Source organism: Setaria viridis, chromosome 6 (assembly GCF_005286985.2).
Source record: "Setaria viridis chromosome 6, Setaria_viridis_v4.0, whole genome shotgun sequence".
Lineage (NCBI taxonomy): Eukaryota > Viridiplantae > Streptophyta > Magnoliopsida > Poales > Poaceae > Setaria > Setaria viridis.
Genome location: NC_048268.2, coordinates 27,963,577 through 28,106,251, shown reverse-complemented (window position 1 = coordinate 28,106,251; position 142,675 = coordinate 27,963,577). Strand labels below are relative to the sequence as shown.

General features: G+C 44.1%; 10 protein-coding genes, 1 non-coding gene and 1 pseudogene across 15 annotated transcripts; 6 read left to right on the top strand and 6 right to left on the bottom strand.

Annotated features, from left to right (window-relative positions):
• Positions 1-689: 689 nt before the first annotated feature.
• LOC117859581 (putative 1-phosphatidylinositol-3-phosphate 5-kinase FAB1C) lies at positions 690-7,935 on the top strand. The gene is made up of 11 exons (XM_034742715.2): positions 690-1,440; positions 1,819-2,565; positions 2,658-2,811; positions 2,891-3,226; positions 3,420-4,217; positions 4,315-4,646; positions 4,728-4,854; positions 4,959-5,117; positions 5,207-6,676; positions 6,771-7,028; positions 7,394-7,935. The coding sequence occupies exons 1-11, from the start codon at positions 1,178-1,180 to the stop codon at positions 7,646-7,648; spliced, it is 4,899 nt and encodes a 1,632-aa protein (XP_034598606.1). The 5' UTR covers positions 690-1,177; the 3' UTR covers positions 7,649-7,935.
• A 9,335-nt stretch (positions 7,936-17,270) lies between these two features.
• Positions 17,271-18,727, top strand: LOC117862067 (HMG-Y-related protein A). The gene is made up of 2 exons (XM_034745581.2): positions 17,271-17,533; positions 17,800-18,727. The coding sequence occupies exons 1-2, from the start codon at positions 17,483-17,485 to the stop codon at positions 18,337-18,339; spliced, it is 591 nt and encodes a 196-aa protein (XP_034601472.1). The 5' UTR covers positions 17,271-17,482; the 3' UTR covers positions 18,340-18,727.
• Positions 18,728-28,040: 9,313 nt separating this feature from the next.
• Positions 28,041-31,910, bottom strand: LOC117860165 (protein FAR1-RELATED SEQUENCE 6-like; annotated as a pseudogene).
• Positions 31,911-47,099: 15,189 nt separating this feature from the next.
• Positions 47,100-50,619, top strand: LOC117861546 (protein TIFY 6a). Its single transcript, XM_034745115.2, has 7 exons — positions 47,100-47,418; positions 47,766-47,959; positions 48,080-48,369; positions 48,462-48,546; positions 48,634-48,994; positions 49,891-49,948; positions 50,094-50,619. Exons 1-7 carry the CDS (start codon positions 47,337-47,339, stop codon positions 50,296-50,298), a joined length of 1,275 nt encoding a protein of 424 aa, XP_034601006.1. The 5' UTR covers positions 47,100-47,336; the 3' UTR covers positions 50,299-50,619.
• A 24,018-nt stretch (positions 50,620-74,637) lies between these two features.
• LOC117860150 (uncharacterized) lies at positions 74,638-76,427 on the bottom strand. Its single transcript, XM_034743391.2, has 3 exons — positions 76,165-76,427; positions 75,896-76,025; positions 74,638-75,747 (listed from the first exon to the last, which is right to left on the bottom strand). Exons 1-3 carry the CDS (start codon positions 76,295-76,297, stop codon positions 75,096-75,098), a joined length of 915 nt encoding a protein of 304 aa, XP_034599282.1. The 5' UTR covers positions 76,298-76,427; the 3' UTR covers positions 74,638-75,095.
• A 2,850-nt stretch (positions 76,428-79,277) lies between these two features.
• LOC117862146 (F-box protein SKIP28) lies at positions 79,278-93,116 on the bottom strand. The gene is made up of 3 exons (XM_034745663.2): positions 92,715-93,116; positions 80,415-80,722; positions 79,278-79,972 (listed from the first exon to the last, which is right to left on the bottom strand). The coding sequence occupies exons 1-3, from the start codon at positions 93,087-93,089 to the stop codon at positions 79,681-79,683; spliced, it is 975 nt and encodes a 324-aa protein (XP_034601554.1). The 5' UTR covers positions 93,090-93,116; the 3' UTR covers positions 79,278-79,680.
• Positions 81,298-82,428, top strand: LOC140223084 (uncharacterized). The gene has a single exon (XM_072294515.1). The coding sequence runs from the start codon at positions 81,298-81,300 to the stop codon at positions 82,426-82,428; it is 1,131 nt and encodes a 376-aa protein (XP_072150616.1).
• A 6,185-nt stretch (positions 93,117-99,301) lies between the features above and the next one.
• Positions 99,302-105,804, top strand: LOC117862147 (THO complex subunit 4D). The gene is made up of 7 exons (XM_034745664.2): positions 99,302-99,544; positions 100,500-100,711; positions 101,461-101,595; positions 101,695-101,763; positions 103,968-104,158; positions 104,644-104,691; positions 105,305-105,804. Exons 2-7 carry the CDS (start codon positions 100,556-100,558, stop codon positions 105,525-105,527), a joined length of 822 nt encoding a protein of 273 aa, XP_034601555.1. The 5' UTR covers positions 99,302-99,544; positions 100,500-100,555; the 3' UTR covers positions 105,528-105,804.
• A 256-nt stretch (positions 105,805-106,060) lies between these two features.
• Positions 106,061-107,407, bottom strand: LOC117862149 (uncharacterized). The gene has a single exon (XM_034745671.2). The coding sequence runs from the start codon at positions 106,687-106,689 to the stop codon at positions 106,372-106,374; it is 318 nt and encodes a 105-aa protein (XP_034601562.1). The 5' UTR covers positions 106,690-107,407; the 3' UTR covers positions 106,061-106,371.
• Positions 107,408-119,647: 12,240 nt separating this feature from the next.
• Positions 119,648-131,835, bottom strand: LOC117862148 (probable glutathione S-transferase BZ2). 5 transcript variants are annotated; one of them, XM_034745669.2, is made up of 10 exons: positions 131,579-131,824; positions 131,382-131,479; positions 131,197-131,260; positions 121,764-121,858; positions 121,511-121,558; positions 121,389-121,435; positions 120,842-120,908; positions 120,716-120,759; positions 120,195-120,252; positions 119,648-119,922 (listed from the first exon to the last, which is right to left on the bottom strand). In XM_034745669.2, exons 4-10 carry the CDS (start codon positions 121,839-121,841, stop codon positions 119,872-119,874), a joined length of 393 nt encoding a protein of 130 aa, XP_034601560.1. In that variant the 5' UTR covers positions 121,842-121,858; positions 131,197-131,260; positions 131,382-131,479; positions 131,579-131,824; the 3' UTR covers positions 119,648-119,871. The 5 variants fall into 5 exon arrangements, with proteins under 5 accessions (XP_034601560.1, XP_034601561.2, XP_072150783.1 ...); XM_072294682.1 differs by lacking the exons at positions 119,648-119,922; positions 120,195-120,252 and adding exons at positions 120,282-120,520; positions 126,308-126,488 and having other exon boundaries at positions 131,579-131,829; XM_072294681.1 differs by lacking the exons at positions 119,648-119,922; positions 120,195-120,252 and adding an exon at positions 120,292-120,520 and having other exon boundaries at positions 131,579-131,827.
• LOC117861876 (probable glutathione S-transferase BZ2) lies at positions 126,913-127,338 on the bottom strand. The gene has a single exon (XM_034745400.2). The coding sequence runs from the start codon at positions 127,336-127,338 to the stop codon at positions 126,913-126,915; it is 426 nt and encodes a 141-aa protein (XP_034601291.2).
• A 3,683-nt stretch (positions 131,836-135,518) lies between the features above and the next one.
• Positions 135,519-136,608, top strand: LOC117861875 (uncharacterized). The gene is made up of 2 exons (XR_011898583.1): positions 135,519-135,873; positions 135,937-136,608. It is a non-coding gene; the product is annotated as an uncharacterized protein (transcript).
• The last annotated feature ends 6,067 nt before the right edge of the window (positions 136,609-142,675 follow it).

Here is a 142,675-nt window from a genome sequence, read left to right as displayed (position 1 = left end):
ATCCAATTTGATTTACTGATCTTTTATGGTAGCAATAGATTTGCTGGAGACCATTTACTTAGAGTTTCCCTCCATCTATTTTTATAAGGCATAGTGTGACTTGGCATGATCTTCCAAACAACACTTTGACCATTTATTTATCTTATATTACATTACTTATGATTATAAAATTATAATCATGGTACAATATATTTGATTACGAATCCAACCATGTAAAGTTTATATTATAAAAATAAAAAACTAATAGTCAAATTATTGGTCAAAATTGCAAAGTTTGGATCTTGATATGCGGGTGCGTCTTATACATAAAAAGGGAGGGAGTAATTGTATAAATATGGTACTACCTATTTTTGACAAAAAAACAATTGCTAAAAAGAATGAGATTAGAATAATCATATTATATACAGTATCCCATAACTTGATTGCCAATTCTGATTTATTGCATATCTGCAAACATTATAACCCATCAATTACCTACCAACAAGAATCCCTAGCCATTAGCACTACTCACCTCGTATAAAAGTAAAATACTACGGCCCCGTATCCATACGGCCATACGGGTATTGCTACGCGTACGCGCCAATTTAATTCTGCCACTCCCACCATTCCATTCCCCATTCGCCCCTTTGTTTTTGTCCGAAAGATACTGCTCCTCCATCACCAGCATCCCGCATTCTCCCGGCAATTAAAAACCCCGCCCCACCGCCCTTCTTCCTCCTCCTCCAAATCCGCCCGCCATTGCTTTCGCAGACGCCCCACGTCCCGTCCCGTCCCTCGCTGCTCGCCGGCGCCTCCGCTCCCACTCCCAGCCACCTTTTGCTCCGCCGGCCATGCTCTCCGGCTCGGCCGTGGCCACCGGAACCGCCTTGAGCCGACGTGTAGTGTAGCGCAGCGCGCACGGCGACGGACCGCCGGCGGGGACCCGCCGACCTATGCCCCCCGACGAGTCCGGCATTGGCTGACCCCCAAATGCCTCCTGCAGCTTGCTAGCCGCAGCCTGTACATACACACACGCATACGGACACACGCGCCGCGGCCGGAGGTTGAAGCCGCGCTTCCCCGCCGCCGTCGCGTCGCCGGAGAGGAGTTTTAGCCTCAAAGGCGTTGTTTTTCTTATCATTTTTGTAGCTTTTTCTTTCGTGATTTTCGGAGCGTCTTCTCGCGGCGTGCCGGCGGGATGGGAGTCGTGGACTTCTCGGTGCTGGGCGCGCTGCAGAAGGTCAGATCCTTCGTCGCCGGCCCCACGCCGGCGGAAGCCGCCGCCGCCGCCGCCGCCGCCGCCGACGGTCGCCCACCACACGCGACGCCGGGGTCGCGCAGCGGGGGGCCGTCTCCCGCGGACTCGCCGCCGCCCGCTGCGGTGAGATCCGGGGGCCGGCGCGCCATCGCCCTGCGCCGACAGATCTCCTCGCCGCAGCTGCTCCGCTGCCGCGCTGTCAGGTACTGTGTGCTACGCCTCCGTTTCCGTCGCCTTGGAAAAGCTGTACAGTACTTGCGTTTCAAGTTTTCATTTTGACTTGCTATGGAGGAAAAGGGAAAGGTGTTCTTTTTTTTTTCCAACCGGAAGGGAAAGGGGGAGATTAAGATTGCGTGGTGCTACCTGCTACGATTTGATTATCGAGTTACCTGAAAGTCTTTACCTTTTTTATTTGGGGTAAAACTTGGTCTTGAAGAAGACAGAATGAAATCTTGTGATTGGTATTTAAGTGGTGGTGGGATCAAGTATTTGTCACGGAAGTTTTGGCTTTTCATCCTGTTATTTTACAATTAGTCAACTATTCGGCTGAATTTCTGCTGAATTGGTTTTCGTGGATGCAGGCAAGGAGATGACGAGGACGACTATGAGCCCGGGGTTCAGTTTTTCACCACTGGGAATGACTTCTTACATGACTTTTCAGATACAGACTCTGTTAGTGTTAGTACCCCTAACGGGATCAACCAGTCCCTTACCCCAAGCCCCTTGGAGAGCCCGACTTGGATGGTGAAACAGAACGACAGCCCGCCAAGATCCAGGAAGAATGGCCGTTTCAGCCCAGATTCTCCTGGATATGGTACCAAGGCGAGTTTAGGATCTGATGGTCCTCTGGGACAGATGAATGATAGTGTCACTGACAGCGGTGGAGAAGGAAGCAAAACTCAGAATCCTGTCGATTTTGGTGCCAATATTTGGTGCCCACCACCACCAGAAGATGAGGGTGATGACATCGAATCAAGTTTATTTGGATTCGATGAGGAGGATGTTGCGGACTCAAGCGCGCTTCTTGTTCCTGGTAGCTTTAGTGCTAACAAAATAGCTGGTGTTGACGAGGTCACAAACATTGCTCAGAAAGAGGGTCTGAAGATTGCTGTGCTCGGTCATTTCCGAGCTCTTGTGGCTCAGTTACTGAAGGCAGAAGGCATCGATCCTGGAAATGATGATGGGTCCAAAAATTGGCTTGATATTGTCTCATCCTTAACTTGGCAAGCAGCAAGCTATGTGAGGCCAGATACCAAGAAAGGAGGCAGCATGGATCCTACTGATTATGTGAAGGTCAAATGTATAGCATCAGGGGATCCAATCGATAGGTGTGTTTTTATCAGTAGTTTTTTAGTTGACTATAATTTGCATGCTTATCATCACGATCATGTGGAACTGACGAGTTATTTCTTTTGTGCAGTAATTTTGTTAAAGGGGTTGTTTGCTCTAAGAATGTAAAACACAAACGCATGGTCTCTGAGCATAGAAATGCAAAATTACTCATTTTAGGGGGCGCACTTGAGTACCACAGGGTTCCTAATAAACTGGCATCTATTAACAGAATACTTGAACAGGTCTATGTCTCGTCATACTTTTGCTGCACATTTTGTTTGTTATGTTTCTGTCTTTACTGAAGAATTGCCCTTAATGCAGGAGAAGGAGCACATGAAAATGGTTGTTGGAAAGATCGCGTCCCGGCGACCTAATGTGGTGCTAGTTGAGAAAAGCGTCTCATCTTCTGCTCAGGAGCTCTTTCCAAAAGATATTTCGCTAGTTCTGAATGTTAAGAGGCCTCTTTTGGACAGGATATCAAGATGCACAGGGGCACAAATTGCCTCATCAGTTGACAGTATTTCTTCAGCAAGGCTAGGTCATTGTGAATTGTTCAAGGTGCAAAAGGTTATAGAATTCTCATCAGGTAAACAGACAAATAGGTTAAGCAAGACACTGATGTTCTTTGAAGGCTGCCCTTGGCGTTTGGGTTGCACGGTAATGATCCTTTTGCTTTTCCACGATCACCTGATTGGATGCACAGCTCATGTCATCAGCTAATACTAAATACTTCTTGTGACATATGTTAGGAAGATTACTAGCTGAACGGATGTATACAGTTGATATTCAATTTCTAGTTCTACTTTTGTAGCTAACACCATTGTTTATATCTTTGCGTCAATTCATGTAGGTTCTGCTGAGAGGGTCATGTCGGGAGGAACTAAAGAAGATTAAGCGTGCTGTACAACTTGCAGTCTTTGCTGCTTATCACCTTTCTCTTGAAACATCATTCTTTGCTGATGAAGGTGCAACACTTCCTAAATTTCCATCGAGACCTGTGGTAGTTGAGCCGGATATGAGAAACTCTACGGACAACAATTCTGCTGCAACGGCCACTGTTGGAATTCCTCATGGACGTAAACCAGAACAGGATAAACTCTCACAGGCTACTATGGTCAACATGATGTTTGAAAATATCTCTGTATCACCTAGTTCATTACCTTCACATGAGGAAGCACATGGGTTTGTGGGTGACTCTGAGCATACAGAAACTGAATATTCTGTTGATCATCTGAACTCTTGTGAACCTTGTCTATCCCGTGCAAATGATTCATGCAATGGGCATGAAACATCTCTATGTTCATTGGATCATGATTTGAGGATGCAACCTCAATATTTGCATAACTCTGCAAAGCTTATAGCTAAAGTTCACCATGATGAGCTTCCAGCAAGGAAGTATCAACAAGTGGATCATTGGAATAGCAAACTGTGTGATGAATATCACTCAGCAGACCAGCATGATCTGAAAGAATTTTCTGGTGAATACTTTCCTGGTACTGACAATCATCAGAGCATCTTAGTTTCTCTGTCAAGTACTTGTATCCCAAAAGGCTTGGTATGTGAGCGTTCCCAGCTTTTCCGCATCAAGTTTTATGGTAGTTTTGATAAGCCACTTGGGAGATATCTTCGGGAAGACTTATTTGATCAGGTGCATCCCATTTTCATCTTGAGTATGTACAGTCATGTTGGACGTTCTCATAATAGTTCTCTAAACCTAATGGTTTGTACTTTTTCATGATCACCAGGCATATCGTTGCCAGGCATGCAAAGAGCCATCGGAATCACATATCAGGTGCTATACTCACCAGCATGGTAGCTTAACAATCAGTGTTAGTAGGCTTCGATCTCGAAAGTTGCCTGGTGAACGTGATGGAAGGATATGGATGTGGCACAGGTGCCTCAAGTGCGAACCTAAGGATGGTGTGCCACCTGCCACACGAAGGATAATCATGTCAGATGCTGCCTGGGGTCTGTCGTTTGGGAAATTCCTGGAGCTAAGTTTCTCGAACCATGCTACTGCTAACCGAGTTGCAAGCTGTGGGCATTCACTCCAGAGGGACTGCCTTCGTTTCTATGGGTATGTGTCTGCTATAATCTTTGCAAACTCACATTGTTCAGTGCACCAATGAGACTTCAACATTTCATCTTAAAATTTCAGGTATGGAAACATGGTGGCATTCTTCAGATATTCTCCTGTTGACATTCTTTCAGTTAATCTTCCCCCATCAGTACTGGATTTCAATTGTCACAGTCCACAGGAGTGGCTGAAAAGGGTGGCAATTGAGGTGTGGTATTTTATCAAATTTATGGAAACTATGTTCATCCTATGCATCCTACACTCTGGTTTTAGCGTGAAGAACTCTAATGTACTCATGTTTTTTTTCTATAGATATTTGGCAAAATGGAATCCTTGCATGTGGAGGTATCTGAATTTCTTCACCGTACTGAAAAGAATATTGAAACTGAGGATGAACCGGTGAAGGAAGGTGTTCAAAGGCAGATTATTGAGATGAAGGATTTTCTTAAAATGGAAAGAAATGAATATGAGGTGACACAATCAGACTTTCCTGCTGTATTCTTGACTTTTATCAAGAGTTACAATGATTTTATGTTAATTTATTGTCCCTTTTCTTGCAGATTTTGCTTTTACCAGTCATAAGGGAGAGCAGTCACCCCATGCAGACATCAATTGATATTCTGGAGCTCAACCGCTTGAGGCGTGGTCTTCTTCTTGATGCCTACATTTGGGATCGGAGGCTGTGTCATTTAGACTCACTTCTTAAAACACACGGTCATGTTTCAAAGACCAGTTCTGATAATCTTGATATTCTCCTATACACCAGACTGAAAGAATGGAAAGCCAATTTTCTTCGTGGGGATATTGAGATTGGAAAATCTTTAGGAAGTCCAAGAAAATCATTGCTATCCAGAGAGGTCCACTTGAATGATAATGAATGCAGTGTTGCTGATACAAATTTGCAGACTTGTTTGGTGGGTCATCCTGTGGATGGTGCAGAGGATCTTGACAAAGTTTACAGCAAATTCAATGGACGAGAAAAAAGGTCTGTTACTGAACCTACTAATGGTATGGAACCTGTTGAGAGGTTACCCTCACTTGCATCCATGTTTTCTGATAATATTGACTTGGCATGGACTGGATCTAGTGATTTACAGTATGATCTTCCACAAGCTTTCACCAAAATTGATGAAAATGGATCCTTTAATTTGGACAGTCCAAACTACAAGAATGTAGTAACCCCTGTTAGAATTCACTCGTTTAGTTCTACTCTGGGTTTGCGCCAGAGAGAACGAACTGGATTAGCTCCAACTTCTTTGCATCTATCGTCATTCAAATCTGCTGAGTTCTTCGGAGATATGACAAGCATCCTGAAAGACCCAATGCCAAATATGCGAAGGGCCTGTTCTCAAAGGTCTCCTGGGGTCATAGAGAAATTAAATGTTGTTCTTGCTCGTACACCCACATATATCTCATCCGCTTCAAATATAATCGATGATGGGGCACGGCTGCTGTTACCCCAGATTGGATATGAAGACAATGTTGTTATTGCAGTATATGATGATGAGCCCACCAGTATTGTATCATATGCCATGACATCAGAAGAGTATGTACGACAAGTCACACGCAGACTGAATTCCAATTTGAGTTTTTCTCATCTGCAAAGCACTACTGAGTTCAGCAGCCATGGACTTGAGGGGTTCTCACCCTCACAAGAAGACCATTTGGATTCTAAGGGAACTCATTTTAAGTTTTCCTTTGATGATGAATCTCCGATTTCTCCAGATAAAACAAAGTTTTCTGTGGTTTGCTATTTTGAAAGGCATTTTGCTGCGCTCAGAAAGAAATGTTGTCCTAAGGATACTGATTACATACGTTCTCTAAGTCGCTGCAAGAGATGGAATGCACAAGGTGGAAAAAGCAATGTTTACTTTGCAAAGACGATGGATGAGAGGTTCATAATCAAACAAGTTACCAGGACAGAGCTAGAGTCTTTTGTAGAATTCGCTCCTCAGTACTTCAAGTATTTGATGGAATCCTTGACTTCTGGTAGCCCAACTTGCCTGGCCAAAATAGTCGGGTTATATCAGGTTTGTTTATATTCACTCTTTGCATCGTTTTATCCAACTGTAAAATGTAAAACATCACCCTGAATTCTATTTTGCCCCTTTTGCTTGAGTTCAGGTTAGTGTTAAGAGCTTGAAAGCTGGGAAAGAAGTAAAGATGGATCTTATGGTGATGGAGAATATTTTCTTCGAAAGGAAGATATCTAGGGTGTATGACTTAAAGGGTTCATTACGCTCACGCTATACATCCGGGGACAGCAAAGTCCTTTTGGATTCAAACCTCATAGAGGCATTGCATACTAAGCCTATATTTTTGGGGAGCAAGGCAAAGCGAAGATTGGAAAGAGCTGTCTGGAATGATACTTCATTTCTTGCGGTATGTGGTTATATATTATTTTGTGCCTACTGTTTAACCAATGCATTTGTATATTTAATTAAAAATTCCATGTTACCACGCTAGCATCAACTATACTCTGCCGCAATTTACTCTGTCTTAAATGATTGTTTTGGGACATTGCTGAAGAAACACTCTTTTTTTCTATGTTGATGCTATTTATGATATGGGTGCCCTGTTTTTAGTTTGGGCGTCATGGTGTAATACACTAGTACCACTACCGTCATGAGATAGGTTGCCTGACTTTTATCTTAGTTCACCTGGAGTGTTGTATTAAGTCACCTCGTTCCTTGCCTCCATTTGTACCTATTTCTGATGGTTGTAATTTGTTTTACTTTGCTTTACAGCTGGCGGATGTCATGGATTACTCGCTTCTTGTTGGGATTGATGAGGAAAAGAAAGAGCTCGTCATTGGCATCATCGACTACTTGCGCCAATACACCTGGGACAAACAGCTGGAGACATGGGTGAAGGCCTCAGGCATTCTTGGTGGCCCCAAGAACGAATCCCCTACCGTCATATCTCCAATGCAGTACAAGAAGAGATTCAGGAAAGCCATGTCCAAGTACTTCCTGACCGTCCCCGACCAGTGGTCCTCTTGACAACTAACATAACGATTGTTCGCCGAAATAACCAGACCATCAGAATCATCATCGCCCCCTTAGTACATGTCCAAAATTCTTTCTGTGCCTAGTGTGAGAGGGTTAGTCAAATTCAATTTGTACCCAGCACCATCTGTAGACATAGATGTTGGACCATCCTCCCCCTGGATACCAAGCATTGTCACTGCAGTGTCCAGCACCAGACAGAGGCTTGGTCCTTGTACATTACATCTGACATAGTTGAAAAAAAAGGTAAATTCGTCGACGAAATGCTGAAAATTCTTTGACGCCACGGTGTGTATGGTGACTGCTGCTACCTTCCTGGAGAACAATAACTCTTTCAAAGCTGTCGCTTGCAACTTAGACATCAGAGTGAATTGGCTTTGAAAAGGAGGGGAAGGACTCGATAGAACTTCCCATAAAAGGACGTCAGGCCACGGTATCAACAGCCCGGCATGATGCCGCGTCACTGAAAGCTACTTGCTGGTGTTTGGAGAGTGGTGACCGGCAGAGTTTTATGCGATGCAACCACATTCTTCTCCGTATCACTTTCATTGGGAGTAGGTGCAGCTATCACCTCCCCCGGGAGTCAAGAGGAAATTCATTCGATCAGGAACGAGTGCCTGACTGCTTGAGATCACCCTCAAGACGAAAGTTTTTTCAATAATCTATACCACTGAAGAAGATCTGGTGGTTTCCTAGGTATCAAACCACGAAACAGAGAATTGATCTCGCTTGACTGAAACGAAAGAACTTGCTTGGATCCTGCTTCTGAAACAAGCTCAAGTCTTCTATAAAAACAGACATGCAGTGCCCATATTTCTTCCTGTTGTGGTATTTTAGGGAGATCCTATGCGTTTGCTTTCTGATCTGACGGTTCTTGCTTTGTTAAAAAAAAAGTTAAATGGTTGCACAGAGGAATAAGAGATCTTCTTAAATTAAACAATATAAATTGTGATTCCCGTTTCTGGCATTGTAGCAGTGCCACAGTGAGCCATGCACAAAAACAATCCCCAGGGCTCAAGGGAGGAGCAAAGATGAATAGAATGACACTCCCAAATGGTTAGTTACAATGTTAGATCTCACAATTACATTTCTTCACGCAGCAACTGAGAGATCATTATGCATGGGATCCATCGGAGAGTCTCTCCAGCGGAGGAAGTAGTAGGTACAGCAGCACCCACACGATCTAACCCTGCCCAAATATTTGCACTTTTTAAATACTCCTTAGTTTTCAGTAGTGATTTCATGGCATATATTGTATATTTTTTGACCTATATATACTGCTATTTCTAAGCATAGGATTCCCAACACTATGATTGATGCCATCATCATCCAAAGTAGGATCAGAAAAAGAAATAGAATTCAAGTGTAGAGGCACAAGTGTGAGGTCACGCGTGCATGGGCGAAGGAGGGGGTTGGTGCTATCTGCAAGCTCGATCCAAGCGTGGTCAGCCGACCACGCCTGCGTTAGGAGCTCAGCAAACTGCACCCACAAGTCTAACCTAACCGAACGGAGACCTAAGCTACTCCAACAGGGAGCCATCTACTTCCCTTCGAAAGGTGTCGGTTCACAGGCCCTACAAAAATGCCCCACCCTTTCCTTCCTGCTGGATCCGGCATCCTTGCTTTGTACGTTACAGTGTTGTTGTAGCAGCCTTGACGTCTTCAGGTACAATATCTGAATAGCTTCTTCAGAGCATCGATTCATCAGGCTTGTAAATAAAATGCATGTGAAGATTCTTGTGTGTATGACTGATGATTACCTCCTGTTTTTGTGTTTCATATTTGCAGGTATCATGCGTATATGCCTCTTGCTGTTTGGGTTTTGGTAGAACTTGAGCTGCATCCTTGGGTGATGTGTGTGCTCCGTGCCGGGCTCCTTGTCAGGTAAACAGTCCTTCGTGTTTCGGCCTCGAATTCGTTGTCTGTTCGACCTCGCATCGGACTTGATCCCACGGTAAATTTTTGAGCTTCGGCGAAGGAGCTGAGGTCGGATAGGCAGCGAACTTGAGCGCCACAACAAAGGACTGTCTATTTGACAAGGCTAGGTATGGAACAAACATGCATCATATATCACTACAACCCTTCCATTTTTTCGACAAAGGATCGTCGTTACATCGAGTTGATACTTGATACAAAGTCCTTTTACCATCGTCTCATCGATTTGCAATTATTGTAATTCACATGACTTGAAATCATGTAAACTTCATGGGTTTTTACACGTAGCATGATGGCAATGCCATTTACGCTTTGGACACTCCTAGTACCTCAGAGATAGCTAGGCTCATCACTTGCAGCTCCAAAGTGGCATTGCAAGCAGTTTTATGTTAGTGTATATTAGTGATTATCATAAATTATTTATTTCAAATCATCTGCGATTAGAGACTATTGGTCTTTTCAGCTAATAAATTGTAAGAACAGGTAGAGAAACAATAATAGACTTTGTTCATGATTTTTCCTTTTGATTGACTGCGCAGCTCTCTTTTCATATACTCAGTTAATTAGCCGAAAAACTCTGTGAAAACTTGACTATATGTGTCACCAAGGCCAGAACTATTTCTATTTTATCTAAAAGGAAACTCCTAATTATCATAGACCAAGCCAGTGCAACCATCCATAGCAATTTTACTTTTCTCAAGGAACTGTAGTCCTACTCTAGCAGTCTAGCATAAGGGCACGGGTGTTGGTTAGGTACTTAAGGTGAGAAGGAATACATAAACAAATCGTCTTATTCTACGATATCGTCATGTATCTGACTAGTATTTTATTCTCTGTAGGGATTACAATATTGTCAACTATTTGTTCAAACTAAGCATATTTATGTATAGTTTCCCCATGATGCATGTAGAAGATGGCCTTTTATATGCAGGGCATCCTATAATAATCTGATATTGTGATATAATTAACATATATTACTTTGTAATTCTTAACCACTAACGGGGTGTTTGGTTCCACCTTGCTAAACTTTAGTTGCTAAAGTTTAGCAATTAGCTGCTAAACTGCCAAACATCCTTGCTAAAACTTGCTAAAGTTGAGTTGCTAAAGTTTAGCACTTTAGCAAGTTTTTTGTTGCTAAAACTTGCTAAAAGGTGGGCTGGACAACCTATACCCCTCATTTATTGCTGGTCTCCTCCCTCCTGCGCACCTTTAATAAGGGTAGATAGGTCTTTTTACAGCTCATTAAATGCCTTTTAGCAAGAGTATCCAAACAGCTTTTGCTAAAGTTTAGCAACTAAAGTTTAGCAATTTTTAGCAACTAAAGTTTAGCAAGAGGAACTAAACAGGCCCTAAATTTTTTATAAAACATTTCCACATATTATCATCAATACACTAGATGATGCCTAAGAGGATGGTGGCCACTCCCCTCACCCCCTATCCTATATGGCAACAAAACTAAGAGCATATTTGGTTTCAGAAGCAATCTTGCCTTACCTCACTTGCCTGAACCGGTGCCGGTGAGCCAAATTTACTCGTCCGGAGAAGCAAGCAAAATCCTTGCTAGTGCAAGCCCCAAGGAAGACTTGCTGACCATCCAAACATTTGCTGCTCTCCAATTTCTAGCTGAGTAAGGCTACACGGTGCATGGCAAAACTTCCAAATGGACCCTAATTAACCTCTATCTTTGTTTCATGCTTCACTATACTCAAGGCTTCTCTTAAAGTTGAACACTTTTCCGTTGAGTAAGTAGCAAGATCTTGATAGTAATTATTATTCACGCGTCAAAAGAAGTCCATCAAGCTTGTAATTAAGTTCAACACTTTTTTGTCAAGCAAATGGCGTGAGCATAATAGTAGTGGCATGTTGAAAGAAACTTGACAGGCTTGTAGGTAAGATGTGATCCAAGTTGTTTGTGCAATTGTGCTTATAGTAACAACTAACTAAAACACTAGTAACTATTATAAATTATTCATTAAATAGTTTAGAATATGAACACTACACATTGAAATCATCCATGGAGTAGTTCTCTTTTAAAACTACACTATACCTACACCAATGATATAAGAACTTATCTTCTCTATAGCTCATGAGCAAATAACTTGGCATTTTAAATACAAAATGTAACATATATAAAAATCTTACAAACTCACGTCATAATTTTGCATATAATTTTATAAAATTCTTAATAGTTTTTCCTTCCTTTTCATTTTCCAATGTTTAATAGTTGAAATTGAAGTGCCTTTTCCCCTCCCCCCGTGTGATGCGGTGGATGCTTTGAGGCAACTCTGCGTCTGGTGCTTAACAGAGCGGGAAAATGAAACAAAAAGTGTGATCATTCATCCCATCTTTTATTACAACATGATCTAATTTTCGTTTAGGTTACCATTCCCTCGACCAAACACTGCCTAAACAAGAGTAGTATGGCACAGTTCATTCGGTCAAAGCATACAACTTTATTCAACAAAATCGCAGAGCATTCTAGGGCCGCTGGGCCTGAAAATGGACGCAGACCCAGCCCAATTCTCCAGAACACGCCACTACACGCCGGCCCAAATAGTATAATTTTCATAAATCATTCTACCAAATTTTCTCCCTGTTGTTGTTGTTGCCGGGGAAAGTACGAAACCACAGATTTCAAACGACGCCTCATCAAGTCGTCATCATCATCCGTAGCAGAACGATCGTGGAAATTACTGTGTCTTCCCATTTGGAGCTGACGCAAATCCTCCCGAGCACAGTACAATTGAATGCCGCCCGGTGACTGCACGGTGGGGCCGCGGTGGAGCGTGGGGCAGACCAGCTGACCGAAAGCAAGTGGTAGAGTAGTGTAGGGGCCCGGTCCGGTCACCGAGGCGGGAGGAGAGAGAGACGAGGGAGAGCTTTAACTCCCGTGCCCGAAAGGACCTCGTAAAAGCAGGCTTCCCGGGGCTCGTCGCCGGCCAACACCTGGCGCGGGCCCGGCCGCCCCCGCCCCCGACATGCCGGGTCAGCGCCGCCCGGGCCCCGTCAGTCAGCGAGGACACGCGTCACCTCGCAGGTTGCTCTACCGCTTGCGGCCGTCCGAACTCCGGAGCCAGCATGCTGCATGCCGCCGGCCTGCAGCACCCCGTTTCCTCGGAGGCGGTTCCCATCGCGTACACGGCGTGTGCACCCCGGCAGGGGGTTCCGGCGACTGACAGGTGGGGCCCGGAGGAGGCCTGCGCGTCCTCCGACGGTTGGAGCTGAGTGGATGGAGCCGGTCGGTGGTCGGAGGATAGGGGGAACAGGTGGCGTTTGGCGGAAGCAAATGCGGCCACCGGAGTAGGCCTGCCATGGAACTCAACGGCACTGGAACAAACAAGCCAGTTTTGTTTTTTTTTTCCCCTCTCTGCTTCCCTCTTCGAGCACAGCTCAGCAAAGCCCACTCTCTGCATTTCAAATTTCGATGCCGAGGCTGGGGCTGTACTCGATGGCGCCGGCGCAATGACGATTCTACCCTCACGTCCTCGCATCAGATCGTCGTCGCCTTCAGATCATCGATCTCTGTTGCTTCGCTTCGCTAAGTTTTTATACGGTTCATGTAAAGCGCAACGAGTTTAACAGGGAAACAGAGTGATATTTCTACGTGTGAAACAACCGCATCATCTATGTTGCGTTTTTCAGGTATAATCTAAAGTCGCAACAAAGAAAAATCAACATGATTGTTGAGTCCAGGATAAGATATTAGTTAGGTTTTTATTATCGTGTCCGTGGTCCGTCATTATAGCTTCAGTTCGTGGTTAGGCGGTTAGGCCCCTACCAAGATATTTGTTGTTTCTACATTGTAATTTAAATTTTTCTATAGTATATTTCAAGTGGTTTATATGAGTTCTTTTAGTCTATTACAGAACTTCTTCGTGAAGTCTTAGGTTCTAAGCTAGATATAAACTATGTTCACTGACTTTGAGATATTGATTATATTTGTCATTAATTTAATAAAAAATTAATAGGTGGCTCCATGGTTCATTGTTTTTTTACCACAATGCCCATAATTTGTTAGCATAGAACTGATGATTGTTTCTCGGTGTAAAAAGGATTAACATAATATTGGTGTCAAAGCATCTAAAAAGAAGGCATGCACACAATACCATGAACTAGAACCTTAGTGGTGTACTTTCAGATAACATAATAATTACCTTCCAAGGTTAGTGAACACTCTAATTTTATGTCAAATAATACCATCTTTAGCACATTGATAGAGCACAAATTGATGAAAATTTTCTGACAGTATTTATTTGACTAAAATTGAAAGCTTTAGCCACTTGGCAATCCAAATTACAAACTGCCACCACCAATTTCAAAATCCAGAAGCCCTAAAAGGCTAAATCGGAGGGAGGTCATCTTGGCAATTTTTGTCCCAGCCTAAAGCCAGCGCAGGCATTGACAAAGCTAAAGAAAAACTGAAGTGGGGCTGCAAGGTGCAGGTAGGCAAGCACTTCTCCCTTGCTACATCATTGATCCACTTGATTGGCATCTGAACATCATCTGATCCTCTAGTTGGAGAGATCCTCACCGTCTATCAACATTGGTTATTAGGCCATCTACAAAATTATTTGTTGTTTCTACCATTGTGACATAAGTTGGTTCATAGTATATTTTGAACAGTCGACATGAGATGTTTTAGTTTGTGTTTTCTATGAAACTTCTACACAACATCTTGGATTCTGAGCTGGGTATGAAGTGTGTTCATTGTCTTTGAGATATTTATTATATTTTGTCATTAGTTTAAATGAAACCTTAATGAGTTTCTCCATGGATGATTGATTTTTTAATGAGTTCATTTTCCACCACTAATAAAAAGAGATTATCTTGCTCTTAAATTTCTATAATATGTCAAAAATACCACCATTAGCATATTGACGGAGCACAAAATTAACAAAATTTTTCTAACAATGTAATATCTATTTGGTTGAAATGCCTTTCCCACTTGACAACCCAAATTCCAAATCACCACAATCAACTTAAATAAATCATAAAAGGCTAAAAAGGAGGGAGGTCATCTCAGTAATTTCCATCGTAGCCTAAGCCTAGTGTAGGTGCAGAAAAAACCAAACAAAAACTAAAGTGGGATGTGAATGCAAGCATTCATGCACTCCAACCTCACTACATCACCAATCCACTTGCTCGCCCTCCTGACACCATCCAATCTTGCTAGTAGGAGAGATCCTGATTGTCTATCCACATTGGTTAGGCCACCTACCAAGGTATTTGTAATTTCTACCATTATAACTCAAATTGGTCTGCAGTATATTTTGAACAGTTGGTATGAGTTGTTTTAGTTTCCTACAAAACTTCTTAATTATGTCTTTGATCCTGAGCTGGATATGAACTATGTCCATTGTATTTGATATATTTGGTTTAAACGAAATCATAATGGGTGGCTCCATGGCTGATGGTTTTGGTTTTTTCTTTGAACGGATCTTTTCCACCACTAACAAAAAAGATATTATCTTTTACTCCACCCTTGAATTTGTATAACTTTTTACGGGTACATTTGTTGATGATTGTTTCTCAATGTAAAAAATACCAACAAATTAAGAATGTAAAAAACCCTACAAATAAGGCATGCAACATAATACCATAAACCAGAAATGTAGTGCCACATTTTCTAAAGAATATAATAATTACCTTCCAAAGCTATTGAACACTGTTATGTTATGCTAAAATAAACTATCTTTAGCATACAAATTTGAAAAAAAACAGTATCTATTCGGTTGGAATCAGGATTCTTTCCCACTTGACCGTACAAAATCCAAACCGCCACCACCAACTTAAAAATAAACCAGAAGCCCCCAAAAAGCTAAATTGGAGGAAGGTCATCTCGGTAATTTCATCCTAGCCTAAAGGTAGCGCGGGTGTAGAGAAAATTAAACAAAAATTGAAGTGGGGTTGTGGATGTAGGTTGGGAGGTGCTCCGCCCCTCGCTCCACCTATTAAGGTATTTGTCGTTACCATTGTAACTTAAATTGGCCTATAGCATATTTTGAACGGTCAACATGAGTTGTTTTAGTTTGTTACAAAACTTCTTCATGATTGTTTGGTTTTTGAGCTGGATATGAACTATGTTCACTATATTTGCTATATTTATATATTATTATTTCATCATTGGTTTAAATAAAACCTTAATGGGTGGCTCCATTGCTCATGATTTTCTCTCTATGTTTTTTGAATGGACCCTTTTTCCACCGCTATCAGAAGGAGATTTGAAAATTGTTTGTCAGCACAAAAAAAGATCAACAAATTAAGAGTGTAAAAAAAACCTATAAAGAATACATGCAACACAATATCATAAGCCAAAAACGTATTGCCACACATTACAAAGATTATAATAATTACATTCGAAAGCTAATGAACACCCTTATTTTACCAAAAACAATACCATCTTTAGCACACTAATAGAGCACAAATGGTTAAAAAATTCTTAGCAACATTTATTCGTCCAAAACCAAAAGCCTTCCCCACTTGATGTTCCAAGAAGTTCTGAATTCCAAAACCACCGCCACCAAATTAAAAAAATAGAAATCCAAAAAAAACTAGAGGAAGGTCATCTTGATCATTTCCATTCCTCCCTCGCTATACCAGAAACCCCAAAAATCCAAACCCCAAAAGGCTAAACTAGAGGGAGGTCATATAGGTAACTTACGTCCGAGCCTAAATCCAGTATAGACGCATGAAAAACTAAACAAAAATGAAGTTGGGATGCAAGTGCAGGCAGGAGGCACTTCTCCCTCGCTACCTCACCTGTCCACTTGCTCGCCCTCCCAGCGTCATTCGATCCCACCATTCGGAGAGATCCTAACTGTCTATCCACACATTGGTTAGGCCACCTACCATGGTATTTGTCGTTTCTACCACCGCAAGTCTACAATTTAAATTGGATTGTAGTAAATTTGAACGGTCATCATGAGCTTTTTTTAGTTTGTTACGGAACTTCCTGGCTGGATATGAGTTGTGGTCATTGTCTTTAAGATATTTATTATATTTCATCACTGGTTTAAATTCAACCTTAATGGTGGCTATATGGTTGATGGTTTTTTTAAGTGGATTTGTTTTTCACCACTAATAAAAAGAGATTATATTTACTCTGCCCTTGAATTTCTATAATTTATCAGAGTATATTTGCGATGGTTATTTCTCACCGTAAAAATGCCAACAAAACAAGACTGTCTAAAACCCGTAACGGAGACATGCAATACAACACCATAAATCGAAAACTAGTGCCGGACTTTCTGAAGAATATAATAATTACTTTCCAAAGCTATTGAACACTCTTATTTTACAGCAAAATAATATCATTTTTAGCACATTGGTGGAGAAAAACCGGCTAAAATTTTCTACCGATGTCTATTCGGCTGAACTGAAAGGCTTTCCCACGTGACAATCCAAACTCCAAACCGCCGCCACCAACTTCAAAAAACCAGAAACCCAAACCAGAGGGAGGTCATGTCTGTCATTTCCTCCCCAGCCTAAAGCCAGCGCAGGCCCGGACAAAAGCAAACAAAAACTAAAGCGGGAACGGCAAGCGCAGGCGCAGGCGCCCCCCCTCCCCGCCACGTCACCGATCCGCGTGCCCCCTCTACCAGCGCCGCCCGATCCCGGCAGCCTGAATGATCCTGGCCGTCCACCCGCCCCGCGTCCCCATCTGATCCCGTCGCTCACTCCCCCCACACACACTCGCAGACACAACCGAAAAACCAAGGGGAAAAAATAGTAAAGAAACGGAGGCGCGGCTCCCCTCCCTCCTCCTCCCCGTTTCTTATCTATCCTGATCCAAATCCGCCTCGCTTCTTTTATATCCTCCTCCGAGGAAAATAATTCCATTCCCCACCACCGCATCGCGTCCTGCTCGCCTCCGTCGCCGTCGTCGCCGTCGCCATGGCCACCGAGGAAGCCGCCAAGCCGTCCCCGCTCCCGCCCTACCCAGAGGTAACGACCACCCCCTGCCCGTCGCCGTCCGGTTCTTGCGCTGCTTTCGTTTTATTTCCGTTTCTTTTTTGGGCTGTTGTTTGTGGCGAGGATTTGTTGCTTGCAACTGGATTCGTGATGCTGGTGCGCTTGATGCATGTTTCTTGGGGTTTTTTGCCGGAAAGAATCGTGTCTTTGTGGACCAAAAAGATTTTGTTGTTGAGAAATGGAATGGAGTGAGATTTCCGTGAGCTGACGGACGGTGTGGCGTGCTTGTTGCTGTGCAGATGATCCTGGCGGCGATCGAGGGGCTGGGCGACAAGAACGGGTCGAACAAGTCGGCCATCTCCAGGTACATCGAGGGCAAGTACGGCGAGCTCCCGCCCGCGCACGCGTCGCTGCTGACGGCGCACCTGGCGCGCATGAAGGAGTCCGGCGAGCTCATCTTCCTCAAGAACAACTACTTCCGCGCCGATGCCCCCGACGCGCCGCCGAAGCGGGGCCGCGGGCGCCCGCCCAAGGTGCGGGACCCCAACGCGCCGCCGCCGCCGCCCAAGGCACCGTCCACCGGCTCGCCGCGGCCCCGCGGGCGCCCGCCCAAGCCCAAAGACCCGCTCGACGCTGCCGTCGCGCAGGCCACCGCGGGGATGCCCAAGGCCCGCGGCCGCCCGCCCAAGAAGGCCAAGATCGATGCCACTGCCGCCGCCGCGCCCTCCCCCGCCGCCGCCGCGCCAGCCGGCGGCGACGGCTCCACCCCCGTCAAGCGCGGCCGCGGCAGGCCCCCCAAGGTACGCCCCGCCGTGCCCAGCGAGACGGCCGCGGCCTAGTCGTCGTCGTGAGAGAGGTTATTAGGGCGTAGCGATCCGTCCTCCGCGCGTCACCTGCTGCTGCTTCGCCGTGTTGGTTAATCTTAGGGTTCGGTTCCTTGCTTGGTCTAATTGTTCGTCGTGGCTTAATTAATTAATGGAGTAATTAGGGGAGGGATTTGATGTGCCGTGGTTTCTTTCGCTGTTCAGTTCGTGCTGCTGGTGTGTTGTAAGCTAGTAAGCTCTAAAGCTAGGGATCTGCTTCTGCTGAGACTGAGAGTGCTGTTCTGGTCGATTAATCAGGCTGCTAATGTGGATGTGTACAATTTAATTAATTAGCGGATGATGGTGATGTTAATGATGTTGATTTAAGGCAGGGTTCTTCCAAGTGCCCCCTAGTTTGACTCTACCTGCATCTCTGATCGCTTTGGTGATGACGACGTCTGTTTCTTGCTGCTATTAAGCGTGTTCGCGTGCTAATCACTGTCACTAAACTGCTAGCTGAGCTGCTGGGGTGTTGGTTTGACTAGTAGTGGTTGTTGTACTAGCACCAGACCTTATCCTCCTCGCACTCTCTCACACTCCGGGCGAGCAGGCAGCTGGGTGAATTTGCTTTGGTTTGTCGCGACGCTGGGCGGTCAGTGGCCGCGTGCGGTGTACTTGCAGGCCGCTTTTGTGCAGGAGCCCCCCGCTTTTGCTCGCGTCCGCTGCCGATCTGCATTCATGTGTGTGAGGTACCGTGCTTGCTGCCTGTGCGCTCCTCTGGGCTGAGGTGGTGATGAGGTGTCCAGTTCAGTGCAGTGTTGCTCAGGCGCAGGGCGTCAGTGTTCAAGTGGGTGAGTGTTGATCGACCTTGCTGGTTGGAAATGATGGCGTTGCTTGTGCTGGATCGGGGCAGCAACGGTTGTTGCAATGCTTTGGCAGGGTAGTTTTGGGTCTGCCTTGTTTGATCCTAGAGGAACGTGAGTTCTTAAGGCTGAGGAACACAAGTTTAGACCTTGTGCTACAATCCTATCAAATCGTGGAGGCAACTACAGATTGTCTCACTGCTACTCTTTGGATGAAATTCGTTGCACCATGCGTCGGGAGTAACTTTTTAGTTCCAAAGAGGCCTTCTAAGCGTGCCTTTGCCGGATACAATTCAAGTAATGGCGACATGTCTGCGACGGGTAGAAGTTTAGAACAGTTCCGGGCTTCTGTAGTGGGTGGCTTAGCTTGTAAACTTCTGTTACAAACAGTGGCAGTTCAACTCTGGCTCGGGGAACGCTGTGCTAGCGATGATTGGTCATGTCATGTGTTGATCCACTGCTCTCTTTTAAGAGTAGCTCCAAACTGGGCAGCATGGTCGCCTGTTGAGCCGAGCAAAAGCGAGAAAGGCTCAGACGCAACACGGCGTGTTTAGCCTAGACAATGCAGTAGGTGGAGTGAGGGCTAAGGATTGCCCGAAATGGCGTAACAATAGTGCAGGGGACGGCACGTTGGCATTGACGCGTCGTGTTAAGAGTAGTAGTACTGAGAACTATGTAAGGATGAAACTCCTCTCATATGATGAAATTTCTCCTATTAATTACCTTGTCAAATCAGCAAAATTTCTGATGTGGCACTGAGTTTAATGCTACGAAACATCCTCTCATATGATGAAATTTCTCCTATTAATTACCTTGTCAAATCAGCAAAATTTCTGATGTGGCACTGAGTTTAATGCTACGAAACTTTCTATGAAGGGGTGTTTGGATACGAGGTGTTAAACTTTAACAGTGTCACATCGGATGTTTGGATGCTAATTAGGAGAACTAAACATGAGCAAAACTAATTGCAGAACCCTGTGCTAATTCGCGAGACGAATCTATTAAGCCTAATTAATCCATCATTAGCAATTGGTTACTGTAGCACCACATTGTCAAATCATGGACTAATTAGGCTTAATAGATTCGTCTCGTGAATTACACTCCATCTGTGCAATTAGTTTTGTAATTAGCCTATGTTTAATACTCCTAATTAGCATCCAAATATCAATTATCCTATGTTTAATACTCCTAATTAGCATCCAAATATCTGATGTGACAGGTGTTAAACTTTAACACATGGTTGCCAAACAGGCCCGAAACTGCAATGAACTGCAACGAGACTGGCCAACTGCAATGTCTAAGCATCGTCGGCTTTGCCGCGGCACATCAGCGCATGTGGTTGCTCATGAGCCCCACGTTCCGGTGCAGTTTACTAAAGGGCAAGCGACGCCTTTCCAGCCTGGGGCAGAGCTGTACTACTCGATCTTGAGTATAGTAGTAAAATATCGGCACGGGTTAGCTGTAAAAAAGCCCGTGTTACTGTGCAGCGAGATCATTGTTAATACAAGTCCAAGTCCTTTACCCTCATGGGCCGGTTTGACTGGCCTTCTTTCTCTGCAAAAGGAACCGGGCAGAGCTCGGACGGAGCTGGCTGCGTGCGAGCCGTCGTCTTTGCCGTTGGGCTGGGTTGCAGCCGCCGCCGGTAATGATGGTGACCGGGGCGCGAGTCCGTGCGGTGTCCACACGACCAGACTCCAGACCAGCGGCCGGCTAGGCGTGGCGTACGTGCGTGCTGGGCCACCGGCCACCTGCCTGCCTGGCTCAGGTTGGAGGAGTCGCCGAGTCGGGTGGTGTGCCTGCGGAGGTGGTGCAGTCGAGGGGACTCGGGGGACGGCCCGGGCGTGCTGCTCGTTTCGCCGACAGGCACGGACGGCACGCAGGTCGGTCAAGTCTATGCGCTGGCCATTAGGAGCCCAAACACTATCTTCATCTTCCTCCCGACGTCTTCCTCCCACCTCCGCCGCCCCGGCCACCGGGGACTGCTGCGCTGCCCCCCACCAACCGCCACCACCCGCTCGCCCACCCTTCCCAATTCCATGAGCATTCTCGCCTCCACCGCCTGTCACCAGCCCACGTTCGGCGGTTCAAACTTGAGATACTTTAACTCTTAAAAAAAATTCAGATCCAATGTAGGTGGAAGTAGAAATGGACTGCAATTCAATGCTTTATTTGCTTAGTGATGAAATTGTTGAAATAGAAATGAGATCAAATCATCAAATCAATTCCAATTTCCAACTGACTGTTTGGTTCACGCTATGAAAACTTAGAATCAAACAAGAATACAGCACGGCTCTGCAGCAGTCACATCGCATATGCCATAGATGAGAAGGAAGAAGCTAGAAATTGGGAAGGACGTAGACGCCGGAGACGAGGAGCACGTTTAGCGCGCGCTTTTGCGACGACTCGATGCTCCCATTGTTGGTTGGTTGTCCGCCTTCCAGTTCCACACCGCCACGGCCGTAGAGCACCGTCATCGTCTATCTCGAGCCTTGAGGGCCGCACGCTCGCACCACGGCGTGGCGTCGCCGTCCGAAGCCTCGATGGTCGCGCTAGCGGTAGCGTTGCGCCAGTCACGGCGAATGCGAGCCACCGCCGGCCGTCTGCTTTGAATCACTGGAGTTTCTCCGTCCCTCGGAATCTCCTCGACGAAACGAGTCGGTAGTTGCTGCGGCGAAAACAACGGATCACTACTTGGGTTGGGTATGGGCCGAGCAAAATCTGGCAAGGGTAGGGCCGGGCCCAAACACGATCCAGGACGTAATTAATTACTTATTACCTGCTCGCTTTAAGAGTCGTGCAATTATTCCGGAAGGGTCTATTGGAGCAAAACTCTAATATAATACTCCCTCCAATTCAAATTGTAAGGCATTCCAAGAATCTTGAAGAGTCAAAATATCTCAAGTTTGATCAAAATTATAGAGAAAATTATAAAGATTTATGACATCAAAGTATACTATGAAAATATAATTGATAAAGAATCTAATGATTCTTAATTGACATCATAAATATTATTATATTATCATATAAATTTGGTCAAAGTTGAGATACTTTGACTCTCCAAGATTCTTGGAATGACTTACAATTTGGGATGGAGGGAGTATGAACTTAGAAAAATCAAAACGAGCTACAATTTAGCACGGAGGGAGTAGTAAAATATCGGCATATCGGCACGGGATTAGCTAGCTGTAAAGATGCCCATGTAGCTGTGCAGCGAGATCGTTGTTAAGTAAAATAAGAGGGCTAGTTTGGCATAGCTCCTCGTGGTTCCAGCTCCTTTTGATGCATCACTGTTCACCTACTATAGCGATACTGTGATGGGAGTCATTTTCCTTTCTCATCCCCCTTCCTCTCACAGACTGGCAAGGAGCCGGATTGTGGCTCCTCTGTCTCCGGCTCCTCAAGACTCCTGACACGCTACCTTCTTGGGCTCCTGACACTAACCCACTACAATGACCGGTGTCAGGTGGAGCCGGAGCCTAAAAGACCCGGCCAAACAAACTGGCCCTAAAGCAAACTTCCAAGCCCTTTAGTCCCTTTACCCATCGGCCGGTTTTGACTGGCCGCCTCCTCTTTCCCTGCAAAAGAAACAGGGAGATGGAGTTGGCAACTGGCACGCGTGCGAGTCGTCGTCTTTGTCGTTGGGCTGTGGGTTGCAGCCGCCGGTAATGATGGTGGCTGGGGCGAGTCCGTGCGTGCGGTGTCCAGAGAAGCAGACCAGCGGCCGGCTGGCGGGCTAGCGTGGCTAGGCGTGGCGTACATGCGGCTGGTTGGAGTCGGGTGTTGTGGTGGCCGGCCGGCCGGTGGTGCAGTCGGGGACTCAAGGGACGGGCCAGGTGTCCACGGGCTGCTGCTCGTTTTGCCGACAGGCACCAACCAGGTCAAAGTCTCAGCCGGTCAGACAGGTAAGATTAGAGAGAATTCCCTATTTAACGCCACTACTATTTAACACAAACCTCAAATTTTTTTCCTTTACTTATTTGATACTGACTTCAACTTTCGTTCTCAAATTGACACTCTATTCAATTTTCCATACAACTATCGTTAAATTCCCTATGAAAAAGACCATTTTGCCCCCTGTGAACAACGTGCCCCATCGCAACCATCTGTCTCCTTCCTCACTCCCCTTATCTCACCAGCGCCGCAGCTTCCGCACTGCACCCTGCTCCTGGGAGCTCGAGCCACCTTTCCACTGCCGCCGCGTCCTCCGGCCACGCGAGCCACCTCTCCGGCACCTGCGACGGCCGCCGTCTCCGCGCACCGGCGGCCCCCAGCAGCGCCGCCGCCAGCGCAACTCGAACGCGATCCCCGCCGTACCTCCCGGCACCGCGTCGCGCTTGGCCCCCAAGCGCTCGAAGCGCACGAGGTCGTCCTAGAACAGGTCCACGCGTAGCCGCCACCGCCCGTCGCCCGCCAGGATGTAGTACCTCACGAAGAGGGCGGCAGGGAGGGCTAGGCGCACGACGACGGTGGGGGCCGACGACGCTTCGATTTTGGGGGCTCGGCTCGGCTACGGCGGGGCGCGTGGTGACGACAAGTGGGCCGGTGGTGTTGCACAGGACATCGCTGCTCGCCATCGGTGTCGCGGTAGTGGTTGGAGCAGCTTCGTTCGAGGTGTACAGGGTGCGGGACAGGAGGTGACAGACTGCCACGGACATGAGGCAGAAGCTGGGCGCCGCTGCCGCCGGGCTCTTGCCGAGGCCATACAAGAACCTGGGGTCCTTCAGCTCCATCGAGCTCACCAACTCCTTCCGGAGGCAGTCAGGTCCACCCATCCGGCGTCCACTCCTTGGCCGCGACATCTGGACCGGCTGGCGAGCGGCGCAACAGAAACAAAGCAGGGTGCGCGATGAAAACATCCTCTTTCCAGCTCTTCAAGACGCTCTGCATCAGGCAGTTTCAGCCGCAACAAATGGTTACTGTAGCACCACATTATCAGATCATGAACTAATTAGATTTAATAGATATGTCTCGCGAATTAGACTCCATCTATGCACTGAATTTTATAATTAGCCTATGTTTAATATTTCTAATTAGTATCTAAACATCCGATGTGATAGGTGCTAAACTTTAGTGGGTGGTATGGAAACACCCCCTTAGTCACAATTCCAGCGGCAGGTTCAGCTGATTTGGTTTACGGTACGTACAATGACCTCTTCCTTGACTACTCTTTGCCTGATTGTCCAAAAAAATTAATCTTTGTTTAATCCTAAGCATTTGGTCCTCTGTCATGATTAGTTCTTCTGATGTTTGCTCTAGTTTGAGAGATGCTGCAAATAGGGTGTGAGCGGTGGCACATTTCAAGAGAGGGGAAGGGAGGAAGGAGAAGAGTGGTTACAACGGGATCCACATTCGTCACAGGGTAAAATAGGGGAATTTAAGGGTGGTCGGATGGAAAATTGAACAAACTGTCAATATAGAAACGAAATCAATGTCAAATAAAATAAATTTAAGAGTCAAAGAAGGAACTGGTTATTTTTCTGATTTCAGACAAGAAACTTGTCTCTAGGATGTACGACCGCCGCTTTCGCGCTGACTTGGCTTCTGGCGGGCTGACGTGGGCTCAGCTGTGATGGGGCCTGTGTGTGTGTGCGCCGGGACTACTCGGCCCGACGGCAAAGGAAAAAAAAACTGCATGCCGCTTGTTTGGGAAATTCTATCCATATTCCGGAAGATAGATAACTAAGCATCTATAATCATAATTCAGCAACAACCCACCAAATTATCTCAACATTTTTATATAAAAAAATTGGTGAATGTATAAAAAGTTGAAAAAAAGTATTGGTGACTGCAAAAGAAAGTTGGTGCATGTAAAAAATTGTTGAGCAATAATGTTGATGAATGCAAAAAAGTTAAAGAAAAATATTGGTATATATAAAAAATGTTGATCAATGTTAAAAAAATATTGATAACAATTAAGTCAAATTTTTTTTAAAAAATATTGATGGATGTCAACGTACATGAACTTAATATGGGTTTTAAATACCTTCCAGAACCCCACTTGTTTTGGGTTGCAAAGGAGAGATTCTCAACAACGAAAATTCCAAAAGGCGGTACTAGAAAATCGAATCGTTGATGAATTTATGAGCGATTGTATCGCCCTTTTTAAGAGGTGACCACTGCTGCGAAAGCTTATGTTTTCATCGTTTGTCATTTTTATATTTTACTGTGCTATCCACGTCACAAGTATAAGTTTGTATTTTACTGTGCTAAAAGTAGTTGTTCTGCAGCATGGAATTTCTTCGTGGTATTTAATTGTTATTATGTTTAATTGTGGACAGGTATTTCTTGTGGGCCCATCGCATGGTTGGCATGCTTGTGTGTGTAACACAGGTGAGCGAAAGCGAGTTTTGTTCATTTCTGGAAGTGCTAATAGTTCGGTACATGGGAATTGTGAAGACTGATGTGAACCATTAGTCATACTTTTGTCTGTGAGGTAACAAACGATATGTTGTGTATCTTTTGTTATTTAAGCTTGTATACCTGTACAATTATTCTGTGTAATGGGCTGTGCCAAGAAAAGTGGTTTTGGTCCAAAACAAGCTGTGTATGTATTATGAAATTGGATTGGAATTCTAAATGGGCTTGGACCACATATTTGGGCTGAAATGTTTGTGAACAAATTAAAAGGGAAACTATAAAAATGGGTTCGCTAAAAAAATATTGGATTTTTAAATGGAATGAACAGCATACAATTGGGTCTAAAATGGGCCGTGTCAAACATACAAATGGGCCGAACCAAACCTATTTTGAAACAAAAAGAGCCTAGCAAAAGTTGGATAAAAATTAGTCTTAGTTGGGCCGGACTTCAATTTACGATAAATCAATTCGTTACAAATGTATCGCCAGTCGCCACATAGATGTCACATCTGATTTTATCCAACGTGATGTCACAATATGAGTCAATTTATGACGACTTGTGGGATGAATTTTCATTCGTCATTATTTTAGTAATGGCGCATCGAAATAAGGAACGTCACTGGTCGCAATTTATGATTCTCGACTAATGACAAAAGGTTTTCGTCACTCGAGCGTCATAAACCGTCGTTTATAATATTTTTGGTTCGTCATAGATCGGAAGATTTCTTGTAGTGACTCTAAGGGAAGAGTTAGAACTGATCCGTGCAGCGGTTTACAAATTAGCGTATTAACAGCTGTCAACGTGGGCATGCGAGGATGCGCCTGCATCCGTCTAGAAAAGGAAGGTCCCACGCGGTACGGAAGAAGAAAAAAAGAGAAAGTGAATGCTGTCGGGGATCGACCGTAAATTAGGCAGCTCCGGTAAAATGCGTGAACCGACGGTGATAGTTTAGTATAACAGCCGGGACCTGAAAATGTTATCAACTGGGATACACTCGCGCATCCGTCCATCCACCTCATCTCCCGTCCTTTCTCTCTCCCTCCCCCTCTCTCCATCCTATCCGCAGACTGGCCGGTCTCCCTCCTCATCTCTCGTCCCTTCTCCACCCTCTCCCTCTCCCTCTCCGCTCCCCCCTGCCTCGAGGCCGGCCGGTGCCTCCCTCTGCCTCCCCCTCCGCTCGCCCCTCACCCACTCAACCCTCGCTCGCGGCGGCGCCGGGGCAACTTGTCCAGATCCGGCACGGCGGCGGCCCGTCGGTGCGAGGCCAGCAGGCGCCATGGCGCGGCGGCGGGGCATGGGAGGCAGCCCCCGGGATGCAGCGGTAGGGACGGGGCTGCGGTGGGCGCAGGATACGGCGGCGGGGACGGCCGGCTCGACGGGGCTGTGGCGGGCGCACGCGGGGGTAGCGGTGGCGCGCGACGAGGTGGCGGCGGCGCTCCTGTGCAGCGTTTTTTTTAATTTTTTTAATGTCCGGCGGTGATAGGCATCCTCATCACCGCCCTTTATCCGCCGAACCCCCAAACGGCGGTGATGTGGGTTTAGGGGCCGGCGGTGATGGCCTGTTCTCCGGTAGTGCGTCTCCGTCACCTTCGCCATCAGCCATCTCTGGATCGGAGAAGCACACATATCATCTGAATATCTGATCAATACAATCAGATATTCCTTTAATCTGTTGCCATCAGCCGACAGGAACCCTTTAATCTGTTGTCATCGTCGTCGACAGGCGACGGTGCTCGATCAAGTACTCTTCTCACCAGTGGAGTCAGCAAGGCTCAGAGCGAGCCTTTCTCCGGGCTTGTGGACCATCAGCTCGCCCAGTCAGAGTCGTGGTAAGGTTCTGGAAGCCGGTGGCGAGCCAGGAAGGGTCGGCGGCATCCACTATCCAACTGGCGCTTCTGTAAATCAGTGTGGATGGGTACTCGACACCTGCAAGCACAGCCAGCGGCGAGGATCGCCATTGCAACTGATTTAGGGATTGTTTGATACACTGCTAAACTTGGCGCGCGGGAGCCACGGACTCTCCAATAATTTCTGATGAAATGCTACTAGAATTATAGCCCAAATTAAGAGACAAATCAAGACCGGTTACTGGCAAATTCAAATCAGTCAACAAAGAACGCTCCGTGTTCTTAGCACCGTTCTTGACTGGTACCCAAGCTTTGTGGATTTGAGATGACTTGGACTTGAGATCATGCTGATAATTTAAACGGTTAAACACAGAAGATGATTTCCTAGGTTCCAAAACCACTCGCGAATGATTAACTGGAACTGCATTGGCTGCATTGGCTCCAGTTAGAGGCCGTGCCAAAGAAGGATAGAGGCCCGAAGATTTTCCAAGATGTGATTTCCTTACCCCAACTAGCTGCCAGGGAAAGTGAGTACCTTGAGCCTTCTCAAGAGCTTGTTTAGCAAGAGCTAGACCACGATCATTACAAAGCTAAAACACCACATGGAAGCCCGCAGATTGAAAAAAACTCTTTTGGTAAATGAACAAGCCCACTAATTTAGAAGAAACTCTAAACTTGTAAATCCAATCTTGAACTTCCAAAGGCATAACCCCCAAGAGCCGATTGAAGCAGGAACCCCACTGATGCTTCTGTCAATCTGAACTTGGACTGGGGAAAAGCAGCAAGAAGCCAGAACCCCGAATCTTCAACTGAAGAGACCTTTGATCCAAAGATGGAACGTAGCTGTGCTGCAAAGTCCAAGCCAGGACGAAGATCCACATTGAGATCCATTGCCACCCTTAAAACAGATCTCCGGGAAAGACCAAGATCAGGGGCAAGAGAGCAAGGAGGAAGTGGACGCCAGGATCAGATAATCACTGGCAGGAGGGGACAGGAGACTAGAAACAGAGGTGGACGTCGGGATCGGGTGATCACCGGCGGTGGAGGGACCCGAAGGTCACCCGCGGACTCCGAGGCATGCTCTTCATATACACACACTCCCCAATACCTAGGCTAGCTAGACTTACCGTCTCATCCTCAACTTACTCCCCAATACCTAGGCTACCTTCTACTGAAATATTAAAGCAAAGAACACGCGCTACCCTGTTCTTCGCGTAGGGGTTCTTAGCACTGGATTATCCTGCCAGATGGTCATACGAGTCATTTTGACACAGATACCCATAGATAAACTTCAAAGTTAAGAACCAAGATTGACTACAAATACCTGCAACATTGGGTGGTAAACCCACTGACTCGCAAACCCATGGGGTTCTGCCTGCACCCTGAAATGTTTTAAACAAGGTGTCAGTATTTCTAATATGGCAAAGATGCATAGGGAGTCCATTGTTGAGGAAAAAATAGGAACTCAATAGTTGGAAACAAAGAACATTATATGATGTTATAAACATGTGGCCAATCATATGATAGGAACCTGCATGAAATTGTTCTGCTGCATCCTTTGGTGGCTGGGTACTTGATGTTGGTGATTAATATCCATTCCAAAATGATTACCAATGAGAGATTTGGTATTCCTTCCTGTGCAAGTTTGCAGCAAGAGTTTTCAAATATATGTGAGTATTAATAGCAGTGGCAGACAAAAAAATTATGTACCATTAAATCAATGCCTCCTTGCACTCCCATGTGAGGACCTTCAAGATGGGAGGCAGAGGGCGGCCCTTGGACCATATTTGTATGGTCTGTGACAAATGATGACCGCAGAAAATCCTGCTTAACAAGAATATACATGAACCAAAAAAGGTCCCGTTTGTTTCTTTAGGACCTCCTAAAATTTCTATCACATCGAATGTTTAGATACTAATTAAGAGTATTAAATATAGACTAATTACAAAACCAATTGCACGGATGGAGGCTAATTTGCGAGATGAATCTAGTAAGCCTAATTAGTCCATGATTTGATAATGTGGTGCTACAGTAAACATGTGCTAATGATGGATTAATTAGGCTTAATAGATTCATCTCGGGAATTAGTCTCCATTTGTGTAATTAGTTTTATAATTAACTCATATTTAGTCCTGCTAATTAGCCTCCAAATATTCGATGTGACATGAATTTTAGTCAGGACTAAAGATCCAAACACCCCTAAAGTTTATTAATATAATTAAAACTGAAGTGTGAGGTTTGAGGCTCGTGAGTCATGCCTTGAGAAAAAAAAGGTAACTAAGACTAACCTGTTCTTTGTTTGGCTGTGTTACAGTTTCACCATTAGATTCTGTCACTTTCTTCGGTGGCCGACCGCGACGTTTTGCATGGGCTGACTGAGAATTCTTTACACTCTCTGAAAACTGGGGATTAAAAAGGCCTTGACCATTTTCTGGTGCATCAGCCTCAAATGAAAGAAGCGTTGACTGCCTGTCTCTAGCAGGTAGTCCATCATCCAGAAGAGATCTTTCCGCATCTCTCAGTAACTTCAGAGCAACAAGGTACCTACTCTCAGATACAAACCCTAGATTGAGCAACTGACTACATTGACTGAACAAATAATCGGAGCGCTCAACAATTCCACTAAGGGGCATTTCATTGGGTTTGTTTGCTTTAGAATACAATTTTTTATAGTCCCTTCTCCAGCGATCAAGAACATAATTTGATGGGATCTCAAATATCTCCTGCAACTTCAACACAGATAATGCATGTCTACATAGGACGCCAGTGAACTGAACGAAACCACATTCACACACAATTTCAACCTTCCCTTCTTTACAAAAGTAAACTTCATAGGTCCTGCTCTCTGTGTCCTTTCCATCTTCCATGTACGAGCATTCTTTTACTTCAAAAGTGACAAGCCGACCATCAACTTTGATTGGCATACCATCACAATACATTGTGGCTTTCAACTCATCCTGAAATTTTCTGAACATGTTTATTGTGTAGGCTTTGGCCAGCTGCTCTTCCATGTAGAACTTCGTTACTGTTAGTGGAGTCCTATGGGAGGATTCTTCATCTGCTTGCCACTCCTTCTTGTATTTGTTCTCTAATATCATCTCATATTTACTGAAAAATTGTTTCAAAGAAGTTTTTGGGTACACAAAACCATCATAGTACGAGGAATAGACTCCCCACGCTGTGAAATAGACATCCCTGCCCAGAATTTGTCTCTGAGATATGCAGGTACCCAGAGTTGGCGATGCTCATATAGGGAACTGAGGCACTCATTTTCTCCAAGTCCATGCTCATCTATAATCTTCTTCCAATCCGCTTCGAACTCTGGGATCTTCAAAGACCCATATGTTACTTTATTCAGTGCTTTCTTGATTGTTTTAAACTCTGCATGTTCTTTCAAATTCTCAGCTACATCTTTCATAATACGATACAGGCACAGGCGATGTCTAACTTCAGGTAGAGCTTCTCGAACAGCATCTAGAATAGCATTGTAATGCTCAGTAATTATTGCCATTGGACAGCGACCCTTCATGCATGCTAAAAATGCCCTAAATAACCAAGCATAACTGTCAGCACTTAGATCTGAAAGTAAACCAGTACCAAACAGAACAGGCTGACCATGATTATTCATCCCAGTGAAGAAAACAAGTGGCAAATCGTATTTTTTCTGTCAAGTATGAGGTGTCAAAGTAAACAACATCATGACCGAAGTAATCATTTGCTGCCCTTGACCTAGCGTCACTCCAGAACAAGTTCCTCAAACGCCCTTGATAATCCAAATCTACTAAGTAGAAGAAATAAGGATTCTTGTCCTGCATGTTCCCAAAAAACTTCTGGATATACTCGTCATCTTCCTATCTCAGTAAAGTTCCCTTGCTCTTTTTCAGCTGGAACGTTCCTGCGACCCTTCAACCGTGAAGCAGGTTCCCCATTCTTGGCATTTGTTAGCTTCTGGTAACAATTAGTGAGTGCCACAGAGGACTGGTTAAGTGGATGGTTGTGCTCAAGCTTAGCATCATAAATGTGAAGCCACCTATCTTGCCTTAACTTTAACGAAATCCTTGCAGGGCAATTGATCTTGGTTGACTCTCTAGACAGATAGCACGCATTTGCTCTCCCTCTCTCAGCTCGACTACAACCAAGCACCAACCTTCGGCACACCCCCCGACTTTAGATACGATGACTTCAGAATGATCGCCGCAAACCCAGAATCCTCGGCATATTGCTTATAGTACTTGAGCACATCATCATAAGTTTTGAATCTCAGCCCGAAACGTGGCGCGTTCTCATCCACCTTAGCCTTCCCACCATCCTCCTGCCCGCTGTCGTTATCATCCACGAGTATCACCTCCTTGCCCTCGTGCTGAGGCACCTCCTTGGCCGAAATCCCTCTCAAATTCTAGCAAAATAATGCAAAGCATTATGAGTTTCTATAGCAGCCAGCACCAAAACTAAACATTTTAAGCTAACCCAAACATTTCTAACCTGGAGCGCCTCAGCACTTTTCAGCACTGCACCATTGCGATGTTGCTCTTTTGTCATTCCCGTCCACTAGAACATCGTCAATTGTCACCTCCCTCGCCAACTCCTCTAACAAGGAGGTGGCCTCAACGTCAGACATGAGGGTTCAGCTGAACTGAACCTCCCAAACTAAACAACAACAGCAACCGCAACCACACATCGGCTGGATGGGCTTCTCACACTGGAGAAGAAGAGCAGCCAAATCAGACATGAACTGATTGAAGATAAGAATAAAAATCCGCAAACAAAAGGGAACAGTGCTGAACCTTTCCTCGGACCTTCCGCATTTCCCAAGGCAACATCCAAGGTGACACGACACAACACGACCCGCTCTAGCGCGCACTTCCACACGGCAACCGGCTAGACGGTTCCATAAACCATAGGCATTTTACTATCTTCTACTCCACCGTTCGCCTAGGTCTAATGAGGAACGGGACTTAGGCGGACGGTCGGACGGAGGGGAGACATGATCCATACAGCGCTGCCGCCACCACCTGATGAGATCGATAGGGAGTCGAAGGCGAGGGAGCGGTGTGGGCTGGAGATTCTGGAGATGATGGGGTAGAGATCGAATTTCCTCCAACCCGCAACACAAGGAGGAGCCGAGGAGGCTCCGAACAGTGCCAAGCCGGCGCCAGCGGAACAAGAGAAGCAGGGGAAGCGGTCGGCCCAACCGGAGCCGCCGAAGGACACGAGGGCGGCGAAGAAGGTGACCCACCTGTCGATGACGAAGGATCAGATCGACAGTCTGAGGGTGTTCACAGGGAAGAAAGAGCTTGCCGTGATCTCTACTGGTACCTACAAAGATGGCTGCCGCATGATAGAAGATGCGCCTCAGCGTAGGAGGAGATCTTCCTCACGACCATCAAGGACATCAAGCAGGCGGCTGCTGATTACATAATAAAGGAGTACGATGCCAAGGGTTACGTTGAAGGGAAAGAGGAACCTGCTGGCCACAAGCCTCCTTGCTGGCTTGAGCCGTTTATGAGGAAGCAAGGACGATCAGATGAGAATGAATAAACCCAACCAATCATATCCTCTCTGCTAGTCTACGCTAAATTATCGTCTTTCTATTCTTATCCACTAATGTAATTGACGATAATGCTTATATATGCATGAGTATGTGTCTAAACTGGCTGTTTGCCTGGCATCATTCTGTTTTTTATGTGCCTGTGTTCTGTGTCCATTATTCTGATCGTTTTCTATAAATACTAGTGAAATCCTAAATCCTAAATACTAGTTAAATTTCAGATCTGGATTTAGTTTGTGCTCTCTTCTCCAGATGCATGCGTGTTGCACCCTCTCATGCTTCTGGTCGCTGGCATGTAGTCGAGGTCCTCCATCTCCCGTGACAGTCTCATAAAGCAACAGGCAAGGAGATGGCGGTAGGGGACGAGGCAAAGAAAGAGTGGAGCATCACGACAGAACTGGTGCTCACGTGTGCACTCAAGCCACCAAGCTTGGAAGCGCTTGCGGCGGCAGCACAAATTGAGTGGAAGTCAACCCAGGAGATGCACACATGTGCCTCGTAATTCGACTATGAGAACTAAGGTCAATGATTGTCCTTCCTATGTCCCTTGCCGTGTGCAGTGTATGTATAGAATGATTGTATTGTACTACACATGATGACGAAGATGGCAGGTATAGCAATAAGTGCAAACTAAGCTTGATTATGTGCTATATAAACATCACAGCTCGAGTGCCATCAGGTGAGCAAAGCTGCAGGGCGTTATGTTGCCTTCCTCAAGATCATGGCCAAGAAAGGAAACAGAGTACTAACGAGTTCCCCTCTCATGCCCAATTGGGAGACTCGAAAGTTGGTAGGAGAAGCCATCGGCATGGCTCTCACCTCTCTTGAATAATAGGTGCATTAAGCACTATCCTTGAAGGCTTGAAATGTGTTTACTTTAAGCCGGTGGAAATAAAATAAAATAGGTAGCAAAGAAAAACCATGTATAGCACATGAAACATATTTGAGTAATTATTTCTTCATGCTTAGTGACAGGAACAAATACACTTGTTACAATGAATTTTGTTTCTATAGGATAGCTATATATGACTATAAGCATACTGAAGGTTGGGCTAAGAACTGCAACCGCACAATTTTCCCATGGATAAACATGACAATGCATATTCAGATAGACATACACACCCAGATACATACACATATACTAGGGCTTACGCTAAGTAGAAAAATAAATGTCATTCAAAACTGGCAACACTGGCCAAAAGCAGGTTTATAGTCTAACACAAATCTGCTCATGCAAAATGTAGATGATAGACATCTATTGCACATGTGATGTTTCACTGTATTGATTCCTCACGACAAATATGTGTGCTCGAGGTGGCTGGGTCGACAAAGGATTGATGTGCAGCCCTTATCGACAAAGTCATTGGGAAATTGCCCGCAGGAAAGGGAAATTACTGAATAAAGATAGTTGGCTAAAATTGGTGAACGCTGTTCTCACTTTGGTTGCTGTATACTCATATTTCCTAACTGTTTTTATATTGAAGAAATATGCGATCAAGAAGATTGACAAGACCAGGAGAAATTCTCTGTGGAAAGGTTCCAACGAGGCTAATGGTGGCCATTGCCTTGTGTATCGGAAGATAGCAGCTAACAAGAAAGAGAATGGGGGAGTTGGAATTCTTGATTTGGAGCTTTTTCCGTTTCATGTGGCTATGGTTTTGAATGGACGGGCCCTAGCAGACCCTGGGTGGGTACACCATTACCATGTGATGCAGCATATAAAGCAGCTACTTCGAGTCAGCATAATGGTAACGGTGTCTGATGGCAAGACAGGGATAAATGGGCCAGCTCCAATTGACTTGGAGCCTTCACTTTTTCAAGTTGGCTTGGTGCAAAAAGAAAAAATCTGTGATTGAGGACCTCACTGACCATAACTGGACCAGGGTTATGGTGGATGACGACAGTGGAAAAAATGGCAGAATTTGTGCTAGAAATGCAGCTCTCGGATTGCTCTGGTGAGATACAATGGAGATGGGCTGCTAATGGATCATATACAACGAAGTTTTCTGCTTGATGACTGCCCCGGCCAGCAGGGGCCGAAGCTACATGCTCCAACTTGCCGGCCCACGAAGAGAAGGCACAGTCCATCGGTGTAATATACCTCAGTCCACCAGTGTTCTTGGTTTTAGCTTGTGTAACTGAAGTGTTTCGAACTTGTGGGATTAGTACCAACCTTGGTAAAGTAAATAGATTCAGACCGGTCTAGAAGCCTCTGAGATCTAAATCATCACTTCTTGATTAATCTCTTTACACGAAGCAAGATGGAAAATTGAAGAGAAGTGCTATGCATATCCAACGTTATCCTAAGTAAGAGCTACTCCGCCCTCCATTTTAAATTATAGATTGTTTTAATTTTTTTACATAGATTTTACTACGCATCTAGACATAACCCTATATTTAGATGCATAGCAAAATCTATATATCTAGAAAAGTTAAAACAATCTATATTTTGGAACGGAAGAAGTGGTACTTAAATTTAACCTGGGTATAGTAGTTGTGTAGATGCATGTTCACCGTAAACTATACCTAAAAGCGCACTTTGCCATCTCGTCCCTCACCGTGTACCTTCCTGCAAACTCATTCAACCCAAGAGTTCTCTTCTTTATAAAAGAAAAAATCCCCCAAGAGTTCTCTTCAAAACAAACTGACGCGTGTGCCCTATGATTCCTTAATTATTTCCTTCTCCAATAAACATTTATTTTGAAACGAAAGCGAAATGTAGCTGCCAACTGGCAACTGCATCCAGATAATAGAATATGGGCGCCATGATCAACACATTATGTAAACTCACATGACCATCACGCTAGTTTATTCAAAGCATCTTTGCCAATGCCAGCTGCTGCGCTATGGATCTAGACATGGTACGAGTGTGGTCAAGATTATTATAATACCAATTAATTAAGACTAAATGTATGTAGATTAAATAAATAACTTCAGTTCAGTACATCTCGCTGGCCATGCTGACAAAAAAAATCGCATGAAAACAAGCAAAGCCCATGGGTTTGTGCGAGCAGGCTAAACGATGGCAAGGAGATAAATTAAATTTTTAGGCAAATTTTTAAGGAGATTTTGCACTGAGGAACCTATCCCATTTTGTTTGCAGGTGAGATGGTGTGTTCCGCGTCATCTATCTTGTTTAAATCATTTTACTCCCTTCACTTATTCAAAGCTGATAATTTGGTTGCGGCTTAAATTCAAACCTGTAACACAACTTCAGCTGTCTGACAAATGTGGGTGCCATGCCACATTACTTTTTAAAACCTGCACTAAAATCAACTATATGCAAGCAGGATTAGCTTATTACTTGACAGAGGTCTGACATATACTTACTGTTTTGTTTAATATTTCTCAATGCAGAATCAAACAGAGAGTCAGAGAGGCACACAGGAGGCATGCAATTAAGATAATGTGGCTTGTGAGATCGTATTATAGATTGGTTACAATAGTACTACTTTCCCATCATAGCCTTAAGTACTTGAAAACAATTATAGAGGCACAGTAGCACACACATAAAAACTGTTGCAGGATACAGGAGGAGCATGGACTTGCTTGCCGACTTGTCTAGTTTAGCTACAAGCACCCTGGTGTGGGTCCACAATGATGACTGCTTCCGTGCATGATTGGACAATTTTTTTTTCTAGTTTCTAGATGCAACTTCTCTTTTCAAAAAAAAAATAGATGCAACTTCTTGGTCTTACTCTTCAGCATGTGCTTGCGAATAGTTATATGTTGAGATAAGCAGATCGTGGGACAAAACTAAGACTCTCTTGAGCTATTTTACTCATGGAAGATCGCCACTTGTCGAAATGAGATTGATCAGAATATCTGTATATAGTATAACTAAATTGATGAATATATAAATAACAGTGGGTCGTGCTTGACTTTGGGAATTCTCCTCATAAAGCACTTCTTTTGAAAGAGTGAAGCATTTAGAACTCATATTCAGGGGAAGCAACACTACTGGGTGTTGGTGTTTTATACCGGCAACCTACCGAAGGCTATCCCAAGGTAGTAGGTTGGTTGGTGGGAGATCGTCGGACCTGAAACTCGAAGGTAAAAGTGAGGACATAAGACAAAGATTTATACAGGTTTGGGCCGCCAGAATAGCGTAATACCCTATATCATGTTTGTTGTATATTGCGTCCTGCACTTGGGTGCTGTTTGGTGTTGAGGATTTGGTCCTCTATTGTGGTTCTATGAGATCTTGGTCTACTGATCTAGGGACCCTGCCCTCCTTTATATACTCCAGGGGGCGGGATTACTAGTTGGTTATAAGGTAGGAGTCCTAGTAGGATTACATGGTATGAGTCCTAGTAGGATTACAGAGGAATCCTAGTAGGAGTCCGTCTTCTTCCTTCCTTGCGGGTATTGGGGATTATCCTCGACAAGCCTCCGAGTGCTTCATAGTCGAATGCAGCAACCTTCGAGTACTTTTCAGATCCTCGCCGAGTAGTTTTGGTACTCTTCGAGTACTTTGTCTAGCTGAATCTTCAAGGTTCCTCAAAACTGCCATGAGACTATGGAAAGTCTTTGATCGTCTTGATTTTGGTGCTCAAGTCCTTGATCGTCTTGATTTTGTAATCTTCATCTTTGGAAAATGATATGGAGGCGGTGGAAGTCGCACTCCATATGAAGTAGCTCCCGAGCCTTATGTTGAATTGAAGAATCAGGCTGAGGGTCAATAAAATCTTGAATCTTCTGTCTTTATCTTGAAAAAAACAATTGTTGGGTGTAGCTTATCAGCCCCCGAGCCTTAGAATGATTAAATAATCAATCCGAGGATCTTTAGTCTTCACGCAAGTCATCTTTCGAGTAGTCATTTGGCGTCCAACACCTGAGCTTATGCGCTAGGTGAGCCATAGGAGCCATGTCGAGTAGTTATTTGGCGCTTAGCCCCTGAGCTTGGAAGCTACCTGAGCCACTAGAGATATTCCAAGTAGTAATTGGCGTTTAGCCCCCAAGCCTAGGAGCTAGTGGAGCCATTGTTGGTACGCTGATCGTCCTGGAGTGTCATTGCCGAAGCTTGACCTCCAAAAAGAAATGGATACATTATGTAGCATATTTGTAGAATTTGGAACTACTGAAATTTATTCAGTGATGAATATAATGTAAATATTGTGTGTCATGCTCTTGTTTCGGCCATATTTTTCCAAGTAATTAGCATGCTATGTTTAGGCTCTCAGTCCCTGTTTAGCCATTGCCACTGCGTGTGAGATCTTTGTCTTGTGTACGCGTATTGGCATACTACGGAGATCTTTGTCTCGTGTCCTAGCGTTTAAGCATGACGAAAGATCCGAGGCTTTGATGAATTGAGGCGTGTTCTGCTCGAGTAGATTAACAACCGTTACGAGAAGACATTTAAAATAAAATAAGTAGTTGCCATTGCGATAAAAATACTACACGATTGCTCGTAAAGTAGTCATTGAGACTTTTCTGCCTTTTTAGCGAGGAGAGCGCGTGTTGCCACGCATAGGATTTGTGCCTCACTAGGGTGTAGCCGCTATGAGCCTCCATCACTCGATGCACCAAACTTCATGGCAGAGCCTCCTAATTCGATGTACCAAGCCTATGGTAGAGCTTCCGGAATTCAGTGCACCAAACCCGTGGCGATAGCCTCCGTAATTCGGTGTACCAAGCTCATGGTTGTCGGTCAACATGCCCCAAGAGTAGTCGGCAAAGTGTAGCTCTGGAGGGTAATTCCCATCGAGAGACGTACACAGATAGGTAGTCGGCGTATTGGCCAACCATGCTGAAAACAAGTCAGAGAAAAAATAATTATTAAAAAAGTGACTTAGCTTGATTTATGGACGATTATCGATGAAACCGTGACGGTTGTTGATGAAGCCGACTAGTCGGAGTTGATTCCGATTAGTTGTCGACGGTACGAGGCCTACCCTCGACCAATTTTTTAGTCGAGATGAGTAGTTGAAGTAGTCGTGAGCGAGTCGGCGTAGATGTCTTGCTCTTGCAGAAATAGTCTATCACATAGTTGGAGATTTATTGGTGTTGCCACGCAAACTGAAGTCCTTCTGGTAGCTTTTTTGGTGTGCACATAGCTGAATACACCATTGATTTCCAGCGCAAGAGGGAGCAGTGGTAGCTGTTTCTTTATTTTGATGCTTGATGTGCTTTTGCATCTCCGATCAACAAAGCTGGTCTCCGCTTCGGACTCGACTAAGGAAATCGATTCCTTGTAGGATTCCATCTTGATGCCATCCAATTCTATTCCATCTCGATCTTGATGTTTGGAGACGATCAGCGACAGGTGAAGCGCTCCACTACACACTCCGTTTCTAATTCCAATTCAGCGATAACAGATGTAGCTCGGAATTAGCCTGTCTGGCGACTTCACCTCGGACTCCGACGCAGTTGCACACCGAGTCGTCGATTGGATGCGAGAACAATATTCTTGTCTTGTAGAGTAGATTGATCTTGATAAGGTCCTTCAAGCTCGCTCGATGTATCCCGAGGTAGTAGATTGGTTGGTGGGGGATCGTCGGACTTGAAACTCGAAGGTAAAAGCGAGGACACAAGACACAGATTTATACGGATTCGGGCCGCCAGAGTAGCATAATACCCTACATCCTGTTTGGGGTGTTGTATATTACGCCCTGCGCTTGAGTGTTGTTGATTTGGTCCTCTGTTATGGTTCTATGAGGTCTTGGTCTATCGATCTAGGGACCCCTGCCCTCCTTTATATACCTCAGGGGGCTGGATTACTAGTCGGTTACAAGGTAGGAGTCCTAGTAGAATTCCTTGCGGGTACTGGGGATCTATCCTGGACACTAGGGATTTCACTTTTAGTACCGGTTCTAAGCCCCCCTTAGTACCGGTTGTACAACCGGTATTGCTATGTTGGTACTAAAGGCTCCGTCAAATAACCGGTACTAAAGGGAGTACCAATTGATAACACCAACCGGTTTACAAACCGGTACTAACTTGTTTTGCGCCAAAAAACAAAGCCTCGCGTCGTGTGCAGTCCGTGGGATTCGAACCCACGATCTCAAGCCTCGCACGAGCCTTCCTTGCCATACCACCTACGCAACGCATGTGATGGAGGTAGATATGCTTTCCTTTTAAAGTAGTCTGTGGAGGGCTTTTAGTACTAGGTCATAACACCACCCGGTACTAAATGTGCCCCTTTAGTAGTTACGACCTGGTACTAATGGGGCACCTTTAGTATCGGGTGGTGTTACGACTCGGTACTAAAAGGTCTTCGGGAGTCTTAAATTTGGATCCTTTACTAATGCTAACATTAATACCGGTCATAGTCCTAAATTTGGACCCTTTACTAACGCTAACATTAGTACCGGATCAAAATATGACCGGTAGTAAGCGAGTGGACGAAAGGTCGTTTTTCCGCCGTAGCTACTCCAAGGTTCATGAATATAATTCGAAGACACAACGTTGGCATTGTTTGGTAGTGACCGGTAGTAAGCGAGTGGACGAAAGGTCGTTTTTCCGCCGTAGCTACTCCAAGGTTCATGAATATAATTCGAAGACACAACGTTGGCATTGTTTGGTAGGATTAGACTCCTGTATTTTCGTAGTGAAAGAATTCTCCTATTTCCTAATCGTGCAGTAGTATATTGGCGGTCTCTCCTCATGGCAAGTGATCAGTTTCGTCAAAGCTCACTCGATGGTTCACTAGGTACTAGTATGTGTGGACCGTCTACACATACTCATAGACGTGATGCCACTTACAATATTCTCTCGGGAGAACTTTTCCGCACTATCATATCCTTGTTGTTGGCTGCCTCATTGCTTATTGCAACACTCTACTGCGTCTGATTATAAATACTCGACATTTTCAACTATTGAAACTTTAAAATATCTTGGAAAATGTTTAGCTTCAAAACATGAGAATAAGTTGTGTAGATTTGTCGTCAAAGCATTTCTTATAATCCTAGAAAAATTTCAGATTCTATAAATATATACATTCTAGTCAAATAGTGACTGAAGTTGCATGTCAAATTAAAGATCATACATTGTCATATTAAAAAGATTACAGCATTGTTAACTAACGGAAAGTAACTGAATTTTTCCATACAATGGACCTTTCTGCCATAATATTTCATAAGAAAAATGTTGCTGGTATGTGGCAAACCACTAATGCATAAATGTCTCTAATAGACATCACCGCATTCTTTGTCATCAACTCCCAAAGTAATTGTGTTTAAATAATATGCACAGATAAGATATATAACCTGTCCTATTCCAACTTCACGAAAGCTTATAATCATATAATTACACAGATGGTTTATTAGTGGCTGCCAAGCTGCATGATTTGATTATACTAAAGGAACGAGAGCTATCTTTGAATAGAAAAGGATAACAAGGCTGACCAAATGGTGCAATTTACTATAATGAAAAATCTATGTGTACAACAACAATGCAAATTAAATTATAGTGGCAATATAAAAGAGTATCTCTTCTAATCAACCACCTATCGCATGGTCCATAAAATACCTATCATGTGCTAACACAACTTGGTAATGCTGGGCATGTTTGGTTGTCTTGGCTAACCTTGCCCACTAGCCTTCCTTGGCAAGGTTAGTCAAGGCAAACCTCTTGCTAGGGGAGGAGAGCCAGATTTGGCTCTCCCTCAAAACAAAGAAATCCTTGCTCAAATTCGGATCAAGCAAAGCAACCAAATATGTTTGCTTGTACTCTAACCTTGCTAATTATTTTGATTTTCTCTTAAGTATTTTACATTGGTGTTTTTCAACTTCGAATTAATTTGAGGAGGTAAGCTTTGTTTTTCCTCCAAATGCCATATCCTCGACTTAATTTGTTATCTAGATTTAACCTTAGTTCTGGGTTCATAAACTGATTGACTTTAATTATTTATATTAAGAATCATTATATCTTTAAAAGTGCAACCATTATTTGTGCATAGAAACTACTTTTGGTGATGGAATTTCATATGTTAATTATTGGGTGAAAGCTAACTTTAAGAATCAAGTTCGAATGCCTTATCAAATCAACAAATGCATTTTACCATTGCATGTGCACTGGTGAACCAATCAACCAAACATAACCCTATTTTGGATGGTTTTTGCTTTTGCCATTACACACATATTTACCATTTTTTATTGTGCCTAGAGAAAACCAATAGGCTAGCTAGTAGCTGCGTCATATCACTCGACATGTAGACTCCTGCCCACTCGAACATTTTAAGCTTCATGTGTGACAAAACCACCTTGAAAGTGAAATTTAATTTAAAAAATGTTTATGCAACAATATTTTTTGGGAAAAAAACTCTAAGAGTGTAACAAGTTGATATCTAATTATTTTAGTATTATTACATGAATTTACTGCATGGAGAAAAGTACACGCGTTGCATGTTAGTCACGTATCCCTCCGGATCGATATCGATCCTCCCCACCCCTGTACATGTAATTAAGCATATTCACCACTCTGCGTCCCTACATGTACAATCTGTTGTCCTAGAAAGTTCTTTAGGAATGAATACATTCAAGCATGCATGCTTGCAATGATTTGATCCAAAATAAAAGCAAAAGGGGTTGGGCCGCAACTGTTGATAGATTATATGGATGCGTGATTATAATTATCAATGTTATAGTATGAAATCTGCATGAGCACTCTAGCTTATTCAATCCAAGGTGCATCTTTTCCAGCTGTTCCATGCCATGGATCTGGTCAGGTATGGCAATCGAGCTCAAATAATGCGACTGCAGGATCATATCAGTGTCCTTGCTCGCCACACTGACAAAACAAAAAGGAGCCACAACAAAGCCAGCTAAGCCTATAGTTTTGTTCCAGGAGGAAGACATGAATTAATTTAAGGCCTTAATTATTACTATTGGTAAACTCTGCTTTGAAGTGGAATCTATGAATCTATCCCTTTTGGTTGCAAGTGAGCTGGTGCTCCTCACTAACTATTTTATATTCTCTTGATATCAGCCTAATGAATTTAATACATCTTACTTAATTCACGTTGTAACAAATGTGGGTGGCACGCCACATGCCCCAAATAATCTGTAGATCTCGATCTGCAAGAACAATAGTTCTTTATATTAGCTTAAAAGAGACCTGATCAGTTCAACCACTGTTTATTTTATAGTTCCCGAAAGAATCATACAGAGAGCCAGAGCAAGGCATACATGCACGAGATAAGTAAGAGATATAATTACAGCTTTTGAGATTAAAAAAATAGGTATGTCCAAGAAATGAAGTGTGTGTTATGGCATGAGTTACCAACAACCCTAAATCTAACAACATTCAAAAAACATATATAAATATATGCAATGAAAATTTAGAAATCGAAAATGAGTGTAGACTTGCTGATTAGTGAAACTGTGGGATCACCCAGATACCTCTGCTGCAACTTGAACTAACTTTCCTTTTCTAGTTCCTAGATGCAACTTCTTAGTCCTATACTCTGCATGTAGAACTGTAGATAGCAAAAAAAAAACAATGAAGCATCAGTTTACCAATTAATTGAGATAATTTTAACTCCAATCTGGGTGTATACAATAATCTCATGAAGCAAATAACCCCTGTAGACCACAATATAGAAATAAAAGATATCATTGGTCCTACATGGTTATAACAACTCATCAATATATTTTTCTAACCGATATCATCATGCATTCTTCATCAAACTTCCTAAGAAATTTTATTTACATGACACTCAAGGATAACATATCAAAACGACTTCATCTCCATGACAGCTCAATCATACAATAACCTAAGAGGTTTGTTAGTGCCTATCAAGCATGCATATGATTCAATTACACTAAAGGACAAAGCTATCCAAGAAGAGAAAATGCCAGCACGTCTCAATCAGAAAGGGAAAGAAGCTCGCTATGTAATCTAGTCCTATATATTGTACGTCTATTAATTAGTACACAATAGTCATTGCAAAAATTTGCTACTCCCTCCGTTTCAAATTGTAGATCATTTTAGCTTTTCTAGATTCATAGTTTTTGCTTATTCATCTAGACATACACTATATCTAGGTGCATAGAAAAAATTATGTACCTAGAAAAACTAAAACAATCTATAATTTGGGACGGAGGGAGTATAAAATTAGAAAGATTAAAATATCTTACAAGCAAAAGATGGACAAGAACAGAGAACAGTGCTAGCCGTGACACCAGCTTAAACATAAGGACAATCCCACCAGGATGTTTTATTTTAATGTTGCCACATCATCTAAAACTTTTTTGAGTTGATGAATAAAACAACCTCTTGCGTAATATCCTTTTGTTATTTCATAAGATAACCATAGGATTAATGCACAGTGCACGGGATCGGGGATCATTCGATAATATGAAATTTTTGCCCTAGTACCATTGTGGAACATTCTGTGAGTTTTAGAAAGGGTTTATACCAAGTTTCATTTAGATGAAACATCTTCCACATCTCTCCTCATAACTTTAGCACCATATCATCATATTTGCTTGTGTGGCACTTCATTTAGTGAGAATTAAAGTCCCAGGCCTAATAGCTAGTTACTTCCTCCAATCATAAATAATATAAGTCCATTTAGGTTTGCTCTAAGTCAATTTTTTATCCATAAATATCTAAAAACAGTATAGGTTGAAAACACAAGATTTGATATCACTAGATTTATTATAAAACTATTTTTGTAATATTTAACTCTTTTTTATAGAGAGTTATGTAGATTATGCTAGTCAAAGTTAGAAAATTTAACTTATGATAAATCTAAATGGACTTATATTTGAAGTTGGTGGAGGAAGTAATAAAGAGAGCCATAAATAATCAAATTAACTTGTAATGAAAACATACGAAGAGTGCAGTATGCACCTCATCTAATCAGTCTGAAAAGCCAACATCTCTTGCAAAATGAACTTCCGTGAATGTTGAGAAGTAACAGTTGTTTTCCTCCAAAGTAATAATATTCATTAGCTGCCAAGAAAATAATCCTGGCGACCGGCAGCCAAGAAAATCAAATTTCCTTGACTCTCTATTCTTGGCGGATTTTGCTTAGCGCTCGGCTGCCAAGGTCTATTTCCTTGGTGGTTTTGGTATATTCCTTGGCGGTTTTATAGGCAATTCTAGATCCTTGTAGTGACCACCGGGTAGTTCCTGTGCACAAATCCACCTTAAAATTTAAATATTTGATCTATTTCATATATCTATGAGTAAATAGTCATATAGCCATATAGGTATCAATATAATATTCTTAATTATCAAAATTAGCTACAAGACACCAAAATTTTCTATTGTTTGATTTTCATGTCAAATTTCGGCTAATTAGCTAGGTGCCATTATAGAATCATGGCTCTTTGATTTTTGGTGAGAGAGTGCTGGTGAATAATAGACCATTTTGCAATTGTGTTTCTGGTTTGCCTCGACCATTATATTTCTAACTACGTATTTCCGTTAAAAAGGATAATATAATAGAATTTTTAGATCGGGCTGATGGTGGAAGATAGACGCAAGGGAGAGGCAGGTTAGGGTTCCCCACTCCAATCAGTCAGCATAGGAGGTAGGGAACGGTTTTTTTTCTCATGGGGGGGTGGGGGGGATGCAAGAGGTAGGTGGAGGGTATGTCACAAGTAAGCAAAAATCTGGGCTGAGCTCGAGTCCAGTTGAGAAAAAGTCCAATTTTGTTTTGTGTCGAAAAATCATGCCCACGCCTACCCCCCATGAGATACATCAGCTTGAAATTTTTGGGTAGTTATCGGGCGGCTTGAGCTCGGGCCAGACCGCTCACTATTTATACGTGTAAAAATAATTGAGTGGGTGGGGCCCGCCTATTTTAATCTTGGGCCGAACCAATCAGTACCATGCCCGGCCCTATATTAGAGCCGCTTGCTGGGCTTAGCCCAACGGGCTCAGTCGGATCGGGCTTCATTTGCTCAGGTCTAGCCACAATTATTTGTGGTAGCTCATTCGATGACACATTTACTATTTTTAATAAATTATAAACATTTTTAAAATACTATATGTAAAAATATAAAAGTTACTAAAATTATCAGTTACTTGCGTGCAGTGATAGCGTGGCCTTTCACCAACCTAGCACTGAATTGCTTATAAAGAGAACCTAGCCCTGAATTAAGGGGCCGTTTGATTCCACGGACTAAAGTTTAATTCTTGTCACATCGAATGTTTAGATACTAATTAGGAGTATTAAACATAGACTAATTATAAAATCAATTACACAGATGGAGACTAATTCACGAGACGAATATATTAAGATTAATTAACTTATAATTAGCACATATTTACTGTAGCATCACATTGTCAAATTATGGACTAATTAGGCTTAATAGATTCGTCTCGCGAATTAGCCTCCCTCTATACAATTGATTTTATAATTACCTCATGTTTAATCCTCTAATTAGTATCTAAACATTCGATGTGATAGGACTGTTCGTAGAACCAAACATCCCCTGAACAAGCCGGTCACATCAACCTAGCCCAAAGAAAAGAAAAAGAAAAAAAGGCAAAGGAAATCTAAGGAGCACAGAGGCACTTATAAATGTGCGCACATGGTGGTGGGTCAAACAATACAAAAGGAGGAGCGTACTATAATCGCCGATTAGCAAACATCGCACGCCACACCCCACCACTAACCTCCGATTTACTAACCGCCCGTGACACCATTCTTTAATCTTAAATTAGTATTATTTAATTAATTAAAATTTAATAATGCCCCTCCCTCCCTCGATGCGCACACACGCCACGTGGGATCCACCCTCCCGCGCCCCCCCATGAGGCGCGCAAAGAATCCCGCAGCCCACAACCCCCGGCGCTGGCCCCACCCGTCATTCTCCGCGGCCTGGTCCGCCCCGACGCGAGCAATTCCGGCTCGTGTGCACGTGTCGGATCCCTCCGCACGTGGGCGGGCCCACCCCGAGGGGTCCGCCAGCCAAACGCGGCACGAGGCGCCGCCCCTCCCCGCATCCCAGCTCCCGGGCTCCATCCCTCAGATCTCTCTGACGAGTGGGCCCCACGTTGACGCAGACCCCACGTGTCATCGGGTTTGCTCAGGTGGAGACGTGGTGCGGGGCGCGTCGGGCGCCCATGTGGGCGGACCACGTGGGGGCCTCGCTCGCATAGCCGGTAGCCGGTCGCCGCGGCGGGGCCCACGGCCACCCGACGCCCCCCCCCCCCCCTCTGCCCCGATCGTTAATTAACGGCGGGCGAAGTAATTAAGTGGCTAATCATCGCCGCTTTCTTCCTCCTCCACCGCCTCCTCCTTAAATCTCCAGGATAAATAAGCGAGCGGGAGAAAGCAGTTTGGACTCTAGGGAGAGAGAGAGGGAGGGAGGAAAGGGAAAGCGGCAGACGGGCAGAGGAAGAAAGGTCAAGGCATCTGGGGTGCCGCTTCTTCTTCTTCTTCTTTCCGGCAGGGAGATTCTTGGGACGAGGCGCCGCGGAAGGGATTTCTTTGGCTCTAGCTCCTGTGTTTTGCTTCCATGGAGAGGGACTTCCTCGGCGCGATTGGCAGGGCGGGGAAGGCCGGCGTCTCGGTGAAGAACGAGAGCCGGACGGAGCCAGGTCAGTGCTTACACCTCTCTCTTGAACGCTTGGTTGTTAATTAACCGTAGCATGCCAGCTCGCGGTGGGAGAGCCGTCTGATCCACCCGTTAGTCGCCGCGACCATGATTTGCGCACGACGAGCTCCTCAAATCACAGGGATTTTACTCCCGGTTTGGTCGAAAGCACGCGTGATTTACTGGCCCTGATAGAGTGATAGTGAAATTAAATTCGTGTTCTTTGGCCCACTGCGCCATGTGACGTCTCCTACACCTGCAGCATGTGGCTGTTTGTCCTGAACAACGCGTCAGATTTGACCTGCGCTGTGCCGCAAAATTTCTGACCGGTTTCGATGGCGTGCGCTGCAGATAACCCGCCGGCGACGCAGTGGCAGTTCCCGGCGAAATCCGGCGCCGCGCCGGCGTTCATGTCCTTCCGTACGGCGGCCAGGGAGGAGGGCTCCAAGGAGTTCTCCATCTCCGGGTTCCGCCCGGCCGCGGCAACCGGGGACGCCTTCGACGGCATCAAGAAGCAAGCCTCCTTGCCCGTGACGCCTCAGCAGGTTCGCGCCCAGCTCCGAGCTCGCCGCAGTCACCGTCCTGCGTGCTCTGTCCATGAGGTTCCGGCCGGAAGCTAAACACTCTGAACTCTGAAAGTCTGAACCGTGCACTTGTTTCTGCAGAGGCAGTTTGGGCTCAACAGCCATGTCACGGCGCAGCAGTATCCCGCCGCGGCGCACGGCCAGCGCGTGCAGGGGATGGATTACAGCGCGGCGGCGCATCATCCTCTCCCCGGTAGATCCAGGATGGTTCAGCCGCTGTCGGTGCGCCATCCTGCACCGTTCAGCCAGGCGAACCCGATGATGCTCAGGTCGCAGAGCTTCCACAGCGGCGCTGGTATGCCGTTCAAGAACCAGCCTTTCACCATGAGCAATGGGTTCGGCGGTTCTACAGTTGGCGTGTATGGCTCAAGGTATTGCTACTTTACTCTTGAATGATTTCTGCACTCGTCGTGGGTCTGTCATGTGAATTTTGAACTCACAAATGGTTGGTTGACTTTTGTAGGAACCCGCGTAGTCAGACCTCAACACAGTTGACAATATTCTACAATGGTTCCGTGAATGTATTTGATAACGTCCCGGTGGAGAAGGTATATTATCTTTGCGATGAATGGAACAAGTTTGATGTTACTGCAGTTCCTTGTGTATATTTGCTGATTGTGTTTCAACTATGACAGGCTAAAGAAATCATGATGTTAGCCAGCAGGGCATCTATTCCAAGCCCACCAAGCGCATCCCACAAACCGGGTTCGCCCATTTCTGCCCCTGCAAAGGTCAACGTGCCTGAGCTTTTGCCTGCTAGACAGATTGTGGTTCAGAAATCAGAGCCTTCCGTGCCTCATTTATCAAGCACTTCAAGCCCAATCCCCATTGTTCCACAAGTTGTGAGTCTCTCCAGGAGCACATCTAACTGCACCACAGAGTCCACCGGGCCAAGACCTTCTGTTCAAATGCCAATGACTGCTCCTACCAGCCAGGCATCCACATCCCAGCAGATGCCATTGGCAACTACAAGTGCTGCTGCTGTTGTGCCAAGAGGTATACTTTCCACTTGTTTGCAGTTGCTAATCAATATATTAGAATACAAATAGTAACTAGTAGTTGTGCTCCGTACAACATCTCATCCAGTGGCGTAGCCAGGAATTTAGCTCATGGTATTCATTGTAAAGTAAAAAAGGAGCAAGTTTCCTCAGTGGTCCTTAAACTTGTCTCGAGTTTAAACCTCACTTAAATTTTTAGTAGATGAGAGCCTGGAGCAAGTTTACGAACGTGGACGAGAGCTCGAGACAAATTTAGGAACTATTATGTGCATTTTGAAAGTACCGGAGCAAGTTTATGAACGTGGACGAGAGCTCGGGACAAGTTTAGGGACTATTATGTGCATTCTGAAAGTACCGGGATCGAGATAATAGCTCGGGACAAGTTTAAGGACTATTATGTGCATTTTGAGAGTACTAAGATCGGGATGAGAACTCGAGAAAAGTTTAAGTACCGCTGGTGAAATTTACTCTAAAAAAATTTGCAATGCAATATATAGGACCACAAGATCTTAATAATACCCAAAGTGCAACAATGGCCCACTAGCCACATCATCTTTAGCCCGTGTGCAGTCAGCCGTCGTGCTCGCAACGCGCATATCACTCAATCAATCCGACGCCGCGCTGCGGCTTGCCACTTGCCGAATGCTGACGAACACAAGACAGAAGTCTGGAACGAGTTGATGTAGTCGGACTAAGGTGGAGGTGTGAACTTTATTTTGGATTTGGCTTGATAAGTTGCTGAGTTGGGCTCCGTTTGGATCGGTCCAGACAAATTTAGGCTAGATCAATACTCATATATACTATGTATGATAAGTTTTTCCATCAAAATCTTGGGTATTCACGTGAATACCCCTGGCTATGCCTATGATCTCATCATGTTTATGTTTGTTCCAGCTGTCCCTCAAGCTCGGAAAGCATCTCTTGCCCGATTCTTGGAGAAGCGAAAGGAGAGGTATAAATCATTTTGCCTATCTATGTGATGTTTGTTGTGGTCTACTTAGGAAGCAGTTTTATGTATTGCTGAAACATATATATCTTCAGAGCACCTGATCTTTATGCCTAGACTAATCTTCATCTTTGCATCTTTTTACCTGCAGAGTGACTAGTGTTGAGCCATACCCAACATCGAAGAGCCCGTTACAGAGCAGCGACACCATAGGCAGCCCTAGCGCTCCAACCAAATCTTCGTCCACAGACTTCGCCCCAGCGAGCAGCAACGGCAAGGAGCCATTGCACTTCGGCCAGCCCAGGAACATCAGCTTCAGCAGCGAGGCGTGCCCCAGCACGAAATTGCATATCTGACATCCTCGAGTGTTCATAAATCATAGTAGACTCATCGCTCACCGATGCGAAAGCCTGACATCCTCTTTTGCATCCCGGGTGATGCTGGAAGATAGGAAGAGATGAACCATTAGATTGTTGCTCGTAAGCTGAGTATAATTTTGTTGAGATGGCTAGAGCTGTATCTCTATATAGTGTTGGCCTAGCTGTTATATAGCTGCTGCAGCGCGCTGATAACAGGAGCGCTGTGACTCGCTGGTTGCAGGCTCTTCTTGGTTGTTTTTTTGCCTGCTCCATTGTATTATTCAGCCTGAGAAACAGACGCGCTGCTTTGTCTCTGAATGTTTTTTTTTTTGATAAAAGCACATCTAATCTAACCATTTTAGAGCCGGTGCATTCCGGCGCATCTTATTGATCCACGTAACTAAATTTCTATTAGCCGTCAGATACTAAACTAACGGATAGCTGCGCACTAACAAAGAAGAATATACAATCTTCTACAAGAAGATAAGATCTCACGTATATAGCAGAAAAAAAATCACTTACAAAAAGGGAAAAAGAAGTAAAAAAAAGGTATAGTAATAAATAGAGAAAGGTAACCATCAATTGATGTCTCGTACCTATCTCTATCTGGAATATTCTGGGAGCCACAAGTCTTCCGGATAACCATAGAATAATAATAAAATAACTCTTATCACATTTATCCGTAGGCGCGGTTCTTTCTTCCAACAGTCGTGGTTGTTTTGAAAAAAATCTCTTAGCTTTTCGTAATCAACCTACGGTCCTTACTTCCTCCTTCCTCCCTCTAAGTGCGGTTCTTTCTTCCCAACCGTCATGGTTGTTTTGCAAAAAAATTTCTAAACTTTTCGTAATCAACCCACAATCCTTCTTACTTCCTCCCTCCGGATGAGCGAGCCGCCGGCCTTGGATTCAAAATCCGGCACCCGTCCCCGCAATCCCCGTCGCCTAGTCCCACGCCTGCCCTCCCCCCTTGCCCAAAACCCTATCCAGGTGCTCGGCCTGAGAAAAATGGTAGGTCGAAGCCACGTCTCCCGCCTGTCATGGCCGGAGAGACCGTCGTCCAAATCCCAGCCTTCCGCAGAGCTCTCCTGCCACCTCCCAACTCATGCCGTCAATGCAACTTGAGCGCCTGCACACCACCGATCGACCACCCCACGCTGGCACTGAAATTCACGGTGAATAGCTGTGCGCAGCTCGCAGGTGAGCATGCATGCAATCGGCAATCCACGGTAGCTCACCCGATGTTGTGGTTGACTGGTTGTACTCGCGGGTGTCCATGTGTGTGGCCGGTAGTCCGCAGCACAGCGGCATGCGATGCCTAGCTCCACCGCACCACCGCTCCGTCGCTCGCGTGACCAACCCTCCCCGCGCTCACCAGGCACTACTGCCGCTCACCTTGGCGGGCAGCTGCTCCCTCGAGCTGCACGCTCTACCCGCCACCTGAACCTAAGGGGTGAAGGAGAGAGGAGGAAGGGGAAAGGAAACAAGGAGCCGAGTGCCTCCTTGCAGTCAACCAAGTAGAGCCATGTGCCACCGAGGGCATGACGCTAGGGGAGGAGGGCACAGTGGCAGTCGGCAGGCAACGCAAACAGGGGCGGAGGTCGGGACCTCACACCCCCCTCTCAATGACGTCCATCCCCTTCATATACGAAACTAAGGCCTCCACATCTAGCAATTGAGGGCTCGATTTTTTCACTTGATTGGAACGATTTGGAGTGGATTATAGAAAGGAGGTGAATGGAAATGAGAAGAAGAGGAGGACACACTCCTGCTCATGGCGGCTAGAGGCGCTGTGGCCTAGCGCTTGAAGCGGGAATGAGGCTAGGCACGGGGAGGACGAGAACTTGCCTGGGCGACGGCGAGGACGGCAAGATGCACAGCGCCTGGGCGATGGTGAGGATGGGGCAAGATGTGGGTGGCGCCAACGGACGGAGAGGCAGCGACTAGCCGGATGATGATGAGTACGAAAAATCGAATGAATGGATAGAACGAAGGTTAAGTGGTGAATTTTTTTATTTCCATGTGTGGATCCCATGTAATAAACAGATGGCATCAAACCACCCACAAATATCTTCTACTACTATACTTGCAAAGAGAGAACTACTAGGGACAACACACTAACATATTGTGAAGCGAAGCCAACATATTAGGAACAAGCGAATAATAACGTGAGAGTAAGGACCCATAGTAATGCACGGGCATTTCTGCTATATAATATTAAAGTGCGGTTGTTTCTTCCAACCGTCGTGGTTGTTTTTGCAAAAAAAAATCCCTCAACTTTTTCGTAATCAACCCGCAGTCCTGTGAGTTAAACGGTCATAGTTCTTGACGATTTGTAAAAACAATATCTCGCATTTTTTTAATCAACCCACCATCCTGATAGGAGCATGGACTTCTTGTTGCGTCCAGTCAAACGACCAAGCCGTTCCAATCCATCTCCTTTGTTTCCCAAGCTCCCCACCGTGCCGCACTGGTGGCGCGACACGGAGCTCCAATCTCGCCGTGCACGGGTGCTGTCACCCACTGCTGCACCCGTGCGCGCTATCTTGATCTAGCGCCAGCCTTCTCGGAAGCGGTCCGCTACGATCTCACATATAATCCACGCAGCAGCAAAGTATAAGCGGTTGTCATAAAATTGAAGTTGCATGCATACTGAATCTTTAGATCAGAAATTTTAATGTATGTTTAAACCTGATGTTGCGTAGATTACAATTTAGCCTCGGCTGGTTGAACCTCCTTAATTTAATTAGAATTACTAATTTAAATTGTAACTTAATCAGAATTGCTAATTTAAAAACCTCCTTAATTTAATTAGAATTACTAATTTAAATTGTAACTTAATCAGAATTGCTAATTTAAATTTTAACTTAGTGATTATACCGCTAGAGAACGAGCCGAGGAGCTACATGGGACCAAATACAAATTTTATGGAGCACACTCTAATACTAAAATTGCTGGGTGATTGGATCAACGTACATTGTGATAATAAATTAATTGCAATTTCAATTATGCACACCAAAATTACATTTTTACAACGAAGATTTTACGAAAATATGGTAGATAACTCAGGAATTAAAAAGGTGACGGATCATAGCATCCGGTTACATCCAGCACTTTTGTATTCTCGTGATAGCACCTGATATGAAATCCATGAACTTTTCTCCTTATAATAGCTTATCTACTTTTTTAATTATCCATGCGCAGAATTTCAGGAAGGAGAAGAAGAAAAGTGATATAGCACCATGAAACATGAATCGAGAATAGATAATTATTTTAGAGAGAGTAAAACCCGTAGCAACGCGAGCACTTTTGCTTAGTAAAAGGATAAAGGAAGCTAAAGAGACACCCTCCCAACTTCCGTGGTGAAAACAATGCTCTCACTCACTTCCCTGGTGACGGCGATCCCTTTTTCCCACCAACTAATCTAACTGGTCCTTAAGATCCATCAGCTACATCCGTGCAGGTAACCCACGATCTGCTCTTTGTAGTTGTACAGATCCTTTTTTCTTTTGGTTGCTGCAACATTCTTCCATTGTGATTTAGAACTCTGAGCGCATCGTCAAATAGCTTGCTTCCATCACTGCTTGGTAACTGTACATTCCCTGATCTCTCTGAAATTGTTGAGCCCGTAGGAAAATCACTCATCGAATTTGAGCATGGCAAGTGAGCATCTTAAAACAATGTGAAATGTCAACCTGCACTTCAAATGCGTTGAGATGATTTGTATCTTCACCCACCAACAATAAACGAAAGAATAATAGATGTACGCCACTTGTATTACAGAAAGGGCATCTTCATTGTTCATGTCCATGGTGAATATGAGATATTAATTAATATTTTCAAGTAGATATAATCAAAAGAACCATTTACTCAGAAAACTTACATTGCAATGTTCAGTAGTATTGGTCATGGCATTATATACTTAAATATTCGGCAAATCTTTATTTTTCTGCATCTCATTTCACCTCAGTAATGCACTAAAATGATCAGTGCATAGCCCTTGAGTAGTATAGCATGAACCCTGGTGGATAAATACAATTATCCCTTATTATTATGATTGCAATTTAGGATGCTGCTCAACCTGTAATAAACAAAAAGGTCATATCCCCCTACATTGAAATAATCAACCCCCCCCCCCCCTACTGTGAAGATATGGTGCATAAAAAGTAAAAAGTAAGTTAATTGTTGCACTGTTAACGAGCTAACTATTTTACATATTAATTATGTAACCAGTACTATCTATTTATTTATTTTATAACAACTTACCTAATATGACATTGCTGTAAATATGCAGAAATCAACTTTAATGTAACTTTGAAGAAGACGGCCACGATAGCAATTCAAAAGGTAAGAATCAACTCTGTCCACCATATCCTGTTCTTTTGCCAATGATGCTTTTCCATCTGTTAATAAAATGCAATTGTAATAAGTAAATAGCTACTGTCTGAATTTTCCAAAATAACTGTACAGTAGATATATAGAGTATAAAAACATTTGTGTTTTTACTTACCTTCAATGATCTTTATGAAATAAAAGACACTAACAATTTTTTATTATTTTTTTACTTAACTATATAAAGAAATGGCAAGAACTAAAAAGCAAAAAATAGTTGAAATTAACAGTAGCACAACATCTGAAGAAGGTATGATTAATGAATTAAAAGACATAGTCTAAATATACAAAAGACGACATCATTTTTATCAATTTCAGGTATCGATATTTGAAAAGAGCAATACTAACTACGACAAATGATATAGTAGATGATATTAATTCTTATATATTAACCCTTGTACGACAAAAACAGAAGGAATATTTAAGTGCTGATTCTATTTTTAAGTGTTTAGATACATGCAATGATGCAGATATCCTATACCCTACTGAATATCTTAATACACTAAATGCTAACAATTTTTCTCAACATAAATTAATTTTGAAAGTTGGCGTGCCAATTATGTTATTACGAAATTTAAACCAAAGCATAGGGCTATGTAATGGTACACGATTGATTGTTACTAATTTAGGTGACAATATCATAGAGGCTATAATAATGATGGTTCAAATATTGGAGGAAAAAAGTTTATATTCCTCGCATAAATCTTACGACAAGACGATCTAGATGGCCATTTATTTAAATAGATGACAATTTCCAGTAAAAGTATGTTATGCAATGACTACAAACAAAAGCCAAGGTCAAACATTAAGTAATGTAGGCAAATACCTTAAAAACCCAGTTTTCTCACACGGGCAATTATATGTAGCAATGTCAAGCATAACATCTAAATCAGGACTTAAAATTCTGATAGAAAATGAAGATGGAACATGCGGAAATGAAACCAGAAACATTTTTTTACCGTGAAGTATTTCAATATATATAACATGTTTTGTACAATATGTATCATGTTTTCTACAGATGACGATCAACATGTTATCAGAGCTAAACCCACATGGACTCAATTGCAACATCTGTGTGTGCGTATCAAGAATGTGGGAGTTCTGTGATAAAGACAGTGGACAGATTAAACACTTGGACTTAGTAATCGTGTATGAAAAGGTATGTTCTACATTTACACCACAAATATTTATATACCCACCCCCTCTTTGTTAACCTTAACACAATTTAATTTCACTACAGAATGATGCGATGTATGTTGAAATACCACCCGAAGCAATTTCAACTCTCAAGAATCATCTAAGCGAAGGGAAGATAGTTGATATAAGAAGATTTTTAGTGCAGAAGGCCAAAAGTGTTTACAAAGTGGTAGAAGCACCTTATATGATCAAGTTGAGTCAGAGATCAATAATCACTCCAGTGATTCCTGAGGCACGACAGTTTCCAAAATATGTCTTCAACTTGATTCCATTTTCAGAAATCAAGCAGCATGCTGGTCTCACTAATCGTTTTCTAGGTAACATATTCATACTAATTTTGTAGAGTCCAAATTTTTATTCAATTAGCTGCTACAACTGAGGACAAATAATAACAACTAATTGCACATTGTCTACTGATTGTATCCAGATGTTATAGGCTATGTTGCAGCTGTCTCCAACATTGCGAGAGTTAGATTTGGTCATACCAAATTCCAGCCCAAACGAACCATCATCTTAAAAAAATGAAAGGTATGCCATATTTTAGAAATGCAAAGTAGTTACCTATGCAAACAGAACTACAACTAAAAATATTCATAACAGGGGAGAACAGGTTGAAATCTCTCTATTAGGTCCAAGGGCAATTGAATTTGATGGTGATAAAGTTTACAACGAAGGACAAAAAACTCCAATTATTACTATCTTTGTTGGAACACTGGCCAAAACTGTTGGAGCACAAAGGCCTTGATCCTAAGCGGTTCATCTGCTTGTCGCTGGTACACCAATGAAGACATTCCAGCAATCCACGAATTTTATGGGAGGTAATATCCGCACTATGGTCACAAACATTTGCCTCTAATGTTGCTAACATGGTATGTATTCTTCAGATTACTAGACATACAAGGAGATGAACTCGAAGCAGTAGAGAGACTACATATACGTGATGATGATGAGAAGATGCAAATATTGAAAAGAAAACACTCTTGCAACTAAAGAAAGAAGTTGATCCAGTTGATCACCGGGTAATAATCTAATCCAATTTAAAAAGTCTCTGAACAACATATATCACCAGCTTACTATCTCTAGGCTCTCCGTACTTAGGATTATGGGATAATGTGCATATTAAATACATATATTACATATGTTTTCAACTTACATGGATACTATTATATACAGAACCAGCTTTATGAATGTACTGTCACAATCGCAAGGCTATCTCTAAATCAAAGCTGGTGTTACCTTGCATGTAAATTGCGCCACTCCAAATCCTATCTTCAAGGTTCAGATTACAAGTGCTCATCAGAAGAATGCACCTGTACTCAAATAGAATACATGTACCATTAGCATTATTTCAATATTCTCACATATTCATTTGTATACTCAAAACAACAATGAACTAACAGCTACTTATTTATTATTGCAATGCAGATATAAATTGTGCTTAATGGGCGCGATGACGCACATGAACTTGAATTTGTCCTGTTTGACAAAAAAGCAGAACTTATTGGAAAACCTGTCGACAAGTTACTCAATATCCATGACAAAAATTTCATTCCTCCTGAGATAAGTTGATTAATTGGACAGAAATATATATTTGTTGTTAAGATCTCAGCAAAGAAAAGCTTTGCCGGGCCTAATAATCCATCTTTTGATGTTCAGTATATCACTCATCAGTTTGGAAAACAGGCATTTGTGCCAATCTTTCAAAAACAGGAACATATAACTACTAGCACTTCTTCATTTGTTACTCAAAAACATTTGCCTGCACTTGTTCCGATCAAATATAAGCCTGATACAGAACAGGTACATACACCTATAAATTTATTTGTTATATTGCTTGCATGCAAAACAATAGGTACTTATAGTTTATCGATATTTGCAGAGCAACTTCTCCATCCTACAGAAGTCTGAAACTGACAGCACGCCAATGGACATAGAACTTAATGAGTATGTAATTTACACATACTGCACTTGTTTTAATCATATATCTAACACCACTAATCCACTACCCACTTGTATACAATACTTTTTTTAAAAAAAAAGGGATCAAGACAGGTACAAAAATAAAAGAAATGCATTGAGCGACAACGAGGACAACAGTGATGAAGACAACAAAGCTACTAAATAAAGGCAAGAAAGCTAAACAGTAAGAACATTGCTCCCTACTCCATTTTTCTATAAAGCTCATTAATGCTATAATATGACTTCAATACATTATTTTAGTGCACCTATATGGCAGGCTGTTATGTTTTTTTCCATGTAGTAGCCTTCACAATTTTGTATTCCATAATTAATTACATAGTTTAACCTAAATTGCAAGCTGCACTTCGAAGGTAAATAAAATATAACAAATTATATCTATTTATCTTACTGTCCAAGTTTGTTTCTTAATTTTTTTTTGTTTAGCTTACAGATTCTGAATATGGCTCAACTACATAATTTCTTTACTGAATTTTAATACGATTGCTTTCTTTAACCAACATTTGATACTAACAAACATATTTCAAAACTTCTGTACAGGTAATTGCAAAATAAGAATGAGGTGCGCAGCTAACTTTTGATGGTCTACGCTTTTGTGAAGTTCAACAAACTACATGTACCTTCAAGAGAAGACTGTAGTTTCTAGACTATCCAATATTTTGCACGAGCAAGATTTGTACTAAGAAACAATACAACTTGTTGTCAAATATGTGCTACATCTTTTGCAGAGTGACATAGAACATGTATGAACCTAAATCAAACCTAGCCAGCTCCACGTCTTGAACTCAAAATACACGTGTCTGTGCACTCCTAGCCAGCTCACTCACAGATACAGAGAAAGAACAGATTCTCACGGGTCCATCACTAATTACAGAGAAAGAACAGATTCTCTCGGGTCCATCACTAATTTCCTCTGTTTTTTTTTATCTTTGGTACATCCGTTCATGTCAAAAGGGCAAAGAAGTAAAACCATTTGCAGGGTGCATCAACGAACGATGATTACATGTCGTAGTACCTTATAATTATATGCGATTGCTTAGGATAGTACAGGTGTCTCTGAATGTTGTAGGATTATTACAGGTTGCGCTCATGGTGATGCTCGTTTGTCTCTTGCATTGACCAGAGCCTTAGAGATTAGAATTGGAGGGCAAATGTTTTGCAGGTGTAGCATTTGACATGCTCAGAAAGTCAGAAGTCAGAACAGCAGTGGTGGTAACTGGTAAGCATTCTGTGTCCCCGTATGGGAACGAGGCCACGGACCATGTTCTTGGAGCTCCATTACGTGTTCTTCTGTAGGCCCATATCTAGTACAAATGGGCTAGGCCAAGAACAGCACGAGGAAAAACCCAGTGATCAATAACCGGCCCAAAATGAACCCAACTTTTTTCGGTCTGTCTAACTTGCACGGCCCGACAATTATTTCCCCAGGTAGTCCGAGTAATCTTCCTAGGCCGACTAATCAGTTAGCCTGTGGAAGGAAGTGGGCCTAATACTGGCTAGTACTCAGCTAGGAGTAGTTCACGCGCACCACTGCTTTTCTGCCATCATGTATTCTTTCCGGTCGTACATGTTTATACGAAAAACTCAAAACGATTTACAATTTGGAATGGAGTGAAGCTTCAACTTAACCTTTTGGAGGAGAAAGCTCAATCTTCTTGACCCCAGAAAGTAAAGGTAGTGTGGAAGAAAAATGAAATAACATTGTGGATATATACACATATAGGAGCATGGTGAACGTAAGGAAGGAGTGATGTAAAGCTGGCTCTAAACCCGGCTTGCATTGCCTGCCATGCCACAACCACGATTCCACAACACACACCGATGACCGATCCGGCCGGGCATCATACACCTTGTGTTTCTCTCTCTCGTCGCTTCGCTTCGCTCCCACTCGCTCTCCCAGTCCTCGATCGGGACCAGCAGGGCGCGTGCACTACGGCATGGCCGACCGGCGGAACGCCTGCCGCCACGTTCCAAGGAAAAAGGTCGTCGTCGACGGACCTGACCTGAGCGCCGCCCCCACGTCACCGGCCGGTGTCGTGGCAGATGATGTCGTCCTTGCTCTTTCGTCAGGGCGCATGCATGCAGCACACACTTTTCTTTTTTTATAGAAGTTGAGTGAAAAGCAAAATACCTGCCTATCTACTCTATAGTCCTATAAAAAAAAGGTGAATACCACGTGTGGAGCGAGTACAATGTTCTCCCAGGCCGTTCTCCGGGACCAAGAAAATGTCATAATTGACGTGCAATTCGGTTCTTGTCTCCTGATCGATCGAATAAACACCTTACTATATATATACTTACAGCAAAGGAAACTTCTAAATTATAGATTCTAAATCGAATTTGTATAGTTTTAATCAAATTTATAGAAAAATGCATAATAAACATCTGGAATATCAAACTAGCATGACTGGATGGACCGTAAAATGCATTTTGTAGCATAGTTATATTTGATATTATAGATGTTCATGTATTTTTCTACAAAATTTTATCAAACCTAGATAACTTTGACTCAGAGTACGCAAGTCATAATTTGAAAATGGAGAGAGCAGTACTTTTACTTGAATTGCTATTCCAATATACACTGAAGCAATACATGCTGCATGCACGGTTACGTTACTTGCATTATTGGTGGCCTCTGGTCAGTCAGGATCGTGCATTAGCCATGGCACCAGAAACCTCCTGTCAGATCGATCTCCATTAGATTGTGCGTGCCACCAACCAGTTGTATGTTTCTCTTTCAATTCGCTGCAGACAGCGGCGAGCTAGAGTGGCTTTATTTGGTAGGGTTGACGTGCCTTGCTTGCTCCATCTATCCTTGGGTTAGTTGCCGTGCATGCAAATAAACATGCAGGTGCGTGTTGTGCGTCTGCAGGGATAAGGTACGGTGGGGCATGCACCTGAAGGAGGAGGAGAGCGAAACACCTGAAGGAGGAGGAGAGCCTTCGTTTTTCGCCGGTAGGTGCACTGGCTAGTGCCTACACCTACATACGTGCCATTGTTTTTCTGGTGGCACGTTGTTGTTTCGCATTCCTCTCCTCTACCAAAAGCGTGCACTTTTCCGTCAAGTGCATGTTGCCTTTACTTTAATTTGCATTTGCTGTGTGCCGTGTGCGTGCCGTGCCTGAAGGTAGCATCGTGCCAGCAGCGTGATAATGATAACAATTTGTGGACGGTGTGGAGCTATAGGGGCCATGCATCGCCCCATTATCTTGCATGCACACACAAGGTTGACGGTATTGTATATACTACCGCGTATACGTGTCTTTATCTGTCGAGATGCATCGATCGGCCCAAATGGACAAGTACCTCCAGATGCAGTACGTGTTTTCCAACAATTTGTTCATCAATTACTTACAAAAACATCAAGCCTTTTGACCGTATTTCATATATATTCCGAAAACAACTTATAGATTTCTTTGTATGTACGAATGCATGGCTTGATAAAAGAAAATTGCAGCGTCAGTGTTAGCATGCACTTCCTCTGTTTCAAATTGCAGGTCGTTTTAGCTTTTCTAGATACACACACTATGTCTAGATATATAGATAGCAAAATTTATGTATATAGAAAAGCTAAAATGATCTATAATTTAGAAGAAGGAGTAGCTAGTAAGCATGGAGTTTCGCTTTCACCGAAATGATGAAAAAAAGGCCATGCATCACAGCTACTGTCCATTCCTGATTTGATATCTGACGAAGAATGTGTTCCGGATTTCCGAATACGCCATACTTGAGTTGTAATCACCAAGTCAAGCACAAGTAGTAAACTCCGGTTATTAACGTGTAGCCAAGAACGAATTCTTCTGGTCGTTTTCTGCTTGTGGACAAACAAAAAAACATGATGGCAATTGAGGATTTCGACTAGTGTCTGAGCTTCATCCAGAAGTTACCATTCGAAGCTATAGATGGCTCCATTCGAATGAGACTAAGCAGTGTTCCTATACGTAGGAATTTTTGATGCAATAAATTGACAACCGTGACTTGCAAAAGAGAGACCAAGTGACCATGCAAGTCCATGCATCACAATAATGGACTTAGATAGACTACTGATGATGGCAGCAGTGATCATGTTCGCGTGAGCATGACTTCATCCTGAGATCATCAATTTCAGAAAACTACATTTTGTTGTTATATATTGCATCATCACAAAACTAGCTAGTACTACTTTTAAGATTGTACTCAACGATGCCACTCCATTTTGCAGAATCACAAAAGAATGCAAAGGTGTAGCTAGTTTTGCTATACAAAATGACATAAAAGTGTAATTTAATGATACAAAATATATGCTAATAGAAGTGTATAGTAGCTTCCCGACATGGAATGTAAATTATGTGAAATGAACATGTAGTTTTGTTACACATAGAGACCTATGTTGTTGTGAAGTTGATTAGTAAAAGGTGTTCTTTATATGATATTTTCAATATTAATGTAGAGAACCTTTTTCTGACCAGATCAATGGTCGTTTAACTCTCACTGATTAGTCTAGCAGTTTCCTTTTTGTGTTTTCTGATTATAAATAGGTTTGCATTCCACCACCAATAATTACTGCATATATATTGGTTAGATCCTCATGCACATGGTGTCCATGGCGGCTCATATATATCAATGCCGCCACCAGTCAGAGCAGCTCTAGGCTAACGATGTCACCTCTTTAGGATGCTGGTTCACCAACACATTTAGACATTTTCGTACACCACAAAATTGGCTCTAGAGTCATAATCTCCTCCTCCTCCGAGAACTGCCTGCTACATCGGCACTCATCATGGCACCACTCTGCATGTTGGGAAAAGGCCTTCTCTGCTCGTCCCTTTAACACCGTCATATATATGATTCATAATGGTCCCCTTCATCATGCATCATGCACTTGGAAACACTAACGTGTGACGCATTACCGGGCCTGGCTGGTCAATGAAAGCTTTGAGTCGTTAGTTGTTAGCAATGTCTTGTTCCTCAACTATTGCCGTGATCGTGTCGCCTTCTTCTATAGCTCATCATTATTTGCCAGCCCTCCCGTCACCAGGGGCAAAGCTAGAGCACGGACGACCTGAGTGCACACTTCAATATGTACATGTCTAAAAATCTATGTCTAACCTATACAATGACAAAGCAGTAACGGTGCTTACTAAAATGATGTACCTGATCAAATATTGTAGGAAAAAGTGTTAGGATGGGGATGATTAGTGCACTGATATAATAAATTAAGGCATCGATTTTCACCAATTAAAACATGAGGGACACTTCCAAAATACTTAAGAGTTCCAATATTATTACACCAATTCCCCAATTACATGATTTTGTATATTACTCCAATTCCCCAAGTCTCAAATATCGATGGATCCTTTCTTAGTTGCCCATTTGTTGAATTTGTAAAAGCAAAACCTCTAAATGCAGACCCTAGCATTGCAATTTAAATGAATGAATTAGAATTGGTGACCAAAGAAATTGAAACACTACCTTATTACTTCAAACAAATTGATTTGCACCCAAAATATTCGTGAGAAAATTAGTTGCATACCATTGAAATTTGGAGCAAAACAAGCTTCCGGAAGGATGCTGTAGCAGAGAGAAATAGAAAAGGAAGCTTACGAGCAGCTTGAGGCCGTGGGCAATGATCCGGAGGAGGCGTGGTGCAGCGACTGGCGATGAGCGAATGATGCCTCCCCATCTTTCACCGCTTGCGATTTGGAACCTGGACGATGAAGTTTTTGCATTTTGAGCAACCGCAATTTCACGGGTGTCGTTTAGCTTTCTCGCGCAACACTGGTAGAAAACGAGCATTAATCCCGGTTGGGAAACCTCATATACTTGGTTTTCCCAACCGGGACTAATTAATCGGGACTAAAGGTCACATCTTTAGTCCTGGATCTTTCACCTGGGAATAAAAACCTCCTTTAGTCCCGGTTGTCCCGGTTGGTAACATCAACTGGGACTAAAAATATCTCCACGGACTACAAAATTTAGACCCGGGGGACTAAAGCCTCTTTTGTCCCGGTCCAAAAACAACCGAGATTTTTATTGAGGATGGAATGTCGTTTTTCTACTAGTACAACTCTTGCTCGTCATGCGCGCGACACACTTGGCTTGTTAGCAGACGACCACTGACCCGTCCGTGTGGGCTTTTTCTGGTACAATTTTTTGTACTGCCCTATTTGTTTATTACTGTTGTCCTACCGGCAAAGAAAGTATACAAGCATAGCAAGTGTGGGCTGCTGGATCGGATGGTGGTGCAAGAATCAGAGCTCAGGGAGTGCACAAGTGGTGGAAATTAAGTGCTAATCTCTGAAATTTTAATTTTTCCCTAGTACCTGTGCACTCGGAAGGCTGGCTTCACCCTGCCCGTCACTCACCCTCAACACACCCTATATATTTCCATGGGGCCTTACTGTGCATGCGGCATCCAATGCAACTGGACTTCAACTGCATGAACCATGCATAGCTGCCTCATGCACGGCTACCCCGTCTTCCGCTACTTACCTCGACATGGACACAAAGAGCTGCCTACCACTCCGACTTGTCAGCTTACTCTACAATAATTGCATCCGCATTTCTTTATATGCCTCCAACACTCCTATTGTGATGGGAGATTATTAATCCATGGTTCCCACCTTTGGCTTTCTCTCCGGTTTGGCTGTCACTGGTGCTCCTATTCACCACTGCATAATTAAATTACTACAACTACGCGACTATGAGAGGATGTTAATGTCAAAAACATATGGAATTAACAAAAAACAAGATGAGCAAACTGAGTGTAGCTTAACCACCCGAATTCGAGTTGACTCAGCACATGTGCTCGTATTTTTCTAAATTTAATCCATGAATTAACGCTTGTGATAAATTTTTCAATCTCAAGATATGTCAGATCAGCCTCTCGAAGATACTTATAGAGGTAGGGTTTAACTTGCCTACGAATATTATAGAGGTGAGTGTATATGAGTGTCGTACTATATCTGCATGTACTGTATCTGCATATACTTGATATGAAGAAGGCCCGCTACAATAATCCAATGCGTTTTGCCAATCCCTATCATTTACAGCTACTCGTCGAATTCCCCACAACCTTGTCATGCTTCACTGTTTGTGTAATTCAATAATAAGGTAAATATTTGTGGGAGAATGTGCTACTGGCCAACTGGTGAGTAATCTACACATTGTAACATCCATACGTCGGCTAGCGCCCAGCTTCTAGTTCCATGGACACAAGACAATAGTACACGTTAGGTGGGGTCAATGGTGAGTTGTTCAACGATTCCATCGTGTACTCTCTTGGTTGCTGAGTCTTGAGGATAACCTTTGTGTTCTTGGCGGGTACCTTGTGCAATTCTTGCGTTGGTTGCCAATTGCCATGCATGGCTTTGTAGCATGGAGGAGCATGTGGCTAGCAGCAGAGGTGTTGGATGACGTACCCGTGTGACCGACGCAATCGACGATCTATTGCAAAGCGGCCGCAATGACGTTTACATGCACGTTGACCGACCGGGAAAATCGCGTCTCGAACGAAAGCGGCATGGCAGCTTGCAGGAGAGTGACATTACATGGCCGTTTGCACAAAGTCATACCTACTCGCTTGAGCTTATCAGCGGCTGCATGCGGCTGGCAGCCAGCCGTTCGGCTGCTGGCACAAAGAGCTGCCGTAGCAGCCTAGCGAGCAGGTGCTGCAGCCTCCTTTGTCGACACAGGTGCTGTAGTGGCTGTTCAATTCCTATCTTCTCTGGCTGCTGCAGCTCCAGCCGCAACACAAGCTAGAGCTGCAGCAGCTTGCCGAGTAATGGATTATTCATGTAAACAAAGTGATGCATTGGTGTAAACGTTACATATGAAGACCTCTCCTTAAGCAAACTTCTATGTTCCATTTGGAATATGCTAGTTTACCTGAAGGAATCATGGAGCGTTCCTAACACTAGTAGAGAATTAGCCTTTAATCCCGATCCAGCCTCGCGCGTAGCTTCCTTGCCATCCCACCTACACACCACATCTATATAAGGGATGCTATCCTTTTGTATTAACACGTGGGGGACCCTTTTATCCTTGTTGGAAACACCAACCGGGATAAAAGACCCCCTTTTATCTCGGTTGGTATTACAAACTGGGATAAAAGGGTTCGAGGGATTTAGTCCTGCTCCAGTGACCTCGTTGGGGACCCTTTTATCCCGGTTTGAAACACCAACCAGGATAAATGACCCCCTTTTATCCCGGTTGGTATTACAAACCGGGATAAAAGGCTCTCGACCCTTTTATCCCGGTTGGTGTTTCAAACCGGGATAAAATGCCTCTCAGGGTCTTTTTTTCCCACTAGCCTTTGCAACTGGGATAAAAGGTCCCGGTTGGTGAGCCCCCCACCAGTGACCGAGCTTTAGTCCCGGTTGGTGAACCTTTTGTCCCGGGCCAACTTTAAACCGGGATAAAAGGGGGCGCATCGAAAGCCAATTCTCTACTAGTGTAAAGATGCCTCTTTTTCCCCTCCATTTTTATGTTCTTTTGAAAAAAAAGGAAAAAGATACTCCCCAGACCATAGATATATGTCAGATATTAATTTTTTTAACTTAGACCATTAAACATAAAATGTTGGAGTAGATTGACAACAAGATTTACAGGGGTAGGGTGTGCGTGCGACCTTTACAAAATCCAATGTAGTCGTTGTTTACTGCTATGGTGTAGTGTCTACGTTTGAACTATTTTCAGCAAAAAGAAAATACTTATGCTAGTAGCTAGACTCATCATGAAAAATTATTTTAATAGATGTAATCATTTTATTTGAAATATTTTATTTTTAATATAAATTAACCTTATACATCATGTGAATTTCCAAAACAACCTGTGTTTACGACGGAGTAGATTTAGAGGCATATTCTTTTTCTAAAATTTTTTATCTAACTGGGGGTTTTCTTTAGAACGGATCGACTTTGTTTTATCTTTTGTGCGGAATGAAAAAGGGTTTCATGATTTTAGCCCAAAAAAATATGTATATTCCTGATAATCTAAGAAAAAAATTGGAGTATACTTAACGCGAGTTAAGTGGGCTCACAAAAAGAGAAAAAGAATTACAGTACAATATCTTGAGCACGTGTAAAACATGGTATGCATGTTTTTATCTTTTTTTTTCGAGGTAGTTTATTAAAATTGATCAATGTAACGCGCGAGCTCGTTCACACATTACTGGTGTGCACAGAATGGAAAAAAAAATTGGGTGGGGACGGTCCCCAAACTTGCTCCTGTGCGGACCTATTTCAGATGGCTGACGTGTGGAGACCCGGCGCATCCAAAGGATCATGATGAGGTGCACGATTCCTTGGTTCTAGGCACGCATTCTCATCGTCAACTCGGTTCCAGGCGCTCTCGGCTCGCCTCCATCTTCTCATCCGCCGCAGCTTGACTTCCAGAAACAGAAACGCACCCTAGGTTAGGAAAAGACGTCCTTGTGCGATCCTAGATCGTGGCAAAGAAGGACAGCCGCCATAGAAATCTTTGACGAGCATCGCAGCCGTAGCAGAGGAGGATAGCAGTCTGCACTCCACAGTAGGAGAAGACTCCCCACATGTCGTAGCTGCAATGGCCGTACGAAGCCAGGAGAAGGACAACGTTCTCGACTCGTCGCCTATGGTGTCGTCTATACCTGCTCTAGCACACAACGGAATGCAGCCAACGCAGGTACATATTTTTTCACATTCTTTGATCATCATGAGTTTTCACGTCTGTGTTTGACCGTGTTACATGACCTCCACCTCCACTGATTTGTGACCATATACATGCTAGATTGCATAGAACTACTTCGGCAATAACATCAGAGTTTGTTGCATGATACAATAAATAGCAGATGAAGCACAAGATAAGGTAACTAAATTACAAATAAATTATTTAACTGAGAGCATAATATTTCGTATCTTAAAGGTAAGTCACATTAATTCTCGACTTAATGTACAACAGATGGCTGATGAAGTTGTGCAACCTATGATCATTCCTGAAGTTGGAATGGCTTTCAAATCAGAGGATAAAGCTTATGAGATGCAACCTATGCTGGCAAGATTGGGTTTAGTATTAGAAAGAACCATACAAAGTGACGACGAGATAGGACTCTACGTCAGAAATATTTGATTTGCAATAACGAAGGTCATCGAGAAACTGAGTCATCAAGGGACACTACAAGGACGGATTGCGATGGACGGATTGCGATGCTCATGTTCAATTTAGTGTTAGTAAAGAGGGGATTTGGATAGTGCAAAAGGTTGTATTTGATCACAACCATTACCTTGCTAGTCCAAATAAAAGGGAGAAGCTGAGGTCCCAATGAAGTATTCAAGAAGCAGACAGGAAGATAATTGGGCAGATGAGGGAATTCGGGATGAAGCCAGCCCAGGTTTTTGAGTTTATGAAGGAGTTTTATGGAGGAGCCGACAAAGTACTATTCTCACGAATGGATTGCAACAATGAGATTGGCCGTGAGTGCAAGAAGTACTTAGAATCTAATGACGCAGAAACACTACTAGAATACTTGAAGCGTAAGCACATAGAGGATCCAATATTTTTTTATGCCATGCAAATAGATAAGAAAGATGGTCGGATAGCTAATTTCTTTTGGGCAGATGGCCAATCTATCATGGATTATGCATGATTTGATGATGCTGTGTCATTTGACACCACATTTCAGACTAATAAGTTTGAAATGCCTTTTGCTCCATTCCTCGAAACCAACCATCACAAGCAGACTATTATTTTTGGGGTTGCATTATTGTTTAACGAGACTATACCATCATTTGTTTGGCTCTTTGAAACCTTTCTAACATCAATGTTAGGCAAACATCCTAGCACAATCTTCACCGATCAAGACGCGGCCATGGCAGGAGCAATTGCTTATGTATTTCCAAACACAAGTCATCGCCTCTATTTGTGGCATATTTACCTTAATGCTGTTAAACATCTCAGCCATGTAATTCAAAATTATCATGACAAGTTCCTACTTGATTTTAAGAGATGTGTCTACGAAGACGGATCGGAGTTTTACTTCAAAAAGAAGTGGGATGAATTGTTGCATGAGTACAACCTTGAGGACAACAAATGGAGGGCAAACCTATATGATTTGAGGGCAAAATGGGCTATTGTGTATTGTGACTCATTTACAGCTGATATGAACTCGACCCAAAGGAGCGAAGGTATGAATAATGTATTCAAGAAAAGATTTTATAGAAAACTGGGTCTTTCTGAACTCCTTGAAGAATGTGAGAAGGTTTCTAGTAGTCTTTGTAATAATGAGTTGGATGAAATTTTAATTAACATCGAAAGAGCCCAGTTACTCGTATTCCTCTGTTGAAGACCGCAACTGAGTCATATACAGGGAGGATGTATAAAGAGTTTGAGGAAGAATTTAACAAATAATTTTCATGCTCTTGTAAGTTGTTGCAAACCGAAGGGTCAATTTTGATATATATGGCTATGCATATGCATTCTGATTATGAAGCAACTATCATATTCAACAAAGCAGATAGTACCATTACATGTGCTTGCAGGAAGTATGAATCTATAGGTACGTATACATATAAATTTGAAATTGCAATAACACAACATTTAATACAAATTGATGAAACATGGCATCCATATCCGATAGGTATATTGTGCAAGCATGCCTTCAAAGTCTTCAGTGTGAATGATGTTTTCATTTTGCCTTCGAAATGGATAAAATATGCAAAGAGAGAATTAAAAAGATCTGAGGAGGAAAGTTTAAAAACCCATGCCGCACGAATCTCACGGAAGGCAACATCTATTGCATTGAAGTGTTCAAAGTCAAAAGAACTTCTTGTTCTTTTGGAGAAAGCCATGGATAAGTTGGATTTGGATGTAGATAATTCTCTAAGCATGATGGAAGAACAATCCAATGAGGCTCTTCTTGTTTCAGCTAACTTCGCAACAGATACATTTAAAGGTATGATATCGTTTAGAGTTCTTGAGGTGGTAAAAGGTGCAAAGAATAAACGGGGGACCATCTCCCTTGAAAACAATACATGCAAGAAGAAGAAAAGTGCTAAAAAGAAAGGTATTTATTGTACCAATTCTAGCATTATTTTTTTTATTCTATGCTTGTATTATTAACTTTATGTGTTTGACTATAGGAGAAGAATCAAATAATGTAGTGGAAAATAGTTATGAAGGTGCTGGTCTAGAGAAATTTATTGTAAGGCTTTTGACTTTGACTGCATTCATTTTCATATTATTGGCTTACATGCTATTTTTATGAACATTTTCATATTCTATGATAGGACCTTAATGATGGTTGCATTGATGCTAACAGTACAATGCCACACTTGGCAACTGATGCCTATGGGAAAACTTGGACTGTGGCTGCTCCGTTGATCGAAGACAGATTTGCTAATGCCACAATGCCACACTTCAATATGCACGGGAATTCTTCTGTCATGAGCGTTCCATATATTAGAGGAGGATATACAAGTCTCTTACTTGGGGTTGATCAAGCTGCCATACTGCAGCTACCTGCTATGAAATTGAATTTTAATGAACCAACAAATAAAGAAAGTATGTAACCTTGTTGTGTTACAGTAGAAAATATGTGAACTTATCTATATTGTTATAGAAGAACCAACCATTTGTGGGACCATATAATCTATATCATTTGCCATTTATTAATTTTTGTCATGAACCAATCATTTGCATTGTTGTTCTTTTGTCATGAAGGAATCAGCAATTTCTGAAGAAAAAAATTCAGATTACCATATTGCACTCTATTCTGAATCTGTTATTTTTCTTTTTTATATACCACACAAGGGGATTACTGAACCAGATTAACACTTTAAGACAGTATATATTTTTTTCAACACATCCAAATAAGGCATGCGTGTTTATATTTTGCAACAAGTCAGAGATCATTTTTTTAACATAGCCATCACATTCCATAATTTGAAACATCCATATATATTTCATATCAAAAGAAAAGGTGATACATTAATCATGTCAAGTCATCTACATATCATTGCACAGATCCTACATGGACAATTGATCTTGTCAATAAAAAATCCATGTACATCTGTGATTACTACAAAGTACAAACTACATCATCAAATATTTATACATCATCAAATATTTATACTTCGGACTGCTCCAAGAACATGACTTCCAACTAGGTGGTGAGCTCGATCTCGTCGAGGACCTTGATGGTAGCTTTTCTCCTGTTTATACCCTCGAGCCCAGCTTTTATCACATCAAGGTTCTTACAAGGTGCAACACCCTTTTCATAGAAGTCTAGTCTCTCCTCAACTTGTTCACACAACTTCTATCCGAAAATGGATGTATTCAACTCTGAGATCCAAAGCAAAATAACAGCCAGGAATCTCAGAGTAGGGTGTCAACATATGTAAAGTGTGCAAATAAATTCTGCAACTGACCTGAATAACAATCAATACGTGAAGCAATGGAACACTTGTTGGCTAGGTATCAAGCCATTCGGCCGTTGTTCCTAGCTGATGCACGGCTAATGAATGATGAGTGGAATATAAGACCATACTTTGGTGTATTTCCACGAGTTTTCAGAGCTCTGCAATTGAATAGAGAACAACAAACAAAATGAGTTCAGAGTCATAAAGGGAAAAATTTGAATATTTACAACAATAATCAGTGGTCAGGATCTAAGTATCTTGAAATCAATCCAACAGCTCCTGAAGTACCTGAAAAGTGCCTTTTCAGCACTAAGTATTTGAAGAGTTGAGGCAGGGCACTTTTCACTCCGAACTACCAATCAACAAGAGGAAATAAACTGATATATACGCTAATACCCATGTGCATTGTAAATGTATTGCCACCAGTCCACCACGACTCACCGGCGCAGTCCACCACGACTCACTGCATCGGCGCAGTCCACCACGACTCACTGCATCGGCGAAATCAATTAGATCTCCATAGTCCACTCTCTGTGTCTCTTGTGCTCAAGAAAAAATTCAGTCACGAGAGGGCCATAACCTAAAGCATCAAAACAAGAACATAAAATTCAGAGTAAAAACAATATAAAATTTAGAGTAAAAACAATATCGATTAACCTGACATTGTACATTTTAAGTGAACCTGTAACCTCCTAAGGGGCTTGTTGATTAGCCATTGCTTCATTTTTCACTAGTCCCAGACCCTGCAAAACCAGCATCTTTCATCTTGATTCAAGAAGTGAACAGGTTATATCTACTTGATTGCAAAGGGAGCAAGCAACTGATAAGGGAGAAGTGGATTGATGCGAGACTTACGTATGAAGCAAAGAATCGAACTGATCTAGGCTGCTGTACACAAGATTGGAACTATGATTGATAGGACCTTTCGTCGGTGCGCGGAGGCCAGAGATGCCTGCAGAAAGGAGATGGCGGAGTCAAAGCGGATAGGAAAAAGGAGAAACGAGAGAGACGAATGGAGAGGGTATGGGCACGAGTGGTGGCCCCCTCGCAAACGAAGGAGATGGTAGCGGATGACAGCAGCGGACGATGGGCACGAGTGGTGGCCCCTCACGGACAAGGGAAGCGGTGGTGGACGACAGAGGACGGCGGCGGCGGACGGTGGGCTCGACCACAAGTCAACGAGTGGATAAAAGGTGCATTTTTGGAAGCCAAGCTGCGGCGGATGAGAAGATGGAGGCAAGCCGAGAGCGCCTGGAGCCGAGCTGACAACGCAAATGCGTGCCTAGAGCCAAGCAATCGTGCACCTCATCGTGATCTGTTGGATGCGCCGGATCTTCACACGTCAGCCATCTGAAACATGTCCGCACAGGAGCAAGTTTGGGGACCATTCTCACCCAATTTTTTTCCGCAAAGAATATGGTTGGGAGGCTCTCGCATCTCGTGGAAAAATGGCGTTCCTACACATCATTCATCCACTTCTACTTCTACGTACGTACGTTTGCCTTACTTGCGAAGAAGGCCAAAAGACTCGCCTGTGACACGTTGTTCGCGAGCTTCAGACGCCGTAGAGATGGAGATGGGAACGCGCGGCAGGAATTGAACAAGGTGCTCTGCTCTGTACAGAGAAGATCAGGGGCATAGCCAGGATTTTACCATAGGGGTCGAGACGGCGAGTAGAAAACGATCGCATAAGAAAATTTTTCAAGGATTCCAATATAGCATAAACAACAAAGATATTTTAGAAATTGACTGCCAAACCATGTATTTGATTGTATACGTATAATGGGTTTGGCTGTGTACACAGTTGTAGAGGTCAGAGACACTGATGGATATACATGTATCCTCAGCTCGAAACCGTCAACGTAGCTCGTGTCAGCATGCGCGACCACAGGATGACCACCATGCGTCATCATCCAGCTACCCTGTGCGTGCTAGATGTAAGAGGTTGACTTGTGTATATACCTGCCTACGCATGAACACTGCAGTAAAGTAAGACGACAGAGCTTGCTCTAGCTAATCAAGGTGTGCTCATGCCGTACACTGACCCACAACATGAGCTACGTGCTCAGTGTTGTGAGTAGGGATGGTAATAGATCATCGTTTTTATACCTTTTTCACAATCCAACAAAACTCTTTCGGTCTTTATTAAGCCTGCCCTTAAAATGTAGGCTAAGTTATTAGGTCCTTTACCACCGCTAGTTGTGGGGTATCTTAATTATATGGGGGCATGGTCATGCATTGATGCAGAGATAGAGTTCAATTCTTTTGAAAAGGCAGATTCTACTCTTCTCCAACGGTGAAGAGCTGACTCCCGCGCTACCAACCCATCTCAAGAGTCGTTTTCCCCTATACCTCTAGAGAAGGCCTTGCTATCCCTTGGAGATGCTTTATATGGTTCGGCATTTGATACAAATGCTGACGGGTCAAGTGTAACTATAAAAAATAATTTAACAGTTGGCCATTTATATTCTTCTTAATTGCATGTCTTAGACATTGCAATACCCTGATGGCTCAAGTCAGGTTTCTAGTAGTGGCCTAGCGTCATTGTTGTATTGGTCACTGTGGTTTCTGCCGTCGCACGTCATCCGAACAATAATGCTATCCATGTCTGCGGATCCAAACTATCCCTCCATTTTTACTTGTAAGGCACGCATATTAAAATTTAAACTTTACAATCTTTGACCAATAAATTAACTATCATATTTTTATTTTAATAATGTAAAGTTTATATGGTTGGGTTTGTAATCAAATATACTCCACAATGATCATAAGTTTATAACCATAAATAATATAATATAAGATCAATGAATGGTCAAAATATAATTTGGAACATCATGTCAAGTTATACCATACCTTTAAATATAATATTAAACTTTCAGAGCTCTAGCTCTAGAACCAGGGTTTTCAACCCAAAAGCTTAAGCTGATAGGGAACAATTATTTTATTTAATCACGCCTGTCAGGATTCGAACTCGAGACCTCTAGCCCTGATACCATATTGAGTTGCATGCACCAACCAGTTCAACCAAAAAGCTTAAATTGATAGAGAAAGGTAGGCAATTCACTTGTACTCTAACACTCAAGACATGGGCTCCTAATAAGGCTAGGAGTCCCCAAACAAGCCCATTGGATAGTCAATTAAGAGGGAAGTTGTGATACTATACCTATACAGGTTTATTGCGGTGTCAAACACATCTAGTAACACTTTGACTAGTCCAGTGATGACCTCATGATCCTGAAAGTCCCCACCGTCCTTTTTGCACCACGACTAGCGATAGACTGTATGCATGTTGTATGGCATGCATATTTAGTCAAGTAAAGCAGTATGTACATCAGACAAGGTTGGTAGGATCTTCAAAGAATGTGACAACCATCAACATCGGTCATCTCACACTTGCATATACAGTATCTCCTTTTTATTCCAAGATAAATTTGACAATTTACATTCACAAAAAGAAAAGGAAAAAACTAAAAGGTAGAATTTTCTTGAATGATACATAGGCATTATTGGTTCTTACATGCGCCAAAAGATCGAGTTTGTACTTTTTTTCCATAACCACTCCCTTAATCCCTTTCTCCTTGTTGCCTCTACCTAACAACAATTTTTCTGGCTGTGTTCTGTTCAGTACAAAGGCATGAGCTCTATTTCAACACACTTCAGAGTTGAAAAAAAACGGAGAAGCTTCCTTCATTACTAGCAAATTTTGTATGGACACACTAGGCACTGCTCTTATGGGAGAACACCAAGAAACATAACCAGAAAGCCAGTGCCAATTAACAGAAAGAACCTTCCTGTTTAATTGCCTGTTCAGTGCAGTGAGAAGCTGCGAATTTAATTATTATTAGAGGGGTTAGCTGACTAATAACTAGAGAAGAGGGCGCCGTTCCTCTGGAACTGGTAAGAATCGAAGGGGTCCTCGTAGGCCGGCGACGGTGGCAGCAAGAGGTCGTGCCACCGCGCGTCGTCCACCATGTCGTCCTCTAGCCCCGTCGTCTGGAACACGAACTCCGGCAAGCCCATGTCCATGAACGCGAACGGCGACTCCACGTCGCGGGTCAAGCAGGACGACGACCCCGAGGTGGAGTAGGACGTCGTCGGTGTCGAGACCGCGGCGGCGGCGGTGGGGGCGCAAGTCAACGCTGGTAATGGCGGCGGCGGCTGGTCGCCCAGTGGCACCATGATCTCGTCTGGGTGCATCATCGGCACCTCGTCTGTGCAGAAGCCGGGGGACTTGCGGAGGATCAGCTCGTCGTCGCCGTGCTCGCTGCTACTTCCCGTCGCCGCCTTCTCCTCTGGAGGATTCCTCTCCGGAGGCGGCGATGGCGGCTGAGCTTCCGACGAACCGACGGCGGGCGGTGGACTCTGTTGGTGCTCCTGCGGCGGCGAGAGGGGCTTGTGGGTGAGGGGGTCGATCCCCATCTTCTTGAGCTTCTTCTTGATGTGGGTGTTCCAGTGGTTCTTGATCTCGTTGTCCGTTCGCCCAGGCAATTGCGACGCAATCTTTGACCACCTAAACATTTTTTTTGGTTTTTCAAAAACAAAAAAAGAACTCCTTTTTAGTTGCATCCTAGTTAACTCCATACAAATACTTATAGACAACAATTTGTATTTTCAATTTTTCAAATAATCCATCAACACAATCCCGTTAATTTTAGCACCTGTTGCCGAGCTGGGCATGCAGGTCGATGACGAGCTTCTCCTCGGCGTCGGAGAGGAGGCCCCTCTTCAGGTCCGGCCGCAGGTAGTTCGTCCACCGCAGCCGGCAGCTCTTGCCGCACCGGAGCAGCCCTGTTTCAATTCCCACGCAACAATTCTTTCCATCATCACAATCTTAATCTCACGAAACAATTGTTCATCACGAAAACAATTTTAAAGATGTTTCGACGGAATAATCTTCCGGTGATCACCGGGGAGTCACGGCACGCACCGGCGAGCTTGGGCACGGCGCGCCAGCAACACTGGCCGTTGCCGAGGATGAAGCTGACGAGCTTCTGGTCTTCCTCCGCCGTCCACGGCCCCTTCTTCAGCCCCACCTTGTCGCAGCACGGCTGCCTCCCCATTTGCGGCTACTCACCTCACAAATGATCAAGGTCAGGACAGGTACGGCAATGGCGGTCGAGATGGATAGCTAGGACGAGGAGAGCCCTCTCTCTCTACGGATCAAGGTGCAGTGGCTCACCTCACCTGCCTTTATAAGGCTCCAGGGCAGGGGAGACTAGGAGAGAGGAGGACAAGGTTACCAACTTGCCATGCCAGCAGCAGCAGGTAACCACATGCAGTAGTCAGGCACGTCGCCGTCCTCGTCGTCGTCGTCTTGTTCCTCGCTCGCGTGCGCGTGACGTCGAGCCTGGCCGGCGGGCCCCCCGGCGCCGAGCCGTCGGCAGCGTTCACTCTACGTGCCGCCCTGTGATGAGCTCGCTCGACCTGCTGCTGGGCGTCTGCTCATGGGTCCCTTTTGCTTGCGTTGCAATTGCAAGTGCTGCACTGCAAAGCCTCTGCCTTTTTTTTTCTTCTTCACCTTTTCGTGCCCGAGAAACAAAAATTATCCACAGTCAGTCGTGGATTTCTTATCTCTTTAATTTTCACCGGCCGGCTCTTTATTTTTCACGCGAAAAGTTTCACTGCCGACCGATCGATTTTATCTTGGCCAGGTTGGTTGCAGCGAAGTTCGTTCGGTCAGTTCTTTCTAGATCTTTCAGACGCCGCGTGCAGATGGAGATTTTCTTTCCGTCCTGAACATTGCAACTGCGATGAAATGGAGGCTCTGCGGCCGCCGTCTGCCGGCCGGACTTGGTGGGCGATGCTTTGGCAGTCAGCAGGCTGGAATGTTTGAACGACGCTGCACACGGAAGAGGTTGACATTTTTTTCAGTCTCATTGTCAGAATGTCAGTCAGTACAAGGAGCTTCGTCCCCGTGACATCACGGAATGGGGTGATCGCAAGCTTGCGGCTCTCCATCGGCGACCTTGACCTCCTCCCGTGTTCTTGCAAACGCGCTTCGCACTGGGAGGGAAAAAAAAAAGAAATGGCAGCGAGGACGGTTAAAGAGGGTGTAAAAGTCGAGTGGTAAAAATGTGTTCTGGATCGGATTTAACTGATTCACCAACCGGGCAGTTACAGTCAAGGTTTTACTCCAAGAACAAGAACAGGTCGAATGAATGATCACCAACCGGGCAGATACAGTCAAGGTTTCACTAATTCTGTTCATTCATGGACCGACCTGTTCCAATTCATGCTAAATTTGGACTTCCAAGTCAAATTGGTGGTCCCTCTTGTTCTTATTCAGCAGCAATCAATAATGAGGAAATTATAGTAGCATATCCTCCTAGGTATGTACTCCTATCAGGTCAGAATAAACATTTTTCTTAGTCATCACTCTACCAGCATGATTAAGCACTCCTTTACAGATAACTAACAAAAGCACCCGGCTTGACCCAATCCATGCCGTCAGAACGCCGTGTTTTGGTGTCGTTGCGAGGCCGGATCCGCCACAGATAAGCTGAATTCCATGTAAAAATCATCGGTGATCATCGTGCTTTCGATCCACTGTCATCCATTAGCCCTCCATCATTCCTCAATCAGACATTCAGTTTGGCTGTCAAGCCCTTTTGACATGGGATGTGAAAGCATTTCATCATCCCAGGGTCCCCCGAATTAGGAGTAGCCAGGTGGCAGTGCCAGCCGTGCAGCAGGGTCAGCCTTCCCTTTCCTCCTCGCGCCACTTCCACACAAAGGAAGAAGATCAGGTCGCCAGCCACACATGACATGATGATGGATGAGAGGATGTTGGGGGTGGGGGTGGCCCAACCCAAAGATTGTGTTCTCCCAACAATCAATCTCTCACACAGCTGAAACCATACAAGAAGAAGCGAGCTCAGGACATGTGCGGCACTCGCCATCAGGAAAAGGGGCTCTCTTTTTGCTGCGTCTCCCGGCACGTCCAGTGGCGCCGGACGCGTGTGACCTGGGAGGCGATAGTGCTCATGTAAATGCCGTGGATTCGTGGTCAGTTCTTCAGTGCCCATCGTCGACGCTCACCGACACGGAAATGAAAAAAAAAACAGTTAGCTGATACTGCAAAAAGGAATGTGTGTGTGAGAGAGAAAGAAGGCCTTCACTTGAGTTCATGGCAAGGGGCAGATGGAACAGCCCAGCAGGCAGCAGCTGCCTTGCCTTAGAACTCACTAGTGAAGGGCATACCAAGATGTGTCAGAGTTCTAAGGGACGAGTCCGGTGCTGCCACCTGTTCGATCTGCGACCAATCTTTTTCTTTTTTTTTCTCAGAATAGTTTTAACAATTGGCATGGTAATTTAAGATCAAACCAAGGAGATCAGGGAATGGGAAACCTGTTACCCAGTTTCACACCCAGGAGTTCTCATGATCCGACCTTCTGCTTCAGATGTGGTCTGAACTTTGAGGACGAAAAAGAGTGCGGTATCTCCATCAGTAAAGTTATATTCCGGGGTCGATTTTCACCATGTTAAACCAAAGGATTCCCTCCTGAAATTGACAGCTGTCTGCTAGAACCTATCAAGCAATGGAAAACAGAGAGCCTGGGAAGAAACTTTTTGCAATGGTTCTTGGTTTCTTTTCTCACTTCATGATGTCGCATGCTTTGCTCACTTGGAGGTTTGGAGGGAGATGATGTGTACCTGGCAGTACAAGAGCAGCTGATTGTACCGTGGGATCAGGAGGCATCTGGGATCAAACCACTCCAGTTTGTACTGTACAATCTTGCTATCTATCAGCATCAAGAAAAGTATAAGGCTAGTGTACAAGCAGATGGGATATGAATGCTTTCAAACTTTTATACAAACTACTAAATTTCTCAAATAACCGTGTTACACATTAAATTATTTGTTTTTGCTTACCATTCCATATCTCCGTCAAAATCCCAGGCAGATTTAGCAAAATAGTTATAGAACGCGGCGGCATTGCTCTTGTGAAAGTGCGAACTGGAGACATGATCAGAAATTCAGAACCAAACACTGTTTGTGAAAGTGTGAACTGTACACGATCAGAATCAGACACTGAAAGCATTTAGAGGGACAACTGTCTCTGCGGTAAAATTTATTGCCAGCGTACATATTCCAGTAAGTACACATGACTCTTAAACATTGGACACGAAGGGACCAAAATATTGTTAGTAAATAAAGTTGAGTATTGGTCTCCTTGGACAGCCATAACATTCACATTGAGCCCGTGGTACGGCAACCAAGAGCACTACTGTCATTCAGACAAGTTGCATGTACAAGACCATCAAGTCAGCACCCACTTTGTTTGACGAAAGCAATATATTATTGAGCTTCTGGTTCGCCAATTTAATCTCATAAGCTCCACAGGTGACGATTAGGTCAATAAGAAAGGCTGTCAAAGGATAGCCAGCCACATATCAAAATAACTGATTATTTGTTGCCAGAAGGCATAAATTCATTCTGACTTCTAATCACCATCTCCCAGACTTTCGAGTGAGGTATCGAATGCTGTGCATTCTTGACAGGTGAACTGGCCAGACGGCGATAAATTTTCTTTCAAATTTGAATGCCTCTCGCAGTAGGGACGATTGCATGTGGAGCATTTTGGGAGCTTGAGCCAGCAGTCCATACACAGGAAGTCAGAGCAGGCCAGTCCAGTCTCGCCGAGCTCCTCCAGGTCGATGCACCCACCACATGTTTCGCATCTAGCAACACAAAAGAAGCAGCCTCGGCAGTGGGTCCAGCCATCCTTCACTTCCCTGAAATATAATCAAATCGTCAGAATGGAGTTACACGGAACCATTTTTTTCAAAATGAAGAATTGGCTTAGGTCAAAGTCAATAGACCTGCAGAAATATAAGACTGTTCAAATATTAGCAGCAGTTATTCCAAGACAAGAGCAACAGACCAAAACCTAATCACCAAGTTGCTTTCATGTAGCCCATAGAAGTGGAATTCGGAACCATTACCCAAAAGTTATTCAGGCAACACACCCAAGTCAGCTATACCACAACTACAGGAAAGCAGACGCAAGCAAATATCTTTAAGTAAGACTAGTGACTGCCATAAATCAACGATGGAGCCATGCACAAAGAGAAACGGTATAACAATGCCAGTTCTCTACCAGTAGAGTCCTGGGGGAATTTCCAGTGAGGAGATTGAATGGGAACTCAAAGGATCCCAAGACTTGGAGGTACCTACCTACAGTCCTTCCTTGTACAATCAAACACCAGCCTGACATTTCTGCACAATGGGCACACATCTACATCAATAGGACGACTGTCGTCAGTGTTCAGCACTTCATGGACTCTATGGTTGTAGTAAAGTGCTTCGGCATCTTGTTGGCTGCTTCTGCATATGAGAGAGTTGATAACATCGAGATGATGGTTAGTCATCTTGCAGATTCCATGGAGTCGAACACGACTGAGATTGCCTTTGCACTCACGAAGAAACTGAATAATTTTCACCAGACCATCAGCAGTTAATCCTGTACATCTGGGCACAAAGAGCTGCAAATAAAAGGGGAGAAAAAACTTTGAACTAGATGCACATAAAGGCCAGTGCAATTATTGCATAGCAGAAAGTAACATAATGAGCATGAGTTCTCAGTGAAGGTTATATTCCGTGGTGGTTGCAGAATTTTGTGATACACATGTAATCAAGATTCTAATCCATAGGTATCAAAACAGCAACCAGACAAATACATTTGTAATCTTCAGTATAAAAACAAATTTATACAGGTAGAATAAACATAAACATTGGACAGAATCTATCATGCAAATAAATAAACAAGATCGACAAACATATTTTGAGGTGACAACAGTGTTCAAAATAAGTGTCAGTGACTTATTAACAATAACTCATCTAACCGTTTCTCTTTTTTTTTGGGCTAGAACCCCCATGATCACCCCCCAACAATTCAAAGGAGCACCACGCCATCTCTATTGCTTTCATGGTATCACGAGTCCGGGTTACTCCCGATTCATCTCCTTCCGCATCTTACCACGCCGCTGGCGCTGCTCCAGCGCGCCCCTGCCCGGCGCTGCGACCCTCGCACCGGCCCTCCGCCGTCGTTGCCTTCCCCATGGCCGGCTCCCTGCCGCCCCCCGAGTCCTCTGCCACCGCCAAGCACGATGCCGCGGCGGCCGAGGCCGCCAAGCGCGTGGCCGATGCCAGCGCCGCCGACGCTGCTCAACGCCGCGCCGCCCGCAAGGAGGCCCGCGCAGCCGCCCTCACCCACACCATCACGGCTGAGGTCGAGGCTGTCGCCGTTGTGCAGGAACGCGACGCCGCCACCGCTCACCTTCGCGAGGCCCTAGCGCGCGCCGCCCAGGAGCGCAAGGGTGCCCCACCTGACTCCGACGAGGAGGACGCCCGTGACGACCTCTCCGTTGTCTACGATCAGGCACCTGACACCCAACAGGCCATGCTGCTCCACGAGGCTGTTGCCGTCCTCAACTTGCACGCCCAAGCTGTTGCCGTGCAGAACATCTGGAACCTCATCCCTATCATCCTCGACGTTGCCGCCGACAACTACTCATGGTGGCGTGAGCAATTTCTCCTCACCGTTGGCAAGTATTCGCTGCAGGATCACGTTCTTCGCGGCGTTCCCGCTCTGGCCTCTCCTAATTGGGGGCGCATGGACTGCGTCGTCCAATCTTGGCTCTACGGCACCATTGCCTACGACCTCGTCGACGTCGTCATGGAGCACGGCGAACGCGGCGCCACCGCTCGCGCCACCTGGCTCACCATTGAGACGCAGTTTCTCAGCAACCGGGAGACGTGGGCCCTCTACCTCGATGCCCAGTTCCGGAACTTCGTCCAGGGCTACTTGTCCATCACGGACTACTGTCGACGCTTCAAGAGTATGGCGGACGCTCTCGGTGATCTCGGCGAGCCGGTCTCCAACCGCACCCTTATCCTCAACATCATCCGCAGGCTCAACGAGAAGTTCGCCGCCATCGGCCGCGACATCCGGCACTCTCGTCCTCTTCGCTCCTTCCTGGAGGCTCGCGACGATCTGCTCCTCGAGGAGCTCACGATGGCGTCCCCTGCTTCAACTCCGTCCATGGCACTCCTCACCGGCGTCAACACTAAATCCTCCTCTCGCCCCTCTGCGCCTCCCCACCAGTCTGTTGGCTGTTCCAACTCCGGGGGTGGCAAAGGGGATGGCAAAGGGGGGTCCTCCGGCGGCAACTCCTCCAAGCAGAAGTGAGACAGGGGCCGGCGTGGCAGCTAGCTACGTTAGGGCGGCGGCAGCAACAGCAAGGCCCCTGCCAACCACACCTCTGGCGCCCAAGCTCCTGCCCCCAGCGCTGCCCAGGAGACAGGCGGCCCCTGGCCCTCCTTCTGGAACCCGTGAACCGGTACCATTCAGATGTACCCGGGCCCGCAGCAGCAGGCCACCGCTCCTCTCCATCCAGCCGTGCCTACACCGCCGGTCCAGCAGGCGCAACAGGCTCTCCTCGCCCAGCAGCAGGCGTTGTACGCTCAGCAGCAGCAGCAGGCGCCACAGGTGCCCCCGGGTTTCTACAACCCCATGACGAGTCTACCTTCCTCCTAGGATCAGCAGTCCCTCGCCTCAACGTTCAACACCATGACCCTCAACCAGCCGCAAGTGAACGACTAGTATCTTGATTCAGGTGCCACCTCCCACATGACTTCCGACGCTGGTACTCTTTCACATTCTTCTCACCCGCGGTATCCTTTTCTTTCATCTATTGTTGTCGGTGACGGCTCCTTGCTTCCCGGCTACTCCAGGTTCCTTGTCTCTTAATAATGTTCTAGTTTCGCCTAAACTTTTTAAGAACCTCATTTCTGTTCGCCAGTTTACTTCCGATAACAATTGTTCCATTGAATTTGATCCCGCTAGTTGCTCTGTGAAGGATCTGGCGTCTCGGAGGCTGATCGTCAAGTGCAATAGCTCTGATCCACTCTACCCCCTGCGGTTCCTTGATGCCCACGCCCTTGCTGCCGTCTCCACCTCATCCGTGTGGCATGGCCATCTCGGTCATCCCAGTCATGAAGTTTTGTCCAAAGTCGCTTCGGCTATCCCTTTTTGTAATAAAGACATTAATACCATTTGTCATGCATGTCAGTTAGGGCGCCATACTAGCCTTCCTTTTTAGTCATCCGCTTCTCGAGCGTCTAGCAATTTTGATCTTATTCACTGTGATTTGTGGACATCTCTTATTCCCAGTGTTTCTGGATACAAATATTACTTGCTCATTCTTGATGACTGCTCTCACTATTTGTGGACGTTTCCTCTACGACTCAAATCTGACACATTTGCGACTTTGGCTAACTTTTTCTCCTGTGCGTACTCAGTTTGGCGCAACTGTGAAGGCCGTTCAGTGCGACAACGGCCGCGAGTTTGACAACTCCAACTCACGCACATTCTTCCTTACACATGGGGTCCACCTGCGCATGTCCTACCCGTACACCTCACCCCAGAATGGCCAGGACGAGCGCATGATTCGGAGTGTCAACAATGTTGTTCGCTCCCTTCTTTTTCAAGCCAGTATGTCACCTTCTTATCGGGTTGAGTCTTTGCACACTGCCACGCATCTGGTTAACATCTTGCCCAAAAAACGCTTAGCTCCTCCACACCGCGCATGGCTCTGTTTGGCGCCCCACCTACCTATGATCATTTACGGGTCTTCAGTTGCACTTGCTATCCGAATCTATCTGCTACTGCGCCACACAAACTTGCTCCCCACTCCACCCTGTGCGTCTTCCTTGGCTATTCTGCTCATCATAAGGGATACCGCTGTCTTGATCTCTCGTCCAACCGAGTCATCGTCTCTCGACATGTGGTGTTTGACGAGACTTCCTTTCCCTTCTCTTAGCAGCAATCGCCTCCAGCTAATGCGGATTTTGATTTTTTGTTGGAACCTCTTGATGTGGTGCCAGCGCCTATTGGCTCGGTACCTCCTCTGTTACCTGCAGTTACCTGCAGGTTCTCCACCATTTGCACCTTCGGCGCCCCCTGCAGCCTCCAGCGGCGTTTCTGCTGCACCCGTCGCCTCTGCACAGCCACGTGCGGCTGTGTCCCCCGGCGTTCGCACACTGCCACGTGCGGCCGTGCCAGGCAACCCAGCACGGCCACGTGCAGCTAGTGCGGACTCCCCTTTGCAGCTGCCTGTTGCGGACTCCCCTTTGCAGCCGGCTGCTGCCTCGCCGGTGCTATTCCAGGAGTCTCCTGGGGCTGCCCCGTCGCCCCCTCCTGCGGTTCCTGCTGCTGGCACTGCCCCTGCCTCGCCGGGCAGCCGCCCCGGCGCTGGGCAGCCGCTCTTGGTGTACTCTCGACGACCCCAGCTGCCTCCCCAGCCCCCTGCTCCTGCCGTTATACCTCACGGTGCTGTTCCCGTGCGTCCCGTCACCAACCAGCACTCCATGACGACACGCGGGAAGCTGGGATTTCGTTTGCCGGCGCTATTTCACTCCTCCCCACTGTCCCAGTGCCCCGCACCTACCGGAGCGCCCTTGCTGATCCAAATTGGCACCGGGCTCTGCAGGAGGAATTTGATGCGCTCTTGGCCAACAATACGTGGGATCTCATACCACGTCCTGCTCGGGCTAATGTTGTTATTGGCAAATGGGTCTTCAAGCACAAGTTCAATGCCGACGGTTCTCTGGAGCGCTACAAAGCGCGATGGGTGCTTCGAGGGTTCACTCAGCACCCCGGGATTGATTTTTCTAAGACTTTTCAGTCCTGTTGTCAAGCCAACCACCGTCCGCACAGTGCTGTCCTTGGCCCTCTCTTGCCACTGGCCGATTCATCGGTTGGATGTGAAGAATGCCTTTATTCATGGGGCACTTTCAGAGACCGTTTACTGTGCTCAGCCTGCTGGTTTTGAGGATTCCGCCCGCCCTGACCACGTTTGTCGGCTGAATCGCTCTCTATATGGACTTAAGCAGGCTCCTCGTGCTTGGTACAATCGATTTGCCTCTCACCTGCTGCAGCTCGGTTTTGTGGAAGCCAAGACCGACACTTCTTTGTTCGTGTATCACCGCGGCGACGACATGGTTTATCTTCTCCTTTATGTGGATGATATAGTTCTCACGGTGTCTTCGACACCTCTTCTTCGTCGCACTATTGATGCCTTACAGCGGGAATTTTCTATGAAGGACCTTGGTGAACTCCATCATTTTCTGGGTATGCATGTGCAGCAGTCTGGTGATGGTCTTTTTTGTCCCAGCGCCAGTTTATGCTGGAGATTCTGGAGCGTGCTAGTATGACTGATTGCAAACCTTGTTCCACTCCGGTTGATACAAATCCCAAGCTGTCTGCTGCTGAAGGTGCTACCCTTGTCAATGGGACTGATTTTCAGAGCCTCGCTGGTGCTCTCCAGTATCTCACCTTCACTCGCCCAGATATTGCCTATGTTGTTCAGCAGGTCTGTCTCCACATGCATGATCCTCGTGAGCCGCATCTTGCTGCTTTGAAGCGCATTCTGCAGTATATTCGTGGCACTCTTCACTTGGGTTTGCTTCTACGACCCTCTACTCAGTCGGATTTGCTGGTCTACTCCGACGCTGATTAGGCTGGCTGCCCAGACACCCGAAAGTCTACTTCAAGGTATGTAGTCTTCTTGGGCGATAACTTGGTGTCCTGGTCATCCAAGCGTCAGAATGCAGTCTCTCGCTCGAGTGCCGAGGCCGAGTATCGGGCAGTTGCCAATGCCGTTGCCGAGGTCTCTTGGTTGCGCCAACTCCTTGTTGAGCTACACGTTTCTCTGCGTCGCACCGCCCTTGTTTACTGTGATAACATCAGCACTGTCTACATGTCTTCGAATCCCGTTCAGCATTAGCGCACCAAACACGTGGAGATTGATCTACACTTTGTTCGTGAGCACGTTGCTACCGGTGATGTCCACGTTCTTCATATTCCGGCGAGCTCTCAATACGTCGACATCTTCACCAAAGGCCTGCCTTCTTCGGTGTTCACGGAGTTTAGGTCCAGTCTGAACGTTCAGGCTGCCGATGATCAGACTACGGGGGCATGTTAGATATGTATGTGCTGTGTGCGTGTGTATGGGCCTCCTGTGGTTGTGCGCCAGGCCCAGGCCGGCTCCCTGCCGTGCCTAGATAGATTAGGATAGGCAGGTTATCCCTTGATTAGTTATGATTCTATAAACCTCTCCCAAGGGCTGCCTATATATTTGTACACCTTGTATACCCTAATCAATCTACTATTCCACACAATCTCTATTGCTTTCATTAACAAGTCTTCAATAGCCCCTTTCAAGGTTTGAGTTTGACAATAATCAGAGTCTCAGACTTTCAGTATGAAGCTGTCCTCGATGATTACCTGTTATTGGTTTCCAGCTAGTACAGTACCATGTACATTATGGATTCATACATCCAGGGCATCTATCCACATTGTCACCAGCAAGGAAGCAGAGGACAACAATAAAGGTATCTCAAGCTGAAGGCACTATAGGTTACGGTTTGCAAAAAAATGTGGCATTTGAAGTGTTCCAGCTTTTTTCCCCTTTCTTATTTGAGAAGGCATGTTACAGGTTTTCGTGGCCAACATATTGAGTAGGGATTGACAAGGCAAATCTTTCAAACGATCCAATCTATGCAGTTTTACAGTAACAACAATACAGATTGATGGTTCGGGAATAGCACCTTAGCTAGCCAAGCACAAAAAGAAAAGGAGGAAAGAATTATAAGAGGATACTAATCCAAGAGAAAATGGGAGAACAAAGTCCACGATTTTTGCAACTTTCACTGTTTTCAAAATTGACAAGAACATTGAATAAATTACTGCAGACTGGCCTCTCTGGATGAGGACAATGGCAAGTGTGATATTGCCATGTGCTTGGGGAGGCTGGGCGCCAGCAGGCCCAACCAGCCCAACATGTAGCCCAGCCGGCCCAACACATCAGCCCACTTGGCTGCTACAGCAACCCGTTTAGGTTAGGGTTTAAGAAGAGTCTAGACAATAGGATTGCTTGTACTTCAAATCGAGTTAGGTTTGCTTGTAAGTTAAGTCGGCTCCTCCCCCATAAATATGAGGGGAGGGGCAACGGAATTAATCAAGTAGGAAAAGGAGCTTAGTCCATCTCCTACCTTTTGCTACGGTCTTCTAAAACAGCTCTCCAACCCTAGCCACCTCCTCCCTCTCGCTCTGCGCCTCCTCCATGGCCACCAGCCACCCTCTCCTCCCCCAATAATCCAGATCCATGGCACATATGCAGTTCACAAGTCAGGGGCATATACAATGAGACCTTATAGCATCAACTATATAGCGTGTCATGAGATAGTAAACCCATGAACAGTAAACGCAGTCTGTTCATGTCATGAACAGTACCCACTGTTTCTGTTCACAAGGAGGACAGCGCCTGTTCAGTCGCCTACCAGATGGAAACCGTTACGGCAACATCTACAATACATCAACATCAGCGTCAACATCTCCTCCAATGACGACTACACCAACAGCCGTGAACGCCTCTACTATGACTTGCAGCGTCACCACCTCTAAGGCGGCACCTTCTTCAACCTCTCCTATGACACCGACCAACAATGTGACGACCAATAACATCACGATACCAACTATCTTTGTTGTCAAAGCTGCACCAACCATAGGCTGCGCTCGAGATGAGCCACGACCTCCACGACGTCAACAACTCTACCAAGACAATCCACTACGTCGCCGTCATAGTCATCTTCCTGCTACTCAGGTGATGATGCTCTTTCTCAAGGAGGAGACGAAACCAGCACACTAACTACCTCGCAACTTCTCACCATGGGATACCTCGGGCGACAACCGTGGCCACCACCCATCCAGGAGGACCTTCATACGTCTACAGGAATAAAGGGCGGCTATATCGACTCCAACCACGACACGAGGAGAACGTTGGCTCTACAAGGAGCAGACGATGAGCTACAGCGTGAGAACGCGCTATGTGAAAAAGTAGGGGTAGATGTCATGTGCTTGGGGAGCCCGGTCGCCAGCAGGTCCAACTAGCCCAACACGTAGCCCAGCCGGCCCAACACGTCAGCCCGCTTGGCCTGCTACAGTAATCCACGACTACTGTACGTTTAGGTTAGGGTTTAGGAAGAGTCTAGAAAATAGGATTGCTTGGTCGAGTTAGGTTTGCTTGTAAGTTAAGTCGGCTGCAAGATAGAGAGAATGTTTAAACTCTGAGAAGGTACATCTGAAGATCAAGCAAAACTTTTAGAATAAGATCCAATCTGCCTCATGATTGAAACAGAGGAAATGGAGAAAAAAAACTTACATGAGTTAAGTGGTCAAGAGACAGTGCAGGGAAACAAATTCTTAGTAATCCTGCTGATGCATTGCGAAAACCTTCTACTTCTTGCAGAAATGGAGATTAGAATCTTACTTAGCAGGTGATCAAGCCAAGTTCTGGATGCTTATGGGGTGGGTTTTGATTCTAGTTCTAGTTCTTCCATCATGCTTCACTAGAATGCGGGATCCTAGTCATGTATTAGATATATGCAACACACTCAAACTGCATCCTCCAATGCCAAAATCAACAAAAAATGTGCCAGCCAAGAAAATGATAGGCACAATGATTTAAACTAATAGATACCCTGTATAAAATCCTTTATCTGGAAGCCTTAGATATAGAATGCTGGAGAAAAATAAAAAATGGCATCCATGTGAACAATTGACAAAAGAAATAGAGCACACAAAGATTATTCCAGCTCAAATACATATATGCGCCAAATATTTCGGTTAACAAAGAACAGAACAAAACAATGGAGTCACTATTCTTGATCCCATGCAAATGCAATGCAACTGTGATTAAGTATGCTCCTAATTCATGTGCTCTATAAAAACTAGATTATGATCTGTCATTATGAATTTATGATCAAGAATTCCTTCCCAAGATATAGATCATTCTTTTTCAGAGTCCTCCAAAAGATACTCCATAGAAATGATGTCACATTGGTGGAGAACACAAATATGAGATCCATTCATCTGGCATTTTCTGTAGCAAAAGATTTTATTGCATAACAACCACTATGACCGTAAACGTTCCCAAGGAATAAAGAAGACAGCAGCATTTGGCGTTAACAGTTATTCAAGATATTTAACTCTGTTGGTGAAATTGCAGTTTGCAGAGTATAAATGTTCACCTACTGGTCCGATGCTCCTACTCTAATACAACGAAACCCTCAGATAGTGGTTTGTTCCGGATTAGGGAAAATCCAGTGTCAAGAATGGGAATCTTAATATCCTCTGTTTATTCATTTGTCATCCTCCGCAATAGAAGTACTGAAACTTTGTCTTTCTATTTCCATGGTGACAACTGATCGATTCTAACAAATGCAACTAATGATTTTAACATATACACATCAATTCATGATATGCTATACACCTACATATTGAAGTTTCTGGAAACATAGATCAGCATTGCTGCGTCACTCTTCAGTTGTGCCAGATAGTATGCTTCTTGGTCCATTCAATGCCTGTACGGCATGACCAGATTCAAAAGCTGTCTCATGAGAACTAAGCAGTAGCTCGGTTCATAGAGCCTGGTTGAGCTGCCCATGCCGTGTGAGTACATCCCTAAAGGCTTTGGTATTGCCCTTTCTTAAGACAAAACTAGAGGGATGTCTTCTCCCTGTGATCGATTTAAGCTAGCACATCTGGAACTCCGCAACTAGGATACATTGACAAGATTGCCAATAAGTTACCTGGGTGGAAAGCTGCTATGATGCACCCGGCTAGGAGGGCTATCCTTGAGCATGCGGTGCTCACGGCCATACCCATTTGTCAGCTCATTGCCTTGGAATTCCTTAAATGGGTGATCAAGGCAATCGACAAAATTCAGAGAGCTTTTATTTGGAAAGGTCACTAGGAGGTAAATGGAGGCCATTGTCTTGTTGATTGGGGCTGGGTCAAAAGACCAATTGATCTTTGGAGGACTGGGAATTCTTGATTAGGAGGTATTAGCATGGGCACTGGGAATGAGGTGCATCCTAATTCAGTGGCAATGTTCACCATCTCAGTTATATCTATTGTAGGGGACAGCAGTAGAACACTTTTTTGGAGTGACAAATGGTGGCATAGAAAGTCTGACAGACCTTGCACCATCCCTATGCAAGCATGTGCTAAAAAGAATTGTAAAGCAAAGAACGGTTCAGGAAGCTTTGACAGATAACACCTGAGTTTGTGATATCACAGGAGATCTGTCAGCAGAAGCAATTTTGGAATACCTAGAATTATGGGGATATTATCTGAGGCTGATCTCTCTCCTGGAGTGGAGGATCAGCACTTGTGGGCACCACCTCATTTGGGGGAATTCACAACTAGATGAATTATCAACATTTCTTTGTGTGATATGTTGATTTTGCACCATGGAAGGAAATTTGGAAAACATGGGCTCCACGTCTGCAGATTTTTTGATTGTCTGGCCTCCCTGAAAATGCAGAACATTTGGCCTGTAGAAGTGTCGATCACCCACAGTGTTTTTAAGGCGTCGCCTAGGCTTCACCTAGGCAACAAGGCGGTGGTGGCTCGCCTTGCCTAAAGGTGTCGCCTTAGCCTGCCTAGGCGTCGCCTAGGCGATAAGGCGGTGGTGGCTCACCTCGCCTCGCCTTAACGCTTTAAAAACCATGATCACCCGGAATGATGTCCACTGTCATCAGGAGGAGGAAAATGTCTGGCATTTGCTCATGTCTAGTGTGTTTTCAAAAGAAGTTTGGTTTTCGGCTCTGTAAATAGTTGATCTGCAATAGCTAGCAGCAGGGCCAGATGATCTCATCTTCAGTTGCAGCGCCAAGCAATGATGCAAGTTCACAAGCAGCACCGCAAGGGCTTCAACTCCTTAGTTATATTGGTGGTTTGGTTGATTTGGAAACAAAGGAATACATGTCTGTTTGAGGGGCCTCACCAAACTTCAATGTCATCATGCAGGACATTAGGGATGAGGCTAGAATATGGTGTATGGCAGGAGCCAAATGTCTTAGGAGCATTTGGCCATAGATGATGTGCTTAGATCGCTGCTTGTGTGTTGTGTCTTTTTATTCTTTGCGATTTTGTATTAAACCCTACACTAATGGGCTTGTACGAGTCTTCTTAGACTCAGCTCTCCTGCTCATTCAGGAAAAAAAATGTTGATCTCATGAACTCACTGAACACAGTCAAGGCACCAAGAAACCAACATCCTTTTACCTGTAATTGATTGAGTATTGTACTTCACAAACTTAAGTATATTTCAAGGTTGAATTAGTTAATCTCCCTCTAGCACAGGAAATTTTTTGGCTAAGACAATGTGAAAATTATATATTTGCACCATGAAGGTTCTTATGATTTTTGAGACATTGGATTCATCGAAAGAAGAGCCCATGTCTACTTCTCTAGTTGTTCTTTAGCAATAAAATGTCAATTCCTACAGCAATAGCTAGAATTGTACAGTTAGATACTTCTTTCCATGTTTGCTGTCCCGTGTGAGCATAGCTCAGCATAGCTAAACCTAACCATTCTGCAAATTTAGGCCCTCCCTTTCTCATTTATCTTCATATATGTATGAATGTATCTATTATTACACAGGTAAAATATTAATTTCTATCTTAATTGACATTCTGACATTGGAGTAAATAAATCAGTTCAGTCTGTGTTCCTTCATGAGCTCATGGCCTCAAGTACACAATTTTTCTTCACAATTACATATTGATGTCCATCATCCTTGTATTACACCAGGGAGTTAGGGGCCACTTCATTTGGTTCAGATGTGCCTAATCCATTTTTTTTTTAGATTCTTCGCATTACTACACTTGCTGCAGTTATTTTCTTCTATTTGTGTATCAAGACATGTTTTTATTTCTACATTCTTTTCTTGTGATTAGCAATGTTGATGAGGTCCATGTTAACAACAATAGCATCATGGAGGCTAACTAGCATCAACAACAACATTTTTTTTCATGGCATGTAGGGTCTTATTATAAACTTTAGAATAGGGTCTCCAAAATGTCAGATACATCTAATAAATGTGATAAAGGCATACCATATTAATCAAGAACTATCCATATTAGAAAACACCTAAAGTTGAGCAGTAAAACTTGCCCTCTTTGAATTATAACAACATGAGCCGATCTAGTCAAGTGTAATTAGTCACCTTATGGAGAGTTTGTTTTAAAGAGCACATTGTCCCTGCATCGATCTGTTCCTCTTTTATCTATCCATTCATCTTATTTGTTTATAAAAAATGAATAAATTCATCAGTACCATGCATGTCATTCCTCATCATCTCCATCCGCAGTGCTATCAGATGAATTAAATGGGAAAACGAGGAATCAGATCCTCCAAATCGTGGAATGACAGATGAATTAACGACACACTGCTAATATTAACCCATTCCAGTTCCACGAACCAGAAAGTACTCCTAGACTACCATCCTGCAGACTGCGGAGGCATAATAGCAAACACTAACCGCGCACCACATGCGCGCGATTCCACGAACAATCCAACCCGAACACTAACCGCCAGTTCCATGCACAGGGGGAGCATCGCCGTACCTCGGTGACGCCGGGGTTGCGCTGGACGACGCGGAGCAGGCCGTCGTCGGAGACGCGGGGGCACCCGAGGAGGTGGAGCGAGCGGAGCCTCCCGCCCGCCCTGTCCGTCAGCGCGAGGAGCGCCTCGTCCGTGACCCGCTGGCTGAGCGGCGGCTCCACGGCGAGGCGCCGCCACAGGAGCGGGTCCCCCGCGACGGCGTCGCGGAGGCCGCGGCACGCGCGCGCGCAGGCAAGCAGCTCGCGCAGCCGCATGTGGCCCAGCGCCAGGAGCAGGGCGGCGTGCGGCTCGCCCGCGGAGGAGGCGGAGGCGCCAGCGCCGGCGGCGGCCGCGGGCGGTGGCGGCGGCGCGGAGGCCGTGGCGGTTGTCGGCAGCATTCGAGTGGTCGGGGCGGTTGCCTTGGGGAGGGAGGAGGAATTGACAGCAGCAGCCAGCAGGAACCGAGACGCTTTTGCTCTGGATTTTTTGTACGGCGCCGTCTGCCAGTGCCTGGTTTCTCAGTTCGCAATTCCGAAATTCCGGGTGTTTAACTTTTGTCACCATTTCATCCTCCTAGACTAGCTCTCCGAAATTCCGAATTGATAGGCTCATGTATTGTAAAATCTGACGATTTCATGGGCATCTCTTGTGAAAATGACATGAAAATAAAAACAGTAAAATTTCGTTTTAAATCTTAAGCAAGTGTGTAGACGCATATATGTTCTATGCTTCTATAAGCACGCAAAACCTCAAATCTAGATCCACTGACATTAAAAAGATCCAAAAAAAAAGTCAAGTTTTGGCTGCGTTCAAATTTATCTTCTTTCATCTCTTTTTAAAATGGTCGAATTTGAATTTGAGGTTTTGTATGTATGTAGAGCATTGATACATCTACACCTGTACAACATTTAGAATTTTTTTTAAAAAAGTTTCAATATGCTTTAAATGATTTTAACCATTTTCAATATTTGTGCCATTTTCACTAAGATGCGCTCAACGTTTCCAATCGTGCAAGAAAAGCATGTTTTCTTCTTCCTGTTCTTGTACAAGACTTATGCCTCAAAGTTCAACCTAAAATAATTTTAAGAGCTTGTGCGTTACACCAAGAGAGTTGATATTCAACAACTGCTTGCTATTTACTCCAGCCCTCCATCTCACCACTAAGACAAATAGGTGCACAGCAAACAGCATGGCCTAGAGGTCTACCGGTGCTATGGCAAATGATGTATTCTAATAGGTATTGTTTTACAGCGTATCACCTTTGTGCTCTATGCACACCTAACGTTTCAACGAGAACAAACAAGGTTGTTGGCATATCCATTACATTACCACCTCTGTCTGCAAATAGTTGCGTATTAAGAACAAATGGTCTTCATTTACCGCATGCGTTGCATTATCTATACCACTCCAATTATTGAGTTGTAAAGGCATGGATTGTCGGGGATATATTCCTAGTATCCGCAAGGAAGGAAAAAGACGGACTCCTAGTAGGATTCCTCCGTAATCCTACTAGAACTCATACATTATAATCCTACTATGACTCCTACCTTGTAACCGACTAGTAATCTCATCCCCTGGAGTATATAAAGGAGAGCAGGGGTCCCTAGATCGGTAGGCGAAGACCTCATAGAACCACAACGGAGGACGAAATTCTTAATACCAAACAACATCCAAGCGCAAGGCGTAATATACAACACCCCAAACAGAATGTAGGGTATTACACTACTCTGGCGGCCTGAACCTGTATAAATTTGTGTCTTGTGTCCTCGCTTTTACCTTAGGTCCGGCGATCCCCCACCAACCAATCTACTACCTCGGGATACCTCTCGGTAGGTTGCCGGGTATAAAACACCGACATGGATGCCCCATCAAGCCTAGCACTTGACAACCACTTAATTTCAATCCTCCCCCCACATTTGCAAATTCATTGTGCTTTTATCTTACTTGCCACTTGGGCATTTTGAGTCTACGAATCTGTCACAAAATGAATGATGAAAGAGTCTAGAAAGGCCAGGGTGATCTGGAGACTACGATTATAAGCAATTAGGGGTACTGGGCTAACAAAAGTTAATTGCATATTCATCACCCACCTCTCTAGACCTATCCAATATTTAACTATGGATGTACTGTACCTTTGGATCATATCTAGTTGAGCACGGGGGACCATTTGAACTATACTTGGTATTCTCTTTCTTAGCGTTCCACCTCGCGGGGAACTCTGGTTGCGCTTTAGTTGGCTTTCTCTTTTTTTCAATTTTCTCAGCTTGACCTACTTGACTCAGCAGTTAGAGTATCGCTTTCATACGGCGAGAATTCTCTTAACTCACTCAGAGATCGGCCAGCCAGGGTAAAGAATAAGAAAAAATGTTCCGGTAATAGAGATTGCCTTCAGCAGGAGATGAGTAGATCGCTTACCTGGAACTTCTTAGCCCTCTTTCCTTTAGAAGAAAAACCTTTGTGAGGATGTTTCCGTGAGCAGTAAGCAGCGGATCTCCCCTTTTTTGGGGGAAAGCTGGTGGCCCTTTTGGCGTGTTAATTCTTTCGACAGGCGTTCTTCTACTTGCGAGTTCTGTTACAGCAATTGGGAGTACCCTTTTCACCGCAAGTTCTCTTACATTTAGTAAGCCAGCAGCGAGAGATCTGACCCAACTTTCTTGTCTATGTTATAGCTAGGACTTGGATGTTCCAGAATCCTCTTGCCGAGCTAGAACGACCCATCTCCTATTTCTGCTTCCAACGCCTACACGTTGAGTCTCAGTTACTCGAGAAAGACTTATTCATAGTGGAGATTCCCGTAAGGGATAGGTACTGATTCATGCCGGTCTGATTGCTGAGTTCACGCTGTCTATTTGTCTTTGGTCCGTCAGCTTCCTCTCTCGAAGCAAGACGAGATGAGATCACCCCTGATCTAATTGAACAGGTTCAAAGGGTATTCCCAGATGCTAGCAGCCTCACCTCACTGCTACTAAGGAATGGAAGACATTGTACCAAGTCCATAATGGTCAAGATTCCACACGGAAGGGTAAAATCAAGGGCCTTAGCTTGGAATCTCCTGACTTACCTTAGCACTATTTTCTCATTGCCTGCTTGCCACACTTTTTCATATCTTAAGTCAGTGAATTACCCGCGGTGAGGAAGAGAGATTAGAACTCTAGGATTGACAGGAGTGTTTCTTCTCCTTGCTAATTGATGTATGTCAGTGAAGAATGCAAGTTGACCAATAGAAGCTATGAAGAACAGCACCTGTGCAGTATGTCATTTATAACGGATTGACCTTGAATAAGCCATTGAAATGCTATCAAAAGATAGCTTTGTTGATAAGTTATTTGAGTTCTAGATGTCTACAACTTACCACACTCGTTTTCCCTTTGTATCACCCGCAGAGTAGACTTCTTTTGTCTAAAGCTGAAACCTGTTTCTTCAGTGAGAAAAAAAGGTTGTTCTTTGGAGGGACATCCCTGGCTAAACAAGTTCTTTGGGTTTTTGCTCTGATGAATGTGAGGGCGACACCCTGAGCCTTATATTTCATAACATTTATTACTAAACACGGTAAGGTCATGTGTGCTTTATGACCAATAAATAAGAAGCATTCAATTGTGGTGGAAAAGAGTGAACTCTCAGAATATCAGTGCCTTGGGTAATATTCATTTCGGATTCAATAGACGACGTGTAAGAAAGCTAAAATGAGAGTGTAAGGAAGTCTTGACTGATTGAACAGGAATTCTGGAACATTGGGTGGGGCGTAGCGTGTCACTCACAAGAGCACGGCTAAGCGCAAAAGCAGGGGAAAGGGATGCTTACTTGGATCCTAAGCTCAAGTACCTCTCTCGTGAACTTCTTGTGTGCTTCTTGACTCCTCAAGGCACTGGAATGAGAGGGTAGCATTAGTTTAAGCAGATTTCCGTTGCCCGTGCCTTATCGCTATCCAGGGCCGTTGATAGGATTCGATTCTCAAAGTCAACCTCCAAGGGTTATACTAAGAATGTAGCATACCTAAGAAATGATTTATCTAACGTTCGTTGTGAAATAAAGAAATGCGCAGATCGCTTCTTCTACCCTTCCTGTCGGTCCGGAGCATTGATTCCCCATAACGAATAGGCTAACTCTATCTCTCAATTGCCTATCCTGTGCTCGAGAAGGTCCCCCAGTTCCTCGGCAGCACCTTAAAGTGCATTTAGTTGTATAACTTTAGACTGGGGATATTCCCCACTCCATGGCATCTTTCGCTCATCCATTCAGCCCGCCCGCCCGCCCAGACGCGTGCCCTTTTGCATTATCATCTACCGCCCTTTCTTTCCTCCCGTCCCTTCACGCATGAAGATCATCGTATGTATGTTCGACTTCGGTTGCCGGTGCAATAGAATTGGCGGGAGTATATTATGGCAGGATCAGGGATGGCTTACAGATGCAAAAGTAAAGGTAACTAGGGTTAGGGGAGGGAAGATACCGAAGAATCTAAAGGTGACTATGGAAGATATCCAAGAATGGTGTTGATTATAGAATAGAAAGATAAGCGTGTTAAGCTAAATCAAGGAGCTGAATTATCTCTGTCTCGGTGCTAGATCTATTTGCTCTGCCATTTAGATCTGAGAATTTATAGAGGAAATCGGGTGAGGTCAGTTAGTAGTTCCTAGCAATAAAAGCAATCTACTTCTTTCTACATTCCCCCTTTTGCTACGGGAACGAATAGTTAGCTTTGTTTGGACAGCAGGAACGAAACAACTAGTTGGATAGTGCTAGTCTTTTCCAGCTATCTATTTCTTTCTTTCAACGTGGACAACCAGGAATGCCTAGCTCACTTACTTCTTTGTGGCTTTCGCCTAGCTCTCCTTTCTTCCATATGGGCTACCTACTTATGGACTAGTAGTTTGTAGGCTAAGTGGACGGGTAGCTACTGGTTGATAAGGAATTAGTTCCAGCTATCGTAGAAAGAATGGGGCAGTAAATTTATATTGAAGCATGGGAAAGTACGGACCTCGTAGGAGCCCCAGAATGGCCTGGATGGGGCACAAATAGTCCAGGATCACCCGCATTTACGACATGTTCCAATTTGGTGGCATGACCCTTTGACATATATATAGCTCCTACATGACGTGCAACATAATTTGAAGTGAGGTAGTGGATCCAAACTTCGATGTTCTTCTCTCCCTTGTTACAGGACTTACAATCATATTTGTGTAGAAATTAAGAAGGTTTTAAGAGAGCTCTACAGAACTTACAGTTGGTGGGGGCTTAAGCCCCTCCCTACTCCTCCCAACTTCTCCCGTATTTAGCCACCACATATGCTACCTTTTACATTGGGTTCGATCCTATATATATTTCCACAAGCTGAATCTAAAGCATATATACTAGGTATTCGGGTGACAATGTTGTGCTCCTTGTGTAACGCCTCTCCCCATATGGGGTGGACACCAACTTGCTATGAAAATGGATGCATATTCTTTGTTTTTTTCTTCTTCACGTATGAATTGCATAGCTCCATCTCATACTTGCCAACAAAAAAAGTAGAACAGTGTTGGAGGTGAAGGGGTATGGTAGGGGCCATGCTCCCCTTTGGATTATACAAACATAAAAGTAGTAATAGTTGCACAAACAAGTTTTTTAGAGGTGATTAGCACATATAAGCAAGTGTGGAGCTTTGTGATGGCCAAAGTTGGCCATGACCCCTGGTTTACACAATTCTTTTAAAAATCACTTAATTCTACCATCTAAAGCCAGTTTCAGTGCATAGTTTCAATATGGCACAATTACTAAGGTTGAGAACTTGGTCTTGGTAGCTGTGCCTGCTGGGTTTCATGATGATGAAACTTCTCTCACATATGATGAAACTCACTCTCCTCTATCCTCATAATGATCTTGCCACGTCAGCAAAAATGCTGATGTGGCATATTATTTAATGATCATGAAACTTTTGGTGAAACCTCCAATGATATCAGCAAAAATGCTGATGTGCCTAAGCATCAAGAAATTGTTAATCTAGCCCTTTACTCCTTAATTGGTCCCCTCTTGTTCTCCGTCCAAAGCTTCGCCACTGCATATAAGTTAGTATAAGTTAGTACTAAATTAGTTTTGGTTGTGGGCCAGGTTATATTACGCAAACCACATGAATTATAAAAAATACTAATATTTCTATGGTATTAAGAGCATTACAAATTGCTTCAGATTTTTATATGAAAGAACTTTATATTTATTCATCTAGAGATCTAGAGATAGGATAGCTTGAAGGGAAAACGTACTCTTACTACTCCGGGAAATGATAATAAATAGGATAGGATCTATTGCCTTTTACTATGAATGTTTGAAAAAAGTGCTACTCATGTTCTTTGAAAAAAAAAAGCTGTGAGACCGGTATTCGAACCCGACCGGTCGTTTCCCTCGCAACTCGCTACGTGCGCGCTCGATACACGGATTCGAGGGGGCAGAAAGAAAGTAGAAAACCGAAGGTCCAGCCCAGACCCATAAACCTCTCCCTCCTCGCCGGACAAATCTAGACCGTCGATGTCGCGGAGCATATTCCCACGGCCAGGATCCGCTCCCCCGCACGGCCCCACCGCCCCCGAGTACGAGCGCGAGCGGCAACCTCTCCTACCCCGGTCTCTCTTCCTCCGGGTCCTCTCCCACTCGCCCGTTTTTATTCGCCCCCCTCTCCCCCGAGCAGAAGAAATCCAGAGAACGGGGACGACACCTAGGGTTTTGATTCCGGCCGCGCGCCGCCTCCCCTCTCCTCCCAGACGCATCCCCTCCCCTCTCCTCCCAGACGCATCCGGCGGAGGCGGGCGGAGGCTCGAGGAGACCAAGGCCGCCTGAAGCATATCCTCCACCCCAACCGCCGACCCCCTCGCGCGCCGCAAGAGTAAGTCCGTCCGTCCCCCTGGCCTCCGTGTTCTCTTCGTGATGATCTCTTCCCCGATCCGGTTACTCCGGCGGCGGTTGGTAGTGCTGACGGGGGAAGCCGATGTGTGGGATTCGAGGGTGGATTTAGGGTTGTACGGCTCGGCCTCTTAGGATTCTTCTTCGGCGCATTGTTTTGCCCGGCCGCGCCGCTTGCCCTCTTTCCGTTGAGGGTTTGGGCAGATTGGGGAATTTCGAATGTTGGTGTTCGATGTGGGCGATACTGCGATAGTGATTCTGGTTGGTGTGTGTGGGGAGGCTAGTTCCTCTGTTGAATTGACCGGGTGTGAGGAATCGGCTCTTGTTTACTGTGGCCGTTGTGGCGCCTGTGGCATTGGGGCCACGCCTGGACGCCTAGGCGGCAAGGGGTAACTATGACCTCGTGGCGTTGGGGGCACGCATGGATGCTAGGTGATGACTAGGCGGCACTCAAAAACCAATGGCTGTGGCATATTTTGATTTTAGGGGGTGGAACTTGGAATATATGTGTTCTGAAAATTTATGTCCACTATGCATGCCTGAGGAACTGATAGTAAGAGGGCTTTAGAACGTTTAACAGTTCTCAAATCTGTTTCTCTCAATTAAACTCTTCTGTAGAATTGTTAAGCTGTCTCTTAGTTACCTCTGAATCTCTGTCAGTGAGCTATTTAGTACAATATCATTAGCTTTTTATTGTTGTCTATTTAGTTTCCTCATTGCTAGTGCATTAACATGTCCTTCTATCTTGTATTTATACCAATATCGATGTGCTCTGGACTAGGTTCGTGCAAACAATTTAGTTTCGCTAGACTAAAGATCTCTAAATATATATCTTCAAGTCCAACTTACATGTTCGTTTCATTTCTTGCGAGTTCAGATTTTGGAGCTATGTCCAGCTCCTCCTCTGCAATCTCTAAAAATTATCATCTTTGCTGCAGGTTGCCAGTGCACTGTTGGAGTTTGCCACTTGGTTGTTGACAGAATAACTTTAAATATGTCATATTATGCCAGAAGGGGTGGAGATAGGGGTACTGGCCGTATCCAAGGAAGTGGTGGTAAAGGTGGACATGCCCTGCGTGGAAGATCAGGACTGCCTCCTCGAGGACCTCTCGGGGTTAGCTCCCGACCGTCTGCACGCACAATTGCTAAGGCAAGATCAAAACTGCCACTATGTTTTTGTTCATGGTCAGATTCCTGAATAAAGTAGAAAAATGAACGAGGACAGTACCTCTAAGCTTTCATTATATGGAGGGGGCAGGAGTAACTGTGATGTCTGTCACTAATGCAACCTCTGTCGGTTAGAGCATCATTTATTGTTGGAGGCCTGGAGGGGCAGACATTACCGTGGTATTTCTCTAATGAGAAATTATGCGGTAGAGCGTAAGCTTGTGTTTATGGAGGGGGAAAAGTAACCAGTGGTCATCTCTAATGGAAGCATTGTTGGAACACCTCCTTTTATTCAAACATATGGAAGGAAATAAGTGAAAAAAAGCTTGTGGATTTCTTTCAATTCAATGCCTATAAATCATGAGGGCTGAAGGGCGGACTCCATCCACCCTCTTCGTATGTTTGGAAATTCAATGTGCCCTTTATCTGACAACTTCGGATTGTGTTCCTTGATCCATACTCCCACTGAAGTTCTTCTAGGCTGCCTCCTGAGCAAGTGCTCTAGCTGTTGTCTCCTGGGCTTGTGATATTGGTGGAGCTCTTTCCCTCTCAGATGTTAACTTAATGCAGTACTGCATAGTTTTGCTATTTCTCAGTTAATTATTGCTACTCTTCCCAAAAGATCGATGCTTTGTCAATGTGGTTCCTGATAGTTGGCATGATATGAAACAGTTCGAGGAGATTCTTTTATAATGACATGTACCCTCATGCTGGATGTTTGGCATTTTTCAGTCATTTAGCAGAACCAAAGACATGACCTGGAGACCTGATCTGTTTAGTGATAGTATGGCGGCTAGTGGAATAGAAACTGGTACAAAACTGTACATTTCAAACTTGGACTATGGGGTTTCTAATGAGGATATAAAGGTATGTTCAAACAGCTAGGTTGTCCGGATTTTGATCTCTTACATTTCGCCGTCTGATATAGAGCTATCAGACTAAAATTTTATTTTAATTGCCTTGCAGGAACTATTTTCAGAAGTTGGTCATTTGAAACGCTTTGCTGTTCACTACGATGGTTATGGCCGCCCAAATGTTAGTACTTCTAGTATTTCATCTTTACTTAATGTATATATCGAACATAGCCTTTTAAGATAAATGTGATTTTGTGCGCATCATCCTGTTGGGTGTTTTATGCAGTGTTTTCAAATCGCTCGATTAATCACGATTAATCAATGATTAATTGATAAATCGTTCCTTGGATGTCGATTAGGTAAATCGATTCGATTTTATTGCCTAGTTGAACGATTAGACAACTAATCGTTGATTAGTCACGACTAGTCGAGCTACTCTAGTCAAGCGACTAGCTTTGGACTTTAACTCGCTAGCAGTTCAGCCTAGGAGCTCTCGAGGCCCACAACAATGAGTCATTAGGTCAGCCTAGTGCTACTCTTCGGTCTGCTCTCGGTTTGCTAGCTGCCGTCTCATCCATCCTCTCGGTGCTCCCATCTCCAGTCCAAGACTTCAAGTGGAAGCATGGCGAAGATGAGCCGGTCTTCCTCCTCTTCTGATGGTTAGTGCAGAAATATTAGATCGCTACTCCTACATTACAATATCAGACTACCACTCTTAAGTTTATATAGCTCGGGGCTCTGCTTGATTTGCTTGTATTTCTCAAAACTACTACTACAACAACAACATAGCCTTTCAGTCCCTAGCAAGTTGGGGTAGGCTAGAGTTGAAACCCAACAAGAGCCACAAATTAGGGTTCGGGCACATGAATAGCTTTTTTCCAAGCACTTCTATCCAGGGCTAAATCTTTGGGTATATTCCATCCCTTCAAATCTCCTTTTCTTGCCTCTTCCCATGTCAATTTTGGTCTTCCTCTCTCTCTTCACATTACTGTCACGCCTTAGGGTTCCACTATGCACCGGTGCATCCGGAGGCCTTCGTTGGACATGTCCAAACCATCTCAGCCGGTGTTGGATAAGCTTTTTTTCATTGGTGCTACCCCTAACCTGTCATGTATATCCTCATTCCGGACTCGATCCCTTCTCGTATGACCACAAATCCAATGCAACATACGCATTTCGGCAACACTTATTTGCTGGACATGTCTTTTTGTAGGCCAACATTCTGCACCATACAACATTGTAGTTCTGATCGCCGTCCTATAAAACTTGCCTTTTAGCTTCAATGGTACTCTCTTGTCATATAAAATTCCTGATGCTTGGTGCCACTTCATCCACCCTGCTTTGATTCTATGACTAACATCCTCATCAATATCCCCATCTTGTTGTAGCATTGATCCCAAATATCGAAATGTATCCTTCCTGGGTACTACTTGGCTTTCCAAACTGACATCTCCCTCCTCATTTGTAGTAGTGCCAAAGTCACATCTCACATATTCAGTTTTAGTTCTGCTGAGTCTAAAACCTTTTGACTACAGAGTCTCCCGCCACAACTCTAGTTTCCTATTTACTCCTTCTCGACTTTGATCAACTAGCACTACATCATCCGCGAAAAGCATACACCAAAGGATATCCCCTTGAATGTCCCTTGTTACCTCATCCATCACTGCCTAGTCGCGATTAATCACCTAGTCAGTACTCCAGCGACTAGACTCGACTTAGCGATTTGAAAACATTGGTTATATGTACCACCTATGATTGTCATTTGTTTACTCTATGCTCTATGAGATTAGGTCATTCGTCATTTATTGAAAGCAAACACATTATGTTTTATATTTTCTTTCTTATTAGGGCGGTAAACTATTTTTGTACATATCATCATTAACTTTGTCTTTCTGATAGTTGTACATGAATATATTAACATGTTAATTGTCATTTTTTTTTATTTTGTAGATAAAAACTGTAGCTAGAAAAACAATTGTATCTGGCATTTGTGATCACAAGGATTAGAGAAGAGTGGTACGATAGAGTCATTGATTTTGAATTATATGGCTAACACATGATAGTTATACTGGACCCTACCATCCAATAAAGAATTCAAATGGTTACAGACTTAAGAAGGCCATCTACGATAGCCAATAATATATATCTCGGTGTAATTATTATTTTGGCCTTCGAACCTAATCTACAACAAAATAAGTAAGAGCCAAAGAAATTTACGTGGTGATTATTGATTGTACTGTGGTGCCTTTCACTCTTTTGATGAAACGTTGCATGACTATGTTATCTTAAAGTTACCTTCTCTTGTCACTGGGACCTTTTTTTTATAGAGCTATGTTTATTTGCCTGAATTGTTATATTATTAATATGTGCTCTTAATTTCTAAAGGGCACTGCAGAGGTGGTGTTTACACGGAGGAGTGATGCAATTGCTGCACTGAAGCGTTATAATAATGTTCTACTTGATGGAAAAGCTATGAAGATAGAAGTCATTGGAAGTGACTTAGGATTGCCCATGACACCTCGTATAAATGTTGTTGGGGCATCTAATGGCAGAGCTACAAGAACAGTTGTTATGACGTAAGTGATGCTCTAACATTTCACTTATCATGTGCCTTTTTTATTTTAACTGTAGTCTGGTGTTGCTGTACTAAGTGAGTTTTTTTAGCTTTGGGTATTGTACCATTGGTTATGAGTTGACCTGGTTGCTGGCTGAGATTCTTCCTTTTACTCTGTCTGACCTGGAACTTCTATAATAAGTTTGTCTCAGATATCAGTTTAGTGACCAAATTGTTATTGGATTAGTGCATTTTGATTTGTCAGTGTTCACCTTTACGTTATTACAGATTTAGGTGTTATGTGATACCGGCTCTTTATGATTATGTTATATTAGCTATTAGTACTTGTAATGTTTATGTTAGTTGAGGATGTTGGATTTCTGAACTATTATATGTGTTTTCTCATCAACACTTTGACATCACAGCTTCAATGCACAATCCACGTGCACCAACCAAGCGCATGTTTTTGTAGAGTTGTGCATCTAACTTAGTTATTTTATATTTCAGGCCTGAGTTTAGTCAACGTGGCAGAGGTTCAAGCAGTAGGCCTTTAAGGTAAAGCTTCTCCCATGAACATCTTTTAATTATGCAATTTGTTACAAACTTTAGGTAGCAAGTGTAGAAAATGTAGCCTCTTTTTTTTTTGGTATAGTCCGTCTGATGCTGTATCAGTAGCACATTATGCCATCACATGCACTGTAGCAATTAGATGATGGTAGAGCTTTAGATTTTTGGCACCTGCATTTGGAAAAATTTACACCTGCGATGCACTCTCTATAAAACCACATTTTTTTCCAGTCCGTTGATTGCAAGTAGCTAAGTCAACATTGAGAAATTCCTTGCTTCTTATGGAAAGAAAACACATTTTTTGCAGTTTGGATGTAAAGGTGAAACTTAAACTATTAAGTTTTGAGAATGAAGCAGATCAACTTCCAGCCATTTTTTTTTTGGCCTTGGGACAAGTTTTGCATGTTGAGTTTGGACTTACATGATGAGACATGGAAGAAAGAAGGGTGGTTTAGTTTGTTCATGTGTTTTTATGCCTGCATGTCTTGAGTTGACTCACTCTCGAACACCAAAAAGCATGTTTTGAAAGATACGAGAAAAGTTGTTATTTGATCTTTTGGTAAGACGCTAACCTATGACCTTACATTTTGGCGTTCCACAGTAATCCGAGCAACAGGTTTAACAACCGTGGTGGTTTCCAAGCTGGTCGAGGCCGTGGTCAGTTCCAGGCTCGTGGCAGGGGCCGTGGACAGTTCCAGGCCCGTGGCAGGGGCCGCGGTCAGTTCCAGGGCCGTGGTGGCAGAGGGAGGAAGCCTGAGAAGACCGCAGATGAGCTGGATAAAGACCTGGAAAGTTATCATGCCGAGGCCATGAAAACCGATTGATCGCAAGAAGATAAATGCTGGTGGGCATGTTGTGCTTCGTTTAAGGTCTGCTGGAAGATTGTGGTGTAGCTGTTTGCGCCATACTATTTTCTGGGAGCATAGAACTTCTTTCTCATTTGGTTGGTTTGAGGAAACAACTATTCCCCTTCCCTGTAGTAAGCTCGAATGAAAGACCACCGTAGTGCCTAGTGTGTAGTGATTGCCCGAACTCGCAATCTGAAGTGTTTATTTTGTGTACCGGTTGCTTTTTTAGATTATCAAGAATGCTGCAGTGCTAGAGATGGTGTTAAGTTAATGCCTAGAAGGTTTACCATGCTGAAAATTTTAGCCCATATTATCGGAGACCGCCCTGGACTGGATGTTCTCTCATTCACGGCATGCGTGCTGCAGTTGCTCAGTGTTGTCTACTCCGATGTTGACGCACATCGTCGAGGTTAGCCTGATGTATCTTAACCAAACCTGCCGTTTCAGCAACATCGGTCATGGACTATTGGCGACTCATTCCTTGTTTTCCAGTCTGCCAACAAGCTGCATATTGAATCCGGCATCCCTTTTCTGAAACTGCCATCAAACCAGCAAGAATTTCTTATGAGCAAAACTAAAACCAATCAAAGATCAAAGGAGCCCATTGAAACCGCAATCAGATCTTTTATATGTACAAGCACACGAAACTGGCAACACAGCAACTGCTATCTCCGTGACTCCATCCAAAGCTGCAAGCCTGCTTGTCTACACATGGGATGGGCACTTGGGCAGCACACCTCCCTAGTCCCTACCTATTTGCAATGCTCTGCTCTGCTCAAAGCCTCAAGCTGAGGCAGGCGCAGGACGTGGAGAGGCTCGATCAGTCCCCCGCCGCCACCGAGATGGCCTGCCCGCCGCCGGCGCGGCGCAGCGGCGACGGCGAGGTCTGCCGCGCCGCCGGCTCGCGGAAGCCGGTGGCCGGCCTCATCTCCAGCAGCTGGAGCCTGAGGAGGAGCTCCCTGGCCGCCTCGTCCTCCTGCTTGATCCTCCTCACCTGGCTGTGGACCGGCGGCGCCTCCGGCTCATCTTGCTCCGCCTTCAAAACGCCCCTTTCACCTTCCTCCGGCATCCGCCGCTCCCTCTCAAACATCTTGCTCTCAAGAACTTTTGGCTTTGCTGCTTCCAAGTTCCAAGCCATGGGGTCACCGTATGCAAGTATATATACACACACAAGCAGGGAGAAGAAAGAGGTGAGAGGTAGGGAGGGTCTTTGTGGGGGAAATAATTCTTTGCAGGGATTAGTTGGTGGGTGAGAAATGCGAAATGGTTATGAAATACTGTAGAGACAGAAGCTCTTTTCAACTGTTGGGAGAGAACGCTGCCGCCAACTGCATGCATTAGTTCATTTTATTGTTGCAGTGCCACGGCATCTTTGTCGACTGTGGAAAATGTTGTTAGGGGTTAGGAGAGGGTCAGCTCATGGTTGGGATCGCATACGGTCTTGGATTAGACAGAAGCTAGAGTAAGAGTGACTTTCAACGATCTCGTGTGGAACACATAATCGTTCAAGGAAAATTACGATGATGAAACAGACCATTATTTACCCCCTTCGAAATGCCGTGCTGTGGCAGTATAATTCTGGATCAGAGGAAAACATTGCCCTAGGAAATAAAAAGGGGTCAGGTCGAGGACACGTATCACTACTTCGCTACAAAAATACCTTTTTTTTTAAAAAAGAAAGCACCAGGACGCGTGCTGCTTGGGACAACATCCTGGTCAGAGCATAGCATGCGTCTCCTCCGCACGAAAGGCAACGGGGTAATGCCTCCTGGTGGTTGTTCCCTGGTCTGTTTCGCCGGTGCGTAGAAGAAACGGCCTAGTGTTGGTGAGCCATGTTTCACATTGTTGCTTTCACAGAACACGAACAACGTCTGCAAGCCTTTTATTTTCTGGAGAGATCCAGTGGCCATCTATAACTAGTTTGCACTACAATTATGTTAAAAAAAAGGCAAACTGAAACACAAAGGACTGCAAACCTTGGAGCCCTTCTCCGAGACCACCATACCTTAAAGTCTTGATGATGAAAGCGTTTATTTGGAGATGAATTTTATAAGCATCCATCAAATTCGGAACAAACCTAAAGGCTACTAGACTAGTATTACAAATAACAATATACAGTTCTTCTCTTCCAAAATGTTTCTTCCCTTCCCCTCTTTGACTGTTTCTTGTATGCAAACATTCTCAACATCTTCAAGGACAAAACCAGCATCTACCATGCATTTCCAGCAGCTTGTTAACCACCCAGACGACAATTACAAGCGCATGGGAGGATAGATACACCAGAACAACACTAAGTAATAAGGTAACTAACATCAGCTGAATTTGGTGGCTTACAGCTTTGACACTGCACCTTGGTAAAAGGAAAATGAGAATAAAATAAAACCAGGGGGTGTGTGGACGCATGTATGGGTTAGCCGGCCTCCAACCTCTCACCTAATGCTCGATCGATCGGATGAGGCCACTCCACCAGCTGCCCGACGGGCGGCCGGCGAGTGAAGCGGCAAAGCAACAACCAGTAGAGAAGCAGCAGCTTTCACCCATCAAATACTGTATTGCTTGCCGACGGCGTGCGACGACAGGTGCGGCCATGCATCGATTCTGAATTCTGTCCGGCGGCCTCGATCGATCCTTTTGCAACTACCGGCCGGATCGGATCGGAGCACACACACGTTCGATCGCGTTGAGAGTACACGTCAGAAAGCGATGTCCTCTGCCATTACTCCATTTAGTGTTTGTGCCCTTTTGTTTTGATGGAAGTGTTGTGTCCTTTTCTTTTGATGGAAGTGTTGTGTCCTTTTTAATTGGGGTGTAATGTGTACGTGAGGGAGTCTTGGGATCTGGGAAGCCAAAGCATCAAGGCTTTCTTTGGCACGGTTCTCAAGGAGCCGTGCTAAATGGCCATTCTCAAAACTGCTTCACTGCAGAAGCCGGTAGGGAGCTGGAGCCGAAAATGAACCGGCTAACTCGAAGCCAAAAACAAATTAGCTTCTTCCCGCTCCTCCCCCGTCCCGTCCCCCACATGCTAGTACAAAGCAACCCCTTGAGTTAAGAAAAATTACACTAAAATTGCTACTCATCTCGGCTGGTGTCGGCGAGAGCGTTGGCCGACGTCCACCTCGGTCGCGGCCGCCTACCAGGCATCCCCGGCTCCCCGCGCACGGTTGGTGCTGGCGCAGGATCCGCCGCCCGCCTTCCTCGCATCGTCGGCCTCGGGCATAGCCTCGTGGCCTAGTAGCCCCACCTCAGATCTGCTTGGCCTAGCAGCATGAGGTATTGCGGGACGGAGGGGCGCTGCAGGGCCACTAACTTAACAAACTAGCTTGCAGCAGCAAAGCCTCGTATTGAATACGAGGAGCTAAGACTAAAGATTTGATTCTACCACATCTAGCAAGAGACTTACAGGATATAATGAGAATTGATAACTGGTAGGCAAACTAGACGAAACCACACAATACACCCGGTAGTTAAAGCCTAGAACACCTGGTAATGGCAACGCTTGTAGGCGAACTGGAGGTCGAGGCGATATAGTCCTGCTCATTGAAGAAGTCGCCGATAGAGACAAGTCTTAGAGCTTGCCGGAGATCAAAGTTGATGCAGCCCTGCTTGCTAGAAGAAATTCGTGGAGAAACTACATTACTCCTACTCCTAAGGGTGGCGCTGGGTCGAAAAAGATAAATGTGTTTGTGTATTGATCGAGAGATAACTTTTACATTAGCCGGGGGTATATATTTATACCCTGGACTAATGACTCCTGACCAACTATGATCATGACCCGTACAAAACTTACCCAACAATAAATATCTAAACAAAAGAAAATATTAAGATATATAAACTCTAATTTCCCTTAGGTAAAGTCCTTGCTAATGAAGCCCCCATCCGTGAAAACCAATCCGCATGCATAATTAGTCTGCCCTCCTTCGCAAGCACATATTAGTCCTCTTCTAATGTTTTAGGCTCCTTGCTAGCAACTCCTACCATCATACGTGCATGTAATTATAGCATATATGCAAGTGCACCAGCACTCATGCAGCTACACTTGGTACTTGTGCATGGGTGCACCGTCCTTGCCGCTGGGCCTGAGGATGATCTCGACGTGCTGTGTTCACACAGAACCTCGTCTTCCTCAATACGTTGATTTGCGGCGCCGTCGTTGTCTCGGTGCCCTTCCGGCAGCCTCATGGTACTATCGTCACCGGAGGCACCGTGTACCCTCTCTATATGCATTTTCTTTAGGGCGTGTTTGTTTCTTTAGCACCTCCTAAAATTCCTATCACATCGAATGTTTAGATACTAATTAGAAGTATTAAACATAGGCTAATTACAAAACCAATTGTACAGATGGAGACTAATTTGCGAGACGAATCTATTAAGCCTAATTAGTCCATGATTTGACAATATGATGCTACAGTAAACATGTGCTAATGATAGATTAATTAGGTTTAATAGATTCGTCTTGTGAATTAGCCTCCATCTGTGTAATTAGTTTTATAATTAGCTCATGTTTAGTCTTCCTAATTAGCCTCCGAATATTCGATGTGACATATATTTTAGTCAGGACTAAAGATCCAAACACCCCTTTATTCTGCTTATCTCTTCTTTATGAGATTTTATCGGTTAAAATCCGGTGTCAACATCTTGCCATATCTTTGCAAACTTAGTCCTTAAGTCATCCTGAAGGATTGCTCGCCAAGAATGAGCACGAGAAGAGTCCAGAGGACCTTAGGCTGATCGGCCTGTGACTCTATAGGCTGATCGCCCTCGGTCCTTTTTGGGCCCGTTGGCCTTCGTCTTTCTCTAGGTCGTCGCTTGTTCAGGACTTCATCCAATTATGCTCCATTAAAGTCCAATTTCCTGCGAAAATAGAATATCCTTAAAATATGTTGCATATGTGAAAATGGCTCGTTTATTAGGTATGATCAATACTTTAGGTATTAAATTTATATCATTATTGAAGATAAATAGGGGTAAAAAGATGTCAATAACGAGTGTCAACAGCCGGCAAGGCTGGGCCGGCACTACGTGCTGAACTGCTAGCCCAGGCCCAGCCCTAAGGCCTTATTATCGTGCCGGGCGGCACGTTGGCATGATAGTGCCTACCGTGTTAGTGCCGGGCCAGGCACTATAGGCCAGCCACCACTCAACCAAAACTTCAAGTTAAGAAGATGCAAAATTTTCCATCAAAGTCATAGAATTCACACAAAAGCACAACTTAGACCACAACTTAGAGACAGGAGACAAACAATTTCAAAAGTTTGAGTTGGTGCAACGGCTGCCTCATTAAAAACCTATATAGGTAAAACTCACACCTCGTGAGAAACCCTAGATAGGAAAAAGAGTGCAGCCCAACTCAATCAAATAAAATTTAAAGTAGTTCAAAGTTATTATAGGCCAAGTTTGAGTGGGTTACACATCTGAATCACCAAGAACATCTAGATATAAATTAGCAAAACTATCTTTTAAGTTCCTAATCCTCCACGAGGTGCTGAGGTCTTGCTTCTACAACCTCCCAATCCTTGACGCAAGAGAGCATCTGCACCATCTCAGAGCTCAATTGACGCCACCTCTCCTTGATGATCCTACCAGATGTACTAAAAGCAAACTCTAATGATACTGTAAAGATAGGCACAATTAGAACATCTTTAGCTAAGATTGATAGAACTGGATAAGTAAGTTTATGCTCAGGCCACCAATTCAAGATGCTGAAGCTATCATCAAAATAGGTGACAATGTCACTGTCCAAGTTGATAGAGAGTTCAGAGCCAATACTCATACTAGCTGCACTAGTGCTTGCTGCTTGTAGCAAGGCACATACTGATGATCTTCTATACAAAGTGGGAGGAGTGGTGCAGAAAGAAGTACCATAGAAATCACCAAGTCCAAAAGCAGATATATCAGCTTTACCACCACATGAAGAAATGTATCCCAAGCTTTTTTTTCTTACTAGAACTGGATGGCAGTGAAGGACTTTGCAATTGAACTGCACCAAGCTTGTCATCATATCGCTTAAATGTGGTAGAAAGTTCAGCTCTTACCTCAGTGAAGTAAGTAGAATCATCAGTACCAATAAAACTAGATAGCAACCCGAGCACATTTTGAAAACCTTTCAATTTAGCTCTACGGTCCAAGATAAATACAACAGAATAAAGCATTGGAATATCCCTCTAGTACTTAAGATAGTAATCTTTAATAGGAACAACCACGTGCCTAAGCAATTTATCATTCTCATAATGTTTTAGATGCTTAGCAATCAAAATAAGTTGATGCAACATAAGTGGAGATGTAGGATAATAAACACCAGAAAGTGCAATAGTAGAATTGTAAAATGGTTCAAGGAATGATAATATACTCTCTGAAACAATCCAGTGATCTTCTGTCAAAAGTAAAGGCTCATCTTCACCCTTGGGATAGTTAGTCTCAATGAACACATTAAATACCTGCTTGTAAGGGACCAGATGATTAAGCATGAGGTACAGGGAGTTCCAACTCACATCCATGTCCAAACCAAACTTTCTATGAGGAACATAACAACAGTGCAATATCTCTTAAATGCATCAATGCGCTGGTCAGAAGAATTGATGAAAGAAATGGCAGTTCTAAATGCTTCAAGATTAGTAGTACAACGCTGATGCAAGAACACTTTACCAACATAAGCAGATACTTTAGGACTCAGTTTCTCAACAACATTAGTAGTAGAAGAGGCATTATCCAAAGTAACAGAAAACACCTTTGAATCAAACCATACTCCTCAAGCATAGCATTCACACAATCATCAATGTTCTAGCCATTGTGAGATTCATCAATGAGCCTAAAAACTAATTATCCTCTTCTCTAATTGCTAATCAACATTAACATAATGAGTAACCATACTAAGATAATCTTCCTTAGCATTACCATACTAGATATAAGAAGTAATAGCAACAAATGAAACACAGATGCTAATGATTCAAGAAGTTTAGCACGACAATCAGTAAAGTACTTGCTGAAATCTCCAGTGGTGGTTTGTCTAGAGATACTAGAGAATCTAGAATTATGAGCAAGCTTAATGTACTCTTCAAACATAGCAAATTCACCAAAGCAGAGAGGAAGATCAAGTCTAGCAATCAAACAACATAGCTGAGTACAAGCTACCTCAAAAGTGTAATCCTAGTGACGGACACTTCCATCCGAATTGAATTGGAGCAAAGATTGGGAAACACAAAGCTTTGACTTTCTTGCTAGGCATTTCTCAACATGCTGTTTTAGATGGCCAGTGCCAATAGAAGATCGAGCAGCGTATACAACGCCACAATGCATGCACTTGGTAGAGACCTTTACCTTGTAGATCTTGTCGAAGTCCTTCCAGCATTCAGAGGTGGTAGCACGGCTCCTCTTGGTATCGCTGCTCACCATGTCTGGATCAGCAGCAGCATCACCAATACCATCCTCGCCATCAGCAACGTCGATTGGTTCGGTTGTGCTACTGTCGAAGAGCTCTTCCTGCTCTGCCTCTACATCATTGTTGGGGATAAATCCCCAGTACCCGTAAGAAAGGAAGAAGACGGACTCCTAATAGGATTCCTCTGTAATCCTACTAGGACTCATACCTTGTAATCCTACTAGGACTCCTACCTTGTAACCGACTAGTAATCCCGCCCCCTGAGTATATAAAGAAGGGCAGGGGTATCTAGATTAGGAGCTCAGAACCATCATCAATAGCCAACAATCAGGCTACACAACACCCAAGTGCAAGGTGCAATATATAACACCCCAAACAGAACGTAGGGTATTACGCTACTCTGGCGACCCAAACCTGCATAAATCCGTGTCTTGTGTCCTTGCTTTTACCTTCGAGTTCCAGGTCCAACGATCCCCCGCCGACCAATCTACTACCTCGGGATACCCCTCAGTAGGTTGCCGGGTATAAAACACCGACAGTCACTTTTGTCATATGGACACTAGCCTAGCATCCGAAGCTCATCGTTGTAGGTGTGCCCCTGGACCTCCTCGTCGTCATCCATCCATCGCCGGTGCTCCGGTCCCTCAACGGACCGCATTGGCTGAAGCCCTGCACACAGAGAAGACTAGAAATGAGATCAAGATGTGAAAAGAGATGGCAAGATCAAGCAGTGAAGAAGATCGAGGTCTTACCTGCGAATCTGGAGCCCCAAAGTATCCAACGAGGTGGACGAACGATCAAGTCATCAAAGCTCTGGTCCCTCAACGGATTCGCGACGGCGGACGAGACGACCTGCAGAAAGAAAGAAGTTAGAAAGACCGGCGCATGAAGCAGATCGACAACTAGGGTTAGGCCATTAGGGTTAAAGGTCGGAGCTCTTACTGACAATTCCGCAGCACCAAAGCGACCAGTGAGGTCGATGAACAACAGATCTAGCAAGAGATGACAAGAGCGGCCGAAGAGAGGATCTAGTCATCTAGATCTAGAGACTTAGAGAGGGAGGGAGGGACGATGAACCGGAGGAAAGGGATCTATATCTACTAGGTGTGCCATGCTAGCCTGCGACGGCGGAACCGTAGCACGGAGAGCCGCCCGTCGGTCACCGGAGAGGGAGGAGACAAGAGGGCGAGAGAGAGGTGCAGAGCAATGGGAGTCGAGGGAGGTGGCGGCGAGAGGAAGGACTAGGCGGGGGGGGGGGGGGGGGGGGGGGGGGGGCGACACCGCCTTATATAGCCCTCCCCCAACTGTCGGGAGGACCTGATCAACCAGTTGAGGAAGGGAGGGGGGGGGGTCGGGGGAGTATCGGGCCAGCCCAAAAACTGTGCTGGGCCTAGGCTAGCACGGCGTGCCAAGGTTGCGGCCAAGGCACTATTGCTCTCGTGTCGAGCCATGTTAGGGCTGGGCTTAGGGCCACCCAACGGGCCTAGCCCATTTGACCATCAATAGGAAGAACTGAACGGACTCAAACTGACAGGTGGATCAAATAAAAATTAGGGCAGAAATGTTGCTTCTACTTACTTTATTAGTAATATTGCGTATGATTTTGTATTTGTCCAAACGTGATTGTTATGATTATGAAATAGGACTTTACGGAGGAGTCCAACCCGACTAAGACTACGAGATACATGGAATAGTTTTATGTCCTTCTATAAGTATATTTATATGCGGCTCATATTAAACTTGTTCTTAGGCAGGGATGACGAAATAAAGGAGAGACTACTAGTACTTCTTGCCGTGTTCCCAACAATCACGTACTCTTTTGCCATCAAGGTAGTATAAGACGAAACCGTTGGGATGCACGTAGATGTGGCTAACAAGTCAGCTCGACTCATTATGGCTCTGCTAATGAGTTAAAACTCAAGTTTGGCTTGGTGGCGAATGAATACTGTTTAACATTAATATTAAGTTGAAAGGTGATATTAACTAGCATAATATTTTAAGCATGTTAATAATATCTAAAAGTATAACTCACCATGATATTATAAAGAATAAATAACATAAGACAATAAATTAGAATAACGAGTTTTTTTTTGCTAGTCCTAGATGCACGCAAGTAATCAATCATCTCTAGAAAACGTAATATTGCCAGTGAAATAAATACTTGGAACTTTTTTTTCTATAAAGTCCTGAATAATCGCATGAGACTTCTGCTTCCGATTCGGATGCAGCACCTCCTTGTCGTTACTCGTATAAGCCGTGCATGTACGTGGTACCAACACCATAACCCGCTACACCCTACACCGTACCCTACAGATCGTCAATCCGCGAAATCGCTAGAGAGAGTGCGCGCGAGAGAGAAGGCCGCGGCGTATTCATGGCGGAGAACGGCATGCAGGGGCTCTTCTTTTGCGAAGGTATATGACGAAGCAGAGGAGTGTGGCAAGCCGGAGGAGGCCGCTGCCAAGCTTGCGGTGGCCGCGGCGGAGAAGAACCGGAGGCGCAAGGAGCAGGAGGTGACGTACAACGAGACGTTGTGCAAGAAGAAGGAGAGGGGGGACGCGACTCGGTAAATCTTCGCGGCCCAACCGGCTCGGACCTTCCTCAACTACCCCAAGCGGCTGGGTGCGGCTACCTCAACCGATTCATGCTTGCCGGAGTTGGTGGACGAAGAAGAGGAGGCAGGCTTGGAGCCATTCTTCTTCGACGAGGCAGCGGTGGTGACCAACCACGCCGTGGTGGAAGAGAGGAGGAAGCACTACTATGAAAAACACCTTTACTACCGGTTGGGAACCCCCTATAGTACCCATTATGCAACCGGTACTGGTAATTCGGTACTAAGGGAGGCCTTTAGTACCGGTTGAAACAATAGGTACTAAATGGTATTAAAAAATTAAAATAAAAGAAATCCTCCCGGCCCCACCTCCCCGGCCGCCGGCCCCTATCCCCCCCCTCCCGCCACCCTCCGCCCGCCCGCCGCTCTCCTCCCGCCGCCTCGGCCTCCACCCTCCTCCGCCCACCCGTCATCCGGCCCCGCCGCCCTCCTCCGCCCGCCCGCCGCCACTCCTACCTCCGCCCTCCACTCGCCCGCCGCCCCCGCCCGCCCGTCCGCTCTGTCGCCCCCACTCTCCCGCCGCCGCCGCCTCACCTCGCCCCACCGCTGCTCCTCACTGCCAGTGAGGGGCGAGCGGAGGAGGGAGGGGAGGGGAGGCAGAGTGCTGGGAGCGCACGAGAGAGAGAGAGAGAGAGAGAGAGAGAGAGAGAGAGAGAGAGAGAGAGAGAGAGAGAGAGAGAGAGGATGGATGAGGGTGAGGAGAGGAGAGGAGAGGAAGGAGAGGAAGAGGATGAGGAGAGGAGAGCAGAGGAAGGAGAGGATAAGGGACGGACGCCTGCTGCTGTGCTTTTCTCGAGCGGGCGGACGGATGGATTTAGTACCGGGTGGGAAGTCCACCCGGTACTAAAGGCCACCCTTTAGTACCGGGTGGAGGCTCCACCCGGTACTAAAGGGGGTCAGGGGGGCTCCTCGGAGACTATCCGTTAGGTCCGGTACTAATGCTCACATTAGTACTGGGTCAAAATGCAACCGGTACTAAGTCTCAGGATGAAAGATCATTTCTCTAGTAGTGAAGCACAGGGAGCAGGAGGAGGTGCGCAACAAGCAGTTGCTCCGGTGGAGGTGGGAAGCCCACATGTCCGCCCTGGACGCCATTCACGGCTACAATCACAAGCTCAAGTGCCCCACCTTCACCCAGTTCTACTTCGCCAACCTCAGCACATTCGACCTCGACGAGGAGTGTGAGTACATCCATGATTCATCATCTAGAGCAGCTTCTCTGATGGAGTAGCTTCTCTAATGGAGCTGAAGCCATTTTGAGCCTCTGATTCACAATGTGGCATCTCTCTTCTAAGGCCTGGTTTGGGAGGACTTCTCCCAAAACGGCTTCACCGGTGAAGTCAAAGCTGGTGAAGCTAAAGGCTCGTTTGGCAGGCTGTGGTTGTGGCTGAAACGGCTCCGGCTGTAACTCCTCTGGTGGAGCAGCTTCTCTGATGGAGCTGAAGCCATTTTAGGCTCTCTGATTCCTTAGATGTGAAATCACAACGCAAGCTTCCACTCTAATCAACCAAAGTGTAGTATATTGGAAGAAGACAAGTAGCAAGACAGACCAACATATGAATCCGCACAGCTGCACCTCATGAACAAAGCACTTCAACATTTGTGATTAATCTGGTTATTCATTCTTTGGTTTTCTTCCAGTTTAACAACTCATCATTCTAGATTACTGAATTGGTGACAAGGGAAGAGCAAGATTGTTGTGTTTCAAAATGGCCTTGTCCCTCGGACAATTGAACCGCTGGGGATGAAAAGGACAAGGATTTGAGACAAGTCAAGATGTTTAAAATGATCACCGATTTAGCACTTTATTTGCACGCTGCTCCAAGCTCGGCTGCGAGCAGAAGAAATTAAAACAATGGCTTGCAATTTGATCAGAATGTGCATTTCTATTCTACAAGTATATATAGATAACTTTTTACAAGAGACAAACATGCATCGCCAAGTTTGCCTATAACTTAAGTGAGTAACTATACATGGCTACAATGATTCTCGAAGAGTTACTATGGAAAATATTATATAATCCTTCATTTTTTAATACCTCACATTGCATAGTCTTGGAAAAGCTGATGGAATCATGTTTTCCATCAATTGTTTGGCCGGAATTGCATGAATGCATGCATGCTTTTCATTGTCGTAAGTCGTAACCCCATTCCGATCCCCATTCTGATGCATGCAGCTAGAATGATGATAGGTTGGTTTTGTCCGGTGGAATAATTAGTCCACGAATATGTTTGAAATTTGCAGAATCATATACTCATTCGTCGGATGTGAACATAACAGAGTCTTGAATGACTGGCAACACTGGCGGCTTTGAGAGCCATCCTTTGCAATATATAAGTATAGCACAAACTCTGCTCAAGCTAGCTTTGTGTAGATACGCATTGTTGTTGCATTTTAGAGAAAATTCCCTATTTAACACTAATAAAATGAGTGGTTGCTTTCTTGACCCTCAAAATTTCAGCCTTCCCTATTTGACATTAAGTTTAAGCTGTTGGATTTTTCATCCAATACCCATTAACTGCCATGTGGAAACACAAATTTACAAAGAACCATGCTCATGGAAAACAACCATTCCCCTACCCTACCGTCCCCGCTGCAGATTGCCGCCGCGGCTTGCAGCACTACTGCCCGACCAAAAAGGTGAAAAACTGATCCGTATGCAATCTTCAAACCACACACAAAAAAAGAAAAAAGTATGCAATCTCCGATCAATCCAAAACCACAGCATCATCTCTCTGCTCATGGCCAGCATCTGCCCCCACGCCAAATTCGGCCAGCAGCTCACAATTCCAGCCAGAAGCTCGCAATTCCGCCCGGCGGCCTGCGATTCAGGCCAGCAGCACACGATTCCGGCCAGCAGCTCGCAAATCCGGCCGCTCCTTTGCCGCCGCCTATAGCTCAAGACTACGGCCAGAAACTACAATGCCTACGTCAGTCACTGCTGCTAGCGGCCTGAGCCTCTGCTCACGCCGACTCCGACCGCCAAGTTTGTGCCTCCGCGCACGCAAGCTCCGGCTGCCCTCACGCCCGCTTCGCTCGCTTGAGTTCGCAGCTGCTCCGTGCGTGCGCACGCGAGAGAGAGGACGACGGCGCTGATGCCGTCCAAGTGGGACCATGTGCCCTCCCGGAAGATGCACGCCCCTGCTTCTGCGTGCCTGCTCGAGGAGGCGGCATGGCCCTTGGGCTGGCGATGAGGAAAAGGATAAGCGCGGCAAGAGGGTGGCTCAGCTGACGATGCAAGGGCTATGGAGGCGGAGATCAGGATGAATAGGATGGCATAGAGCATCTGCGCCGAGCGGCGGCGCACGTTGAGGTTCACGCGATCAGAGCCGTTGTTGCTGCTGCTCGTGTTGAAGTCAACGGCACTACCTCGGTAGCTCAAGTTGTGGCCGATGATGTCTCACGCGCTGATCTTGATGACCACAAGGTCAAATTTGTCATTTCACGTGGCAGTTAACAGACATTGGATGGAAAAATGAACAAAATGTCAGGAATGAAAATTGAATCCAGTGTCAAATAGAGGAGGCTGAACTTTTGAAGGCCAAAAAAGGAATCACTAATTTTACTAGTGTTAAATAGGGAATTGTCTCTAGTTGCTACTAGTAGTTGTTGAGAGATGCATCTTAATTTCAGTCTAGCAATCAAAGATTTTCCTCGTTACTTGCTCGGTTTCAATCAATAATTAGTTTTACTGATGTCCATCATCAGCGTCTGTTGGGTAGTTTGTTTTCTGATTTTCATAAAGCTTGACCTGTAGCACATCTGAGTAGATGAGAGGTTCTCTCCTGCATCTCGTCTCATGTGGGTTGTTGCCATAATGTCATCAGATAGTTTCAAATACACACTGCAAACAAATTGAAGTAATCTTTGTATAGGTTTAATTCTACAATTTGAAAACACTTGACTACTTGAGCAAATCAATGGGAATAAAATGCTTTGGTTACTACTTGCTAGCCTTGCCTCCATGCACAGCTTATTCTTGCTTGGCTAGAGAAAGTGGCATTTATGTGTTTGTCTGATGAACGTGGGTTGGATAGCAAAAAATTGCTTGCAACGCGGGGAAAAAGAACATGAGATGCTCCCCCAAAAGTGATTTTGAGACTCAAAATCTTGGCAACAGGAGAAGCCTCAACCACCATCTACACCTCGCTCATCATAAGACAATATCAATCACAGAACACCTTAAAACCACCTCTTAACCGTTACAGTAGAAAGAAATTCTACCTACAAAGTTCTAGAATTTCATACATGATAAATAAGGGTTCATCTTGCTCAGAGTTGTTCACGTCAGCATCTCCAGCGCATCCCAACTCTAGCTCAGTCAATAACAACCATCACCAAAGACGATTCTCAATCACAGCTGCAATTATATCCTTCAGTGTTCCCTGCGAAGTTCAAAGTTATTACCGCATCAGGTATGTTGTCACCAGACTATGACATCAATTATTTCAACAAGAAACTACCAGAGTGATATGAATAGCACTCATTTCACCAAGGATCAAATGTTAAAATTTCACTGACCATAGGAGTTTGGAAAACTAAAATCAACCGTAACCCATACTGTGGTTGTGCTGGTTCAGCACGCACTTATTTGGAGACTTGAGACCATAAATCCATTTGCGAAAACAGTCACACAAAGTGAATTTCCCAATCTTACCTGAGAATGATCTTTCAGACCAAGAGAGATCACCATCGACCGTGCTGAGCCACTGCCACTACAGAAATGAATGTACAATGCAGTGTAAGTTCTCAATATATACTATTTCTTTGTATATCTGATAGTATGAAAATGGTGTAACTATCGTAAGCCAAAGGAAGAGTTAAGAGTGGTGTTAGGAATATTAACTAAATTTTGTGATACTAGAAGCACAGAAGTTACATGGAGAACACATACTGAAACAATTATAATCAAGGAGCCTTCTTGCTGGAGAATATTTGCATAGATGTCCAACAACAGTATAAAAGAGGAGGTCCTTCTGCTGACTATTTTCAAATGGTAATCATTACTTCAACTAATAATAGACGGGTATAGACATGGTCTGGCATGCAGCATAGATAGGGTCATAAATTGTGTGGAGTTTGTGATGAAAATTAAACGTACATATGAAAAATGTTATTCAAAGATGTGGAGACAGAAAAAAAACAACACGGCGGAAGCAGATGGTGAGGGAAGCAAACCTTATGTGCTCAATAAGTTGGTGTGCACAAGCAAGTAGGAGGGGCTGCAGTCACAAAATTTTGTACAGTTGTTAGTCCGTGCAAGTTCAGACGATATTTTGATGGCTGATGGTCTGATGATCTTACCTCATCTCTCTTCCCAAAAAGAACATTCACATTATAGGTTGGGTCCGAGAAAACACTTTCATCTTTCCTATGGAGAAGGATTAAAGCTTAATAAAAAAATACAGTGACTTCCTATATTTAACATGTCATATATAAGGCCAACATTCTTAAGCTATAAATGTCCAGAGACCCTAACTTTCCACCTACTGTAGAAATGTCATTCAATAAGGTCTTGCAACTAGTCAGGTAGTAACTAGTAAGATACTTTGTGCAGTAAAAAAGGCATTATCTTGCATAAAGATTTAGGCATATGAACAATCTGGAAGTTATGACCTGATATGCATGAGGCTTAAGTGTTTTGAAGATTTTACTTCTAAATGGTAAGGTCAGTGAAATAATATGCGGAGGGAGCTTGAGTACTCTTTCGAAATGATAACAAAATTGCAACAAAACAATGAGAAGGAAATAGCATGGAGGAAGCTACTTTGTGCAGAACTGATAATGCAAATAACAAAAATAAATTTGACATGTTCAGGAGAATGAATTTGCTTAAGAATAGAAAGCATACTTGGCAGCCAGTATGGTTCCCATGCAGCCAATTTGTGTCACAATCACCTGTGGATTTAAGATGAACATCCTTGTCACGTGAATCAAGAATCAATTGAATTAAGAACTAAACCTGCAACTTACCAGAAAGGTATCTTCATATTTACTGATAACAATGTCTGTCTTATTACCCTAGAGAACGCAAAAGGGGAAAAGGAATAATCAAGTTATCATCATAGTCAGAAATCTCCAAGAAAGCAAATCATACTCTCTCCAATACCAAACCATACTAATAATAGAACAAACCATCATGTTCAACTCTAATATACATTTATCGTCTTCACTTAATCTGACTAAATTACATACCATATGTAATATTGCTCAGCTGGACAGGTACCTTGACGTCTAACGAGAGGGATCGATGCTGCACAGGGAAGTGAGCACCGGATTGCGCAGAGTTCATTGGCACCTCCATCTACCCAATCAGCAGAGCTGCGCATCACAACCTCTAAATCATTAGCATACCACGCTTAACACAGCATCCACAAAGTAGCGCGTCTTAGCACGCGCCTTTCACGAACACAAATTGCACAGACGCACAAGCGTTATCGAAAATCGAACACAAAATTTGCACAAACGCACAAGTGTTATCATAAAAATTTTCACGAACACAAATCTTGCACGCTGAAGATCAAGAGACAAATAGAACTACAGGGAGAACGGACGGATGGTTTGGGTTGGATTAGGAGTCTCTAGAGGAAGAAAAAAGACTTGGATTCGCCTGATTAGGAGCAGAATCAACTAATGGAGCAAGCTAGGTTTACTAATAACTCACCAACGCGAGGGGAAATCAATCCGATTCGGATATTTTTCCAGCCCGCTCTCAAGCCGGTTTGGCACCAGCGCAAGGCAACCAAAGAGGAGGACAACGACGAGAGAAGACATCGGAATCGCTTGCGTGTGCGCCGTCACCGGGGAGAGGAAGAAGGGGGACCTTGGTGGCGGGGCCGGGCGGTGGAGAAGCGGAGAGAAGGCCAACGGCGCTGGACAAAGCATGCCGTTATAGAGAAGATGGGCAGTAGGGGATGGATTCAGCCCAATGTCCGTCTTCTTTCATAGAGAAATGGGATGGCCGCGTTTGCAAATCAGGCTGCGATGGTGTACAATTTTTTCGATTAGCTCTCTTAATCACACACCACACAGTGACCATATACAACTACTCTATATCACAATGTGGCATATCTCTTCTAAGGCCCGGTTTGGGAGGGCTTCTCCTAAAACGGCTTCACCGGTGAAGCCAAACTCGGTGAAGCTAAGGGCTCATTTTGCAGGCTGTGGTTGTGGCTGAAACAGCTCCGGTTGTGGCTCCTCTGGTGGAGCAGCTTCTCTGATGGAGCTGAAGCCGTTTTGGGCTCTCTGATTCCTTAGATGTGAAATCACAACGCAAGCTTCCACTCTAATCAACTAAAGTGTAGTATATTGGAAGAAGACAAGTAGCAAGACAAACCAACATATGAATCCGCATAGCTGCGCCTCATGAACAAAGCACTTCAACATTTGTGATTAATATGGTTATTAATTCTTTGGTTTTCTTCCAGTTGAACAACTCATCATTCTAGATTACTAAATTGGTGACAAGAGCAAGATTGTTGTGTTTCAAAATGGCCTTGTCCCTCGAACAATTGAACCGCTGGGGATGAAAAGGACAAGGATTTGAGACAAGTCAAGATGTTTAAAATGATCACCGATTTAGCACTTTATTTGCACGCTGCTCCAAGCTCAGCTGCGAGCAGAAGAAATTAAAACAATGGCTTGCAATATGGTCTGAATGTGCACTTCTACAAGTATATATAGATACCTTCTTACAAGAGACAAACATGCATCGCCAAGTTTGCTTATAACTTAAGTGAGTAACTATACATGGCTACAATTATTCTGGAAGAGTTACTATGGAAAATATTATATAATCCTTCATTTTTTAATACCTCACATTGCAGTCTTGGAAAAGCTGATGGAATCATGTTTTCCATCAATTGTTTGGCCGGAATTGCATGCATGCATGCATGCTTTTCATTGTCATAAGTCGTAACCCCATTCCGATGCATGTAGCTAGAATGATGATAGGTTGGTTTTGTCCGGTGGAAGAATTAGTCCACGATTGTGTTTGAAATTTGTGAGATCCATATGCTCATTCGTTGGATGTGAACTAACAGTTACATACACAAGTCTTGAACGACTGGCAGCATTATGGCGGCTTTTAGAGCCATCCTTTGCAATATATAAGTATAGCACAAACTCTTCTCAAGCTAGCTGCATTATGGCGGCTTTTAGAGCCATCCTTTGCAATATATAAGTATAGCACAAACTCTTCTCAAGCTAGCTTTGTGTAGATACGCATTGCTTATGCATTTTAGAGGTGCACAAATGCTCTATGCAAGTTTGGACATGAAGATTTGTTTTCCTCTTCTACTTCCAATTTTTCAACAAGTAACAATAGTAATTTGGAATATTGGAGGAAGACAAATGCCAAGCCGCCACTTGAAAACATGAACCTGAACCACCAGCTGCACGCTTCCCAGAGCTGGAGTTCAGGATGGAGGAGCTCCTTGTGGGGGCTTGATGCTCGACGAATCGCTGATGATGGGGGAGATGACAACAATTCCAGCTCAGGATGGAGGAGCTCCTTGTGGGGGCTTGATGCTCGACGAATCGCTGATGATGGGGGAGATGACAACAATTCAGGCGGAGAGAACTACGGCCAGGCAGGTGGCACGCAGCAAGAGCCACCAGTTGCGCTTAGTTTCTAATTTTCACAAAGCTTGACCTGCCTAGGTAGCAAATCTGAGTAGATGAGAGATTCTCTTCTGCATCTCGTCTCATGTGGGTGGTTGCCATAATGTCATCAAATAGTTTCAAATACACACTGCAGATAAATTGAAGTAATCTTTGTATAGGTTTAATTCTACAATTTGAAAACACTTGACTACTTGAGCAAATCAATGGGAATAAAATGCTTTTGTTACTACTTGCTAGCCTTGCCTCCATGCACAGCTTATTCTTGCTTGGCTAGAGAAAGTGGCATTCATGTGTTTGTCTGATGAATGTGAGTTGGATAGCAAAAAATTGCTTGCAACGCGGGAATAAAGAACATGAAATGCTCCCGCAAAAGTGATTTTGAGACTCAAAATCTTGGCAATAGGAGAAGCCTCAACCACCATCCCCACCTCGCTCATCATAAGACAATATCAGCTTAAAACTACCTCTTAACCGTTGAAGTAGAAAAATTCTACCTACAAAGTTGAAAGAGCAGATGACAAGGGTAAAACGTAAGAGATATTTTCCTTCGTTATTTATAACTACAGCACAGTAACAGTAGCGGGAATAAAGGAATATTCAGGTTTAATGTACCTGAAGATTTCGCACCTGATTGGCAATTACCATTATTTTCGAAGAAGATAAGGTTACATGGATGGTCACATTGACCAAAGTTGACCCTTATACCCACCAAACTAGTCGTGTAACGGCTCGGGGGCCGTGCGCCATGTGCCCATCGGCTAAAAAGTTTTCTCTAGATTGTAAGAGGAAAGAGATGCAAATTACATACTGACCCTCAGCTTGATTCTTCGATTCAACCTAAGGCTCAGGGGCTACTCCATATGGAGTGTGATTTTCGTCGCACTTCAATATAAAAATTCAAGAATGAACGATTCAAGACCAAGTTAAATAAGACTTGAGCACATTCTAGCCACATGACAGTGCTTGAAGACACAACACGATGAAGTACTCAAAGAACACCAAAACTAGTTGGTGAGGTCTATAATAAAAATAAAAGTACTCAGAACTGCTGCATTTAACTAAAAAGTACTCGGAGGCTTGTCGTACATGCATCTATAGGCCTAACAGAAGGTTTGGACAGTCCTTGATGCAAAGCTGGACACCGAGACGTGTCTGACATGGTGGCTACAGTGCAGGACAGCGTAGTCTACGTGGCAGGATAGGATCTAGTCGAGGATTGGGAAAACTACTCGTAGCAATTAGAGTAGGACTCGCCTAGTCGAATCTGACTAGTATTCTTGTAAATCAACCAACCTGTAAACCTACCCCCAACAATATAAGACGAGGCAGGGACCCCTCCAAAGCAATTCAATCCAACCAACACACAGGACGTACGGTATTACGCAATCTAGCAGGCTGAACCTGTCTAAATCGTGTTTGTGTTCACCTTCGAGTTCTTGATCTAGGCGAACCCCACAAACCAAACACTACCTCGAGCACCCCTCGATAGGTTGGTGAGTTTAAACACTGACACATCACTACCTAATATTAAAGTGCGGTTGTTTCTTCCAACCGTCGTGATTGTCTTGCAAAAAAGTCCCTAAACTTTTTCGTAATTGACCCGTAGTCCTTGGAATAGTTCTTGATGATTTTGAAAAAAAGGTCCCCAAGCTTTACTGCAATTAACCCGAGGTCCAGTCTTTCCTCCTGTTCTTTTGTCCCGCCCACACAGCGTGCTTGCCGGCGGCAGCGGGGGACGGGCGCCACCGCTCCGTCACTCGCGTGGCCAACCCTCCCCACTTACCACGCACTACTGCCGCCCGCTCACCACGCACTATGCCGCTTGCTTGGCAGGCAACTGCTCCCTCGAGCTGCACGCCTTACCCGCCACCTGGACCTAAGGGGTGAAGGAGAGGAGGAAGGGGAAAGGAAACAAGGAGCCGAGTGCCTCCTTGCAGTCAACCAAGTAGCAGCAGTCAGCAGGCAACGCAAACAGGGGCGGAGGTCGGGACGTCACACCTCCCGCTCAATGACGTCCATCCCCTTCACATCCGGAACTAAGACCTCTACATCTAGCAATTGGAGACTCAATTTTGCACTTAATTGCAACAATTTGGAGTGGATTATAGAAGGGAGGTAGATGGAAACGAGAAGAAGAGGACGCACTCTTGCTCATGACGGCCAAAAGCGTTGTGGCCTAGCACTCGAAGCGGGAATGAGGCTAGGCACGGGAAGGATGAGCAGTTGCCTAAGCGATGGTGAGGACGACAAGATGCTCAGCGCCTGGACGACGGTGAGGATGGGGCAAGATGCGGGTGGCACCGATGGACGAAGAGGCAACGACTAGCTGGATAACAATGAGTACAAGGGAAATCAAATGAATGGATAGATCAAAGGTCAAACAGTGAATTTTTTTTATTTCAATGTGTGGGTCCCACGTAATAAACATATGGCATCAAACCACCCACAAATATCTTCTACTACTATATTTGCAAAGAGAGGACTACAAGGGATAATACACCAACATATTGGGAAGCGAAACTAACATATTAGGAACAAGCGAGCAAGAACCCGTAGCAACACACGGGTATTTCTGCTAGTATAATATAAGAAAGTAGACAAACTTTCTTGCACTCAGATTTGTAAATATGCATCAGCAAAGTTTACTTCATTATTTAAGATATCAGACAAGAAGTGCGCAAATACGAAATACAAAATCAAATAATGAGGGAGAGGTGTTACACAATGCAAACAAGTTGAGACAATTTCTATCATTTGGACACATCGACCTTGAACTTTGCTTGGAAGAACCTCGTGAACTCCACTACCTTGTTTGTGTCCGGCAGGCCGCGCCTGGCGGCGGGGTGCGTGGCGAACCGGTGGCTCCACCTGTCCAGCAGCGGCGGGGTGCGTGGCGAACCAGTGGCTCCACCTGTCCAGTCGATTAGGGAGAGCCCGTGGAGGCGCCCGCAGGCCCTAAGCGCCGACAGGAAGCAGCCGAGCGCTAGGTCAAGGAACCCCGGCACCGCGTCGCTACCGGAGAAGAAACCCGCGCCGCTGCTGCAGTCCTTGAACGCCCCCTCCAGCAGCCGCAGTGCCGCGCGGGCGTCGGCGGTCACTTGCACGCGTGTTTCCGATGTCGGACCCAAGGAGACGGTGTCTATCGCTAGCCAAAACTTCCACAACACACATGCCATTGCCGGTGAACAAGCGTCGCCAGATGTGCTATCTGAAAGATGTGCTATCTGAAATCGTTGTAGACGTTATTACCCTATCGTCGATGTAGGCGGTCCAGAAACGGTGCATGGCACACTCGTAGGGGTCCTCCGGCAGGAGCAGGGCAGCAGCCTCACCTTCGCCTCTTGCGCCACCGCCGGCCCGCGCGACGTCCTCGACGTACTGGACGATGACGACGGACTCGCAAATGGCGAAGCCATCGAGGAGGAGCAGGACGGGTATCTTGCCGTAGGCGGGGTTGGCGGCGAGGAGCCTGTCGCTCTTGCGAGGCTCCAGTGGCTCGTCCATGAGCTCGTACGCCACGCTGCGCAGCTCCAGCGCCAGCCGTGCCCGCACCATGGACAGGCTCAACTTCCCACCCATAACCCTCACTATCGACCTGCTGGCCGTCATCGACGATGACGGCGATGAGGTGACGAGATCGATGCAGGGCGACCGGCCGGCTGCAGGTCTCGACGTGGCGGAGTTCGTGCGTCAATCTCGCTTGCCTCTGTTCAGTAGCCGGCTTGCGCCAAAAATTTAAACGAGCAGCGCGCGGCTGACCGGAGCGGCAAGTCGTGTCGGCGTCATTGACTGGCAGGTGTTGGGCTCGTGCAGGTTGGTGGCTTGATGCGAGCTAATTGATGTTGGTGCATCCAAGTCCGGTTCGCGCGCGTGCGTCACGTTATTTGGCTTGTGGTTACTATGTTTTGCCCGTTCGTTTTTTTTTCAAATAAAAGTTGCGCACAACTGATGTAAAAAGAGCTTATACCTTTCCTTTTGAAATAATCAAGCTAAATTTAGGCCCCGTTTCGTAGGGCTTACCTTGGTTTCGGTGTCACATGTTTTGCGCAAAACAAGACACCGTAGCGAGAAGTTGTTTTGTAAGCCGAGCCTAAAATAACCACTATTTCTAGACCCCCTTTGGCAGGACTCCGGAAGGTGCTTCTCCACCGGCTCCACCCGAAGCTCTGCCAAAGGGTAGAGGAGCAAACGGCTTGAACAATGAAGCCCCTCGAAACCCGCTGAGATAAGCCATTCCACGGAGCGGAAGCCCAAAAATGTGGCTCCCCGTAGCTCCTCCCCGTTTTCGCCATCCCTGTCCTCAGGAGGGACCCGCAGGTAGAGCAAGGACGGCGCGAAACAGCCAGTAGTGGTAGGCGGGGGCAGTGTGAAGCAGCCAACAGCGGAAGCGAGGAAGGAAGGTGGCGGAAGCGCGGTGGAGATGCAGCACAGTGGGGGAGCAGTAGGGCAGTAGCAAATCCGATCCCTACGAGGGGGACTAACCTAGAGTAACGGTGGCGGCCGCCATGGGTGTGTAGTCTGCCGGCCCCGACACTGGCACGCAGCCTCCCTCCACACCTCAGCTGCTGGTGTAGCAGAAGCAAGTTGCAGCGCAACAGCAAAGATGGCCGAGGCCTAGCCATTAGCAGCGGAGGTAGAAAAGAGACGAAGGAAGGTAACGGCCAAACGGATAAGGTCAAGGAAGAACGAATGACTAGTAGAAAAGACAGAGAAAAAGAAAAAGGCGTGTAAAAAAGAGATGGATCGGATAATAAGTGAAGGGGGTAAAAGGAAAATGAAATGGGAATGAAAAAGAAAAAATTAGTAAGGGTATTATTAGTATATAACAAAATAATTATTGGTTAATATATAATGATATTCATTAATATTTTTATCACATACAACACTGAAATTCTAAACAAGAGAGAAATCATGGGCATATTGGACATTTGACATCTTTCATCTATTCATGAAAAGCAGAAGAAGTTGTTTTGCCAAATGTTTTCCAAAACGGCTTCAGCTCCATCAGAGAAGCTGTTCCACTAAAGGAGCCATAGCCGGAGCTGTTTCAGCCACAACCACAATCCTGCCAAACGAGCCCTTAGCTTCACCAGCTTTGACTTCACCGGTGAAGCCGTTTTGGGATAAGCCCTCCCAAACCGAGCCTTAGAAGAGAGATGCCACATTGTGATATAGAGTAGTTGTATGTGGTCCCTGTGTGGTGTGTGATTAAGAGAGCTAACCAAAAAAAACTGTACACCATCGTAGCCAAATTTGCAAACACGACCATCCTATTTCTCCATGAAAGAAGACGAACATTGGGCTGAATCCGTCCAATACAGCCCATCTTCTCTATAACGGCCTGCTCCATCCAGCGCCGTCAACCCTCTCTCTGCTTCTCCACCGCCCGACCCTGCCACCAAGGTCCCCATTCTTCCTCTCTCCGACGACGGCGCACGCACAAGCGATTCCGATGTCTTCTCTCGTCGCCGTCCTCCTCTTTAGTCGCCCTGCACTGGTGCCAAACTAGCTTGGAAGCAGGCTAGAAATATATCCGAATCGGATTGATTTCCCGGTGAGTTATTAGTAAACCTAGCTTGCTCCATTAGTTGGGAGCGCGAATCCAAGTCTTTTTTCTTCCTCCAGAGGCTCCTGATCCAGCCCAAACCATCTGTCCGTTCCCCCTGTGGTTCTATTTGTCTCTTGGTCTTCCTCAGCGCGCAAGATTTGTGTTCATGAAAAATTTTCTGATAACACTTGTGCGTCTGTGCAAAATTTGTGTTCGATTTTCTAATAACGCTTGTGCATCTATGCAGTTTGTGTTCGTGAAAGGCGCGTGCTAAGACACGCTACTTTGTGGATGTTGTGTTAAGTGTGGTATGCTAATGATTTAGAGGTTGTGATGCGCAGCTCTGATGATTGGGTAGATGGAGGTGCCAATGAACTCCGCGCAATCTAGTGCTCACTTCCCTGTGCAGCATCGATCCCTCTCGTTAGACATCAAGGTACCTATCTTGCTGAGCAATATTACATATGGTGTCTAATTTAGTCAGATTAAGTGAAGACGATAAATGTATATTAAAGTAGGACAGGATAGTTTGTTCTATTATTAGTATGGTTTGATATTGGAGAGAGTATGATTTGCTTTCTTGGAGATTTCTGACTACGATGATAACTTGATTATCCCTTTTTCCCTTCTGCATTCTCTAGGGCAATAAGAGAGACATCGTTATCAGTAAATATGAAGATATCTTTCTGGTAAGTTGCAGGTTTAGTTCTTATTCAGTTGAGTCCTAATTCACATGACAAGGATGTTCATCTTAAATCCACAGGTGATTGTGACACAAATTGGCTGCATGGGAACCATGCTGGCTGCCAAGTATGCTTTCTATTCTTAAGATAATGCCTTTTTTACTGCACAAAGTATCTTACTAGTTACCACCTGACTAGTTGCAAGACCTTATTGAATGACATTTCTACAGTAGGTGGAAAGTTAGGGTCTCTAGATATTTATAGTTAAGAATGTTGGCCTTATATATGACATGTTAAATATAGGAAGTCACTGCTTTTTTTCCTTTTACCTTGAAACTTCTGTACTGTATTTTTTTTATTAAGCTTTAATCCCTCTCCATAGGAAAGATGGAAGTGTTTTCTCGGACCCAACCTATAATGTGAATGTTCTTTTTGGGAAGAGAGATGAGGTAAGATCATTAGACCATCAGCCATCAAAATATCATCTGAACATGCACGGACTAACAACCGTACAAAATTTTGTGACTGCAGAAAGAATGGGACACAGACAAGCACATCATATATGCCACTGAAAATCAGTCTGGTATAAAATTTAACTACCAGTATAGAGATCCTGTCTAGTTGCATCCTGGCCCACCCAATAAAAATCAGGCTACCGTCATAACAAACTGAAGTAAATGCATAGCTAGAGAAACATGTACAAAATCAGACACTAGTTTACACATCAATCCATACATCAATTTGATGGCCACTTCAATGAACATGTATGAAAAGGCTGGAAGGGGAAGGAAGAACACACAAACCTAATAGATCCTCCTCCTGAATCCAATAGATGCAGGTCTTCTTCTCCCCCAAGGATGCTCTCAACTGAAGAAAGATACAACAGGAAACAACTCATGTATACATCTTTGCTACCATTGGCCAGATTTCATATCCATTGCTATACAGGGAAACAAGAAAGGGCTAGAGCAGAAAGAATAACACATACCCCTTACAGATCCGAGCCTTGTTGATTCGATTGATGTAGGTATTCTCCTCTGCAAGCCCCTCACGGATCTTGCCTTTCACGAAGAACCACGTGAAAACCTAGAACACGAGCAAGGGTTAGGGTTTGTTAAGGTTGGGGCGGAGAAGGAGAAAGAAGGGGAAGGGGCCGGACAGGGAGAGGGAGCGGGTGGTTCTCACCGGCGAGGATGCAGCAGAAGGGGTCGCCGGCTACCGCGGATATGTCGTCGTCGTGTGCGAGGCCAAGAGCTCGCGAGGAAGCAGCACGAGGGGGCTGAGGAAGAAGCGCTCGGGGGCGGGGACCGAAGCAGCACGAGAGGGTGGCAAGGATGCAGGCAGAAGGAGCTGGAGCCGGCGCCGTCTCGAGGCCACGGGCTCGTGGGGAAGAAGCGCTCGGGGGCGAAGGGGTCGGGGGGAATCGGATAAGAGCGACTAAAAAGCTGCTAATCTTACCACCGATACTCATTTTAGGAAAAAAAAAACAAACTCCAATAGTTCACCCAAACCTTCCCTAATTTTTTTAACAACGTTAAAAAACAGCCTACCACCACGTATATTTTAGCGTTAGCATTCCTCCCCCAATCCTGATTCCCGCACGCTCGTGCGTCCCTTCCGATGGGCCCAATACGATGACGTGGCCTGTTTTAAAATATTGGGGGCTATTTATTAGCGATCTGCTGTGGATTGATATGTTTTTGGGGAAAAATTTTTTTGGAAGAACCCCCAATACATAGTGTTGGGGAAGAATTTTTTAGAGTACTCTTGGAGTTGCTCTTAACGCCCGATGTCGAGCGCTATCGGCTGCGGTGGGATTTCTACTGGGCGTATTCGTTACCGTCGTGATCTGTTACGAGGCTGCTCAAAACAAACATCAGCTAACGCCACCTGTTTGTGGTGTGAACCGATCAGGAAAATCGCCGAACCAAACGCCTCCTAGAACCATACCAAAAAAGGGCCATCCAATGAGAACAAGGAAGAAGCCAGCACCAAATGCAATGGTACCGTGTCAAAATTACAGTAAGAAATAAGTATATACGAAGAAGGTGTTTGGTTTGCATATATGTAACGTAAATAGATTATGGGTCGTTAAACGATACCCGTACGCCTGTTTGTTTCGACCTCCTCCGCAATCCAATTACCTACAATCGGATACCAAGCAGCTTCTATCCCATTACACCGCTTCCTCCCCGGTATCACATCGATACCGCCTGTCCCCGAGACTGCTGCGACCCTCATCTTTCTCCGCCGCCCCCATCTTGCGCAGCGAGAAGGGCACCGTCGCTGGCTCATCCTCCATCTCCCGAACGCGACGCCGGTGGCTACTACATCCCCTTGTCCCTTCCATCTCCCATCCTTGTCTCGAACCCTCTTCTCTTCTAACCCTAGATTTCCATCTCCCATCCTTGTCTCGAACCCTCTTCTCTTCTAACCCTAGATTAGTTCTTTTGCAAGGCAATGGAGGAGAACAAGGAAAACTTAAGGATTTCCTGAGGGGATCTGCAAGGGGAAGAGAAGGATCTAAGGGGGAGAGGAAGAGAAGGGCGGCAAAACAACCAGGAGGCCGAAGATACTCGCACACCTTTCTTGACACAGGTTGGTCGTGGCCTCCTTGATCTATGCTCTACTTATTGTTTGGTCAAATTCTTTTTGCCAATTGCACCATTAGCTTGCTTGATATGAGATTTGGGTGAAGTGATTGAGATGGATTTGTGTATTGTACGGTAAGCATGTTGAATTTTGGGTTCATATCATGCATGTTTATCTCCACCTCGTTATTTTTTTGTTAGCATCTGATGCCACTCAAATTTGTAACGTCTACCAGTGGGTAAAATAGATTGAGAGGAGCAGGCATCGAGTGCCATCTTGTATTGTATTTTCTGTCAATTGATAATCTTATTCTAGAGTAGTAAGCATAGTGCAATCTCTTTTTGTAGTCCAGTATTCTTTTTTGATTTGCTGCCAACTTATGAAGCACTGGTTTTTTAGCTAGTGCTAACTTAATTTAGCATCCTGTGTTTTTTAGCTAGGAATTATGAAGCACGGGTTTGCACTACAAGAATTTTAACTCCTAGTTTATGTTCATCTCAAAATAGTTTGATCATCACAACCTCACAAGATTAGTGCAAATCGATCCTTTACAATTTTACCTAATTGCTAGTATCGTTGCCTTCCTTTTTTGGTCTCCATGCCATATTGCCATCTCTTTATGGTTCTGAATATTCTAAAATTACGATGGTCCTTATTTGTTTCTGTGCGCCTATCCCTTTTGTCTATGATTGCGACAGCTTCTTTAGTCCATGATTGCAACGAAGCTTCCTTTATTCCTTTCTGATTACTTAAATTTTGCACTGCCTCTAATTACTGCTTACAACACTTACATTAATTTAGTCACTCTGTTATGTTTTACTATCCTAATTCCTGAGTCATTATTATGGTCAGCTTACGTATTACCTTTTACCAGTTTTCCATCTCTTGTTTGAGTTGGTTTTGCCAGCCACTATAGTAATCTGGGCACTGCACTTATAAGAGTAGCAGCTGAACTCAAACAAGTACATTAGAGAAAAACAATGTTCGTGAAGTAGAAAACATAGGAGTGCCAATAGGTTCTAGAATTAGGTTTAAATCTGTACTTATAACAAAGCCACGAATCAAAGAGAATTTTATTTTGGATGCCCTATTTGTTTACTTGCATTTTCTGTCATGTACAGCAATATGGTTCGCCTTCCTTTATCCACAAGAATCCGAAGAAGGAACATGGCCCTTAGAAATATGATGACTTCTATCATTGTCATTTACTACTATATGTGATCACTCCTTGCAATGGCATATAAAAGGAGATGTTTAACAATTGAACAAATGATAAAAAAAACATAGAACAAAGGAATGTGCTGTTGAGCAACCTTATTCACAATAGTGATGCTGCTTGTATTAGCCAGTTTTGGATGGACAGAAGAACATTCTACACTTTGTGTGAAATACTTAGTGATGTTGGCAGGTTGAAAGCAACACAGAATATGTCTCTAGAGGAGATAGTGGTTTTATTCCTATACACACTATCCCCATCATTTGAAGAATTCAACAATAAAAGAATTTTTCTTTCGAAGTGGTGAGACAGTTAGTAGACAATTCAACTTCTGTCTTGTAGCTGTTCTAAAGTTGCACCACTTGCTACTTAAGGCCCCTGAACCTATACTAGAGAATAGCACGGATGGTAAATAAAAATATTTTAAGGTAAATAACTTATCAAACAGTTTTTCTTTTTAAGAAAAAAAATCCTAATTAAAGAAGTAGTTTTGTGACATTCTTTTATTTGTTGTGTCTTCTGTTTCTAGAATTGTTTGGGAGTTTTAGATGGAACTCATATAAAGGTAAGAGTTCCAACTAGGCTGAAAGGAAGATATAGGTCAAGAAAAGGAGACATTGTGATGAATATTCTTGGTGTTTGTGCTCCTGACATGCAATTCATATATATATTATCTGGATGGGAGGGCTCAGCACATGATGGGCGTGTGCTTCGAGATGCTATTTCAAGACCAAATGGGTTGCGTGTTCTTCAAGGGTGTTACTACCTTGTTGATCCTGGTTATGCAAATGCAAATGAATTTCTAGCTCCATACCAAGGTCAAAGGTATCACTTGGGTGGTTGGACTGCACAAAATCCACCACACAGTGCGAAGGAATATTTTAATATGAGGCATGCTAGAGCAAGAAATATCATTGAGAGGTTTTTTGGAAGGCTTAAGGGTCGGTGGGGAATTTTGAGGTCGCCATCATATTTTCCTATAAAAACTCAATGCCAAATAATAATGGCTCGTGCCCTTTTGCACAATTTAATTTTGCAAAGAATGTCTGTTGATCCAATAGAAATGGAGGAGGATGACTCATCAGGGGAATTATCAGGGGAAATTACAGAGGGGGAAATGAGTGAACTAGAATTTATCACGTGTGTGTCGACATCTAATGAGTGGGCTAGTTTTCGAGATGTTCTCGCTCAAGGGCTGTATAATAATTATAGGGCTTCTGTTTCTCATTGAGGTTTGCTTTTTAGTTTCTGTTTCCATGTATAGTACTTGTAGTTTGTTTTACAATCCCTTCTAACATGTTATCATTTTGTGTAGCTATGGATTTATCTGAGAGCTCATCAACAACAATCCGTGGTAGGGGAAAGAATAAAAGGAAGTTGACTGTTGCCGAGGATGATGAATTGATTAAAGCCTTGCATGAGATATCTTTGGACCCAAGGTGGAAGGGTGAGGGAGGCTTTAAGAATGGATATTGTTCAGTGCTTGAGACTCATCTGGCTGAAAAGTTACCTAACTGTGGAATATCTGTTGTTCCCCACATTGAGTCAAGAGTAAGGCATTTTAAAATAAAGTTCAGGGCACTGGAGGTAATGCTTAACAAAAGTGGCTTCAACTGGGATGAGAATAGAAAGATGCTTCAATGTGAAAAAACACAGTATGAAGCACATTGCAACTAAACTTTACTTTAGTGTAGGTATTTCATTTCAACTTGCAATGCAAAGTGCATTCCTTTGTAGTATCATCATGAAGAGAAGGGCCTATATGGTGTTGCTTTCCCTTATTATGATTCATTGGCTGCCATATATAGGAGTGACATAGCTACTAGTGAAGGCGTAGAAGGGCTTAGTGAAGCAGTTGGAAACATAGAAAAAGAACTTGCAGTTGAAGGTGGTAACCATTAAGAGGAGGAGGAGGATAGGATGTCTAGAGAAACCCCTAGAAGCTCTAATGACTCAGCTTCATCAAGCTTGAAGAGGTGGAAGACATACAGGAAGGGAAAGGATCATGTATCTGCAACATCAAGTGACCCTGTTTTGGATATGTTACATGAAGTCTAAGGTGATCTAAAGGGTGTGGCTACGAATATAGGAAAAATAGCAGCAGTGATGGAACGTGAGGTTGCTGTTCAATAGAAAAATTCCAAAGAGGATCATCAGCAGAAGTTAAGAGAGAAGGCAACAACAGAGCTGCGCAAGCTTGGGTTCACAGGGAGCGAACAAGTTAAAGTTGCTAGTGTGTTTGTGAGAATTCCAGACCAAATGAGCATGTTGTTAAAGCTAGACGAGACACTGAGGAGAGAATTTATCCTAAACATGCTTAGTGGTATGTGATACTTTGCTATGTTGTTTCAGCTGTTTATTTACTGCTATAATTCAGATGCTTATTTTTTCACAAGAATTCAGCCAAGTTTACAATTATATCTTGCCAACATATTCTAGTATATGTAGCTGTATGTTTACAATTTAAGTATGCTGATCTTATATAGAAATAAGTTTAAAGAATTTGACCAATTTAGAAGGAAATTTTTTAGGCATGGATACAAGGTTCTCCTAACTCTTTCTTTTCTCCTTTGCTAAATAAATGGAAAAATTCCACTTAGCTATGTGCTCAGTTCTATTTCTCTACTAGACCTTAATCAAACAATATCATCTAGCTTCTGAACTTAATTGAGCATGATTTCCCTACTAGACCTTGAATTCAGAAAGTGGTTCTAATGTTTAATAAAATAGAGGTGCACATCAAAATATTAGGATGGGTAGCATGAAACTGATCTGAATGGACATGTTAAATCTGTTATTATTTTCTTATGAATTTGAGAGCTGAAGGAAAAAAGTTGATGATAACACTAGAGTTGATCAAATTATTATTTTTGTATTCTCTTCAATTTATATTAGACACGATAGTTTTACTTTGAGCACCTGTGTTGCTCGTCCATGTGTTAATCCAAAGAGTTAGCTTCCTGTACTGCTTGTGCATAAGTCTTACTTGTCGGGTCTTGCTAGTTAACAACAACCGGAGACTAATAAGATTAACAGATCTAAAGATTATACTGTTTAGCTCACAACAGGTTCGAATACTGTACTTTTTAACATAGTGCTGCAGAGATGGTTTCATACCAACCATAGATGGTTAGTTAAAGTATTTCCTAGAATTTGTGCAGCAAATCAATTCTGTTCTTCAATTGGATATGTAGTAGCAGAACAAGATGTGTGTTCCTAGAATTTGTTATGCCTAGTGGCTGCATAAAAGAGAATTTTATTTTGGATTCCATATCTATTTAATTGCATATTCTGTTGCAAAACAAAATGGACAATTCTGTTTGCTAAATTTGCAGTCATATCATGGTAACATATTGTATTATATATAGCTCATTGCTTGTAGTTTAAGGCTGCTAATCTTGAGCAAAAACATCCAGTCAATTATTGATATTAGAAGTAGCATCTGGTTGAACATGCTTGCTGAATCATTATGCCTATTATTCTTTCTATAAATAAATTTCACAGCTCATTACTTGTTCTGTTTTTTCTTTTGAAGAGGAAGAGAGAAGGAATAGGATAGAAGGTGGATCAAGATAGGGAGCTTGCATCTTTTCGAGTTCATATGGTTAAACTATCCTGTGTGAGATGGAGGTAAAAATCCAAAGGGTGCTGCTGTCTTCAGTTTGGAGTATCCCATTTTTTGTGTTTGTGTAGTTTGCTGAAAATCCAAAGGTATACTCGACTTATTCTGGAGGTTTACAATATACCTATCTACTGTACGACTCAAATTCATTTTTTTGGATATGGTTAAAGTTCTTGTTATGTAACAGATTTTTTGGTATGACAGATTTCTTTTTGGTTGAACATGTAATTTAATGAGGCTATACAAATCTACAAAAGGCACTGCATGCTTTCTTTGGCGATCTAGTCATTTGTATTAAAAAATAATGACTGTAATCCGATACCTGAGATGCAAACCAAACACCTGTAACGTTATTTAATACCGTTACCTTCAGCAACCAAACAAAGTCTGTAAACGGTGATACCACAACTAATATCGCTGCAATCTATTTACGTTTACATTACAATTACCAGTTTGCCAACCAAACACCTCCCAAATCTTTATGAGCGCGATAGCTCTGATAAAATATTAGAAATTCTGCAAAGCTTATAGTTCTTAGGCTTAGCGAATAATTGCAAGGTTGATTTCAGACCAATAGTCAAGCCCAAACCTGATAGAAAGAGAATCTGAAATGTGCCACAAGTATACACACTTTAGTTGCTTAGGACCTCAATAATTAAGAAGTTTGAGATAAAAAGTTACTTACATTGCCCATTGCAATTAACCCCTTGTAGTTCTTAGGCTTAACGAATAATTGCAAGGTTGATTTCAGACCAATAGTCAAGCCCAAACCTGATGGAAAGAGAATCTGAAATGTGCCACAAGTATACACACTTCAGTTGCTTAGGACCTCAATAATTAAGAAGTTTGAGATAAAAAGTTACTTACATTGCCCATTGCAATTAACCCCTTGTCAAAGAAGAAAATTATTCCTAGAAATGAGAAGAATACACCAAAGCCTGTCAGGCCAATCCCAAGCTTTGCAAGATGAGATTGAAGTTATTTTGGGTAGAACGACAATGCAAGTGCAGCATAGCGAATAAGCATACATGAATAATCCGAAATCTAGACAATGATACAAGGCCAATTATTTGCATTTATATGGAGGTCAAACTATACTATTACATTTATTTTCGCTTGATCTCTCTTCTTTCTCAACAATAACACAATGAATGAATGTATAGAGCACATCAAAGTATATTATATCATGTGGAGGTCAAAGTATATTATGGAACATGTCCATGGTTCATCTATTCAACAAAAATACCATGATCAGGCATATTTCAAAAGTATAAATTAATTAAATGAATGAGGTCAACAATCAACAAGTTGATTTTTCGCCTATTGAACCAAATATGACTCAATGAGGATAGTCACCTAAATTCCAACTTATAAACAGAAGGGACATAGCATATAAGAATTCTCACCCATGCTTCTGTCTAAAAGAAACCATCTAATCATGCACTAGGGATTTAAAAGTAGGGTGACACAAAAAAAGGAAAAACAAATCCCTTCTAGAGTAAGAGAAAATCTTGTGTTAAACAGAGAAATTATGGCTGTCAAAAGCCTGAGTAAAATCTCACGTGAATCCTATGTTGTGGTACTTGGAAGGCAAAAAAAAGAAGCAATAGCAGCACACATAATTTCAGGAAATTAGGATCTGAACAAAACAAAGAAATATAGTGGCCATGTGGCTAGTCAAAAACATTTGCATGCAATTAAACTGAAATCATTATTTTTATTTTATTCCAGAACTTCTCCCAGTTCCAGTATTCATTAAAGGATAACAAGAAGGCACCAAAAAAGCACAAATCATTAAATCCTAATGTATGATGAATTAATCACATACCAATACTAGTCAGCCTGATCTTTCTTTGTTTCCAAAAATTAAGATCTTCTAATATTAGTGCTTAATTTTTGGAAACAAAGAAAGATCAGGCTTAAATGGTACGAATGAATGATACAAATGCTGGAACCCACACAATTTTAAAGTTGTTTCACTGAGTACAAAGTGATCAAAATTATTTCCAGATGACAGTAAAAATGGTGTATGTACTTTTCATATCATTCATCTCAAAGGAAACCATCTTGCTAAGTGGAAGGCAACAACACGTCTATGAAGAAGAGCAGAAATGCCTGCAACAAAGAAAAGTCTGCATGAGACATAAAACGAGCAAAAACCACCTGACTATTTTAGCATGCTGGATATTACAAAACGAACATATGTTTTGTGATCCTAAACAAAACATTAGATAACAAAACAGTCTATGGTTTTTATTAGCTAATTCCTGCATTAATTGTGCCAAGCAAGTTATGATGATGTCACTTCAAAACCCATTCTAGCAAATAAAATCTGACTTATCATTAAAATGAGAAATAGATGTCATGAGATGGTTCTGGTTTGCACGAGAAGTCCTTAGAAGAGCCATCGAGTACCCAAGAGATCATTCATGCTGAGGAGACCACTTTATTGTCAAAACTAGAAATGACAGTTTCACAAGCATAAGACTTCCTACAATAGAAGCGAGCAACTATCCAAATTTCAAAAACAACAAGAAAAGGTCATGCAGTGAATTCTAACTGCACCCTAATTTCCAAACACATCTGTGTCGGTAATACCGAAAGTGAAGTTCAAAGGCTAAGTATTACTAGTGACAAGTCAAGTAATAATTATCTCTTCTAACATTCTCTTGGAGATACTTTCCAAACTTCAACACATTTCAAATTGAGCGACCAAAATGCTTGCAACTAAACACTTGTCCAGTAGTTGCCCATGAAGGAGTACCAAATTTGTAGTCTTGAATGTTTCCTGCCAAACAATTGAAAATATTGCCAGAGAGCTACTATAATTGTTAAACATTAATAATCAAAATTACAAAGTAATATTTCTAATACTTCCAACAGTGCAAAACTCGTCCACAAATAACAGCACTCGTGTCTAAATCCTAAGACGACAACACCTTCCATCCTAAAATAAAAGAAATCTTCACCACAAATAAGACTCTTGTCCATTCATCCATCACTCCCAATAATAAAACTTTCTAGATTACCTCTATTATTCGTACAACTGTATAATCTGGATTACTCCCACTAGTCATGATTTTTAATGTTGCTTCACCAGAGGTTGAAGACCTCTTGTATCCCCAAAACCTTCTTATAGTTTCTGCGCATAAAAAAAATGATTGAAAAGGTCAAGACAAGTGCGATGTTGTTGGTACGCACAAAATAAACAATCATGACATTTACATCATAACCTGTAGGGAGTGGGCAATCTTGAGTCTTATTTCCCCATCGGAGCTTGAATAAGTTGTGGAAGAAAAACATGGTTTGAGGTGAAACGAGAGAATTACAGCTTGTACAGGTTTGTGAAGCTTTTTTTTTTGAAATGATTGGTTTGCAATCTTGAATATATAATTTGTCTTGAAAAAACAATATCAGCTGTAATTCAATGCTCAAAACCATCATGATTGTAATGCTTGTTCAATTTCATTACCTAGCTTAGTATTTCTTGACTTTGCACTGGTGTTGCATCATTGTTATCCTCAGTGCTAGCATCATTGATATCCTCAATGCTCTTAGCTTCATCTTTTGTTATATTATTGCTTTCAGGGATAGTCTGTGCATTCTAAAAAAGGGCAGGTAAGAGATTAGCAGTCATATATCTATTCTCGGTCACAACCCAATTATTGTTGTTCAGTCTCCCAACCACCACATAACCAGTTTTAAGTAATTCTCTAAGATTTTGACTATAATCCAAATGGGCAATTTTACTACCTTTTTTCTCAAGTATAAATAAATAATTGCCAACAGAGCATGTACACGTAGGAAAATTGCCAAAATATGAAACTGTTAACAGTGTACATGATCGAAAGTTTATGATTCAAAATAGCCGGTTTTGCCCAGAAACTCGGCTCCGTGCCAATTTTGGTCATCAACATATGCCCCCTATTTTATGGTGAAGCTTGCGTACCAAAAAACATTCAAGACCAAAACCTATGTAAGGACGGTGTTCTGACAATCCATCGGCATTTTTTTTATTCTAAGGGCGATACTCATGCATATCGGACATTTCAATGTCAAGCTTATTTGAGTCCACAAACAAATGCACCATATTGACTTCCATGCTTCGTCCTGGTGAAGAACCATAATCGACTAACTCCTCATCATCCTTATCTTGATGGACTGATGGGAGTTTAACATCGCACATAATATGATCAAAAGCCATAAGATTCGGCACCACTTCTATCAAAACCGATTTAGCCGATTCTGAAACCGGCTTGGCCGATTTTGTTGCTAGCTGAGCAATCACTCCTCCTTCTGAAAAAACATGGGTTTGGTTCTATTGAAGTGCTCACCCCTCTGTATTTCAGCCTCTTTCTTCTTTCACTCCTAAAATCAAAGTCGCTGCAACTTCCTCTTTTGAGTATGTGTTAAGCCTAGAGGACACCACCTCGGCTGTAAGTACTAAGAGGAACTACCACTACTAGCTTCATGATCATTGGCAGCTTTCTAGACAGAAGTCTTAACTAGATCATCAATGATAATTGGTCATTTGCTATCATCCTTAATAACCACATTGAATGAAACCCCCAATCTTTTCTAAGTCAAGTGCAACATCCCCAATCTTTCTCTTGACATGATACACCTGTTTTGAGGAATATGCTTGCAGCTTCTGGGGTAGCCGGTTTGGCTGGTTTTGGCTGCTGCACCCAACTGGATTGGTTAAAACCCAATTAGTCATGTACGAGACGTGCAAGCCTGGCAAATACTGGCTCTTTATGTGCTACCCACCCTGAATGAAAAGGTGGACATGGCATTAGGTAACATTGCATCCACATTCCATTAGAATCCCATGCCGGGTAAGGAGAATTTT

Excerpts from the sequence above, each read along its gene's own strand:
- LOC140223084 (XM_072294515.1), top strand. The coding sequence starts at position 81,298 with ATGGCCGGCTCCCTGCCGCCCCCCGAGTCCTCTGCCACCGCCAAGCAC.
- LOC117862146 (XM_034745663.2), bottom strand. The coding sequence starts at position 93,089 with ATGCTGCCGACAACCGCCACGGCCTCCGCGCCGCCGCCACCGCCCGCG. Across the intron at positions 80,723-92,714 it reads GCAACCCCGGCGTCACCGAG|CTCTTTGTGCCCAGATGTAC; the intron begins GTACGGCGATGC and ends TTTTATTTGCAG. Across the intron at positions 79,973-80,414 it reads TGTACAAGGAAGGACTGTAG|GGAAGTGAAGGATGGCTGGA; the intron begins GTAGGTACCTCC and ends ATTATATTTCAG.
- LOC117862148 (XM_072294682.1), bottom strand. The coding sequence starts at position 121,841 with ATGGAGGTGCCAATGAACTCTGCGCAATCCGGTGCTCACTTCCCTGTG. Across the intron at positions 121,436-121,510 it reads AATATGAAGATACCTTTCTG|GTGATTGTGACACAAATTGG; the intron begins GTAAGTTGCAGG and ends TTAAATCCACAG. Across the intron at positions 120,760-120,841 it reads TTTTTGGGAAGAGAGATGAG|CCCCTCCTACTTGCTTGTGC; the intron begins GTAAGATCATCA and ends TTGTGACTGCAG.
- LOC117859581 (XM_034742715.2), top strand. The coding sequence starts at position 1,178 with ATGGGAGTCGTGGACTTCTCGGTGCTGGGCGCGCTGCAGAAGGTCAGA. Across the intron at positions 4,647-4,727 it reads GACTGCCTTCGTTTCTATGG|GTATGGAAACATGGTGGCAT; the intron begins GTATGTGTCTGC and ends TTAAAATTTCAG. Across the intron at positions 6,677-6,770 it reads AAATAGTCGGGTTATATCAG|GTTAGTGTTAAGAGCTTGAA; the intron begins GTTTGTTTATAT and ends GCTTGAGTTCAG.
- LOC117861876 (XM_034745400.2), bottom strand. The coding sequence starts at position 127,338 with ATGGCATGTGTGTTGTGGAAGTTTTGGCTAGCGATAGACACCGTCTCC.
- LOC117862149 (XM_034745671.2), bottom strand. The coding sequence starts at position 106,689 with ATGGCTTGGAACTTGGAAGCAGCAAAGCCAAAAGTTCTTGAGAGCAAG.
- LOC117861546 (XM_034745115.2), top strand. The coding sequence starts at position 47,337 with ATGGAGAGGGACTTCCTCGGCGCGATTGGCAGGGCGGGGAAGGCCGGC. Across the intron at positions 48,370-48,461 it reads GTTGGCGTGTATGGCTCAAG|GAACCCGCGTAGTCAGACCT; the intron begins GTATTGCTACTT and ends TGACTTTTGTAG. Across the intron at positions 49,949-50,093 it reads TTGGAGAAGCGAAAGGAGAG|AGTGACTAGTGTTGAGCCAT; the intron begins GTATAAATCATT and ends TTTTACCTGCAG.
- LOC117862067 (XM_034745581.2), top strand. The coding sequence starts at position 17,483 with ATGGCCACCGAGGAAGCCGCCAAGCCGTCCCCGCTCCCGCCCTACCCA. Across the intron at positions 17,534-17,799 it reads CGCTCCCGCCCTACCCAGAG|ATGATCCTGGCGGCGATCGA; the intron begins GTAACGACCACC and ends GTTGCTGTGCAG.
- LOC117862147 (XM_034745664.2), top strand. The coding sequence starts at position 100,556 with ATGTCATATTATGCCAGAAGGGGTGGAGATAGGGGTACTGGCCGTATC. Across the intron at positions 101,596-101,694 it reads TTTCTAATGAGGATATAAAG|GAACTATTTTCAGAAGTTGG; the intron begins GTATGTTCAAAC and ends ATTGCCTTGCAG. Across the intron at positions 101,764-103,967 it reads ATGGTTATGGCCGCCCAAAT|GGCACTGCAGAGGTGGTGTT; the intron begins GTTAGTACTTCT and ends TAATTTCTAAAG.
- LOC117860150 (XM_034743391.2), bottom strand. The coding sequence starts at position 76,297 with ATGGGGAGGCAGCCGTGCTGCGACAAGGTGGGGCTGAAGAAGGGGCCG. Across the intron at positions 76,026-76,164 it reads CGCCGTGCCCAAGCTCGCCG|GGCTGCTCCGGTGCGGCAAG; the intron begins GTGCGTGCCGTG and ends GAATTGAAACAG. Across the intron at positions 75,748-75,895 it reads CATGCCCAGCTCGGCAACAG|GTGGTCAAAGATTGCGTCGC; the intron begins GTGCTAAAATTA and ends AAAAATGTTTAG.